Source organism: Muscardinus avellanarius, assembly GCF_963383645.1.
Source record: "Muscardinus avellanarius genome assembly, chromosome: 4".
In the NCBI taxonomy this organism is placed as follows: Eukaryota; Metazoa; Chordata; class Mammalia; order Rodentia; family Gliridae; genus Muscardinus; species Muscardinus avellanarius.
In genome coordinates this window covers 22,489,182-22,633,360 of record NC_137789.1, presented here as the reverse complement: position 1 = coordinate 22,633,360, position 144,179 = coordinate 22,489,182, and the positions used below count along the sequence as shown (strand labels likewise).

At 39.9% G+C, this 144,179-nt stretch overlaps 1 protein-coding gene across 1 annotated transcript; it reads right to left on the bottom strand.

The window, feature by feature from the left end:
- Positions 1–57,053: 57,053 nt before the first annotated feature.
- Positions 57,054–86,337, bottom strand: TNFRSF11B (TNF receptor superfamily member 11b; the record flags this gene model as incomplete). Its single annotated transcript, XM_080694046.1, has 5 exons — positions 57,054–57,442; positions 59,287–59,511; positions 61,581–61,772; positions 65,544–65,913; positions 86,308–86,337. 5 exons carry the CDS (start codon positions 86,335–86,337, stop codon positions 57,054–57,056), a joined length of 1,206 nt encoding a protein of 401 aa, XP_080550172.1.
- Positions 86,338–144,179: the final 57,842 nt, after the last annotated feature.

Here is a 144,179-nt window from a genome sequence, read left to right as displayed (position 1 = left end):
AGCGTATCATACCTGCAGGCACATCGTGTGCGTTTATCCTTAATTCTTGATGCTAACTTTCTCTGCTGGGTTAAGGTATTATTTGTTTTCTCCACTGTACAGTAAATTATAATTATCCCTATGAATGATACTTTATAAAAATTATAAATTATAAGAACATTGTTTGAGATGGTGCTAATAAGCTGCTTCTCATCCGCACCCCTCTTCCGTGAATTCCTTCAGTGCCTCCTGGAGAAATCACTAACACTCACCTCACCAGATAAAAAGCCTCTTAGTGTTTCATAATCCCCTGGGAGTGGGTTTGGGAAATCACTGAAACACTTAGATTTATTTTAACTTTTGGCCAAGCTGATTGAATTCATGTAAATTAAATGTGGGTATACTGAAACTCTATTACAATAACCATAAAAGAAAAGTCCCTGTGAGTGAGATTTACAGTCAGTCACATTTGATATAGACAAAATGACTGACCAATAAATTTGATGTTCAGAGCACAGTTAAGATAAAAATGATCCTGATGAATACAATTTCAATAAAGTAAACATAAAAAGTAAGCAATTAACTGCGCTGAATAGAAAATTCAATAATAAATTAAAACGGCCTAATGATATTTGCTCTTATAGTGCTCGCTTGACAAAAAGTATATTACTGGTATTATGATTCTGTTTAAAATGCCTGCCTTCACAAAGATGGAATACAGATGTCCATGGTACAGTGTGGCAGTATAACTAGGCATTGCCGCACATTGGATGTTGGAGCCTGGACTCCAGGGCTGAAACCTTACTTCTGCTACTTTCTAGATGCAAGTTCTCTAATATTTGCTTCAATTTCTCTCTCTATATATAAAAGGGGAACCTATGCAATGCATGCACAGTACTAAGAATGGTGCTGGCATGTGGTTAAATTCAATAGAGCTACTCATCAGCTCCTTCACCTTCCTGCCATGTCTTTCTGGGATGAGGAGAGGATATTCAGGGCCAAGAAACTCCCTAATCTGAGACCAATTGATATAAAAAAAAGTCTAGGATGTTGCCATTGTTCTTGTATAGTAGCAATAATGCTATAACAATTTGTAAATTGAGTGAAGCAGCATGATAGATACTCCCCCATTATAGGACAAGAAAAGAGTCTTCTTAACATGTTTAGATGATACTTCTTAGTTGAGGTTGGTTCATCCCTGGTTAAACCTCATTTTAATACCATTGCTACAATAATAGCTGCTAGGCTATTAGTTTTAATGCTTATGGCATGCAGTACATTTAAACCAGATTATCTTATTTAATCCCAACAACAACTTTAGGAGGGAGATATTATTATTAGCCTCATCTTTTTAACAAAGAAATGGGTCTTTGAGAGGTGAAAGATTTGCTCGAGTTCATTGATCTAAGAACCAAGACTTGAACCTCAATATCAAAGGCCACGTACAGATCCACCACACTGTATTACTTTCTGGAAGCACACCCTTTTACATGCAGGATTGCTATCATTATAGTTTGCATGGACTTTTCTGGTAAAATATATATGGTTCTCAGACTTGGTATTAGAGTAAATGATATCTGCTTTACAACTTTATTAATCAGTCTTGGATGTAAAAGAAGTAAGAATAAGAGAATTATTTAAGAAAATATAATAAAGTGACTCTTTGCCAAAGCATGGGTGGGATTAAGGTTTTCAAAAAGGGTTGGCAAAGCCGGGCGTGGTGGCGTATGTACTTGGGAGGCTGAGACAGGAGGATCACAGTTCGCAGACAACCTCAGCTACTTAGTGAGGCACTCTGCAACTTAGTGAGACCCTATTTCAAAAGAAAGAATAAAAAGTAAGGCTAGGGGCATAGCTCAAGGGTAGAATGCCCCTGTGTTCAATCCCCAGTACCACACACATACACACACAAGGGTTGGCAAAGCTTTCTGAGATTAGCCATGATGGGAAGGAAGCTTGTACCACCATTAGGCCAATGCAGACAAAGGAAAGAGACTGAGTACTGCTGGGATCTGGAGCACACTGTGGCCATGTGACAGGTGGTATCCAGGTGAGCCCTTTCCCTGCTAAAGGGCCACTCAGTTGGAAGAGAGGAAGTCATTAAAACCTAAACCTCTCCCCTTTTTGTTATCTGATTTCATGTCAGAGCTTCCACCTAGCCAGACCCACCTGGAAGCCAGAAGACTAGGAGCCTGAGGTGACCTAGTTGGTGGAAGTCATTCTCCCTGGGAACAGATTAAAGCTATGAGGAGAGAGAACAAATTAGGCCTGCTGCAGAGAATGGAGACTTTGTGCCATAGAAGACATATCTGAGATATTAATCTAAATTATGATCACTTAATATGGTATCAATAGGGAAAATTGAGAGAGTTAAGAAAAATGCGCATACATGCAAATGACAAATAGCATACATACGTGTTAGATGAATATCTTTTCATTAAAAGATGCCCTCAGGGTAGTGCTAAGATGCAGGCGAGTGAAGCATGTAAGACTCAAAGGTGATCAGCAGCCTTCTCCAAGTCTCTTACTTGTCAGAGTGCTCTTAGGATGGGTGACAAGCTGCATTTCAGCGTCTGGTAAATCTTGCTGCAGCTTTGCTTTCCAATTAGCTCGGCATCTTGGTGTGGTGGGACGACTGAGCTCAACTCTAGCTCCCAGCCTGTGGGCTCCTAACAGTGTGTCTTTGGACACCCTTTGTCTCGTGTCTCTACTATAGATTCCCTGCTGTGGAAGCACATCAGTGTCCTTGCTCCTGGGTGTCCTGTTTCTTTGTCTTCTCTGAGGCAGCCCTGCTCCATGAGCCTTGGTTTTTGTGAAGGAGATAGAAAGTGGGTATTAACACATTTATTTTTTTAAAAAAACCTTACGTAAGGTCCTACGTCTTCATCTTGGTGTGGTGTCTGCTGCCCTCCATTTTAGTTTCAGATCTTCAGACATCCAAAGTCCACTGCATTTGAGACTTTCCTTGTCTATCAATAGCTATCGAAGTGAATACAGCTTGGTCACGTCCTAGCTGGTACACAGCCAGCCTTGCCCGGAGAAGCCTACAGAACAGGAGAAGGCTGAAACAAATCCATTCATGATTTGTAAGCTCGGCCTTTTCCCATCATAAGCAGAGTTGCACAATTTAGGCACAATGTAAACGTTTTCCAGTAATTCTTTCAATTCATGCCATATTTCTACCTGCAAAGGAATTCCTAGGCTAATATGATACGATAGGAAACTGTGAGTTTAAACATTAAAACAAAATAAAAAGACTGCTAAGAAGAGAAAAGCTAAGGAAGAAAAAGAAAAGCCTAGGGTTTTCTTTCTGTTATGATGTAGTTTATCAAAATTCCCCATCTTCAATTCCTCTCATGTTAATTATTCCAATGGTTGAAGCACTTTGTTTAGGGCAAAGAAATATAAATCGATAGTGAATTACTTAACTAGGAAATGAAAATCAATAGCAACTTCCTGATGCAGGAACCTTTTGGTCTGAACTGTTGGCAATATGCTATTCTAAAAATTATGGCTTCAATAAGTGGTAACTCATAGTGAAGTTATTTACACATCAAAGCATTTACAATAATCTTATCTAAAATCTTATCTAAAAAGCACAACTAGCGCTTTTTTGTTCATTATACATCTATAATATGGAAACAATGAGAAAATAAATCCAATCAGAATAGCACCAAAAAGCACAGTCTCTCGTCTACATAATACATTCTTAGTCCATATGTCCTCTCTTTCCTATTAACAAAGCAAAAAATGATACGTGGAAGGATCATTTAGCAGAACCTTAAGTGGCATCTAAATTTAAAATATAAAGATGCTGGGCATGGTGGCGCACACTTTTAATCCCAGCATTTGGGAGGCTGAGACAACAGGATTTCAGTTCGCAGACGGCCTCAGCGACTTAGGCCCTTTGCAACTCAATGACACCCTGTTTCAGATAAAGAATAAAATTGGGCTGGGGGATAGGTAGGAGGTAGAATGCCCCCGGGTTCCATTCTCAGAACCACTAAAAATAAAAAATAAAAATATTATTCTGCATTTGATCTAATTCCATTTTGGTACCCTGACAATTTTCTGTGACAAGAAAACAAAATGCTGAGCCAGGAAAATGACACTATTTAGCATGTTCTGCCATCTTCAGAGATGGTATGTCAGGCTGGAAATAGACGCTTGATTCGGGATTCTGTGCATCCCACTCATTATCTGCCTAACAGGGAGTAAGCCGCTCATGTTCTGGCCATTTTGTCTTTCTAGATTCTTCTTGGCAAAGATCCTTTCCTGTGCTGTCTGCCAAGAATTACCCCCGTGTTTTTATAAGGCTGCTCCTCTAGCAATAGTTGGCTTGGACCTAGAGGGGCCCACTGAAGCCCTTCGCTCCCATTGTGTTGGCCCCAGGAGGAGCGTCTCTGAATCATTGGAAGCATTATGATGTGTGACTTATGGACGGGCGGTGGCTAGTTCCTGCTTCTAAAGAACATATCCGATGAAGGCCAACGTGCAGGGAGAAGCAAAGGCAGCAGCGATGAGGCTCATGTCTCAGGTTCCAGCTGTTCCTGATGCTTCTCTCCTTCCCTGTGCGTCTCATGAGTGAGTTCTTCACACTTACTTAGCTGTTGCTGATTCCACCTTTGGTTAGGATTCCAACCCCACACTTTCACAGTCAAACCTGTATGAGATTTTGTTGTTGTTGTTTTTAAGACACCTCTCAAAATTGTGTAAGCTTAAGTTGGGTATAGTGGTGGAAAGCCAGGCATGGTGGTACATGCTTATAATCCCAGTCCTTAGGAGGCTGAGACAGGAGGATCTCAGGTTTGGGGATAGCCTCAGACCCTCAACCACTGAATCCCCATTTTCAAATAAAAATAGAATAGGGCTGGGGTGTAGCATAGAGGTAGAATACCCCTGGGTTCAATCCCCAGAACTACACACACACACACACACAAAATGTGTAAGTTTAATGTCCCTAGAAAACCAGGATCCACTTTTGACCCTAATGAATATAACCTAACTTCTCTGATTTTCTAAAAGATAGACAATCAATCTCAAATGTCACTAGAGTTCTGAATCTACTAATGCATAAGGTGTAACACTTCCCTTTAAGTCCCATTCATTTTTACAACCCATTGAGAAATGAGTCCTTTTGTTTGAATTTACATCAAGGGCATAATAAGGTGCCTTTGATTAGCAAAGGAAAGAATTTTGAGGAGGAAGTGACCAGGAGAAGTAGAAACTTGAGGGGATTTTAGGTAAATTCTACCTATCATTTCCTCTCTGGAACAAACAAAGGTTCTTAATATTGAAGGGACAATTGCTGAAATAAAGAATTTTAGGTATTATACGTGGGGAACTTTTAAATTAAAATATACTTCCTCCCTGGTGCTTGGATGATACTTGGAAGTTTTGTGGTCTAGTGTTTGTTTCTTTAGCATCTTTCCTTTTTCTTATTCACCTTAAACACATTAAAAATGTTACAGCTTTTGGATGCATCAAATTTACTATATAGTTTATTGCTAACTTTAGTACCTAAAGTACTTTCTCTTTGTGTGTGTGTGGTATTGGGGGTGGAACCCAGAGGCTCCCTACCTCCGAGTTATACTCCCAGACCTATTTTATACTTTATTTGGAAACAGGGTCTCACTAAGTTCCCAAGAGCCTCACTAAGTAGCTGAGGCTGGCTTCGAACCTGTGCGATCCTCCTGTCTCAGCCTCCCAAGCACGGGGATTACAAGTGTGCACTACCACGCCTGGCTCTAAAGTACTTTTTAATCAAGAAATGAAAATCTTCACTGTTGTTTTCTGTTGCTGCTGTTCAAATGTCACGAGCCGTCCCAAAACATCTTGTCTGCTTACTTTCCTTAGTGTATAATGCACTAAAGAATTCATTTTCTGTTTCTGAAGGTTCTTAAGAGTTTTCCCACTGATTTGATTATGCATTCAATCATTTTGAGGGAGAAATTAGAGTCGCAGAGTTGTTGCCAACCAAAGTTTTACTTTAATTGCAAGGAATTAACAATATAATTGATATAGGGGATTAAAATGTGGCTTTAATTGGGTATTATTTTTTATTACTCTCATTTCCCATGTCTAGTATCAAAATCACAAGACCAGCACTATATTTAGAACTATAGCTAACTAGGGCCAAATACACATATGAAATTAGCCAAGATAATTATTAACTGATATAATGAGTCACTAAGAATCCAGAGTCAGGGGAGAAAAACATCTGCCTAAACCTAGATGGCATTACATGATCTTAGAGGGGCTGTTGAGACACTGAAAACATACACAGAAGAGGCAGGAACAGAGGCCAAATTAGTAGCACATGTGGCATATTTATAGGGCAATAAAGGCTATAATCCCAAGGCCTGGCAGTGATTAGAAAGTAGAGAACCTCAACGGTAGGTCAAAATTGTCATTTGAATTAAGCTGTAAGAGGTTGGGGATGAGGAAGGGTGTAGGCGGGTTGGGAAGGGATCCTGGTGGCTTAGGCTACTCGGTATCCCAGTACTAAAAAATTAGCATGGAGTGGAAATCAGCCACTCAAGGCCAATTATAACCATTGTTTCAAATTAACTCTTCAAAAACATGTGTCAAACCTGAAAATCTTTATTGTGCACCTTCCCTGCTTAAACATTTTAATAACTTCCATTGCCCACAGGATAAAATTCCTTAGCATGATCCAAAGAGTCTTTCTTGGACTATTTCATGCTTTTGTACAACCCTATTGTCCGGTTTCTATCTCATTCTCTATATTCCAACATACCAAGCTATTATCATTTCAAAAAGTATCCCTACTTTATGCCACTACCTTTTGTGTGTGTGTGTGTGGCACTGGGTTTCCTGGAAGCCCTTCTACCTCTGGGCTACATTCCCAGACCTATTTTATATTTTTATTTGGAAACAGGGTCTCTTAAGCCAGCACGGCCGGCTTCGAACCTGCGCGATCCTCCTGTCTTCGCCTCCCAAGAGCGGGGATTACAAGCGTGCGCCACCACGCCCGGCTATGCCACTAGTTTTTTGCACATACTATAAATTCTATCACATTTTGACCTTGGAAAATCTTCCTTCTCCTTCAAACTTTAACTCAAATAGAATATTTTTTATGAAGCCTGCCTTACTCTTTCTCCCTGTAGAGTTGGTCCCCACTGCCCTTGTATGCTCTCAAATTGCAGCAGTACTATTCCTTGCTGGAATTTTATTTTACATGGCTATCTCTCATATCAGTGATAGCACCTCGTGTGGACAGATTCCATGCATAATTCATTAACCCTAATATTTAACATTATGTCTGTTCCATATTGTGCCCTCAAAGCTTATAGAATGAATAACAAGACAGGGTTTCAATTAATCTTGGACATTAGGTCAAGGTTTGATGTAAAATAAATTAAAAAAAAATCTGGTTACAGAAGAGAAAGTCATAGTGTACTCAACGTCAGCAACAGTCTCTGCTAGTTCTTGAGTATGGGCCTCCATAACTTTCTCCAAGATAGAAAATTTTCTTTCAATGCAAGGCAGAGTAAATCTGTTTATATATCCAGAATTAAGTAAAAACAAAGCCATCACATAGAAGAATGCAAAATAAAAAGCTAGAAGCCTGACTAGTTGATCTTCAGAAATGTAAACTTCCCTGGCTTTAAAAAACATAATGAAAGCTGGGCATGGTGGTGCAGGCCTGACAGTAAGTGGGATTCTGAGACAAGAGGATTGAAAGTTCAAGACCAGCCTCAGCAACTAAGAGAGGCTGTCAGCAACTTAGTGAGACCCTGTTACAAACAAATAAATAAATAAAATAAAAAATAAATAAATAAATAAATAAATAAATAGGGCTGGAGATATATCTCAGAGGTAGAATCCCCCGAATTCAATCCCCTGTAAAACACACACACACACACACACACACACACACACACACACACACAGAGTAATGAAAATAACCTGGGATTTGGGGTTTATGGAAAACTTGATTCATACATAGTTGTTCACCATAAATAGTATGATTTTGGACTTTAGTTCTCTGAGTCTCCTTTTTTTTTCTTCTTTTTACAACAGGTATCATAATACTAGCCGTAGAGAGTTTGTGAGAATGAAATAAAATTGTAAAACGCAAATGTGGCGGAGTGGGCTCCAGAAATGCTCTCTGAACTCTCCCCTTAAATCCAACCCCCAAATATTTGTTCTTTTCTGACCTCATTGTTTTGAGAAGAAAAAGCAGGCCATAGATTTTAAAAAATGCATCAAAAGTTGTACACAAAGCAAGTACCACATATTGAACATCAGTACTAAGAATGATGATCTCATCTCGATAACGTCTCATCTTAAATATATTTGAAAAATGTTACCAATAAATATCCAATGGCCTCTCAGTCACTGTGTATTATTTAAAAGTGTTTGACTAATTAATTCAATAATATGGATAAAGTTTTACAGAGATGGTGAATGTTACAGAAATAGTTTACTAATAAATCACTTTATCCTCCACCTGGAGCTCTTTAGTAGATTAAACTTTTCATTGAGAAGTTTGAAAAATTGTAGCAAGAAGAGCTTAAAGTCATTGTTCGTCTCTGAAATTAAAATTAAAAATGCCTTATCCAAATGTCTTCCCCATTTTTTCACTTTTTTTTTTTTTTTTTTTTTTGCGGGTCTAGGGATGGAACCCAGGGGCATTCAACCTCCGAGCTACACCTCCTGCCCTATTTTTTATTCTTTATTTTGGAATCGGGTCTCAATGAGTTGCGGAGGGCCTCACTAAGTAGCTGAGGCTGTCCCCGAACCGCCATCCTCCGGTCTCAGCCTCCCGAATGCTGGGATTACAAGCGTGCGCCACCACGCCCGGCTCATTTTTTCACTTCTTATAACCTCACACTATATTTTGGTCAGGATTTGATCATAGAAGCATGACCTTTATGGTATCCATTAATACTTAACTTAGGTGTTTACTGAGGTGCTCCAACTCCCACAGTTGTGGGGTGTCATTAGACCATTATGTAAGGTATTTTCTTCTGGGTCCAGTGGTAGAGACTGATCTCCGTAGGCTGGGATGTTGAGAAGGATGATTTATGTGATATGACAGAAACAAGAAAAGACAGGAGCCTGCAGCGCTGAGAGGAGCCTATAAAGAACAGATTGAAGTCCATGACCCTCCCGAACTGCTCTATGCACTGATAATGGGGAAATCCTGCAGGAAAATCAAGGGTCTATTATTACAGAGCAAAATCTGTACCTAGCACAGGAGCCAGCAAAGATAAATGAGGATCTGGCAAGAGCTTCAGGATATGGTAGGGTGATGCGGCTCCCAAGGAGGTGAGCCAGCAGCAAGAATCGCCTACAGGGAGCTTCTTTACCTGCTTTGACCTTTTGATGCAAAAGGAATGTAGCCAATACTTTGGGTTAACCAAGAACTATGTCCTGCAGGAATTTGTAGAAACATAGCTGTGCTGAGTTAAGTCGATATACTCTAAATCTACTTCATTTCCAATGTTTGTATAAAATTGCTATTCTGTACTTTTTAATTTCTTAAACTGACTTTCTCTTAGATATGTTCTTGGGATAAAATCTTCCCCCCAGATATCATAACTCTCCTTACCAAAATTGAACTCCACTTGCTATTCAATAGATAAATGAATCCCACTCAATGTATCAATTTTCCAGGGAAACATTTAACTTTATCTGTTTCATAATAGATTCCCAGAACTAGTAATCACCTCAACCCACACTGTCTAGCAGCTACTTGTTTCAAATGAATTTTGGTTTAATGGTTTTTCCATGTTACTCTGAAATGTGGTCCTTGCCTTTATCTTCATTTCTCTTGCAGCTAACTCTTTAATTTTGCAAATGTAGACAGATCTGTATTATACTGAAGAACCTGAAATGGATTAGTGAGGTATACTGGATAGTGGAAAAGGGATTTATTGTTTAAAATGAAAGCAATTTCCCTGGTTCAGCTTTGAAGAAGAATATGGAAAGCCATGCCATTAGTAATCATTTATTCATTTGTATATTTTATACAGATTTAATAAGCTTTTGCATTAAGCATCAGCTTCCATCTGGAGATTATAAAGTACTCGTTCAGATTTTTCAAATAAAGGTTGAAAGCTTAAACTTGACCAACACACTATACTGTGATTCCCTTTTCTCCCTGCTTATACATGTTAGAAGCAGGAGCTAAATGCATAGCAACTGCAGTCCTAGTGAGGAGGTAGAAAGACATTAGGCAGATAGGTTAGAGGGCCACAGCTGGAAGATCAAACTTCCTGAGTATCAACAAGATCAAACCTCCTGAACCAGGGAAATTGCTTTCATTTTAAACAATAAATTCGTTTTCCACTATCCAGTATACCTCACTAATCCATTTCAGGTTCTTCAGTATAATACAGATATGTCTACCAAGAGGCAATAATACTCCAAATGTTCAAGAACATGAGTGGATACTATCCAAATTCCAGAAAACTACTTCAGCCACGAAGCATAAATAAATTGCCTGAACTGGGCATGATCCCTTAGTATGAAGCATTGACTGATTGGTTAATTCAAGAGAAAAATTGACATGAAAACAATGTTGTTAGGACCCCTGATAGAGAGAAACTCAAAGAAGGATATAAACCCCTAGAAATGCCAGGCCCAAATGGTTACCCACTTGGGGACTCCTCCTCTTGGGAGCTTTTCTTTCTCACACAGATCATGTGGACTTTTGGGAGAAAGTGGTTTCCCATTGATGGTACTTTGTCCCACCACTCCCTAGTAGCCGTCAGAAGGCAACTGCTGGACACCAGAGTCCTCATTGCCCTTAAAGATGACCTGTCCCTTTTTCTCTCCTTCTCTCTTTATAATACTCCCTGATCACCTTCCTGGTGTCTGCAGGTATCAATCTTTAAACTCAGCCAGACAGGAACCTGATGAGAAAGCCATTGGTTTCTATAATACAGCCATGGTCACAAAGAATTGTTGAGATGAACAATCAAGGATAAGGTAGATCCTGGACCAAATGATCAGCATGAGCCAACATTTTTTGGCCAAGAAAAACTCGAGGAGGAAAGACAGAGGGAACACCAAGAAGCTCTAGCAGAAGGATCTGAGGAATAGTTAAGCTGAGGCATCTGGGAGACTCTGGTTCTTAAGAGATGAAAGTAAGGGTGAGCCAGCCACTTGTGGGATGGATTGTAGGAAGCAGCTGTTGCTATCGGGGTTCCCAAAGGACCCCAGGCTCAACTACATATGATCATCTCCCAACACGCAAGTCACTTCAGCATCACCATGGCAGCCTGGAAAGATGGCCTGACACGATACACAGTGTATCCTCAAGCTAACCTTTACACTTTCACTCCTTCCTTGGTGGTCATTTTGTCTGAGTCTCAACTTCATGAAGACTATCAAGATGGCATTATGGGGCTCTCCATACATACAGCCGATACAGATGATCTTCAAAATGGCATACAGATGATACAGTAGGAGATGTTAGCAATTTGATTGGAATACTCTTAATGGAATTTATTTCCAAATTTGTATTGTGCATACTGCCACTTAAAAATACTAGAATTTCTCGTGAGATCATTACACAACTGCACGTTGAGCGCCCAGTAAGTGACAAAACTAAGGAGAGAAGAGGAAGAGAAACCTCCTGATTTCACAGAGCTTGATCTTAGTAATGTTATCATCTGTCAGTCCTTCCTCTTGTTTCTTTTGAGAATGAATCCAAACTCTTTTAATGTTTACAACTTTCATTTTGTGTGGGAGGAGTGCTGGGGAAGAAAACTAGGGGCTTTCTACCACCAGGTTATACTTTCAGACCTATTTTATATTTTATTTGGAAAATGGGTCCCACTAAGTTGCTGAGAGCCTCGCTCAGAAGCTGAGGCTGGCTTCGAACCTGTGCGATCCTCCTGTCTCAGCCTCCAAAGTACTGGGGTTACAAGTATGAGCCACTACACCCGGCTATGTTTACAACTTTCTTTAAGATCCCCCACCTTTATCTCAGGTCCTTCACTTTTAGTAGATGATTTTGTCCCTCATTTTACAAAAAAACCCCCAAACCCAGTAGATAGTAGCTCATTTTCCCAGCTATTTCTATAGAAAGTATAACCCAGTCTTATGTTCTTCCCGACCCAAACAACTACGCAGTAATTCTAGAACTTCACCAGGGTTTGAAAGTTCATGGAGCTATGAACATGCCAAAATTGGCTTTGGGCATTTGGCTGCAAAATTGAGAATACCAAGAATTTTGTTTAATTTCCAGATTTCCTCAGTTGCTGATATACCTCCAAAGCTTTAGCATTCTCTCAAAGCATCCACTGCATTTTGATAACTTAGAAGAAGACTGCATCCATTCTTAGGGAACCAAATTGCTTTTAAAAACACATCATTATTAGTTGTTGGTTTTCAGGTAATAGAGAAGAAAGTGATGGGATTATAAGAATGGTTTAATTTTAAAAGAGATTGTTAATCTGTTTTCTGCTGCTACAACAGAATACCTGAGACTAGGCAATTTATAAAGAATAAAGATTTATTTGGCTCAGAGTTCTGCAGGCTGGGAAGTCTAGGAGTATGACTCTAGCATCTGGAGAAGGTCCTTATCTTGTGTTATCCCATTCTAGGGGACAAAAGGGTGAAAGAGAGCCAGAATGATATAGATAAAACCATAAACCAAGGAAGGGGGTTGAACTCCTGTGATGACAGCACTAATTCACTCATTAGGACAGAATCCTCATGATCTTCTTAGAAACCCTACCCCTACCTCTGAACACTTTTTCAATGGGAATTTATCCCCCAGTGCACAGGTTGGGGATGTGGCTCATTTGTCCAATAAATTTTGGGGAAGGCATTCAAACCATAACAGGGAATGTCCACAAAATTCATTCTCATTCTCATTCTCATTCTCATTCATTCTCTCTCTCTCTCTCTCTCTCTCTCTCTCTCTCTCTCTCTCTCTCTCTCTCTCTCTCTCTCTCTCTCTCTCTCTCTCTCTGTTCTCCCTCTTTTACTCTCTCTCTTTTTTTCTCTCTCTCTTTCTTTCTTTTTCTTTTTTTTTTTTTTTTTTGGTGGTACTGGGGGTGGAACCCAGGGGCTTTTCTACCTCTGAGCTATACTCCAAGACCTATTTTATACTTTATTTGGAAACAGGATCTCACTAAGCTGCTGAGAACCTCACTAAGTAGCAGAGGCTGGCTTAGAACCTGCCAGATCCTCCTTTCTCAGCCTCCCAAGCTCTGGGATTGCAAGTGTGCGCCACCACGCACAGCTGCAACGTTCTGTTTGAGTTCTTGAGTCACAGAAGTGAAGAGCTTAGCAAATAACAGATCTCATAATAAGTCACAGCTGAACTGCTACAGTTGTTGAGTTAAAAAAAAATAGCAGACTTTGTAAAACAGTCCTTGGTTTCCATGTAGAATTCCAGCTCTACCATTTAGTAACCATGTGACTGTGTAAAATTTGCTATCTTTAAAACCAAATTTTATCACCTGTAAAATGAAGATAAAAACACAAGATAAAAACCTTTTTTAAAGTTATCATAGAGTAGTACAATGAACTAAATGTTTGTGTCCCCTCAAAATTTGTCTAAACTCTAATCATTGGAATTAGAGTTTAGACATAATTTGGGGGTGGGGCCCTTGGGAGGTATTTAGATCATGAAAGTAGAGATCTTATGAAGGAGATTTGTGCTTTTACAAGAAGGGATAGTAGAAAGATGACCTTTCTCTTGGCCACATGAGGATTTAGCAAGAATAAAGTGGTGTCTAACCAGACACCATAATTTCCTCTACCTCCATCTTGGACTTCCCAGACTCTGGAACCATGAGACATAAATGTTTGTTGTGTAAGATGTCTAGTCTATGACACATTGTTATAGCAGCCTGAAGAGATGAATAAAAGTAGTTGATATAACTACTCAACTTGCCCAGTGCCTTACTTGGGTTAAATGATAACTGATTCAAGATTAAACCCCAATTTTCTAAAGTGTTCAATCTTACATCCTCACCTCCCATTACACTAATTTTGTCGATAACACAACTGATGCCTGGAAGTCACCAGAGAAGTGACCAAATACAAACGTTCTCAAACACTTAGTCCTCTTATAGACAGTGTTTGACTTATGTTGTTATTTTGTTCAGGGGTAGATCCTACCTACTTGACACAAGTTTGACAAAAGAAACCTAATGGATCTTTTCTCCTCAAAAAGCTATCTCTACCCTAAAACAAAATGTGCTTACAAAGAGGTCATTAACTTTATGTTTTCTTAGCCAATTTCTGGTATGATCAGTTAGTAGCAGGAATTATAATTGGAATAATTAGAATATTGAGAGCATTGCTCCATTTTTAAAATAGGGGAATCCTGCAGCTGTATTAGTAAGACATAAGCTCAAGCAGAAATACTTAGCGAGAAACTTGTGCCTTCATATTAATTTAGATATATCACATGCATTTGATTAATGTAGGAGTTCTTGTCCTTCTAGATGAATTTGTGAATTCATCTAGTGGAATCTGATCTATCTTCTTTAGTGAAGAGAAATAAGGTCATTTGCAAGAGATATAATAGAAACCCAAGCCCCACATTTGTTTTAATCTCTGATGATATACTGTGCTGCAACTGAGAAAATGCCCCATCTTTATTTCCTGGAGTTGGCTTGATATTTACTGACCTAATGCTGATTTAGTGTGGGAGTAGGGTGAACATGACGAATGGAAAGTATTCTCACTAGAAGTTAAAAAAGAAAAAAGAAAAGAAAAAAGAGAATTGAGCTTTGGTAGATAGCTATTAGCTATTGTTAATGACTTTATTAAATTGAGGAAAGATCCTTGTTTAATTATCTGCATTATTGTAGGGAGAGAAGATGGATGTGTGTATCTTCATACCCTCTTGCTTCAGACTTTGCTACCAAGAATGAACCAAGAATTCAAGTTCTTTTGGTTTTGGATAAAGGTTATTAATAAATGATAATGGCAATAATAATTCTTAAAACCACTTACTTATTTTCCTGAGATTTATCTATTGAGCACAGATGAAGAGGTAATGAGCTAAATAGACTCATACAGTCACTCAAATTTTCAAGTAATTTTTGAGTGATTACTATCCATCAGATACTACATGAGGTACTAGATATGAAGAGATAAGTCTTCATTATGTTTGTATGAATCTCATAATTTAATGGACAAGGGAGAATATTTGTCACAAAAATTAGTGGGATTTGAGCTGTCATGTCATATTTCCTAAAAGCCCAGTCATAAGAGGTTTTGTACAACTGTTTGATGAAATGCTTTTAGGAGAAATCTGTAAGGGGGTGAGAGAAGCAAATTGGGGCAAGGGCAGAAGCTAGGATAAGTGTGGGTTCAGCTAAGTCTAAAACGTAGCCTGGTCTCCAGGGGACCTGCCGAGTGTGAACAGGCCACTAACTTGTCTCTCCTTGGGTCAAGAGTCTGGGCTTTTATGCCCTGGAATCACCTTTTGATTCCAGAGGGCTTCTCTCTTAGCCATTGCTGGGCTCCAGGTAACTAAAGACAAATCTCTGAAGAAAAATAACTATGGAGCATTGGCAATGGAGTACTAAATAGCCAGGAGACAGGCTCAAGGCTAAGTAAAGGGGTCAGGCTAAGGCAGCAACCATTCCTAGACACACAAAGCAATATGACATGGCTTTACGAATTCCGACACCCATACATCCATCATGCAGACTGACCTTAAAACACACAACTCCAATACAACAGGACAAACATAAGGGTAAGAGTTTGTGCAGGTGGCATGGAGGAGCAGTTGCCCAGTTATACCTTCACTGATGCCTTATGTCATTTCCCAAAATGCCAAAGTTTTTAAAAATAACTTTGACAGTAAGAAGTGTGACCAGGTAAGTTCTTTAGAGAAGGTATTAACTGAAGTACTTTTACCAGGAATAGGCTCTGTGAATGTAATACTAGTGAATGAGAAACCATTGCATGAAATGTTCATTCTACAACCCTGAATTGAATTGTAGTTGGACCTACTTTTCAAACCTACCATGCTTGTGCTGTCTCCCCATGTGTCTGTGTATATATATATACATATATACATATATATAATGCTATATACTATATATTACATATATTATTGTTTTATATATTTTATATGCTATATTATATTGTATACTTATATTATATATAGGTATATATGTATATGTATATTTCTTTTTTTTCTTTTTCTTGTAGTACTGAGGTTGAACCCAGGGGCATTCTACCTCTGAGCTACAACCTGGCCCTATTTTTTATTCTTTATTATGAAATAGGGTCTCAGTAAAATGCAGAGGGCCTCAATTAACTAATGTTGGCTGCGAAACTGCCATCCTCCTATCCTAGTCTCCCAAGTACTGGGATTACAAGTGTGTGCTACCATGCCCAGCTCATAGTATATATATTTATATGCTATATCTCTATCTCTATCTCATCTATCTGTATGTGTGTAACTGAGGCTTTAAGAAAAGAGTAAGTTCCGATTTTGAGGAAGCAGGTCCCTTGTGATCATATATTCAAGTCTTGGTGGGATATCATGGTGATGGTTTCTTCTTTGAAACTAGAAAGGAAGCTATAAACATGAATCAAGTGCTACTAAGATGAGTCAAGGTCTCTGGAGAGATACATTTTTGTTTAATGATGGGCTTGGTCTGTCAGGTCCAATGATTGAAGTGTGTTTTCACAAAACACTTTTCCAAAGGTATGTCTTCATAGCCGGTGATGTTTTCATTTTGTGCCACGTTGTTGTTTGATTTGACACATGTTGGCTGTTGGCTTATAGAATGTCCAGGGAAAACAGGGCTAACTCCAAGCTGGGACACTTCTAATTGGTTCCAGGTTTCCATTTCTTGTCGTGCACTCCTCCGGAGTTTCATTCTGTTGGTAATAAATTAAAGTCATGTTTCGGGGCACTTATCTGATGCACTGCCCACTCAAATATCCATGTCTTAAGAATACAATGAAATTAAGCAAGAGTTCTCTGTGTGGAGCACAGTATCATTTTCTATGGTTTTCTTATTCATTTTAAATCCCAGAATATAGCACTTGGCTGAAAGTCTGAGAAAGCGACTGGTCATTTGTTCAATTGTGTTCATTATTTATTACTTTAGATTTCCATATTGCATGTCCTTTTGAAATATCCTCCCAATAGCCTCTCATAACATTCTTTTAATTTGTGACCTGAAAATGTATGTTTCATTTAAAAACAAAAGGAGAGAAAGGAAACTTTCTGTGACCTTCATAATTACCTTCCACATTTTCTTATTCTTTCTTTTCACATGAACGTTTTTTTGTACTTTTATTGATTCACTGCAATTATACATCATACTGAGGTTTGAAGTGATACATACATGCACGCAGCACTTTTAAATTTGCTTGTATGTGTGACGTTCCATTTAAGAAACACAATTATGTTGTATATATTTTGTATTCATGCCTCCAGTTTTGACAGCTTTGGTGGTAGATAGCCACAAAGAGAAGAAATTAATTTTGAAGAGAAATAGAGAGAGAGAGAAAGAAAAAAGGAAAGCACATACACACGCTCTCTCCTGGGTGAATGACCACGACAAAATGGTCTGGTTTAAACAAAACAAGACTTTGCCAGCAACCGGACTTAATTCTACTTTTCCAAAGCCTCATGGGAAAAAACTGAAGTTAGAAAGTATTGGCAGTTTCTGTCTTTCTGAACTTTGTTATTTTTACGAATATTTTTTCCTGAGAAAAGAGAATACATAAGGTGTTCCTCAAATTAAAAGGAAAAAAAGACAGACAGACTTAGGCAATTATTCTTTTATTTGCATAACTTCCTGTACTTTTATTTGCATGCTTTCCAAAGGAGTAAGTAAGTTTAAATTTGGGGATATATGCTTTTCAAAGCTGTTTATCTGTAGGAAAAGCAGAAAGTTTGAAGTATGTATGTAAACCATTCATGAGAAAGTAGAAAGAATTCTACAAAAAGATTCTTACTTATCTGAATAATCTATTAAGGGAAACCCTAATTAACCTACTTAGACAGCTGCTCATGTCCATTTCCCTGACCATGCATAGATTGAAGTTGGTGTCCTCTAGAGTGCTAATCATTCCTTTGTTGCTCCAATTAAATGAAATCAGAATGAGTCTTGAGTTCTGTTCCTCTTTTTTATGTTTGTGTTTTGGTTTGGACAAGGAGAAGGCAGGCATTTGGAGGTGCTTTTATTTCTCATGATGAGCAGTATCATTCTACATTAATTAACTAGGGTTGGTTTAGGCCTCTAGGGATTCATGGCAGCTTTTAAAGCCCTTTCTGGCAAAAATCACTCTACTTTTCTCTTAGAAAATCCTTCTTATTACACTCTCTTAGCAAATGTTTACCAGTCCATGTGGTTGGGTGAGGCTAACGAGTACCATTCCCAGCCCTTACCCAACCCTTCCTCAGAAAATGTCTCATGATCCAGGTTGACAAACAAAACATACCTTTCTTATTGCTAGGGTGGGCACAAGATATGAAGCTGGGCCAACCCATAGATACACCTGCCCTCTTAACCAGGCTGCTCAATACTTTCTCTGGAGGATAAAGTGGATTTCTCTTTTCCTCTGGTGTTAATTCATAAATAGGCATAAGCTGAAGAGCCCAATTCTCATTCTACTATAAAAGAAAATTGTTAAGTTACACTCACTGCATTTGGTATGCCATCTGATTATTATTCCCACAATAACTCAGAGGTAGATACTGCTATTATTTTATTTTATTTTTGCAGTACTGGGGCTGGAACCCAGGGGCATTCTACCTCTGAGCTACACCCCCAGCCCTATTTTTTATTCTTTATTTTGCAAGAGGGTCTCACTGAGTTGCAAAGGGCCTCACTAAGTTTCTGACGCTGTCCTGGAACCACAATCCTCCGGTGTCAGCCTCCAAAATGCTGGGATTACAAGCGTGAGCCACCACACGTGGCTTATTATTCTTATTTTATGCAAGAGAAGCCGAGACATGGGCATGTCAGGTAGCTTTGTGAAGATCACATGCTAATAAGTGCATGATGATCTGTATTGAGCTTAGTTTTCTAATCTGAAGCTTGTGCTCTTAGCACTATATAGGTCTTCTGGTGAGCCGAGGGAAAGCCCACATTTGATATTTTTGCAAACATTAAAGTAAACTATATGTTTAGAAGGAAAGAATGAAGAGTGAGGGGATATGTGATAGAATGATGAGTCAGAGGGACCTTGTCTATCAGTAATTGTAGATTAATACATAAACATCTTGAACAGTGGTGGGATGGAGTTGAGTACCACTCAATTAAGTTGAATCCTGGGTACTTACCTCCCAACTTAAATTTACATCTCAAGGCCCTCTGGGGCATCACATCACTGTCAGTGTGAGGGCCATTATACTGTGAAGTTTGTTAGAATCAAAGTCATGATCCTGGCTTGGTACCCTGTTGTGTAATGTGCTCATTTATTCATTTGTCTGTCCACTCTTTATAATACAGCAATGAATGTTTAACTTAGTTTAAAATAAACTAAGATATAAAATATAATAGAATATATTTGTTGATTGGGTCTATGTTGTAACATATGGTTGAGCCGAAAAAAGGGTCTCTACTATTTAGCCTTAGTAATGTTAATTATTTAATTATACATTAATTGAATTTTACACACATTCTTAGATGCCTTTATTTGCTGGGAAATAGAGTCTTTTTATAAATAACACCCTTCCCCTCTTGAGCTGGCAAGAGGTCTCTGCTAGAAGCTCTATTTTAAAAAAATTATTCTGGGTACCATTATATAATTAGGGAAATACAAGGAATCATATGTACATAAGTTTCAATTCAATATAACTACATTTTAGGGATATTCTATTGTGACAAATATTAACATTCTCTGAACCTAAGTTTCTTTCACATGGGGGTGGATATTTGTGGAAAAAAAAATTTTGTGTGTAGTACTGGGTGTGGAACTCAGGAGCTTTCTACCTCTGGGCTATACTCCCAGACCTATTTTATACTTTATTTAGAAACAGGGTCTCACTAAGTTGCTGAGACCCTCACTAACTGGCTGAGGCTGGCTTTGAACCTGTGCGATCTTCCTGTCTCAGCCTCCCAAGCACTCGGATTACAAGTGTGCGCCACCACATCTGGCGATATTTGTGAAATTTAAATGGATGAGCAAATAAAAAATGGGCCCCATATTAGTATTCACTTGCTCAACAAATACAAGTTTTCTTCCCTTGCATGGTTTCTTGGTTTTAATTTTCTCATTTGTCAAATTGGGTTAATAGAACTTACTTGCAAGACTGACCATTCAATGAGAGAAGATATGTCAAAAATGGTGCGCACCTTGCAGAGGCTCACTAAATGTCCACGTCTCCTGCCTTTTCACTTATATTCTTAAAACTTTAAGTGGCTTCCCTATCGTCACAAAAAAAAGTATTTATCAGACAAATTCTAAGAAAAACTCCTACATGCCGGCATAAGTATATTCTTAACTCAGGGTCAATTACAGCTCCTTACTTTACCTGAAAACCATCCTAGAAACTTTCCTAGGAACTTGTAGATGAAACAGGAGGCAGATCACAAAGACATATAATGTGTACTGGAACTAATCAAAACTCTGAGTAAGGCCAGGCGTGGTGGCGCACGCTTGTAATCTCCACGCTTGGGAGGTGGAGGCAGGAGGATCATGCAGTTTCGAAGCCAGCCACGCTGGCTTAAGAGAACCTGTTTCCAAAAATAAAAAAGTATAAAATAGGTCTGGGAGTGTAGCCCAGAGGTAGAAGGGCTTCCAGGAACCCTAGTACCACCAAAAAAAAAAAAAAAAAAAACACCTCTGAGTAAGATTGCCTGTACATATACCCTCAATAGCTTGGTTCATAGTTGCCCCAATACTTTAAAAATAAAAGGAATGCTTTGTAATCATAGACAATACAAGGGAAAAGTAGCTGCCTTATTTATAATGTGACAAAAGGGCCTGGAGACAAAACTGTTTACTTATTGTCACACATATTTTTGTCATATTTGGCCCAAGCCTTGTGGTTGATAGTTTAGTCATATGCAAAGTCCTCGTTCTGTTGAAAAGTAGTTTTCAACTCTATCCATTCTACTTTAATTTATTCTGGACTGATGAATGATGTAGAATGCAATTGCATTTTTTTCTAATTTCATACTAGCAATGGAACTCCTTTCTTGAATAATGTCCAATTAAAATTTGCTGTGGCAGAAATGGGTTGTGGACCTAGTCAGAAGGCATAAACTTCCAGCCCACCCAGCAAATATTGTAACAGAGGATTTACAGGCATTCCTTCAAGTGATCCCAGCCATGCATTGCAGGCAATCAGGGAGGCAGATTCCATTCCCACTCCTTAACTCCGTGACTGCAGCCGAATATGGCTTTATTTTCCATTCGTTGGGCTGGAACATCCCTTCAGATTAGAGAGAAGTCAGCCCTTTGCAGTGTATAAGCATGGTTCTTTTAAAAATGAGTAATAATAGCATGGGTTCTGATTTTTTATAGTCAATTTCATTTCCACTTTAAAGAACAAATTCTTCATTACTATTGTAAGCACAGACAGAATGGCTCTTGGTAAGTTAGAACATGAACAGTCTTAACAAGGATAATTGAAATCTACACATTGAAAATCTGTTTGATTTATTTCCAAAAAGGTAGTTTGTCCTTACTATATGCAATATGATATACACAATGCATATGTGTTGAATACGTTGAAAAATGCCAATATCTGATAGATTGGCTTACCTGCATTTAATACAAGCTTTGTTTTATGCAGCTAAGGAATTCAGCTATTCATTGATATTTTCAACATCCTTCTTGTCTTCTTATTGATACCCATGATATTTTAGAGGAACATTACATTCTTAGAATATATTTGCTTAACTAAAAACTAATGTCATAGGCGGGGTGTGGTGGTGCCGTTGTAATTCCAGCATTCAGGAGGTGGAGACCGGAGGAGGATCGTGGTTCGTGGACAGCCTCAGCTACTTAGTGAGGCCCTTCAAAACTCAGTGAGGCCCTGTTTCAAAATAAAGAGATTACAAAATTAGGGCTGGTGGTGTAGCTCAGAGGTACAATGTTCCTGGGTTCCATCCCCAGTACTGAAAAAAAAAAAAGCTAATATAATGAAAAAAAATCTCCTATTAAGATTTCAGAAGAGTCATATGTGTTGGTCCATGCCTATAATCCTATTGGTTGGGAAGCATAGACAAGAGGATCACAGGTTTGAGGCCAGCCTCATACTTAGCAAGACTGTTTCAAAAAGGGCTGGGGGTATACCTCGGAGGTAGAGGTAGAATGCCCTAGGTGCAATCTGTAGTATAAAAAAAAATTCCAAGAGTACATCAAAGAAACCATAAATGTATGTTTCCAGCTTAGCCAGGTTTTTTTTCTTTCGTATCAGAATGACTTAAGATAAATCAGTAAGGTGCCATTTAATTATCTCTGCTTCCTGGTATTCATAGGATTCTTTCCCCTTGAGTGCAGAGAGAAAGGTGACAAGATGCCATGTTGTGATTAGATTACATAAGATTATGACCATCTTGCTATCAGATTCTCCTTTTTGCCTTCTCAGTTTGAATGCTGATTAAACAAGTCCGTGTTAATAGAAAGTTGCATGTGACAAGGAACCGAGGTCCACTCCAACCAACAGAAAGAAAGCTAGGAACAGAAGCCCTCGGTACAACCACACCTGACACAGTGAATTTCACCACTAGCCTATGAGACTGGAAGCAGACTTTTTCCCAGGCAAGCTTTCAGATGAGACCACAGCCTAGTCAAAACAATGATTGTAGCCTGTAAAAGATCCCGAATCTGACATTCTAGCTTAACTGCCTGAATTCATGTCCCACAGAAACTTTAATACAATAAGTGTGTGCTGTCTTCAGCTGCTCAGTTCGTGGTGATTTGCAGCACTAGTTAACTAAAACTATTAGATAATTCCCTAAAATTGGTTTGAATTCATATCTGACCTTATCTCTAACTACACTAATAAACCATATTTACTTTGCTGTCTCTTAATTTTGCTCTTATTAGAGCATCAGTAAATAGTAAAATGGTCACAAGACTAAGGAACACATGATTGTCTCTGGAGTCTTTAATGTCTAAGTCTCGGAACAAACATTGAAGAAACTTGGTCGTCTAATGAATGGCACACCATGGGTGATGTGATGGAGAAATTTTGCTGCTTATTGTACACTTAATGCCTTTTATCCTTAGTTAGCTTATTTATATACTGAAAATAGAGTAAAAATAGCTAACCACTGCTGAGATTTATACTGTATTGAGTTTTATATTTATCTTCAATTTTAATCGTCACAATAAATCTTAATTTGTATTCCCAGAATCTCTTACATGAAGATTCAAAGAAGAATATTTGAGTAAAATGAATATGATCAAAGTGATTATAATGAGTATAAAAAGTGATATCAGCAAGATGATAGAATAAGAAGCCCTACACTTTCCTTTCCCTCATAAACACACTGACTAATTGGTAGAACACAGAGGAACCCTTTGGGAGAAATTAAAAAACTAATCGAGCAACTCATATCTCAGGTAAGCATGAATCCAGCCACAGTGAAAGGTAAAAATATTTCTAAACCATGTATCTGATATGAGATTATTTTCTATAATACATAAAGAACTTCTATACCTAGATAGCAAAAATCCCAAAATAAATGAAACTATAATAAACAAAAAACAACCCTAATAACCCAATTAAAGTTGAACTAAAAGTTGAATAGATATTTCTCTAAAAAAGAGATGCAAATGGCCAACAAGTATATGAAAAGATGCTCATCATCAATAAACAGAAAAAAGCAAATAAAACTGCAATGAGATACTACTTCACAAGAGTTAGGATGACATATATCTGCATCTATGTCTATATGTATGTCTATATCTATCTACATATCACTCTCTATATAGAAACACATATATGCTTATATTTTTATAGAGAGAATAAACATATATAAATATACAAATGCTTTATATTTAACACATATATGCTTATATCTATCTATCTCTAGAGAGAGGGAGGGAGGGAGATTGAGAAACAGAAAGAGAGAGAATGTGAGAAGGAGAGAGAACTGATTGGAAAGATATGGAGATATTACTACCCTTGTACACTGTTGGTAGGAATATGAAATTGTGAAGCCTCTATGGAAAATAGATTGCATGTTTCTCAAAAAAATAAATAAATGTAGAATTATCATACGATCCAGAAATTCTACTTCGGAATAGAACCAAGTGAATAGAAATCAGAATCTTGAAGAAATGTTAGTACTCTGATATCTATCAGAGTGCTATTTATAATAGCCAAGATGTGGATTTACCCTCAATGTCTATCAGCAGATAAATGGATAAAGAGAATATGGTAATATTATTCAGCTTTTAAATAAAATTGTTGTCATATGTAACAACTTAGATGAACCCCTGCGACTTTATGTTCAGTGAAATCAGTGAGTCCTAGGAGGACAATTATTGTATAATCCTACCTATGTGAGGTATATAAATAGCCAAATTTAGAAACAGAAAGTAGAGTGAGGGAACATCAAGAGTTGCTCTTCAAAAGTTATGTGATTTCAGTTATATAAAGTGCATACATTATAGAGCTCTAGTGTTTGCCATTGTGTCTACAATTAACAATAATGTATTACACACTTAAAATTTTGTAAAAGGAGACAATCTCATGTTAAATGCACTTAATATAGTGTGTGTGTGTGTGTGTGCGCGCGCGTGTGTGTGCATGTGTGTGTGTGTGTGTGTGTGTGTGTGTGTGTTACTGAAGAGTGAACCTAGGGATGTTCTACCTTTGAGCTATACTCCCAGCCCTTTTTATTTTTCATTTTGAAACAGACTCACTAGGTTGCTGAGAGTCTTGCTAAATTGCTGAGGCTGGTCTTGAACCTGTAATGCTTCTGTCTCAGCCTCACAAGCACTGGAATTACAGAAGTGTGCTGCCATATCTGGTTAATTTATGTTTTACAAAGAGTACTCTGTGCCGGGTGTTGTGTAATCCCAGCATTTGGGAGGCTGAGACTAGAGGATTGCAGTTCGTGGACCGCCTCAGCTACTTAGTGAGGCCCTCCAAAACTTAGTGAGACCCTGTCTCAAAATAAAGGATAAAAAAAATAGGGCAGGGGGTATAGCTCGGAGGTCGAATGCCCTTGGGTTCCATTCCTAGACCCGCCATAAATAAATAAATAAATAAATAAATAAATAAATAAATAAAATAGGACTGGAAGTGTAGCTCAAAGGTAGAATGCCCCTGAGTTCATTCCCCAGTACCAACACACACACACACACACACACACACACACACACACACACACACATACACACACACACACAAGTATACTCTGAAACTTAATCACGCTGGAACAGATAGATGGGGGACTATACATCATACATAATTCAGTTATTTTAGCCTGGAAACTAGGTGACTCCATGACAATCCATCTACTCTCTAGCTAGTGATTGTGTGAAGATTACTGGAGAAAGGTAAGAGGTATTCATTTCTCCAGAACTTCCAGCCCTTCCAGACACAGAGAGGTTCTCTGGCCAAAGGAAAAGCAGTTAACCAGTCAATGGTATTTGGAATTTGGATTAAGAATGCATCTATGTGATTCAGTGCTGAATAGATGTAGACAGGACATCAGTGTTACCAACAGTATCTGCCACATCTTAGTTACTACTGTTGTTTCATTTTGGAAAGAAGAAAGTGAGCAAGAAGGGCTTGAAACTTTGCCAACACTCTGAGTTTTGTTTGTAGATGAGATAGGATTAAAATCCAGTGAGATTGTGAAGTAATATTTACTGTATAGTATTGTGGGCATCAAATACAATTTAAGTGTACCTAGGAAGTAGTGAGTACTCAGTCACTAACAGGTATTTTATAATTGTCTTACTCTTGAATGCCTGGAGTTTTCCAAGAGACTGGGCAACATTGTACATAAAAGGCCAGTTTTTGAGGAAACTATCCTAATCTCAGCAATACCAGCAAATAACAATGATATAGGGGTACCGAAATAAGTTGACCCATTTATTTATGCTATAGTGAAAGGAAAATTGTAGAAACAGTTACTCTTCTTTCCCTTAAATATTTTAATGATATTAAAAAAAATAAGAGCCTAGGTGGTAATCCCAGCATTTGGGAGGCTGAGACAGGAGGATCGTGGTTCAAGGACAGCCTCTGCTACTTCGTGAGGATCTTTGCAAGTCAATGAGACTCTGTTTCAAAATAAAAAATAAAAAACAGGGCTGGGGGATATAGCTAAGAGGTAGAATGTCCTTGGGTTCCATTCCCAGTAGAGAGAGAGAGAGAGAGAGAGAGAGAGAGAGAGAGAGAGAGAGAGAGAGAGGGAGCGAGCACTGGGAGTGGTGATAAACACCTCTAATCTCAATATCCAGTACTTGGGAGGCTGAGCTAGGGGAATCACAGGTGTGCTCAGTGAGGCCCTTAGCAACTTAGCCAGACACTGGTTAAAATTTAAAAAATGAATAGGGCTGGGGTTGTAGTTCCAAGGTAGAAGGCTCTAGGTTCAATCCCTAGTAGCACAATTAATAAATAAATTAGTATATAACAAAACAAAATAAAAATCTTACTAAAAATCTCAAAATTATAGAAGAAATAAATCACAAATTCTCTTAATTATTATTATCATGCTTGCACATTCCCTTCCAATCTCTTTCAAATATGCATAATTTACTTGGTTGTTATTATATTCTACCTACCATATGCAACATTTTAATGCACTTGTGAATAATGCCAGAAAGAAGCTCTCTCTCCATATCCTTGAAAATCCAATGTGCTACCAAATTTATTTTTTTTCTGACAGATGAAAATAGTATTCAGAGTGATTTCTCTTACTAGAAATATTGAATACTTTTGTATTTGTTCAAGGGCCATTCTTATTCTTTCTTTAATAACATGCATTTTTCCATTGAAGTAGGCAGAATTCAAAGATGAGAACTCGGCCCAAGTGACAATTTGATTTCAGCCTGTGAGAGCCGTCACAGAGAACTCAGCAGATTCTTGATCTACAGAACTATGAGGAAATGAATATGCATTAAACTTCCGTGTTTGTGATAATTTGTTATGCAATAGCAATAGAAAATAGAATAGAATAGCAATAGAAAAGTGATACATTCATGTTTTTACCCAACTTTCAGATTTGTTCTTATTATCATCACAGAATATACTATCACTTGTATCTGTTATAATTAACCATTTCTTTAGAGTTGAAAATTTATATTGCTTTTAAGTGGGGGGTATTTTAAATACTATAGTGATTGCCGGACGTGGTGACGCACGCTTGTAATCCCCGTGCTTGGGAGGTGGAGACAGGAGGATCAGGCAGGTTCGAAGCCAGCCTCACTGGCTTAAGAGACCCTGTTTCCAAATAAAAAATACAAAATAGGTCTGGGAGTGTAGCCCGGAGGTAGAAGGGTTCCATCCCCAGAACCACCAAAATAAATAAATAAATAAATAAATAAATAAATACTATAGTGATTACTGTATTCATACATATAGCTTTTCTCATGTTTAGCATTTGTTTATTTTAACTTCATATTGAACATGTACTGCATTTCCTGTTCCAAAATCGAAATGTACAAAATGGTGAAGAGTGAAATATTTTTTCACTCTTATGTATTGACTATATACTTCCGCACCCCTAAAACAATTCAAGCATTGAATTATTTTAACCCTTCTGGAGTTTTTTATGCCTAAATGATAAGAAAATCATTCCTATGGCTCTGCTTATATTTTTCATTAAGCAATATTTCTTAAGAATGTTCTATAGCAATATAAAAATGACATCCTTATGAGCTATAATTATGTAATATCATTGTTATTTAATCATAATTGTATCTCGCTACAAATATAGCATGAATTACTCTACTTCATAATTAACTATAATTTTAATATATTATATAATTATATGGCATACTGTAATTTACATATTGATAGGAATGTAGGATTTTTCAGTGTCAAACTAATGTGTTTATTATATTGATGACAAGTTTTCAGAGACATATTAAGAGAGGAAGAAAATTTGAAATTATGCCATTGACCATTGGATTCAGTCTACAAAATAATTGCTGAATAACTCATTTTGTCATTGTGCCATGGGATAGGGATATAAAAAGGTGAGCAATTGTTAAATGACGACCTTCAAAGGAGATAAAGCCATTGTATGATGAGTAGTACACAGTGATCTAGGTTTAACATAGTCTGTAGCCTCTGTGTTGATCATAGATGCATGCTTATTTGGAAACAATCACTTAGATCTTGGTTATACATGCTAATTCCATCTGGCTACAAAAAAGCAGAAATGCATAGAGAACAAAAATGCTATAGATAAGGCAGGTGGCTCTGCGTTCATAGACAGCGACCTGGATCTCTTCAGGATGTCCTCAGGCAGAGATGTAATGAATAGGGTCAATTCTGTTCAGTGATCTTTACCACGATGCCAGACAGAGAGACATCTATGCAGAAGAGGCTGTGTACATTCAGATTTAATGGCATGTAACAGCAAAGCAGAGGTTGGCTATGAAAAAAATCCATGAAGAATCTTAAGAGCTAAAGGTTATGTCGATTTTAACATTACTTGTGGCCATTTTATTTCCTAGGCATTAATGGGGTCCTTTGAAGGCCAGCAATTCTACAGAAGAGCAATTTTGTATTGTGTTTTCTTTAAATACACATCAGGAAATATGTTGGACTTTAAGGTTTCCTCCCAACACCCACCATCCATTCTCCTCTTTCCTCTTTGTGGATCAGGAAAAGGCTTAGATGGACCTGATTCCATCCCTAATTCAATTAGAATATCCCCATCCTCTTTAGCAAGATGATTGTTTATTGACAATCAGAGGGGGCTCCATGGAAGAGCACAATCAAACTGGACTTGAGAGAGAAGAATTTTGATAAGTGGAGAGCAAATCACAGGCAAAAGTGAAAAGAATATGCAAGGTTTGTTTGGGAACTCTGAACAAATCTTTTAACTAAAGTAAAATGTTATACTATTTTTTTTTATCTCCCAGAGCTGTAGAGGCGATTAAACTCAACTCTTACATTCAGCAAGCAATTATCGAACAGTGTGTAATTCAATGCTAAGTAATGGACAGGCTTCTGAGGATGTTGCCTTCAGGTTGAGAAAGCCCACTGCAAAGATAAACCCATTGATTTTAGAACTAAAAGTGCCTAAGAAATAATCTAATATAATCTACTTATTTTCAAGTACAGAAACTGAAGCCCAGAGAGATTAAGCGAATGAAAGCAGCAAAGCATGCAGGGAAAACCACAAGTTGCCAGAGTCATTGTAACTCTCTTATTTTAAACCCATCACCTGCAAAACAGCAGGTGATTGCACACCCACTATTTCTTTCTCTGCCTGTTACATATAGAGATGGCCACACACATCTGAGCCCACAAGAGTGTATGTTGATTGCTATCTCTGCATTGATGGCAAGGTGTAGGTAGAAATAAGATGCACAGGAAACTACAGCTGGGATCAGGGAGATAGCCTACATAAAGTGCCAGGCACATAAGAGATGCTCAATAAATTTCCCTTCCTTGCTCTCTTTTCTCTATTAATAGTAACATAGTATTTTTTGGCAAAGTTAGAAATATGAATTTATGGTCTTGAGCCCCGCAAGAAAGCTTCCTCCTGCACAGTACAGAGTTTCTTTCTGCACAGTACAGACATAAGAACTAACATCAGAGGCATTCAATTCTCTCCAAAGAGTAGCCAAGTAGCTTCCCAAACTCTTTTCTTGGGTACTTGTGCAGGTACCAAGCTCTTCTGTTCTTTAGGCCCCTGGATACTTTCTCCTGAAAGATTTTTTTTGTTCCTTTTTCCCTTTTACCAAAATGCTCTCATTCTTTTACTTTTATAGACACTGAGTCTGAATGGAGTTGACGAGTTATCAAACATTTCATGTAGTGAATATTTTCTTTATAGCAGGCACTAGATAAGAGTTTAAGATCACAATGCTAAAGAGAATAGCCCTGCCTTCAAAGAACATAGCTAGAATACTGTCTCATAGGAACACAGGTATGTTCACCCAGTAAAGGTAAGAGATAATGTTGTGGGAGCATGGGCATGAAGTCCTGGGACTGTGAAGTGAGGGAAGAATGGGATATTCCTAAAGGGATGTCTCCATTGTTCCACTCCAATTACACACCCACCATTCCTTTCTCTGCCTATTACATATAGAGATGGCCATACACATCTGAGCCCATAAGAGTATATGTCAATTGCTATCTTTGCATTGATGGCAAGGTGTAGGTAGAAATAAGATTCATCCAGGTAGAAAACACCAGGAATCTAACCGAGCAGAATACGTATGTCAAGAAGGTACCTTATGTTACCTAGAAAAACATAAGGACTGGACTTCATCTAGTTGGCTCATGCTCAGGAATATAGAATGGATAGCACCTTTGCCGGGGTCCAGCCCTAGCAGAGTCGAGGTTCGTGTGTTGATGAGGGGAAGCCGAGGTCGATGAGAGAAGATGACCACATGAATTAGATTCAACCTTCTCCATTTTATTCAGGATTTGTTACAGTTTTTATACTTTCTTTTCTGGCAGAAAAACAAGGGCATAGTCATGCAGCAGGATCGCCAAGGATGGGAAAAGTTATTATTTACATACCTTAGGGCAGGGTGTCAGACATTTAATTAATCATAGTATGTTTTGTATCACTTTATAAGGCTGACTCAAACTTTATCTTATACATTGGCTTAAAGTAAGATCAGTTTGAACTTAATGTTTGGCCCAATAACTTTATCCTTGGGAAAAAAATCTTTGCTGCCTGAGTCTCTCACAAGCCGCTGCCCATCAGTGTTAGTTATAATGTTTATACATTAAATTCCAATTATACATATTAATCCAAATAATCCTAAAATAATTTTATGAAGAAAGGAATGCTAGACATTCTTCATGGGGGATCTACGCTGTTGCGGATCCCCTGATCGAGCGTTCTCAAGATCTGCAAGAGATGCTATAGCACATCTTCTCTAACAAACTTCATGAAAGGACTGTCACAGTGTTTCTAGGTCTTGTTTGCACATAAGAATCATTTGGGGAGCATTTGAAAACTACAAATGTCTAAGCCCCAGCCTTGATTTCCAGAAACTAGGTCTTTGGGGATGAAGTGCAGGCGTATGCATTTTGGAGCACCTTGTGATATCATTTGTGGAATACCGAGACTAGAGGAAATAAACAGAACTCGCTTGTCTTACATGGCTCTTCTGTGTCCAGTAAAGGGAAGTGACAGGCAAGCAAAGATACTCAACCAGGTAAGATCTCAGAGATCACATAAAATGTTGAGGGAACACAGAGATGTAGGATGAAGTGTGTGTTCTTTCTCCAACAGTCACTCTTGGGAAAGATCAACTCACTCTGGGGAAGTAAAGGAAGCATCTTAGAGGACCTTGTATTTGAGATGAGGTTTATATAAAGGGCTCCTCGGAGTATCCCAGATGAAGGGAGTGGGGAAGGACATTCCAAACATAGGGCTGATCCTCCAGCTCTTCCTGCGCTCAGCCAGCAGCTCTCAGGAGAGGTAGAGATTGTGATGTTAATCCATTCTGTCATTGATTTACACCTGTTTCATCTACCACTTTTATTTCATTCACTTAAGTATCTACTGGGTACCTTTGCACTTAGAAGACATTCCCAGACAGAAGTTGCAATAGGAACAGATAAGCAGGGCAGCAATTTCCTTGAATTTGAAACTCAATAAAAACTTCCGGGAGAAGAAGCTGGTGAAGTTGGTATAAAAAAAAAAATGAAATAGAGTTTTTGCAAAGGAGGGAAACACCAGAAAAGGGTTGAGTCACATTGCAAGTGCTGGCATGGAAGACAAATTCTGCACATTCAAGGGCCTGCAAGGTGAGTGTAGTTGGAGCACAGCTTTGGGGAGAGATGTGTCTATGGATCAGCGAGGGAAGAAGAGACACTGAGCCTACAGTTCTCTTATGCTCCACTAGAGTCTGGACTTCATCTAGTTGGCACTGGGGGATTGTGTGTGTGTGTGTGTGTGTGTGTGTGTGTGTGTGTGTGTGCTGGTCATTAATGCTTTCTAATTTGCTTTTCCAAAATGTCATTCTGAGCATAAGTGTGTGTTCTTTCTCCAACAGAATTGCAAGCATCCTCCCAATAGGGATCCTCTCTTGACTCTTTTATTTATATATTTTTCACACACAGTGATTAGCAGGGTAAGGGCCACATGTTGAGAGGTCAATAGTTAATGGATTCATTAATTGATTGATAGGTAGAAACCCATACTTGAATTAATCTTGTAATCTCATGTCTTAGTCCGTTGTCTGTTGCTAATAATGGAAGAGCACAGATTGGGTAAGCTATAAAGAACGGTGTTTCATTTTGGCTCCCCATCCTGGACCCAGGTGGAGGAGCTGCACCTGGTGATAGCCTGCTTGCTGGCAGTCTTTGGGGGTCAGCGGCTCACACAGAGAAATGGGAGTGTGTGAGAGATCTAGCTGAACTGGCTTTTATAGGAGACTCACACTTGGGATAACTTATCTATTAATCAAATGAAATAAACCAATCATGAAGGCAGTAATTACCTCTCAAAAGTTCCACCTGGAGCTGGGCATGGTGGCACACACCAGTCTTTGTGAGGTTGAGAGTGAGTTGCGGGTTCAAGACCATCCTCAACAATTTAGCAAGATTCTCAGCAACCCAACGAGGCTATTTCAAAATAAAAAAGCTTAAAAAGGGGAGGTGGGCTGGGGGTATGGTTTGGAGGTAGAATGCCCATGGGTTCAATCCCCAGTACCATAAGTAAATAAATATCCTGCTTAGTATCAAGTCTTAATGTCTCCTAAGGAGGATTAAATTTCAACATGAGTTTCAGAGGGTACAAACCACATTAAGCCATAACATATGGACACTATGTTGTGGGTGATATTTAGATGATCTCCAACAACATTAAACCGTGCTTTTAATTCTGACATGCACACAAATCACAGGGGATCTTGTTAAAATGGAGATTTTAATTTGTTCGGTCTTGGGGAAGGCTTGATATTCTGCATTTCGAACAAGCTTCCAGATGCCCCTGCGTTGGATTTCCAGTTTCAAGTGGCAGGGATCTTTAAAGGCGCTTGCCTTATTTGGAAAAGTTCTCCTACTGGGGTTGTTTATAAACTGTGAACTTTTCTCCAGGGATTTTAGAAATGGAGAGGCTACACCATGAGAGACCCCTCCCTGGCTAAGACTCCACACAGCTCCGTTGGAACTGGTTTTGAAGGCAATGGCAAGTCTTTGATGCCCTGTGGGTAGACATTCATATTATTTGTCTTTAAGGGAATTTCTGACACTGCTGCCAGTTTTTTTCCTTCAGCTGCCAAATACCGAGTTCCACCAGAAAATCCATTAGTAACAGCGGAGCAGATAATGGAACAGCAGATGAAGTCAGAGGCCTTTAAAAACAGCATGCGCTCAGCGTGTAATTTGTTTGGGCTTATGGAGAATAGAATCTTTTCTTGAGAATTCGCAAGTTTGAAATTAGATTCTGGGCCAGCGTGGAATTTCTCAGTATCTTCCTCTTTTGTTCTGTTCGCGTTTTCAGAGCACCGGCACATCACAGCAATTGGGAGATCCCTTGGGCCTCGGCAAGCTGCAGGCATGAGGACAGACACATGGCTGAGGCTGAAGTACATTGGCTCCCATGCTGCTTGTGACATGGAGCAGGAGCCTGTCCTTCATTTTGAGCTTGTCTAACGTCCCTAGTGGCACTCAGAGAAGCATCCGGCCCCGTTTTCTATCATCCTCAAGGTGGACGTGAATTGCTGCCTATACTTCTTTATCAGTCAGCAGTGGGCCCCTGTAGCTGCTTCACCCCCATACAGCTCCTCAGGATGCTGCCATCTCCTTCACATCCACTCCATGCAGGGGTGTGGCTGACCATCCCTTGGAAGGAAGCTGCCACCCTTGGAAGACACAATTGGGAGGAAATCCAAGGAGCAGCAAATGAGGGTCACTTCTGTGGGCAGAATGTATTAGCTGTGAGATTTCAACAAGTTATCACCCATTCTATACCTTATATTTCTTTCCTATAAAATGAGAATCACATGGTGGCACCGCATGCTTGTAATCCTAGTACTTGGGAGGCTGAGACAGGAAGAATTGCAGGTTCCCGGCCAACCTCAGCCACGTAGTGAGGTCGTCTGCAACTTAGTGAGACCCTGTTTCAAAATAAAGAACAACAACAAAAAATATAGGGCTGGGCGTGTAACTCAGAGACAGAAGGCCCCTGAGTTCAATCATCGCCAGTACTCAAAAAAAAAAAAAAAAAAAGAAGAAAGAAAGAATTCTACAATCTCAAGATTGTTGAGAAAATAAGGTAATAAGGTGATTCATTTACGCTTCTACCACTTCATTCTGACACATAGAAAATGCTCAATAAATACTAACCATTATTCACTACTTTTCTCTTTATCGCCACAGACAGACCTTATTTTTATTTCACCTCAGCACAGCTAAGATCAGTAAATATGTATGACCATGATGTGGCTGATGGCTCAAGGAGAAGAGGAGGGAATTCACTTCTATCCAATATGGATGCTTTCAGACACAGCGCCCCACGGGCATGGTTTTTGGGTCCTTTTAGGGGGCCTCTTGCCTCCTTATAGGACTTTCTATGTCAGAAGACTTCTTTCTTCCAAGTAAAAAATATGACCGTGAATTCATACAGACTCCTCTGCGTGTAGCGGCAGAGCTGAAGCCGCCATCCTGAGCTCACTTCTGTTCATGGTGGCAGCTCCTTCTCAGGAAGATCAACAGCAGGACCCTCTACTCCCTTGAAAGAAGATCCTGCTGGGCCTCACCCGCAAAGGAGAGCAGTGTCACTTCTCCCTTTCCACCCTTGCTCTGGGAAGGATGCTCCCCCACTGTAGTCTTGTGCGATCTCTTCAGGCTTAGGCGAGAGATAACCTCTCTTGACAATAATAACAGCACATGTATCTCATCTTTTCCTTGTCCCATTGCCTTTGGAGAACACACTTCTTATTTCATTTTCTGCTTAAATCTCTTTTTGCCCTCTGGAATTTAGGAGACAAAATTCATATCAGCATCAGAAGCTTTTTCCTTGTGCTGGCCTTTTATCTTGAGATCAACTTTCCTTCATGGTTTCCTGGGGAAATGCCCATTCGACCTTAATGGCCCAGCTCAAATCCAGCTTCTGTGGGTTTTTCTCTGGAACTTGACTTGCACCTCAGATCTTTAGATCCCAGCCATTCTCCCTTCAGGTCCCTAGGATACTTTGCACATTACTCCATTAGCCTAAGAGCATGTCATGGTTTCCTCCCAGTTCAACCTCCCCATTACATAGAGGTCTGTGAGAAAGGATGCTTTATTTCATTAATCATACTGTCCAGTGTTGAAAGCAGTACCTGGTCATGAGAGTGGCCAGTTTTTGTGGGTTTTTTTTTTTTTTTTTGCATTTTATGGAGTATGAATTCAACCACCAGAGATCTGTGAGACAGGGCAATTATTACTGGGGTCTCCAATTTACATGAGAAAAGGAGGTTCAGAAAATAGGGTGACTCTTCTATGGTTACCCTGTCAACTAACGTAGGGGGGGAAAGAAATAAATTCAGGCCCAATGTTTTGAGTCCAATGTCCCTTTTTGCTGCTTTTGTGTGTGTGTGTGTGTGGCACTGGGGGTGGAACGCAGAGGCTCTCTACCTTGGGGCTATACTCCCTGACCTATTTTATATTTTATTTGGGAACAGGGTCTCACTAAGTTGCTGAGAGCCTCACTAAGTAGCTGAGGCTGGCTTCAAACCTGTGCAATCCTCCTGTCTCAGTCCCCCAAGCGCTGGGATTACAAGCGTGAGCCACCACGCCCGGCTTTTTGCTGCTTTTTCTTGCTTTCTTTGGGCACAAACTAAAGTACTTGTAAAATCTGAAGGAAGACAAGACAAGGGGCCGAGGAAATTTTAGGGGAGACAACAACGTGCTCAGAGGCACAACTGCAGATCTCCAAGGATGCCAGAGAAATCTGCGTGCGCATGACACGCCCTCAGAATGCTGCTAACTGACTTAGTGTCCAGTGTCGAGGAGAGGCACTCTTTGATTAAAACAAGGAATATGGCAATGAAGGGGTGTGTGTATTGGGGAGAAGGCTCCATGAGAAAGACTGTTATTCAAACAAAGATCACACAAAATTAGCCTCAAGTAGCACTTTTTTAGTGCATCATATTTTTTTCAAAGCCTTCTGGATTGATCTAAGTGATGGTGGATAATTTTATAAAAGTTGGTAAGAGTCCTTTTTAAAGCTGGAAGCAAAACAAACAAATATGAAGCCTTACAGAGCCCAGAATAAGCTCTGGAGAGAGTGGGTGCAGTGGAAATAGCCCCTGGGGTGGAGGGGAAGATCACAATGTCCCTTGTTTTAAACCCCATGAGTACTGTCACCTCACCCACTTGCAAGTCCTGTGGGCCGTCTGAGCTTGGTGGAGGGGGCAGGCACGGGAGACGCCAGGATAGGAGGGCTCAGCGCTATTTCAGACTCCAGGCCAACGTCCACCGGAGACCTTGAGTTATGTCATCGAAACTGTCTGGACTTTGGTCCCTTCATGCCAAATGTGGTTTCCAGAAAAAGGATCCGCCGCATATTTGGAAGCCCATCAACTGAAAGTTGTCTCGTCGTCGTCGTCACTTCAGTGCCTGAGAGCGTTCCATTTGTGAAGGGCATATTATTTTGCTTAATTATGGGCTTAGGGGAGGTGGCCTAGAGCTGTGGAAAAGCACGGGCACTAGAGGCTCAAATTCCTAGGTCTGAATCATGGCTGTGCCATCCAGCAGCTCTGGGCACCGGCCTGGGGCCTTCGTTTCTTTGTCCATGAACTAAGAATGATGTTGTTTCTAGTACCTGTGTTATGGAAAAGTTGATAGAATTACATGGTTCATGCAGGTTGAGAATCTCATGTTTTTCTACTGGTTACTTAATAATGAGTAGCCAGAACTAGTAAAGAACCTCACTTTTTTCAATGTTTTTGGTGTTACAGGGATTAAACCCAAGGGCGTTCTGCCTCCAAGCTATACCTCTGGCCCTTTAAAAATATTAATTTATTTTTTTGTTTTGAAACAAGGTCTTACTTAGTTTTTGAAGAGTCTCACTATGTTTCTGAGGCTGTCCTCAAACCTACAATCCTCCTATTTCAGTTTCCCAAATACTGGGATTATAGGTATGGACCACCACACCTAGCTAGGATCTCACTTTTAACACAGTAATATTTGGCAAAAGAGATTTCACTTTTACTCTAAAACTATTGTTCTCTTAGAGAAAAGAATTGGGTCAAAAGACTATTTGCTAGAAATAGGAGTGATTAGCCGGGCGTGGTGGCGCACACTTGTAATCCCAGCATTCGGGAGGCTGAGACCAGAAGATCACGGTTCACGGACAGCCTCAGCTACTTAGTGAGGCCCTTTGCAACTCAGTGAGACCAGGTTTCAAAATAAAGAATAAAAAATAGGGCATTGGGTGTAGCTCGGAGGTCGAATGCCCCTGGGTTCCATCCCCAGACTCGAAAAAAGAAAAGAAAAGAAAAGAAAAGAAATAGAAGTGATTTATTATGACAAAATAGATTATAGAGGCAAGAAATGAAATGGAAATAATCACAATACAGCAGATGGTATACGGTAAGCACAACCCACCAAATCCAGGTAAGCAATACCATCTGGCATTACTGGCCCTGAAGTCCCTGCAGTCAGCCAATCAGAGTCCTAATAGGAATGGCCCCAGCAGAGCGCATTCTCCCTACTGGTGAGACTTCAATCTACAATCTTCAGAGTCCTTAACTAAGCCACCTGGACAAGGTAGTCCTTAGTAATGTATATTTTGCATGGCCAATGTGAGTTTCTTTATTTTGTGTTCCCAGGGAAGTGGCTAGCTTCCTTAAGAAAAAGGAAAATCACTTCCTTTAAGTGTTTCTTGCCTTGCAGCTAAATCCCCAATCTTTCTTGATTACTTAGTTATACCAAGGGTTAGACAGTTTATTAACTATATATACGCTTGTATGTATAGTGGTTATATTAATTCCCTTTGTGCTTGCAAAATACAACCTGTACTAGAATTCTATTTCTCTAAACAGTTTATATATATGGGCTATTACTAGTACTAATTTTTAGCACCTTGACAATTAGTTGTTTGTAAATACTTATCATTTCTTTTGTAATCATCTATGCCATGGTTAACTATACTCTTCTTAAAAAAGGAGCACATCCAGAAAATAAGACCAGAAGCTTTTATATTTATTATTTAACCACTCACTGCAAATACTTCTCTTCATCTGAAGTATGGTGAATATTTGATCTCTGTATTTCACGAAGATTTTTTTTTTCCTGGAACAAAAAAATCAGTTAAGATGATAAGTGGAAAAGGAGTCTATAAACTGAAGGGAAATGTAAATGCAATGCATGATGACTTTTGTGGTCCCCTTTGCAGTAGATAGGAGCTCTTAGTGCTGTGGGCCACCTGCCTGATGCTGGTGACTGGCTGGTGTTATGTGTCTGGGAATCACCTTGAGGTTATTCACAGCCTCTTTTCATCACCACCGGATGGAAGGATATTGGGCAACTCCCTTGAGCAACTGGTTCTTCTGACTCACACTTCTGCAGTTCCCATTGTGACCTGTGTGCTCCCCAAGATGAGCAAGGAATTTTCTCTCTTGAGATATTTAAGGAACAGCCTTGATCTTTTAGCTTTGTCTTTTTAAGATACATCTCCTAGTGCCATCTATCTGAGCGGACACATGACAAGTATTGGCACCTACTAGTTTCAGATCTGCTGAAATATACTTTGAGTATGTATTCCAGAAGGGCACAGAATCCCATGTCTTCAATGAGATTCTATTCAAGTACAACTGTCCCTCCTTAAAGACCTACCAGGGGTCAAGGAGTATGGTTAACGCATGACATGAGTGCCAATGATTGGCCAAGAGATGCCTCTTAGCTGGGCTTCGTCATGTTCTTTCCTTGCTTTCTGTGTCTGGTTTCTCCTTTGACTTACTTTTTTTTTTCTTCCTTTTCCTCTACCACTCTCTCTTGATCAATAGACCTGCCCTGGCATTCCTCAGCATAAGCCTCTTTGTAAGTACCCAGAGCATGAACAGTGCAAAAGTCCAGGCCGAATGTTTTCATCTGTGATGCAATTACCTGGTGCCTGATCCCCATGGACTTATCATCTCTGGGGGTCCTAGACCAGATATTTTTAAGGAACTTTAACATCATTTCAATGCCTTCAGGTTGAAGATACTCAGGAAGAAATGATAGGACAAAACTACTCTAAAAATAAAATAAAAATATTTTTGGCTCAAAGAGCTGCAATCCTGTGGTTTGGCTACACATGCTTGTTTCCTAGCCATCAAATAACAAGTGTTTTTTGAGAACCACAAAAAGAAAAGAACTGGTCATGGTTGTGCCCATACAAATCTTCCTGGTGTGTTTCACTAATAAAATGAATGGCCGTGAAACATGTCTGGAGGTAATATTGGCTGAGGGCATTCATTGAGCCGTGTTTGGTGCCAAACACTATTGCCATACATTGTTTCATTTAATCCTCTTGGCAATTCTCGACACATTGACAAACAGAAGCACCAAATGATTGCTTAGCCAGGGTAAGAAGTGATTGCTCATCAGAAGGGAAGCTAGAAGATTTGAATACAGGCAGTTAGATTGCAGAGTGTTGAGGTTAGAGAATATCCCCTGATACCTTATGTATGGATGTTCACAGTTGATATAATTAAATCATAAGGATCGTAATCTCAGCAGTGGATAAATTCATTGTAATGGGCTTTCTGGGTGGTAATGTATTCTGGTGGGGTATGGCTGAAGAAGAAGGGTCCCTGGGGGTGTGACCTTAGGGGCTCTCCTTTTGTCTTTCAATCCCCCTGCTTGATTTCTCTATTGCTTCCAGTCTGGCCTTCATGATGTGAAAGCTTAGCCCTTGCTCTCTGCCTCTCTCTGCTTCTTATCATGCCCTGAACTCCACAGACCCAGTGTGACATGGACTAAACCTTGAAATCTCTAGAATCTGTGAGCAAAAGAACCTTCCTTTCCCTAAGTTGTGTGGTTAGGTCATTTGGATTCCAGTAGTGAGAACATTGACTGAATCACAGGAACGTCCTTTCTTAAAAATTTTTATTAGTGCATTGTAGTCATACATTTTAATGGGGTACAAGATAGTGTAGACATATACATGCACATATCACCCAATCAGCCCTTCCCCAATTCCCACCCTACTCCCTTTCCCTCCTTCCTTCTTATGTTTGACTTAGTGAGTGACATTGATATGTTTGTTAAAGTACTTCATGTGAATTAGAGAATTTCCCTCTTACCCCATCTTATCCCCTCAGTTAGGTTACCTTATTTGCTCATCTATAGTATCTCTTTCTTCATCTAGGTTTCCTCTATGACCCATTTTCTCCTAGCTTTTGCATATTAGGGAGAGCATCCGATTTCTTATTTTTTGTGACTGACTAATCTCACTTTGCATAATGTTTTCCAGCTCCATCATTTTCCCATAAATGATGTAATTCTGTTTTTATTTATGGCTGAGTAAAATTCCATTGTGTACATATCCCACAGTTTTGTAATCCATTCATCTGTTGATGGACATCTTGACTGGTTCCAGAGTTTTGCAATGGTGAATTGTGCAACTATGCATGCATTTAGTTTGGTAGTTTGGTTTCCTTTCTTTTAGGTAGATACCCAGAAGTGGTATTGCTGGATCGAATGGTAGATTTGTTCTCATTCTTCTGATGATTCTCCATATTGTTTTCCAAAGTGGTTGCACTAATTTGCAATCCCACCAAAATGTATAAGAGTTCTCACTTCCCCCCATCCTCACCAGTATTTGTTGTTATTTGTGTTTTGAATGATTTCCATTCTAGTTGGAGTCAGGTGAAATCTCAGAGTAGTTTTTATTTGCATCTCTCTGATTTCCAATGATGTTCAGCATTTTTTCATGCCTTTATTGGCCATTTGAATTTCTTCATTTGTGAGGTGTCTATTTAATTCCCTAGCCCATTTTTGGATTGGGTTATTAGTTTTCTTAGTGCTGAGTTTCTTGAGTTCTCTGTATATTCTAGATATTAGTCCTCTATTGGAGGAGTAGTTGGCAAAAATTTCCCATTCTGCTGGCTCTCAGTTGAGGATCTTGTTAGTTTCCTTTGTTGTATAGAAGCTCTTCAGTTTAATGCAACCCCATGTATTGATTCACCTTTTCTTGTGCCTTTGGGGTCTTGTTGAGAAAGGTTTTACCTGTGCCTATGTGTTGCAGTGTCGGACTCATGCCCTCTTCAAGGAGTCTCAGTGTCTCTGGTCTAATTTTCAAGTCTTTGATCCACCTTGAACTGACTCTTGTGCAGGGCGAGAAAGTGGGGTTTATTTCCATTTTTCTGCATATAATTAAGTTTTGACAACACCATTTGTTGAAGAGGTTATCTTTTTTACAGTGTATGTTTCTGGCACTTTGTCAAAAATCAATTGGTATAAGTGTGTGGATTTGTTTCTGAGTCTTCTATTCTGCTTCATTGGTCTATGTATCTGGTTTTGTGTCAGTACCCTGGTGTTTTTATTACTATGGCTTTGTAGTATAGTTTAAAGTCAGGTATTGTGATTCCTTCTGCATGGTTTTTGTTGCTAAGAACTACTTTGGCTTGTCAATATGTAGTAGTATTTTAGTAACCAATGTAGAGTTTCTGTTAAAGTGATATGAAGTGGATTTAATACAGGATTAGGAAGAGAAAATAAGAGAGAAAAATGAAAAATGAGAAAAAGGGGATAGATAGAAGAGAGTAGGTATGTACAAGGGAAGAAGCATGAAAGAGGGGTTAGGAAGAGAGTAAACAAACAGGCATACACACTCTCACACACACACACACAAAAAAAACACCCCCAAAACAAAACAACACCAAGAACAACTCTGCAGTCTCTCTCTATGCAGACACTGAGTGCTACCAGCACCTTTCCTGCTGCAAGCCTGGTTCTCTGAGTCTTTCTCAATCTATGCAGTGGCTGGTATCAATGTGTCTGGATCTAGTGTTAAGTGCAGGTCGCCCACCATGCTTTCCACAGAGGTGGAGTCCTGGTCTCTCCCTGCCTCCATAGGTGGCGGATTTCTCTGGGACCAATAAAAGAATCTCTGTTCTCTACAGGTGGGGCTGGTCTGATCTGACTTCTCCCCATTCATCTAATTGGGTGGTCTATGGTGATCCTGGAGATGCTACTAGTTGGATCTAATGTTAAGCATAGGTCCCCCCCACACACACACCTTCTACCGATGCAAAGCCTGAATCTGTCTGAGCCTTTGCTGTGTCCAACAAAGGTTCCATCCCTACCATCTCCAGGTTAAATTGCAAAGTCTCAGACCCAGGAAGTTTACTGTGGCTGCGTGAGTACCTGAGGGCGCAGCACTAGGCCTTCTGGGAGGACAGCAGCTTTACTTACGGTGTTGCTGAACGTCACTATGAATCTCTGGAGGGCGCAGTGGGCTCAGCTGTCACTGCTGGAAGTTGTAGCCAGTGCTTGCGCAGGAGGAACTGATGACTTACAATTCTGGTGATCTGCAATTCTGATGATGTGCAGCTGCTTACTTCAGGTCCTTAGTTGTTTGCCTGTTCATCTCCGGAGTCAGGCACAGTGAGGCGAGATGGCGCTGCCACAGTGTCTGTGGCTGCAAGGTGGGTGGGTTTCTTTTCTGCTCTCTGATCACTCTTCATTTTTTCCTGCCACCTTGTACTTCCTGTTTTATTTTTCAGGTCATGGTATTTTCTGGCTTTTGTAGAATGCTGTTTTTATTGCAATGGAGATCGTTTGTCAGCAGAAAAGGTATGTGCTGTTTGGCTAGGTCTCCATCTTCCTGGAAGTTCCAGGATCTTCCTTTTAGTCAGTATATTCTACCCTTGCCACAATGGTAGATAAGATAAAATTACAAAAATGTAATCAATCGGTGGTTCTCAATCTTGGCTGCATAATAGAATCTTTGATGAGGGCTTGGAAAAAGTTCTGTGCTCATTGCCTGGACCAATTTAATAAAAATGCCTCAAGAATGGCACCCATGAATTTAAAAAAAATGCCCTGGCCACTCCAATGTAGGGTTAAGATGCAAAACTACTGAAATAGAGGAATGAAGACAGTGCAAGTGAGAGCCATTAGGGAAAGCTTCACAGGCAAAATGTTGCCTGAACTTGGCCTCTGATAGGCAGGATAACATCCTCCTCCACCCCAGATGCCCGCATTCTAATTGCTGAGACCTCTGAATATAGAACCTTATATGACAAAAAAGAAGTAAAATTGCAGATGGAAGGAGGCTGGTAGTTAGCCATCCTTAAAATGAAGAATGATCTTGAATTTCCCAGGTTGTTTCAATAGAATCACATTGGCACCTAACAGTGAAAGAAGAGGTGAATATAAGAGAATCAGAAAGTTGACAGTGTGACAGCACTTGGCACAAATTGCAGGCTTTAAGGTGGAGAGTGGACGCAAGGCACATGGGCAGTCAGGAGGAAAATAAGAAAACAGCTTTCCTCCCAGAGCACCTGGAATGGGTGTGAACCTGGAATGGGAAGTGTAAATAGCTGGACTGTAAGCCAGTCAGACCCACATGGGGCTTCTGATCTCTATATATGCAAGAAGATTAATTTATATTGGTTGTGGTAATTTGTTTCAGAAAAATAATACAGTGTCTTAAGAAAAAGGTAGAATTTAAAGAAATTTGAGAAATAATTAGAAATACCAGTTAGCTCTAAATTAAATTTTCTGTTGGAGCACAGTGTATAATAATTTGGAGACCCTTTCTTGCCAGGCACCCTCCCCATCCCCCCAAAATGTTGTAATGATACAATCAAATATGTTAGAGTATGTAATTATGAACCAAGGTTTATGGTAGGTCAGATCTGCACAGGGTACCTTTCTGTATGTGTTCTATGCAATAATTCCACAAGGTAGACATTTATATTTGTCATTGATCTGAGACTCAAACCTGAGTCTTCTTTTGGCCAGAATCAGTGCTCATTCTAGTCACCATACTGTGTCTTTTAAAATTCCTCTCTGCTAAAACTACTTGGAACTGTAGTGGTTCTCCTGATTTCCCTTGAATTCATGGCAAGATAATGTCACATCAAGAGGACCTTAAGGTACAGAATGAAAAGAATTCGAATACAAGCTGCTTAGAAAAACAAAATTGCTGCTAATTCCTGGCAAGTTTAAAGAAGATTGATCTGATAGTTGCGTGCAAGGACAGATGTAGTAAAGCTGGAGGCAGGCACATCAGTCAAGAAGTTGAAATAATTTAGGATCCTGGAGCAGGAGCTTCATTTAGCTTCTCTGTGACAGTGGCTCTGGGAGTGAAGAAGAGGGGATAAAATCTAGGAAGCCTTTAGTAGAAAACCTGAAGGAAATTATCCTACTTAAGAAGAGCAAAGGAAAAAACTCAATTACGTCATTTTCAGGGAAATGGATGGAACTGAAGGACATTATGCTAAGTGAGATTAGTCAGTCACAAAAAATAAGAAATCAGATGCTTTCCTAATATGTGAGAGTTAGGGAGAAATGGGTCATAGGAGGAACTCTAGATGAAAAAGGAGATTTTATAGAGGGGCAAACAAGGCAACCTAAAGGAGGAGAAAGGAGGGGGGAAGAGGAAAATCTCTAAAACACACAATGTACTTATACATATCGAAGTCAACCGCTAAGCCAAGCAAGGGAAGGATGGACAGGGAGGGAATGGGGTGGGAATTGGGTAGGGGTTAAATCAGTGATGTGTACATGTATGTACACACAAGTTTTTTACCCCGATATGATGTATGAATATAATACACAAGTAAAAATTTTTTTAAAAAAAGAAGAGCAAAGGAAAAGACAAAATTAAAGACAATTCTGGTTTTCAGGTCTGGCAGGATGAAAGCATTGTTGTTATGTCCTTGACAGAACTGAGGATACTGGAAGAGTGAAGGAGTTTGAGGGATGAGGTGGAGTGTTTTAGGAAAGAATTTGACAGTAGACAAACTCAGGTGTGTGAAATCAGTTTTCCCTCAACACTAGCACCCAAAGAAAATGCGGAGAATACCAAATACAACTTTTCAACATCCACCTTTTGCTCCTTATTGCCCTCTCTCTGGCTTCCTCTATGACTACACCACTGTGATAGAATGAAATATCAGGAGTTTTAAAAATAGAATTGGCCAGGCATGGTGGCGCACACTTGTAATCCCAGCATTTGGAAGGCTGAGACAAGACAATTGCAGTTCACAGCCAGCCTCAGGTACTTAGTGAGGCTCTTTGCAACTCAGTGAGACCATTTCAAAATAAGGAATAAAAAATAGGGCTGGGGTGTAGCTTGGAGGCAGAATGTCCCTAGGTTCCATTCCCAGTACCACACACACAAAAAATAAATAAATAAGAAAACAAACAAAAGTAGAATCAGGCCTGGTGTGGTGGCTCACACTTGTAATCTCAGTACTTGGGAGGTTGAGACAGGAAGATCATAGGTTGCAGGTCAGCCTCAACAATTTATCAAGGCACTTAGCAACATAATGAGACCTTGTTTCAAAATTTAAAAAAATAAACAGGACTAGGGGTGTACCTGAGAAATAGATTGCTTCTGGATTCAATCCTCAGTACCACCCAATAAAATAAAATAAACAGAATTGAATTCAGTTTCTATCTCTGTTACTTGCTATGAAATTCTGGGCACCTGAATTTCTCTTTGGGTTCATAGCCCTTTATCTTAAAATGAGACTATTAATGCCAAATTTGTAAAGCTTTTAAGAAGATGAACATAAAAGGTATGATCCCGGCAAAGGAGAGATGCTCAAGGAATGTGATTTTCTGCTTTCTTTTAAGGTTACTTCCAGTTGGAATGTTGTGTGTGTGTGTGTGTGTGTGTGTGTGTGTGTGTGTGTGTGAGAGAGAGAGAGTTACCTTTTATCCAGATTTATCAAAAGAAAGTCAGGGTGATGGATGTGGCTTCATTGAGCTCTCCAGGAAGGTGTGACTTTGAGGGGGAGGATATGCCAAAAACGTCAATGGCATTTAGTTAGAGCTTTGTACTAAGGAAAGTTTCGCTACAACTGAAAAAGTCATGTTTTCCCGCTCTGCATGGGGGAGGGATCAGCTCCAGAGTACTGCTCTCTGAGCCACAGGTGCACCAGGTCCTCTGTACCAGGCACACCATGTGCCCAGGTGACTTTTCCAGGGAGGTCAGAGGAGTCTGTATCTCACCATGAAATCCAAGCCTCTGGACACCCCCTCATGTCCTCAGCTGCCCCCCCCCCGATCCATCCCTCTTCCATTTTGTGGTGATGTGAATACAGCTCTGAACCAAATAACTGCCATAGTTAACTAGAGAAATGTCCCTGTAATCATTGCCCTCAAATGCTCACAGGAGATGGCTGGGCACTATCCCTGGTATGAACTCATCTCTTGGGCAGAAATCCAGTCTATCAACCCTTGTTTACTAAGTCAAACACTATGATAGAAACATATAGGGGGATAGCCAGCCAAACTTCTGGGATTATATCCTATTTATTATGCAGATAGATCAGGTAAGCCCCCAAACAATCAAGCGACTCACTCAAAGCTATACTATTTAGTAGGGGAGTCAGAATTTAGACTCTACTATGTCTCATCCCCAAGGCACTTTTCTTTTGCTCACTGTCTATTAACTCATGTGGGCCTCCTTATGAGAAAGACTGCTGCTAATTTCTAGATTGAATCTGCACTGGAATTTCTCAAAACTTACCAGATTTTATTTTTTTCTGGAAACTTTACTATGATATTCCCTATTCCTTAAATGTGGCCTTGTCAACAGAATTTATTTACAGATTCCTGGAAGATAGCACAGTGTCCGCTATACCTGAGTACCAGTCTACTTGTTTTAAGTTTTGTTTTATATCCAGGATTTGAGTTTTATAGGAATTTATTTTGGAGACTTTAAGCAAAATTTGCTTCTTTTGCCATCTCCTCTTAGTAAACAAATCTTGCATCCTCCCCTTGCCATGAGGGCTTAATGGCAGAGTACATTGTGTCACCACCAAGGATGACATATTCTCCAGGCAGGAGAGGAAAATATTATCCAGACCCCACAAAGAGCAGATGGAGTTTTCCATATGAAACCATCACTCTTGGATTCCTGGCTAGTGAATTTGTTTCTCAGAATTGACTGTTTCTTTCCTGATTCTTGATGTCATCTTATTTCAGGGGTAATGTTTGAATTCTCAGACTACTTAACTCTGTAGGTATAAGAGAATAAGTCATTGATAAGATGTCAGATAGTAAGTTAGGGCTCTAAGATCAGGTACACTGTGTGCCTGGCCCCATCCAGAGATAGTAGTAGAGATCCCACTAAAGAGGAGTTGATGTCAGAGGAAGTCATCTGCTAAGGCTGTTAGGATTTAATAAAGTGATGATGATAAAATAAATGAGTAGTGGAGGTCAGAGAAAGTAAGATAATTGGAACATTGGGATTTAATGAGATGATGTCTGTAATGGTCTTAAGTGCTAGGCTATGCTTCTTGCAAGTTCTCAATAAATTGCATTTACTGTGAGCACCAAGGTCAATGTAGGAGCAATTGCAAATCGGTGCAAGATGAATCAGTGATGTGGGTTTGAGGTGTATGAAACATTGCTTTCTAGGAACATAAATAGGCCCAGAGTCTAAAAACAGGAAAGTGTTTTATAAATGACAGTGATTATTATTATTACCATTAGCATCAAGGAAGACAGGTAAATTGACTATTACCTTGTCAGATGATAAAATGGACTGATAGCTGCATCCACCCAAATGGATTATTTGTTTCCATCATCATTAAAAGGAGTCCCAATTTAAACACTATTTTAATAGGACTGGGGGCCTCTGAGTTTTCTCATTAGCTGGGCAATTTAACTTTTCATATCCTTATTTGAATCTGTAAAGAAAAGGGACCATTTCCTTAAATTGCTCAGTAAGAATTCTAGTATCTTGTCCCCTGTACTATGTGACCAAAATCATCTTGAAGCAATGCTATGAAAGTGCATTTTAAACAAACATCCCAAGCAATTCTTATGATCAGGTAAATTTGAAAACCACTGAGCTAGAACAAGCCATATATCCCACCTAAAGTGCCTCTACTAGTTAGGAAACCAATTTTTCCCAGTCCCAATTTCAAAACAAGAGGTATAATCCTGGATTTTGGTTCCACTACTGCTGTGTGTGTGTGTGTGTGTGTGTGTGTGTGTGTGTGAGAGAGAGAGAGAGAGAGAGAGAGAGAGAGAGAGAGAGAGAGAGAATATGATAATAGAAGGGAGATAATTATAGAAATAAGATATTTTAAAAATTACTTAGATATGGTTGGACCAGGGTGATTTGGGAGTGGCTGGATGAAAACGGGAGGTAAGAACAGATGACCTCATATTATCTTTTACAAACATGTGATTCTATGAGAATGATGCATGCTTTATACATCTCCTGCCCTGTTTATCTCCACTTGTCTAAAGTCAGTGAGTCATGAAAAACCAAAATTGCAATAGAAATGTCAAATTGAAAAGACATCTTTGTTTAGTTAGAAGAATTTTTGTGGAAATGTGACTTAAGCTTTTGTGTCTCGAAAGATGAGGTGGATTTCCCTGAGAGTAAGACTCAACAAAATCAAGGAAATAGAAGAATTATTGTATTAAACACTTGGTAAAAGACGGAAGTCTTAATCCATTAGTCATACCCAAATGCCCAATGTTGATGTTCCTCTTGTGACTCTTCTGGAAAGAATAATGGTTCTCTAATCCGACCCTTCCTCTCCACAACGAGCTTTCACTGCCAGTCTCAGTTGTCTGTTCATTCCATGATGCTTCTGAGAGTCAACAGCTGTTTTAGTTGTCTCTAGACTATTTCTTTTCCAGTCTACTCTAATACTCTTCAGCTGCAATAATCCTTCCAAAACGCTGCTTTGCAAATAATACCATACTTAAGACTCCAGTGGCTACACTCATGTTCATGCATATATATTCTAAAATTAAAGCTTCTCAGATGGACAGGACCTCATAAATCATGAAAGTCAGCTCCTCAAACCCATAAGTTCATGTCCGGCATTCAAGGGCTTTTCACTTCACTTATGAGTCAGGCTTTTTGTTAACAAATGGCAGAAATTCATCTGGTGAAAATGGAAATTCCATCATTTACAAAACTAAATGCCAGGAAGAAAAGAAGTGACTAGAATCAGGGGCCTGAACATCATCATGATTCTTTGCCTTTCTCTCCTCCCCATTCTGCTAGATCCTGATATCTGTGGCTTCTGGAAGCTTTAGGTTCACATCTGTATAGCTTTTACTGGACAGTAAAAAAATTCATTTTAAGTAATTCCAAGTGTTCTGATCCCAACCAAAGTATTTGATTGAATGCCTTGGATTAGGGATGAAGAAGGTTTGGGAGTTATCAGAACCAAGAGGAACTACAAGGTGGAGCTGGAGGTAAGAAGAGGGAGGAAAGCAGTTCCCTAAAAGAAAGAGGGACTTACTTGACAAAAGTGAAAGGTTCTGAGTAGTTAAAACAATTAGTTTTACCACCGAAAACTTGCAGCATCTTAGTAATCAACTTCTGTAAGCTTACTTTATGCTACTCACTGAATTTTTATACAAAGCACTTGGGTCTAACCAATGTTTTCTCAACATGCTATATACATTTGAGTCTTTGGGGATTTTCCAATATAATTCCCTATGTCTAAAACACTCCACCTATTTCTCTGTGTCCATAGTCTCCTATATGACCTGGCTAAAGTTGTGGCTTTTGGGTGTGCTCTGGGGTTCCTAGATAATATTTGATGACTGTGCACCTGTTTATTCAACTCAACTGGTACTAAGCACACACTGCATGGTATCAGCAATTATGCTTTTAGGTGTGTATCTACCATCTTCAGGATATTTGTATTAAAATTCAATTATAGGCAGAATTGCTGCTGGCTAGTATTATGGCTAAATCTCTATTTCATAATTGCCTAGATTTGGGGAGAGAAATGTAGAAAAGCAGAGGAAGAAAGCCATAGAGACTTAGATCCTAGTTGTATTTACTACCAAAAATCACAATTATGCTAATCCAAAAGATCATAGCCACTGGGAAGTTTGAGCAAGGGAAGAATATAGTAAAAGTTTATCCCTCAGATTGAGTTTGGGCATGAGTTCAGGAAACAGCTCCAAAGGGATTAAGTATGTTGGATAGAAGCTACTTTAGGGCCAGAGATCTCTGCTTTGATAAGGAAGGGCTTATAGCTCCTGTTCCTCCTGCTTCACCTCTCTCACACCCATGTCTATACCAGTGCATAACTACCCTGAGTTTGATAAGAATGGTCTCACAAATAGCAAATTGAAATCACCAATGACTCCACGTTCCTGAAGACAGCAATGGTTCACAACTGTCTCTTGCTTAGAACTGAGCATAAAGCTCATGGTCTTGAGTCCATCAAATTTGTCACTGGAAACATTTTTCAATAAATTATCAAATGAGATTTTCAAGTATAACCATTGAAGATAGTCTATTGAGTAAGATTCAACAAATAGAAGAGAGAATAGTGATTTTATAAACAAAGATTCTTAAGACTGCTTTTCTGGATTATATAGAATAAGAATTTTCAAACTTACTTCCTAGTCTTAACATTTTAGTCTATAACAGAAACCTTCCAACATACTTCACAACTTTGATATGTATCTAGATTGTCAAGAGAGGACAGTGGTGACCATGGTCTAGACTCCTGGGAATCATTTTAGCTCCAATTCTATATTTTATGTCAGCTTTTCTTTTGTTTGTGTGAGTGGTACTGGGGATTGAATCCAGGGGCACTCTACTGCTGAGATACATATCCAGCTCTTTTAAAACAGGGTATCACTAAGTTGCTGAGTGCCTCACTGAGTTACCGGTTGCCCCGGAACTTGCGATCTTCCTGTTTCAGCCTCTCAAGTACTGGGATTATAAGTGTGAATCACCACATCTGGCTTATCAACTCTTTAATTTTGACTGAATAATTGTAGCTGCTTCCCTGGTTTGCATGGAATCTGAGGATACAGAAATGTTGTGTATTAGTAATGCTCCCAAACTTAGGACTAAACAGAACCAAATTCTTGGCTTTTAAAATACCCATTGAAGACCTGAGGTCAACTCTACCACCAATCTAAGAAGAGAGAGAATCCAGGGATAGAAGAAATATAAATAAATGTTTACATAAGTTATAGGTAACTGAACACTAATAAGAAGAATTTGGCTAGATGATATTTGATGAACCCCCTGGAGGCTACAAAAATTGGAGGAGTCACCCTCTTTTTTGCAGACTCTGTCCATGAACTCCATAGAGTACTCTAGAATAGACTCAGAGAAAGTCATAAACCGTTGGAGGGAGGAGGAACAGTAGCCTCACGGGGAGGGCAAGAAACCTCACTCTCAGGAATAAAGGTACAAATCTACCAGGGAAAGGGCCAAACTGCTGGCTTCGGGGTATTTTGTGACTGCTCATAGCAGCGGAGGGAAAGAATCAAGAGGAAGAAAAATCTTATTTCTTAGAAGAGAGGCAGGATTCAATGCTGAGTCTATAATTATAGACAGAAATAGAAAAAAAAAGGCTACACACATACCTAAGACAAAGCCTTGGAATCAGAACACAGGAGGCTCTACCTCCCACCTTCCACTGGAAAGTGAAGAAGCTGCAAGTAAGAAGTAGTAGCAGAATACTACAGAGAGAGGGGTAGGTGAGCAGTGTGTGGAAAGAGAAAAACTCTGATGCCCAGCTCAAGGGAAAAACCTAAAACTCAGAATCAAGCAAACACTGCTCTTATGCATACATCCATTGTCCTAGAAACACCTGTCTGCAGGAATCTGAAATCTATGGTGCACTGAGTGTAACTATAGCAACAACAAATCATAAAATAGTCCAATTAAATAATTGGATTAATACAAAGCCCTTCATTAATGTTTTTGCAGAAGGAAAGAAAGGCATGCCTATTGCCAGGTCTAAAAACCATCTACATTTATTTTTACTGACCTTCACAACCTATATGCTTTTAACAGAAAATTATGAAACATACTCAAAGGCAAGATAAAACAGTGCATTCCCAAGAGATAGAATAGTCATCAAAATAATTTCTAGGCTTATTTTAAAGTGAGAGTAATTAATACCATATGGCATTGGTGAAAGAATACACAAAAAATGAATGGAATAGACTAGAAAGCCCAGACACACACACACACACACACACACACACACACACACACATGCACACACACGTGTGTGTATATATATATGTATGTATATGAAGATATTATCAGCCAATTTTTAGAAAGATGGGAAAGTAATGTCATGGAGAAATGCTAATTTTTGGAGAAATCATACTGGAACAACTGGACTTCCACATGTAAAAGCAACAAGAAAAAAACCCTTCAATGCACACTGTGAGAGAAGTGACATAAAAGATCAAAACCTTAAACTTTAAATATAAAATTATAGAAGAAAATCTGTGTGAATTTGGTGATGTGTATTTAGATATGACACCAAAAAGCACAATTCATTAAAAATGATAAACTGTATTAACATACACAACTTTTGCTTTGTATAACAGAGTAAGAGTTTCTAAGCCTCCAACTGTATCTTTGTAAATTGCACATCTGATAAAGAGCCTGGGCCCAAACTATGTAAAGTATTCTTAAAAATTACCAATTAGAAAATGAGCAGTATAATTCAAAAAGGGGCAAAAAGATTCTTTTCCAAAGAAGATACACAGATGCCAATAAATACATGAAAAGATAGTCAACATCACAATTTGCTACAAAAAGTCATGTTAAATGTAGGCAATTTTTAAAAATTTTTATCCAGGATGTAGGAGGAGCCTAACATAGAATTTAAGTAGTAACTGTATTTCAATATATGACACTATTTGACTGAAGGGAGTGAGGACAAGGGGGCCTGGCTGAAATAACTTTGGAAACCAAAGTTATTTGGTTATATTGGATATTATAACCAAAATTATATACAATCCAAGTTATATTGGCTATTACTAAGCTAAAGACAAAAGGGCCTGTGTAGTAACACTTCAATTCTAGTTGGTCGATTTATTTCTCAATGGGGTACCTCTTAGTGATTCTGAAGATATTTTACATGCGTTCATAGTAAGACTAAGTAAATTAAAGGTCATGTCATCCTTGTTTCTCAGTCTGAGAATAAAAGATACATAATCAGGGGACGGAGAATGTGTGTATGTATATGTGTTTATATATACACATTCTATAATGCACACACATAATATATATATATATATATATATATATATATATATATATATATACATATCTGTGGATTCATATCCATGCATATGATCACTAGCTTTGTTCACTGAGAAAGCCTAGTAGCAGTGATATCTCATTAGTAAAAATATACCTTCCACTCAGACCTTGGTCCTTAGATGCCATTTTCCAATGAAAAGAAAAATGTCTGATTTGAGGACTGGAGGAGGAAAAAATATTTCGGAATTCAAACTTTTAAAAAGAAGGGAGACACAGCTGGGTGTGGTGGCACATGCTTTTAATTCTAATACTTGGGAGGCCGAGGCAGGAGGATCGTAGATTCGAGGCAGAATGCTCTTGGGTTCAATTCTCAGTAATAACAGAGGAGGAGAGAGAGAGAGAGAGAGAGAGAGAGAGAGAGAGAGAGAGAGAGAGAGAGAGAGAGAGAGAGAGAGAGAGAGAGATAAAAGCAGGAATAATTTAGCCTGAATGTTTTTAACTTTCAAACCTTAAACTTCACTGGTTGCTGTAGACCACTTTATATTCTGAAAACAGAAACTTCAGTGAATGAATTGGAGTTTCAGATGGGAAAGTGCAGGCTGTTAGGTCCAACTTTCAGCATTTAAGTACCACAACTTCTTGGCACCACGTATGGCAGCATTAGGACGCCTCGTTCCCAGCTTTGAGCCTCTCAGCGATGCCTTTGCTCCCTGTTTCCCTAGATTTATGAAACTGTGCAGCATTTTCCACGGCGCGCACTTCTGTGGAGGTGGCCACACGTGATCTGATTTCACAAACACGGGGTTGGTTTGTCTCAGTGCTACTTTCTAAGTCATAGCAAAGAAAGGGAAGAAGATGAACACACCAAGAGAAAACAGGATGTACATGGCCTTTTTCACAAGGAAAGCCTCTTCTTGGAATTGAAACTGATAGACTAGACAAGTCCTCACTGGCTGTGTCTTTACATCACTCCCAACCTGAGACAATTATTGTCTTCCTCCGGGGAATTCAAATTTTTAAACTGAAAGATTCAGATGAAGATTAGGAGAAAGAATAGGAGTCTGGGCCCCCTAAGATCTAGAGTTGTCTTATTTCTCTTATTTCTGTCCTTTCTGAAGCATGGTGCCACCTTTTTTTTTTTTTTTAATATGCCTATATTGGAGCATTGTATTTATACATCCCAATAAAGTTCAGGTACTGTCAATTTCTGTTACTTGTACTTCCCCACCATACATATATACATAAGAACATACTTGTACACAACACTTGGTGTATTTCCCTCTGGATCCCAACCCGTTCCCTCCTTTTCTCCATACATGTTATTGAGATAAATGTTGATAATTTAGTATATATACATAGCATTATTTGAAATGTTTTACTCATCAAATCTCCTGTCCCCTCTTTCTCTCCTAAATCTCCCCATCATTCCACTGGAATCTCTCCTCCTTTATCTGAAGTTCCTTTTGTTACCCAAATTCTTCCTAGCAGCAGCCACCTCCTGCTCCTCCTCCTCCTGCTCCTCCTCCTCCTCCTCCTCCTCCTCTTCTTCCTCTTTCTCCTCCTCCTCCTCCTCTTCTTCCTCTTTCTCCTCCTCCTTCTCCTCCTCCTGCTCCTCCTCTTTCTCCTCCTCCTCCTCCTCCTCCTCCTCCTCCTCCTCCTCCTCCTCCTTCTCTTTCTCCTTCTCCTCCTTCTCCTTCTTCATTTTCCACTACTGGGATGGAACCCAGGAGCATTGTACCTCTGAGCTACACCCGCAGTCCTAGTTTTTAGTCTTTTTATATTTCAAACAGAGTCTTACTGAATTGTGAAGGGCCTTGCAAAGTAGCTGAGGCTGTCCACGAACTGCTATCCTCTGGTCTGTTTTAGTTTCCTGCAGCTATTGTGGCAAATGATCACAAACTAGATGGATTAAAATAATAGAAATATATTCTCTCACAGTTTGGAGGTCAGAAGTCTAAAATCAAGATGTTAACAGGAGCTGGGCATGGGGGTACATTCCAGTAATCCCAGTACTAGGGAAAATGAGGCAGGAGAATCACAGGTTTAAGGCCAGCCTCAGCAACTTTGAAAGGCTCTCAGCAACTTAGTGAGACCCTGTTTCAAAATATAAAATAAAATAGGACTAGAAATAAAATTAAGAGGTAGAATGCCCCTGGTTCAATCCTCAGAACCACACAGCACACACACACACACACAAAAAGATGTCCACAGGACCATCATCTACAGAGCCTCTGGGGATGAACCTGGGCCTTGCCTCTTCCAAGACTCGTGACTACACCATTTCCTTTTCCACCTCTGTCTTCATATCATCTTCCCCTCTCCACTTTGGGTGTCTCCTACAAAGGCACTTGCCATTGAATTTAGGGCCCACTTGGATAATTCAGGATAATCACTTCAGAAATGCTTAATTATAATAGCATAAACCCTTTTCTGACTGATGTTAACATTCACAGGTTATCGGGGATCGCCATTTAACCCAATGGATAAAACACCCTTCAAAGTAATTTCTTCTCTTCCTTAAACCAGGTACTGCCAATTTCTGTTACTTGGACCTCCCCAACACACACACACACACACACACACACACACACACTCTCTATATATATATATATATATATATATATATATGTCAGTATATATGTATATATATTATATATGTATACACAATTTAACATAAATAATATAGATTTAATATATATATTCACATACACACAGAGGAAAAGAAAGAGAAAAGGAAAGTTAGTTTGGTCTCTTCCTGTTTGTGGCAGCAATTCTAAGTATGTTGTACCACCTGCATACTAAACCTGGCTTTAGACATTCTCTCATTTTAAGGTAAGAATTATTTTGGCACTTGGTTAAAAATTCAAGTTTTTGCTCTCATCTCCAGAGATTTTCAACACATTTTCCAGGAATTTGCATTTTAAAAACTAGATATTTCTGGTGATGAAAGAGGAACAGGGGAATCGAGAGAACTCAGAGCCATTACAATGTCTCACTCAAATAAAAACAAGAAGAAAAGCAATGAAAAATAATTTGAAAACTTTAATGATGTTGTTTATATAGTAAAACCATAAAATCCTTTAAATAAGGTACATTCAATTTCTCAGAACATCTAATATTCATATAATTTATATTTCATATACTTTCCAACATTAAACAATAGACTAAATAATGCATTTAGTATAAAATGATATTAGAGCTTATACAGATAAAATTATATTACAAAAACACTCTACACAGGAAAAATGGCAATGCCTATTAGAAAATCCTACAGGCTTTCCATTAAAAATATATACTTTTTTTCACGTATCATAATAATAAACGGAATATATTTTTTCTTTCTGAAATTAAGTTTTATACCATTTCTCTCTAGGATGATAATATGTACACATCTTATCTGAATGAATATAAATAGCAATACTGTAATAGTGTTACAGATATATTAGTAACTTTTACCAACAAAATATGGCTTTCTAATAAAAGCCTCTAGCGCAGCTGAAATCTCAAAGCTGTTTAAGCTAGACATTTCCATACTAAGAAAGGCACAATGGAGTCTAGTCTTAGTATTGTTGTTATTATTACAATTTCCAGTTGAATTACTGCAAGGAGTAATAAAGGAACAAATAATCAGTAGATACGGGACCAGATCTGAGAGCTGGATAAACCATTTGGGGAATTATTCAACTTTTTTGGGAGATATACTGTTCTTTCTCTACATTGTAGTTTTCTTTTAGGGCCCTGCAGCAAAATTAGTCTTCAGTAAAGAGAAAGAAGCAACTGTTCCCCCTCAAGTGCCTGAGAAACAGTCTATTTATCCATCAGACCTGGCCCATGGTGAGGACACAGCCCAATGACTGTTTCTCGTTATAAGCAGCTTATTTTTCCTGATTGCACCTGGTTCCCTATCATTTCTAAAAAGAGCTTCTGATACAGTCGGTACATTGTGAAGCTGTGAAGGAACCTGATGGTCTTCTTCAGTCGGTGAGTGGCCGTTTTGGGGAAGTGGTAGGTTTTCAAGTGCTTCACTGCGTGCATCAGTCCCTTCAAGGTGTCTTGGTCGCCATTTTTTGTTCTCCACAAACTGAGCAGCTTCAGGAGTTGCTCGCTTGATTTACATGTCTTTCTGGTTCTTTCAATGTCTTCGGTTCCGACTTTCTTCCCCGGTAAGCTCTCCATCAAGCTGCAGAGTTGCTCAAAGGTGAGGTTTGCATGCCCGATGTGCCGCTGCACGCTGTTCTCACAGAGGTCGATGTCTGTAGAAAGCAAAAGCCGAAGAGATATTCATATTCATTGCATGCCCTCGCAAAACCAACCTGAGGCAAAAGGTTCTGGCAAAATTTAATGATTAGATATTAAGAATAATCTTTTCCCTTTTTTTTTAAAGGCAGCTTAAGTGACTTTTATTTCTGAGAACTAAGATGTCTATTATTTGGAGTTAGAATTAGGATAATATGCCATATAGTCTAGGCAGCCAACAAAGCTTTGTGAGAAGCTTGTTAATTTTAAGAATTAACAGCAAAAAATTAAAAGCACCTCACTCTTAGTTTTCTAAGGAAAGTTTGAGACCTGAAAACTTCACAGTTCAGAAAAACAGCAATAAAGTATTCCAATTAGCTGTCTTGTAATGTAAATTTCCTTAGTTGATATCTGACCTGGGCACTCTTTGAAAAGAGTTGCTTTAACTAGGCTTTAATAAATGTGCATAGGACTAGAGGAGTTCCACCACAAGGCAGATATCTGAAAACCTAATGGTACGAGGCCAGGGAAGTGGAGGATACGCCTAGAGACTTTTCAGCAAATGATTTTGGCTAAGCATACGGGAGCTGGGGGGAGTAACTACCCTTTCCATTAATGACATGAGTCATTTAGTATCTGTGAGCCCGGAGGCAGGGAAATAAGTTCATTGTTTTGGGCTATAATGTCCTCATTTATAATACAGGGAATTTGGTCCCTTTCAATTGCAAGAGTTTCCAATTTTCTATTTTCCTTTTTTTTTTTTTTAGCTTCAGGGATAATTGTATGTTCAAAGAATTCTTTTGCTTTGCCAAAAATCAGAAGAAAAGTTTACTCTTTGCATAAGCAAAAGCATGAGACTATCAAAGATGTTAGGCTCCTAACATACATTTCTCGGGTTCCAGATGGTTGAGGTTTTCAGAAGAGTGTAGAAAATACAGACATTTAACTAAGAGTGAAGAGCAGAAAGAATTTCTCACTGGCACTGTCTGCATTAGGGAAGCCCTCCCTCATTTTTCAGAAATGTTCCCCTGATGGTAATTAAAGTTGGAACTCTTTCCCTTCTACTCCCTAAAGCTCACAGTCCACATGGGTCGTAGTCCACAGAGAGACTGCCCCTCTTTAGGTTGTCTACCACATATAGAATATCTCTCTCTCTCTCTCTCTCTCTCTCTCTCTCTCTCTCTCTCTCTCTCTCTCTCTCTCTCTCACACACACACACACACACACACACACACACACACATTTCTATAGGAAAGTTCTTTAGAAACCTCTAAAACATAAGAGTGTGTGGTTTTAACCAGACCTTTCTTCCAATAAGCTCAAATACTTTTCAAGACTTTATCTCATTGATATCTTCATAAAACATGCTATTAAAATGACAATTTTTAATGCTGACCATGTGGTAAGGATTAGAGAGAAGACACCTGTAAGAAACATAGTGTTTCTCTGTAGAGAACTGCTAGAATTGTGGAGCATAGCTTCTTGGCAGAAATGTGAGGCAAGATCCAGAGTGGCTAAAAGCCTACTAGGTAGGTCAGAGGGGAGGCTAAGAAAGGGGCTAAGTGATCTGGAAGCAGATACACTAAGGCTGAATCCTGTATTTGAAGTGCTTCTCTCTTCTTTTGTCACTCTTCTTTTAGGGTATTCAATGTACTTTGAAGAAATATGGGGAGCAGGGTTGAGAATAAAACTTTACATGAATGCTATAGATAGGAATAGTGTCTACATTATCATTGTTCAGTCCAATGATGACTCAGAAGAGGAACCATCACATAACAACACAGACACGCAGCCTTGTCTGGCTTTATGGCACGTGAGCATCTTTGATTTCCAGTTGACCTGTTTATGTCAGGTACCATACCTTGGATGATCTTCTTGACCATATCCTGGTCTTTGTTTTGATGCTTCCATAACTTCAGCAGCTGGAAAGTTTGTTCTTGTGAGCTGTGTCTTCGTTTTATCCTCTCTACGCTCTCAGTATTTACTTTGGTTCCAGGCAAGTTGTCCACCAGGACACTGAGCCAATTTGGTGTAAATTTTGTAGGGACAGCAAACCTGAAGAATGCCTCCTCACACAGGGTCACATCTGAAGGAAAGTGAGAAAACCAAGATTTACTCAACAACTTGGTTTCTGGAAGTCTTTTGAACAAAAACCAAAAGCAAAGCAGAATTGAGTTGGCCAAGATAAAACATGCTAAAATGCAAAGTCTAAATAAGGTCAACCTTTTGTTGGATGATCTTACTCACAAAGACCAATCGGGCTTATGTGCTTTCTAATGTCCTTTTGGGGACATTTTTGGGGGGATGGCAAATAAATGTTTAACAAGAATGCAATATGGTCATAAATAATTTATAACCGAAGTTCTATAACTTAATGTCAATATTAACAGTCTTAAAAGATTTACTTAAGGCCTACAGTATACTTCAAGGTTAGTGTCAAACATGCTTGCTGACTTTAAGGAGCTTGAATGGTAATCTAGAATAGTATATTATTTAATGCACATTTACTAATGAATAGTTTACTTATGAAAACAAGGCAGGACTTAGATACAGATGTTTAAGTACATTAAGTGTCAGACATGTAGTTAAGTGGTGAATTACTTACTTAGTATGCACGAGGCCCTGGGTTTAATCCCCAGTTCCCCTTCCTTCCCGCACTATACACACAAAAGTATACATTAAGTAGAAAACTAACTAAACATTTAAAAATGCCATTTGGTAAAGGGTTGCAATCGCCAGTGTCTGGGCAGGATCACCATATTTCAGGGGTTGGGAATTTGTCTTTGCATTAATCAGACCTGAGTTTGAATCCTTACTCTGCCACTCACATCTACGCGGATCCTAAGCAAACTTCACAGTGTTTTTTTTAAAAATAAATATATTAAAGTCTATATAACAAAGTACTTGGCAGGCTATAAATATTACACTGTTGACAAAAATAAGATTTAAGATGAACTAAATAAAGAAGATGTTAAATTGAAGTCACTTTTTCATTGTCCCTTCTTATCTAAAAAATGAAATTTGGCCATAAATAAATGAAATTTGGCTATAGATCTGAAATCTGGCTATAAATAAATGAAATTTTTAGATAAGAAAGCAGAAAGCCTTAATGACTGAAGAATTTGATGACATAGTGAAGAAATGCCAAAAGTGGGTTGGAATCATAAATATATCAATCCATATTCCTATTCTTCACATACCTCTATGTCGTTTGAAACTATGTCTGGGTTTGGGGAGAGTCATGCTGATTCATACCTTGTTTGATTAAATGTACACAGAAAAATCACCCTTGGCATGATGTATCCTCCAGTTACAGTCTGATATTGGTCTACTGGTAGGAGTGACAGGATGAGGGCACACTCCAACCTGACTGATGTCATGTGTTCAGATAATCTGATCTTGGTGCTAGTAACCCTCACTCAATAAAGAATTTAATAAGACAACCAGAGGAATTTAGAACTTTTATGGAATAAATTCACTTAATAACATTAGTAACAATGCCAAGTACATATTTCTTTTTTTGTGTGTGTGGTACTGGGGGTGGAACCCAGGGGCTTTTCTACCTCTGGGCTATACTCTCAGACCTATTTTATACTTTATTTGGAAACAGGGTCTCACTAAGTTGCTGAGAGCCTCACTCAGCAGCTGAGGCTGGCTTCGAACCTGTGCGATCCTCCTGTCTCAGCCTCTCAAGCCCTGAGATTACAAGCGTGCACCACCACACCCAGCTGCCAAGTACATATTTCTAATTTGTTATATCAATTTATGTCATTTTATTCCTTGGTTGCCAATTTATACTTTTGCTAAAAATATAAATGTTCTTGAAAGTGATAAAATATACCTAGTTTAAATTTTATGATCTGAACTCTGCTAATTTGGCCTCAAAGGACAAACTTGACACCATCCATGGATAACACTTGATTTGAATGTGAAAGGAAGGAGAGGAAGTCAGGGTTTGTGGTGTTATCTGTGCAAAGAACAGGCCTTTCTGTGAGATTAGGAGTTGGGACTTAAGCCACCATTAAGCAGGTTAAGATGCAAGAAAGGGAAAATGTAAGTTTGACAAAGAGTGTAGCCAGAGGCTGTTGTGCTCCATGCAGAGAGAGCTGATATGATAAGATGGTACAAAAGCAGATAGGTTGAAAATATAATTACCTATTCCACATTTTTGACTTGATTCGCTGCTTCCAGAACATACATTGTCATGTGTCGCATTTCCTTTCTGAGTTAGCAAGAGGCCAAACACACTGCAGTTGGTGTGTTTTCTACAGGGTGCTTTAGATGACGTCTCATTGGAGAAGAACCCATCTGGACATCTTTTGCAAACTGTATTTCGCTCTGGGGTTCCTACAGAAAACACCAAGTAATTTAGCATCTTCCTTTCAAATACTTTCACAGCAGATATACCCTCTTAACACAGTTTTGGGAAAACTTCTCTCTTGGTTTTTATTTCTACTGTTATGTTGCACAAAACTTTAGGCATTTTCATTTTTCACTTCATTAGACAGAACAAAACTTCTACAGTCAGCCCCTAAGGCAGTCTCTTTTTCTTGTAAATAAATGCAAGTTTATTCTGCTTTACCTACAAAACACTCCTGAAATGTGAGAGAAGAGAAGGGAAGGATAGGGCGTTCATTAGTCCTGCCTCTGCAGGAGTGGCAGTAACACTTGCTGCCAACCGCATCCTTCTACAATTATTCTTGGGAAATCATCAAGATAACTACTCTGTGTCTGCTTTAATATCATTCTTCGAAATCAGTACCCATTGAATGCTGCACCATTAAATTCCAATCATTTCCTACTGAAGTTCTTTCTTTCCTGAATCCTAATTGTGAAGCAACTCATAAGCACACTAACCTTGAGAAGTAAAAACTTACAAATTATAATAAACTTTTGAGAGTCGCAGTAAAGTTGACGGCAGACTCCAAAGCATAAGCCTGCAGTGAAGCCTCATGGTAAATGGAAGATGATATACTATTTCTTAAACAGTTGAGCAAGAGCAGAGCCATGGAAGCTTCAAGAAGGGTAACTGCAAGGGCATTTATCTTCATGGTAGCAAGGTATTTCATAAATCACTTGTAGGAGAATTCAAACCAGACAAAAACTAAAGACACCAGTGGAAAATAAATATCTTCAAACCCTTGACTCTATTAAGCATGGATAGATTATACATTCTAATGTATTTGCATATGAAAATATCCCCATCTAGTGTAAGCTAGTTGAAAAATTTAGACTTCTATATAAAAATGTAGATTTTACGGGACAGTTCTGGCTTATTTGAGATAACAAATGCAAAGGAGAAAAATGAAAACTGCAGAAAAGTTATTGAATTTTATTTATTAAAAATTCCAACCTCTCACATTATTGTATTTTTTTTTACCAAAATGGAGAGGGAAAAATGTATTGGTTTTAAATTTATCCTTCCTTCCTTCCTTCCTTCCTTCCTTCCTTCCTTCCTTCCTTCCTTCCTGGTACTGGGGATTGAATCTATGAACATTATACCTCTGATCTACACCTCCATCCCTATTTTATTTTTACTTTGAAACAGGGTTTCATTAGGTTAATGAGAGTCTCACTATGAGTTGAAGCTGTCCTCAAAAGTACAATCCACCTGTCTCAGCCTCTCAAGTACTGGAATTACAAGCATGTACCACCATGCCCAGCTTCTTGTATCCTTCCTTTCTAAAAAGATTGATGGTTCATTGACTGTAAATATGGCACATGATGAAGGGCTGGTAGAAAACAAGATGCAGTGGGGAAACTATAGCCTGAAACCTACACATATTAAATCCTATTTCCAGCACTGTAGTGATATTATCTTAGGAACCATCTTACAAAGCAAAGAGTTTTTTATTTTATTTTATAAATATATCTTTTTTCTATACTTTTTTTTAAATGGGATTCAACTCTACCCTAAATTCTATAATATCAAAAGCAAAAAGATTTGGGCAGGAATCCCGTGGCATCATTCATTGGTCATTTATTGGAAATAAGTGATGGGCATGAGGACTCAAGTGTCCCTTTGCTAAATGTCGTATGTTCTACACAAAGATGAATCATATCGTTTTCCAGATACATATTTGTGGCTTGGGTCTTCTCATGCATCCCAATGAGAATGCCATGTGTATGAGGTAGTCTTTTAGGTTAAGTTAACCTTTAAAGTTCTTTAACAAGAGAAATCCAAGAATGATAAAACTAAAATTTTCTAATATGCTCGAAGGCTTTCTCTAATGACCTTTTTGAATAGGACTTCCCTCTTTATAATTGATAGAACTTTTATATATAAAAAAGATTTATCCATCTAGGTAATGATTTTGCCTTATTAACATCAGTGGAAATATAAAAATTATACCCCGATAGGCAAAATGTGAACTATTATAATGATGAGAAGAGGTTAGCTTTTCCGTTGACAATTCACCATGCCAGCTGTAAGTAATTACACAGGAATTAGAGGGTCACTAGGAAATAGAATGGCAGAAATGACACAAGGAGAGGAGAAAATCTACCTTCAAAACACCAACAACCAAAAGGGGATGATTATTAAATACTTTTTAGAGTAACATCAGATAATCCTTTCTTGTTTTGGGACCAGAAAACTTCCATTTTGCATGAAGAACCACCATGTGTGTTTTTAAGAGAGATAAATAAACCACTGTAGTGCCACAGAGGAGAATGTGTACCTTCACCCCAAATCTTCTGGTTGCCTGCTTACTTCATTCTATAAACAGATTTTCATGCATAAAAGGAAAACATGATTGCCATTTTCTTTATTTAAAAAATTGTCCAGTTTGCAAGGTATAGCCCACAATTAGCCATTCTACATATGTTACTTACTGTGTTGAATTAAATGGATTTGTTGAATGGGCTCCTCCTTCTCACCCCAAAGTTGGCTTAGCATTTGAGACTCCAAGTATCACCCAATAAGAAGTAGGAAATGTTACCAGTTTCTCCCTCATATTTTCATCCTAAAAGCATTTTAGAGGTCTCTCATGCAATTTTCACTTTCTGTAATTAATTATTTTTTGATCCACTACTTAGAAAATTGATTAGATTTCAATTTTTTTCATGTTTCCTTTGTATGACTTTAGACCTAAAGTGTTTTTATCTAATAATGAAGGCTATACATATTATAACTTTTGAAAGTTAACATAGTCACAAATAGCATCCAGTAGGCCATTGATCCTCAACTAGAGGGGATCTGCCAGCCACAGGACGTGACAAAGTCTAGAGCCATTGTTTGGGAAGACAATGTAGTGACCAGAATGCTGCTAACGACTCTACCATGCACAGCATAGCTCCCCACAACAGGGAATTATCCAGCCCCAAATCATGAAGGGGAGAAATGTGCTTCAAAGTGAGTCATCCTTTATCCTGTTTACTCCTTCCTCCTGCTAAGTAAGTTAGTTATGTTCTACAATGCGGGTTCATGAATGGGTTAGAAAAAAGAATATGGGTTGCATCTTTAAAAAGACTGAATGCCCACTGGCCCTAGCCTGGGCTTCCCCTGGGCTTGACAGTCTGCTTTGTCTAGGATAAAGAATAAGCTGGTTGAAGAGGTTGCTACAGTCTTTATCCTCGCAGACACTCAACTCCCAGGCAAAAAAGGAAGAACTAGCTTCATTTTTAATAATAAAATGCATTTCCTCTAGCCATCCTCATTTTTTACATAATTAATTATAACTGCTCATTGTTGGCCCTCCAGAGCCTCATTAATACCAGCATAATTATGCTCTTGGTATCAATTAACATTTCTGATGTTTGTCAAAAAGTGCTGCCGTCTGAAGCTGTCCACGCTGCAATGAAACATTAGAGGTATATATCAATGATCAACGGTGCGAGTCACAGTGTTCCTTTAAGAGGGAGCAATCCATCACGCATCTCATTAGGGAGCAATTTGCTGCTTTTGAGATTCCTCCCTAAATTATCCTGTAGTGGCAAAGTATTCCTCTGAGAAAGGGCTTTTGGAAGCCATCCAGAAACACGGTGCATACCTAGCAGGTGCCATTACCTTTGCAATCTCTCCTGTAATGTCATCAGGACAGACGTGTCCCTTGAATATGTCACTACTATGGGGTTTGCACTAACTGACTGTGCCATGTGCTGGGAGCAGACACCTACCCGCCTGCACCACTCCGGACCCAGGGGGACAGCTCCTGTGCTTCAGGCAGAACTCCAGCTCCAGGTAGCGCCCTGCCTCACACTCACACACGCGGTTGTGGGTGCGATTGCACTCCTGCTTGACATACTGAAGCTCTTTGCACACAGGGCTGCAGTACAGACAGTCTTCACTGGTGTGCCAGCTGTCTGTGTAGTGATGGTCAGGGCAGGGGATGCACATGGTCTTCCGCCTCGCTGAACAGTGCTGTTTTAGGTAGGTACCAGGAGGACATTGGTCACACAGGAGCTGACGAGAGGTTTCTGGGTCATAATGAAGGTACTTTGGAGGAAAGGTTTCCTGGGTGGTCCATTTAATGGAGATGTCCAGGAACTAGAAGAAGAAAGGGACACAGTGGTAATTGAGCAAAGGAATATAGGTTGTTTTTCTTTGCAAAGGCAATGTTAGGCTCGAAATGTCCCTTACTACTTAAGCCTAATAGCCTTCCTGTCTTTGGAGATGTACCACAAAGTAAGTTCTGAAACCATGATTTTTGCTAGGCATGGTGGCACATGCTTGTAATCACAGTACTTGGGAGGCTGAGACAGGAGGATCGCACAGGTTCGAAGCCAGCCTCAGCTACTTAGGCTCTCAGCAACTTACTGAGATCCTGTTTCCAAATAAAGTATAAAATAGGTCTGGAGGAATATCCTGGGGGTAGAAAAGCCCCTGGGTTCCACCCCCAGTACCACCAAAAAAAAAAAAGAAAAGAAACCATAATTTTTTTTTTTTTTTTTTTTTTTTTGCTTCCAGTGGCTTTCTTAAGGGCTCAGAATGTGGATAGCAGTAAATACATTAAGTAAATCCAGGCTCGTAGATGAGTGCAGTAGAAAGCTTAACTGCTTTGTAACCATGTGACCTGAAAGATACTTTATCTGCCTGGTATTCAGAATTTTCTCTAGATTAATGAGTAGATGAACTGGTGGCTACATCCACAGCACTCAGATTCCTTGTTGAAACGTACACTCCTAGAATTCAAACCCATAAGCCCTTAATCTCCATCAGTGTAGAGTTCTGCCTGGGGATTGAATGAATAAACAAACAAGCAGACAAACACACTTTTGATGTGATTCAGATGTGTGGAGAACATACTAATAAATTTTTTTATTTGTTAATTTGACAAATAGTGCTTGAGTCCTTAAAATATGTCCAGGTTTTGTTCAAAGCAACTGGGATAGTCTTGATTAAAATAGGCAAGAAACTCTACTTTCATGGAATTTATAATCAAACTGGAGGAGAAAATAAGTATATTATACATAAATTGTATAGTAGAAGATAAGTTCTGTGAAAAACGGAGCAGGGAAAGGAGACAGACAGGAAACATGGAAAGTGGGGAGATTTTAATTTCTAAATGGAATGGTCTCAGCAGCCCTATTTAAGAGTAGGTGACATCTCTCTTAGTTTTCCTATTCTAACACTTAATGATGACCAAAGAATAGTGAAACAAAGAGTTGGTGATGTGTGAAGATCTCATGAGTGCGTCAGCAGCCATTTGTAACATTCATTCCATCTTGCAAGAGATTGGTGGGGCAGAACCGCCAGGAGTCAAGCACCATAAACATATCAGTGAGTGTGACAGGACCATTCTCTCCATAAGTTCTCAATCCACTGCAAAGATTCCTGGAATGTTAAGGCTGACGTTCTCTCTGAAGTTCCTGTGAGCCAGTAGTCTTGACCCTTAGGAAAATATGTTTAGAAAATGACCTGACTACCTCTCTAGAGATGAACTGGGAAAATCTGCAAAGAACAGGGAAGTTTGAGAAGTTGCCATGAATTATGGCAGGAAGGAGTTTGTGCAGCAGTAGAGAGGATTCCATGGGCTCGCTGTAGGTTTCTGCCTTGTTTTCTGGATCTTCAAAGCTTCTAAGGAAGATTGAAGAAATTCATCACACTAATTACAGGAAATATGTGCTCAGAAGAAACAGTCTTGTTTGTGTGTTAGGGGGTGGCTTGTTTGGTTTTTATTGTTTGTTTTTGGTACAAGGGTCAACACTGACTATTTTCTGGCTTTGGGGAGGTAGCAAACCAAATGCAATCATTTTTTCCAAACACTCTTCATTTCAGAACACAGGAAATGTCACACACCCCAAGCCCCAACCTGGGAAAATCATGCCAAGCTAAAGAAACAAACAAAAAAAGTGGCAAAGATTTGTGTGTGTGTGTGTATGTACGTGTGTGTGTGTGTGTGTGTGTGTGTGTGGCCTTCTTCATATGCATTTAGGTATTTTCATCCACATAACTGCATTTATTCTTACTGGAACATGACAAGCATCCATTATATGTGGACCCAATATGACCTGATAAACCAAAAGAAAAAAAAAATCTCACCCAGGGCCATGCATGATTTAGCAGAGAGTAATTTTCTATGAATGCTTTGATATAGGGACTCCCATCCCCCCTTAAAATAAAAGCAGAATACAGTGTGAATGCAGTGTTGCTTTAGTAGTCTTTTTATGATACCCTATTGACTTGAGAGTTTCTAGGGAAAGCATCTACCTGAATTTTCTTGGAGCTTTTAATTGGCTTGAAGGAAATGAAGCAAGATGGAATAATGAACTGACTTTCTGGTTGGCCATTTGAATATGCTAGAAGATATCTTTCAAGGCTCCTTGTGTAGAATTAGTCGGAGTGTTTCTGCAATCATCAACACTCTCCAATGAGGTTTTCCAGACACAAAGTGCAAACCCAGATGAAAGCAAAGAGAAAAACCTTTTCCTCTTGCTGTTCTTTTTAAATCTCTTGGAAAGCCACTTTTAAGAGTACTGGCTACTTTTGAAAGGCCTGGTACGGATATCCAGAGGGATACCTTCCATCTTGAGCTCTACCACCAAATGCGCCACATTCCGTTGTGTACAGCCTTGAGACCTGCCTCAGCCTGACTTCCCATAGTAGACCTGTTGCCATTTCAACCTGGCCCAGGTGTGCCTATTTGGTCAGCAGCACTGACCCTTATCTCCTTGCTCAAAAGTGATGAGGGTTAGGTGGGAAATCCCAATAGATGATGTTTCTGTTCTTCACTCGAAGAAGCCACATAAATACCTATACAGGGTGAGTGCTCTTAATCTGAAAGTCAAAATCTAAAATGCTCCTAGATCTAAAACTATTCTGATCATCATTTCAGCGCTCAAAAAGTTTCCGATTTGGAAAAATCATGGATGGGGGATTCCTGGGTTATGGATTCTCAACTGGTAAAATCTATGCAAATATTCTCAAATCCAAGAGGAAATTTCTCAAGTTGGGAATCCTTCTGGTCTCAAGCTTTTAGGAAAAAAAAAAAAAGGAATACTCAGCCTGTATGACCAAGAATGCTGATACAATTTATACATGTCTAGGATATTGGACATGCTACTGTTGGTTTTCTGAAACCGTGTTTTGGAAATTAGTTGTTTTGTTAAGACACAGGGAAGTTGTGGTAAAAGGAATCCACAGAGAAAAATAAATAAGGTTAACTTAGGGATCAGAGAGTAATTAGTGAGGGCAGTTTCTCCAAGGCTACCATATGGAAATTTTGTAGACATATTTAAAAATCAGAAAGACTTAACTATAGACTTGTTTTCAGAGATTTCAATCGGGCTTTTGTGTTTGATTTGAAAAATTTCCACTTTGGTAAGAAGAGAGAACTCTGTGTGGTCAAAATTAGATGTTTAGGTCCCAGTCTTTGGTTAGCCCCAATTCCCACACTAAATTTCTGGAATCAATTACTGGACAGAGGATGGGCAAGATTAATAGAATTTAATTTTTCATTTTATGGTACTGGGATTGAACACAGGGACATTCTACCTCCGAGCCACGCCCACACCCCTGGTATGGAGGGTCTTGCTAAATTGCTGAGGCTGACCTCAAACCTGTGATCCTTCTGTCTTAGCATCCTAAAGTACTGGGATTACAAGTATGCACCACCTCACCTGGCTAAGATTAATTGGATTTTTATCTCAGTCCTTTCTCTTATTTTTTCTTTTCTAATTTCCTGTAAAAGCCACGAAAAGGATACCATAAGATGGATCGTCTTAACACTGGCTATATCTCCTTTGCTAGCTAATATTTAAAACCTAATAAGAGTTTAAAAAATAAGTTTCTATGTAATGCAGTCTGCAAATAACCATTGATAAACAACTGCAAAGGCTAGGACAGATATATAAGTATGTCTGCAGAAGCATAAACTGTTTTTATAGAAAAGGCAATTCTTCTGTGTTCTGTACTTGATGGATAAAGAATTAAATGGAATTTACACTGTATTTTTTTCTTTTGTCCTCCTCCCATTTCTGGTCTGTCTTCCTTTGGTGTAAAACACTCGTGCCTAAAGGGAATCATTCTGAAAGTCCTGCAGTCTAGTCATTCCCACCAGTCTTGATTTCCTCCCTAAGCGTCCAAGCTTCTTTCCTTGAAATCACAGCTAAGACCATGTCTCTCGTAGCTTTATTCCTCCTCTTTCCTTCCATTTTTAATGTGGAGCAATGGTAAAGAATTCTCTATTTCAAGCTTATCTGTCTTTACTTACCAAATGTTAGCAGATCGTAGTGAATGAAGATAGTGGGTAGGCCGGGTGTGGTGTTGCACACCTGTGATCCCAGTTCTTGGAGGCTGAGATAAGGAGGTTCAGGGTAAGAGGCCAGTCAGCAAATTAGCAAGACCTTTAGCAACTTAGTAATACACTGTTTCAAAATAGAAAAAAGTAAAATCGGTTTGGGGGTGTAGCTCAGAGGTAGAATACCTCTGGTTCCAGTTCTGTAACAGAAAAAAGAAATAATAGGTGAGCTGGAATTAGTTGTTCTCTAATGTTTATTTTGATTCTGCCAGGTATCATTTTTGAGCAATTTAATTAGGCAATGAACTTGGCAAAAAATGTGTGACTGTAACTCCCTTCATCCTTCTTACTCTAGTTCATCTGTGGGAGTCCTTTGGATAGCAGGACTCTTTTTGCAGTGTTCATCCATGCCTTCCATCTCCTCTGCTAAACCATGTGGTGTTCCAAGAGGCTAGCAGTTGTGTCTGCTCCCTAGCAGGCCCTCTCATAATGGATATTATGGTGTGTGGAGGGGAGAGAAGGAGATGTGTGCTTAACAAATCAGTTGCATCTTTGTTGCTGAATCAGTTTATGCTGGATGTACTTGTAACTATAATTAAGTAATTCAGTGAAATTTGTCAGCTGACAAACATGGATGTCCAATTATTTTCCTATAAGAACTGAATGCTTTTAAATTGAATACTTTAGGATTACTTGATCAAGATGAAATCCCAACCCTATACAGATACAGATACAGAAACAAAACAAAACAAAACAAAACAAAACAAAAATAAGACCCTGTTTAAAAAAAAAACAACAATGGGTAAGGGCTAATGGGGTAATGTGTGCATGTATGACTCTACCATCTTGTACTCTATAAACTGCACGACTACAATGCACCAATAAAAAAATAAATAAAACAACAACAATAAAATCAACCTATCACAGAATTTTAAGTAGGTAAGTCATTTAGTTTTATAAATATGTCTAAGTTCTTTTTTTGTGTGTGGTACTAGGGTTCCTGGAAGCCCTTCTACCTCCGTGCCACACTCCCAGACCTATTTTTACATTTTTATTTGGAAACAGGGTCTCCTAAGGCAGTGCGGGTGGCTGGCTTCCAACCTGCGCGATCCTCCTGTCTCTGCGGGGATTACAAGCGTGCGCCACCACACCCGGCAATGTCTAAGTTCTAAAGCTGAAAAAATGGGCAATCCTTACAGAGAAGGATTTTATAGAAAAGACAGCGTAAGACTATAGTTAGCAAAGACCCAAAAAAAAATGATCAGCCATACCTCAAAATACAGATGAAATAATGTTCATTTATATGTTTTATGTCCAAATAAAATATTTCAGGCATATAATTTTATTATTAAGGGCTCTAATAGATTTTACACTTTATTATCCAACTCTTGTTCCCTAGCACATAAATTTCTAATCATTATTCCCCATACTTAGGAAGTAAGATGTTATAGCAATGATATGTTCAGGCAGAAAAAAAAAGGAGAACATTATGAAGGTAGAATTCTGTTTTGTTCTTTGCATTCAAATATACATGCATTAAATGTACTCTGTGCTAAGTCATGCTAATAAATAATGCATATAATATTGTGGTTCTACTCACATTAGAATTTTTTTTACAATTCTTATAACTATGTTTCCATCAGTTACAAAAACAAGTCTTAGAAAGGTTAGCTCATCTCAGGTCATAGTAATTAACGAGGGCAAAATTCAAACTTAGAGCCTGTGCCCTATAAAACTACTTCTGCGTGGTCAAATTCTTTGACATTTTTCAAATGCTTAATTTGTACTCTTTCCTTTATTCACAGTCCAAACATAAGCCCTAACGTGCTTATTTCCATTCAGACTCATGGGCATACAGTTAAGGAATCACCAACATAAAGCCAATGGAAAATATTCCTGAAGTTCAGATGAACTGATGATGACTTTTCTATCTTTGAGCTAAGACTTGCTCTTGTCTAAAACTACAGAGTTGGAAATGTCTCAGATAACAAAAGTTTCCACTAGAGCACTCTACTGGTTCATACATCCAAAGGACAAAAGAGGAATACACTTCCTCTGGCAAGTTTATTTTTGTATTGTGCAATGCAGCCAATCTCATACTACTGGGCTTGCTCTCTGGTAGGCAGAACCATGAATGACCTAGTGGGTTTCCATTTATGGAAGATTCATTAAAAGGAGCCCACGCAAAACCTAAAATAACCACTTGGTTTGGGAGTTCCTTTTGTGATCCTCCGTCATGATCTTTGCCACAGAGAACTATCTGAGGACGATCCAGAGTAAGCTAAACTTCTGATCAGTTTGGAAATCATGAAATTTTCTAGTTCATCTCATCCAGGGGAGGAAGCATTCAAGAGATCCATCATTGTGATTTTCCTGAAGATCTCCTGGATCATAAATTATAAAGATGATGGGAAGTAAATTATTTTCCCATAAGGGTCAGTTTATTTGATTTTTTAGAGTCTGACACTGCAGGGCCTCTCCCTTTACTTCCACTTCTTAAATAATTAGTTCATTCATTCAGTAAACATTTAATGAAACAATTGCTATGCTTTGGAAATACAGCTAGAGGAACATTCATCTAGAAGTCTAGTCTTATGTAAAATCGTCATAAACCATTCACTGTAAAGTACTTGGAAGGAGAAGACAGGAGAATCAAGACGAAAATAAAACTCAACAGAGAAACAGTTCAAAAATTTCAAGGAGCACCCATACTGGAGAAGGAGAGGTAGGAGTAGACAGGATATGCTGCTGGATCACACTGGAAGCAGTTGGTGCTAGAACAAGCAGTTGAAGAGCACACTTTTGAATTTCAACCATCAGGCATGTGATGTTGCCATTAATTAAAGCCCACAGGAGGAGCAGAGAGTTATGGAGAATGAGAATGAATTTCATTTGGAACATCTTCCATTTATGAGACTCAAGTAGTGATGCTTAGCAAAGACCAGAAATGTGTACTGAGAACTCAGGAAAGAAGTGTAGTCGAAGACACTGCTTTTAAGAGCGGCGTCTACATAAAAGGCTGGAGATGCAGAAAGAGTGAATGGTGTTACCCAGGAGAATTGTGTGCCAGCCACAAAGGACAGGAACATTAACCTTTGGCACTTATGAGCATGTGTGAGATTGGGTGAAAAAGAGAAGGTAAAAATGTAGAGATGTCAGGGAGAACTTCAAGAAGGATACTGAGAAATAGATAATAAGTTTTGAAAGGCATGCATTAGTAAAAGTGTTCTCAACTGGAAAACTTGAATTCAGGAATATGTATACCAGGTTCCAAACTCTCCTCTGTCACTGGCTTAGTACTCCGGGCCACTAACTCACCTATCAAAAGGAGAAAGAGTCTTATTTTACCTGTCCTCTTATATATCAAACGAGTAGGGGGACACAAGTAAACTTGGTAAGGAAGTTTCAGAGAAGCAGGATACATTATCACATATGCTAAGGACACAAGAAATGGGAAAACAAAGACATTTTGAATCAGACTTTTTTCTGGAGACATTTTGAAGATTCTTGGCCAGCAGGAAGTTATGCACTTAAAATGTACCATAAGCTAGTGATCTATCTGATTCTTAATTGTGCTCAGAAAATTCAAGCCTGATTTGTTGATAAAATTAGTTTTAGTACCAGACATGGTAGCATATGCCTGTAATCTCGATTTTTGGTGAGGCTGAGACAGGAGGATCCCAGGCTCAAGACCAGTTTAAATAACTACTGAGTAAGGCTATTAGCAACCTGGTAAAATGCTATTTCAAAACAAAATTAAAAAGGGCTGGGGTGTAGTTTGGAGGGATAAAGCCCCTGGGTTCAATCTCTAGTAGCACCACACACACACACACACACACACACACACACACACACACACACACAGACACACACACACTCGTTTCAGTAACCCGAAGTGGTACCATTTTATTTGTTTAGATAAGCATGTATTTGTCTACATTTTCCTGAAATGCTTAGCATAAGGCTAAACGCAGAGCAGAAATTCAATGTTTCTAAATTAATTTTACTCAATGCAGTAGATGTATCGAATACTTAACATGTAATTAGGATCACTGGAGTTTGTACAGGTACGGATAAAGAGCCAAGATGTAAAGGATACATTTGCAAGGGCAAGCACAAAGCCTGCGATTTTCTCATCTTTAGAAGGAGAAGGATGCAAGAATCTCCCTAAAGGAAGATATTTTTAAAAGCATCTATCATTTTCCAGGTACTATTCCGTTTGCACATGGCTTCAACTTGAGGGGTGAAAAGAGGCAGTTCATTTGTGAGGTTTATCTACTGCTGCCAGTTCCCCATTTAAGGGTCTGACACCAGTGTTTAATAATTTTCACAATAGCCAGCTGTTCGGCGGAGAACTCTGTCTCTAGGTAAGGAAGTAGGAGAAATGAATTAAATCTGTTCATCTCAACAGGACTTCTTTTCTGGCAACAGCTTTCCCAGGCAAACAGGACAAGAATCACAAACAGTTATGATTTATTAGATGAATCTCTGGGCCAAATTCTACACTGTTTTGCTTCCCTGGGGGCCAAAGAACCGTCTCTAGGTAAAATTTAACTTTCAGTGTAATGAAACTTCCCTTTAGAAGTTCTCTTCAGTTGTCTTGACAGTTTTAAAATTAATTAACAGTATTTTACCTGGGTTTGGAATCGATAAGAATTGTTGGAATGGACCCATGGATGATACTTTTGCAGGTTTAGGAGATTTTTGTAGATGATTAACATTGGACAGATTTAAAGTCCTCAGAAAAAATAACTTTCAATTCAGGTAAACACTTAAGGAAGAGAGAGAAATTTCACAATCTTGGCTCCTAGATCCTAATATTTCTTATCTTGGGGTTCTGTTAACCCTCATATTTGAGACATGACATCAGTTCTAAAAGCCGCCTCCACAGCCGTGCCAGCTGAGCTTTGCCTGATAATTGTCTCTGTTCAGGGTCCCTTCACAAGGCAAAATCACCACTTCAGGGGTCTGCAGCTATGTACTTCCTGGCATTTGGGGTTCGCAATTGGCAGTACACTTTGCTCTGCTGATATTTTTGAATGTCAATGGTTAACTTCTTTTTTCTTTCTACAATGCTTTTCTTTGAAGATAATACATTGCTCACAACCCCTATGGATCCTTCTGGTTTTTAATGAAACATATGGCTGCCAAATCAATATATGGCTAAAGGCAGCTAGCGAGAAAAAAATGAGAGATAAGAAAAGCCAGTGCTGTGATGGAACAGAATAAAAACCAGAAGTAAAAATGGAATCAAATCAGATCCAACTTAAACACAGATATTTGCCATGTACCTATGATGTGTGAAACACCACACCAGATGTCCTAGATGAAGGGCTGAATCATAACAGGGTGGTACGGTATAGTGTCATCAGATGGTGGGTCTACACTAAGCCCATTCTTCACTTGCTATTGTCCTCCATCCCCTCTATCCACCTCTAAGGGGATATGGTCATCCTCACTTGACAGATGAAGAAACCGAATCTCAGAGAAGTTGAGTGAACATTCAAAAGTCACAGAACTAACATACATTAAGGCTGGGATTCAAATCCAATCCTGTCTGAAAGTAAACCTTTAACAATTGACTCTTCCCTCCAGGGAATGCAGGGCATGGCAGTTTTAAAAAAGAGACAGACATGTAAATGAACAACTTTAAGACAATATACAACTCAATATGACCTACCTAGATATACCTCTCTCTACCCATACTGATGAGTAAATTCTTCTCCCTTTGCCCCCTGTTCTTCAGTACATCAGCTTACTCATCTTTTCTGTATGAGACTTGGGCAACCAGTTGCACTTTAGGTTAAGCCGTAGGTTCTCAGTAATGCATCCTCTATATCTGGATGAAAAACAAACTGAAATCACTTTGTCCAAAGATTTAGCCCTGACAAGCTCTATCCTTGGCCTTCTTAACTCCAACAGAGAACTCTGGGTTAGGGTACCCAAGAGATTTTGCTCTGATTTACTGAGTATTTTTCTTTTTTTGGGGGGAAGTACTGGGAATTGAACCCAGGGGCATTCAACCTCTGAGCTACATCCCCAGCTTTTTTTTATTTTTTATTTCGAAACAGGGTCTCATTAGATTGATGAGAGTCTCACTACTTTCTGAGGCTGTTCTCCAACCTGCAATCCTCCTGTTTAATTCTCTCAAGTACTGGGATTAAAAGCATGAGCTACCACACCCAGCTCCATGAGTATCTTTTACTGAGGTCAGTTACTAGATATTGGCATGCTTTACTATGGGGATGGAAAATACTTCTCATCTGGGAACCTCCAGGAAAATTAACTAACTTCTCTGAATCTCCATTTCCTTCTCTGTGAAATAGACATACTAATCTCTGCACCATAGGATTTGGGGGGAAATTAGGTGAAATATTGTATGTAGCACCCAAATATGAGATCTATTCTAAAAATGATTAATGTCTTTCTATTTCATGGTTTCCTCATTTGGGCTTGGCTTAAATGGGTATAGAAGCTATATAAAAAGATGAATGAACATTTACGAAAGAATGCTCAGTTAAAAGCAATGAATAAATGACAGGTCTAGCCCGTCAGCAGTGGGGCTAAACAAAAAATGAGTGCTGATGGCCGGAACAGAAACACACCAACTGGGAGTCGAGTCAAGCAGCATCTTGTTCATTTCTCTTAGGCAACCCAATTTAAAGCCAAAAACCGCAAGGGGGATTTCCAACAGGAAACTATTCTAACCTATCAAGCTAAAGATCACCCTTGCATGTGCAAAGCACATAACTTGCAGCCAATCATTATCCAATGCACAAGAGGTTCATGAGCATGGAAGCATTATTTGAGCCAATAAGGCTCAACATTACCAAATTGGGCCAGCGGGGGCAAGGGGAGTAGTTATGCTCTCCATATCCATTTGGCACTACATGTTGCAGATTCATTCATCGGAAGTTCAGGTGGTTGTGCAGATGTGCAGACCTGCGCTCGACGCTACATGTAGATGATTCATCAGAAGTTCTGTCAGGCAGTTTGAGCAGACCCCAACAAATAAAGAAAACATGATCTCTGGTTTGTATTACATAATAGGTTATTTGATTTAGGCTACTAGTAGGTATCTGTCAACCTTCCTAATTTGCAGCCCAACTGAACCCTTATGTAATCTCAACTCCCTAAATTTTGAATTTTTAGCAGAAGAAGAAAGATGAGGCTCTTATACATGAATCCTTCTAAAACCAGCTTTGATGAAGAAGGAGTTTTAACTGAATTTATAAAATTATAGATTTAGGTCACTTGTGATTTTTAAATGCTCTTTACAATGAGCAGATTTAACAGGGCTTTGGCCATTCAGTCACTCAGAACTGGCTGGATTTTATGCTGTGCTAATACCTAACTTTGAAATATCAGTGCCTTAAAATAATAACAATGGCATATTTCTCACCCATGCTATAGTCTCTAGGTGGTCTGCAAAGCCCCCTATCTAGGACCTATAGTGATACCACAAATGATATCTAGAAAACTGCTGGTTTGCTGTCAAAGGAGGAAAAAACAACCCCCCCCCCCAAACTTGGGAAGCATATATCAGTTCTAATTTGGAACTAAAACATCATTTGAACTCCCAGTTTCTGGCCAGAACTACTGATATTTTCTCTCATTCCATCGATACCAGGAGGAGATTGGACAATGCAGTACCCCAAGTTTTGGGGATGAAGAACTTAGAAAAAGGAGCACTAAGAATGATATTATATCCCCCACCCCCAGCCCCCAAATCACTCACTCTTTCTAGCTCACATTTATTTAGCCCAACCTAGGTGATTTTCTTCTTCTTCTTCTTCTGTACTGGACATTAAAAGAAGAGATGAAAACAGAGAGAGTGGGAGCAAAGATCTTCCGTCCATCAGCCTGGTGCATTACTCAAGTGTAGTTTTTAATGGTCTTGCCAAGCTACCTATTATCATGCTTATTATGCCTGAAGGTTTGACATTTATTCCAAAGAGCAATGTGTAGTTGTCAAGTACTTCTTTGTGAATACAAAGTCAAAGGAAATTCTTCTCAATGAGTCTAAGGAGATTGCTGGTGACCATAATTATAGCTCTTCAGTGAGTCCTGAGGGAATGTCTTGGGCCTGGCTTTTAACTAAATGAAATATTAAAAAATAACCACATTAACAATTTCTATGCATACCAGTGGAGGACAAGAAGAACTTGTTTCAGAATGAAAAATTGTTTTCGGCTTAAAAGAATAATTTGTGATCCAAAGATATGTAAATCAGACTACCAAAAAGTAGGCAATATTTCAAAAGCTGCTTCCTCTTTGTGGCCTCATTGACCTAAACAGAATTTTCTTACACATGAAACAATGGGTCAGAAGAAATTTTGATAACGGTAACAAATTACATTAGTTTAAAAAACATTCCTGTATTTTTAATATATAAATAAATAATCTGGCATTTTGCCTGTTTAAGAAATCATCATAATTAAATTTTCCTTTGTTAACTCACATGATATATATTTAAAACTAACGTAGCTCTTTACACGTCCCCTGGTCTAACACCTCTGTTTTGGAGATGGGTGAAGAAAGACTCAGAGAAGTGGAGTTACTGGCTGAACCTCAAAGACTACAGAAGAGCTAGGAAATTAGAACCCTTGTCTCCTATCTGCCCTCCCTGTGGCAGAGCATCCTCACAATGCCCCACAACTGAACTCCAAAATTACACTTTGTTGTTCCTAGTGGTTTGGATACAAATTGATAGTGGGGGGAACCTTATAAAAAATTGGTCCTGATATCTTATTTTCTAAGAACAAAATAAATAAATTTTTTTAAAAAAATTTAGAATAAGGCAATGTAATGAGTTTTTGGTTTTGAACAAGAAAATAAAAACCAAGAATAAGGAAGAGAATAAGAAAAAAGAAAAAGATGAGAACAAAGAAATAACTAAGACCAAGGGCAAGAGCAAGACCTTCTGGTCTTCTGACATGTGAGCAGATGGGAGTATTTACTGGCTTAGTTATAAGAATTATTTCACAGTGTCCATGTGTATTAAAACATATCAGCCGGGCGTGGTGGCACACGCTTGTAAACTTGGGAGGCTGAGACAGGAGGATTGCAGGTTCGTAGCCAGCCTCAGCTACTTAGGGAGACAGGCCTTCTGCAGCTTAGTCAGAACCTGTTTCAAAATAAAGAATAAAAATAGGGCTGAGAAGCCGGGCATGGTGACACACGCTTGTAATACCCGTGCTTGGGAGGAGGAGACAGGAGGATCGTGCAAGTTCGAAGCCAGCCGCGCTGGCTTAGGAGACCCTGTTTCCAAATAAAACTATAAAAAATAGGTGTCTGGGAGTGTAGCCCGGAAGAAGAAGGATTTCCAGAAACCCCAGTACCACACACAAAAAATTAATTTAAAAAAATAGGGCTGAGGATGTATCTTGGAGGTAGAATGCCCCTGGGTTCCATCTCCAATACCACACACACACACAAATAGGATATTGTCTACCTTAAAATAGACATAATTTTTGTAAATTTAGAGGAAGATGCTTCAAGAATTTTAAAGAATATTTAATATTTTTCACAGTAAGGCTAAAATTATAGCTGGGCATGGTTGTGCATGCTTGTAATCCTAGCATTCAGGAGGCTGAGACCTGAAGATTGCGGTTCACTGACAGCCTCAGCTACTTAGTGAAGCCCTTCTCAACTTAGTGAGACCCTATTTCAAAAATGAAGAATAAAAGAATAGGGCTGGGGGTGTAGCTTGGATGTAGAATGCCCAGGGTCCTATCCCCAGTACTGCAAAAAAAAATTATATATATATATATATATATATATATATATATATAGCAGGTGAATTTTTTTTTTTTGGTGGTACTGGGGTTCCTGGAAGCCCTTCTACCTCCGGGCTACACTCCCAGACCTATTTTTGCATTTTTATTTGGAAACAGGGTCTCCTAAACCAGCGCGCGGGGCTAGCTTCGAACCTGCGCGATCCTCCTGTCTCTGCCTCCCAAGCGCGGGGATTACAAGCATGCGCCACCACGCCCGGCAACAGGTGAATATTTTTTAAAGAATCATAATAAGAAAGTAATAAATCAGGGCCATTAAAGCACATTACTGTTTTGGAAGGGCTTCATTTTCTCTTCCTCTTCTTTTCATTTGTGACCTGGCTAGCTCAGGTGCTTCTGAGAAACCAGGATGATGAAAAAAAAGTCTACCTAAGCACCTGGAAAATTACGTCACCTTGTATCTGGAAGAAACCATTTTTATGCATCTTTAGGGTGTTAATTTAGAGAGGCCAGGCAAATGTGAAGACAGTGGGTACCACACAGCTTCTTACCTAACATGTTGTAACACTATTCTTGTCCCTTACAACTGTCTAAAAGAATTCTTTTTTTAGACTTTCTATGCTAGTTACCCCAAAATATTCTGTGGTGGTGAGTTCCAAAAACTAATTATATGTCACATAAAAATACTGTCCTTGTATCTATTTCAAGTTGGCCATACCTCACTCTTTCTTCTTGCATAGATAGCTTACAGATGTTGCTAGGATTTCCGATTTACTAGTGCCTGCTATTATGGGTTGCTGAGTTTTATTTTGATTTTTGTTTTCTTTTCTAAACATGGCTGTTATTGCCATTCTTATTTGCATTTTGTTTACCAAACTGCCAATATCAGAAATGTACTCTGGGGTGGCTTCACCCCCTCTACTCTTGGCATGAGAAGTCATCTGACTTCATCTTATTCTAGGACTCTCTAAGATGATACCCTGGATAAATGTGTGTGTGTGTGTGTGTGTGTGTGTGTGTGTGTGTGTGTGTGTGTGTGATAAATGTGTGTGTGTGTGTGTGTGTGTGTGTGTGTGTGTGTGTTGCTAGGAATTGAACCCAGGGACATTCTACCTCCTATCTACATCTACACCCACAGCCCTATTTTATTTTTAATTTTGAAACAGTGTCTCACTAAGTTTTTGAGGGCCCAGCTAAGTTCCTGAGGCTAGTTTCCAAACTGTAATCCTCCTGTTTCAGCCTTCTAAGTACTGGGATTATAGGCACAAGCTGTCAGGCCCAGCAATGTCTGATTTTTTTTTTTTATCTCCTACTCCAATTTTTTTTTTTATCATAAGCTTCTCTTATGGTCTGAAATTTCTTGAATCTGAATGCTGGCTTGGTAGCTGGACATGGCGGTGCATGCCTATAATGTTGGTACTTAGGAGGCTGAGACAGGAGGATCACAGGTTCAAGGCCAGCCTCAGCAACCTAGTACAATCCTATTTCAAAATAAAAAAAATAAAAATGGGGTTGGAGATGTAGCTCAGAGGTAGAATGCCCCAGTTTTCAATCCCTATCACCACAAACTATAGAAGAAAACAAACAGACAAACATTAGTTGGCAGCTAAATTGAGATAGTTTACAAACATAAATGAACACCAATACCCCCAAAATACTTACACCCAAACTGACCATGTCCACTGAAAATGACCCACAATCCAGCTGAAGGGGGAGTCTAGAAAACTAGACCTTAAGAATCAATATTGCTCTCTAAAATAGACTGTTTTTTGTTTCTTGCTTAAGAATGGGCTTTTGTGTAAATATAGATATGAATGTTTATTTTTTTGTGGTGGTAGAGATCGAACCCAGGGCATGGTGCAATAAGCAAGTGTTTTACTAGTGTGCTACACACCAGCCCTTGGCATGAATCTTCATATTAGAAATGCATAAAAAATTTTAAAAGATGCCAGGTAGGTAGAATACTATATTAAACATTTTGAAGGAGAGGGAAGCCAATATTCAAAGTGTTAACCAATGGCGGCAACTGGAAGGAGGTCTGTTTGATATCCATGGGAACCGATGGTAGGCTAGAAAATATCACCATAGTTCCTTTGACGTAACAAGCCCATTTTGTGTCAGGCCCTATGGAAACCTTGGTGCTCTCACAGGGTATGATGAAAATCTTCACTTGTAAAGAGCTCACACTTTGTTCACCACAGAGGTCCCATGATCCCCTGGGAGAAGTTCTGGAAATTCATGACGTATTTGTAATGGCTATGACTTGCTGCTAGGTTTCCTGAACAATCCAGAACAACCTCAGTTCCTACACATATACAAACATCCTATGGTCAACTGATAACACATAGTTTTAAGTGAAAAACCTATTTATCATTATCTGAGCCTAGACCAGAACTCAGATTTAGTGATACACGAAGTCAGTTTTACGTAATTATATGAGATTTTTTTTCAGCAATTAGACAGCATAAAACTTGATAGAAGATTAAAATTTATTTTGCTTAAAACTCTGGAAAGATCTGTTTACCAATTCAGAGAAGCAGGACACCAGAACCTGCCCTGAGCAGCCTTTTTAGTCCCGAGCAGACCATGTGTTCTGTCTTCCCTCTTAGCCGTGTATCTGTGGTGGTAATTCTACATCAAAGTGCCAGAGTATCATTACTTCTTTATGTCTTCTAGAAAAGCTGATTTGATTATAAATTACTTTCCTTTTATTACTCCGTTATAGTATAGTTATGCCAGGATATTGATTTTATGAAAAATATATGTGTACGCTAAATATATGTACTCGGAATTTCATTTCGGGAGACAAGGAGGTTGTTACAAAGGATTTATTATGAAAGTACAAGGAAGAAGCCTGATATAATTGAGAACTACTGCCCTACAGGGTACAGCATCCAGGATACAGGGATAATTTTGGCATCTCTGCTCCATCGCGGCAACAGCCGTCATTAGTCAAGACGCTGAAATGCTTACATACATTTTTATAAGATTACTCTTTCTCTTGAATATATTTCCCAGTTGTTTTTATTTAGTTAGATATTTGTTTTAGGCTGCAAAAGAGAAACTCAGGCTAAAGGAAATGCTATTGGTTAATAAGATGATTAAGTATACAATGCTTTGTACAGAAAGCTCTCATGCTGAGGGAGCAGGGGGTTGCTGGGAGCAAAACCCAGAAGGCAAATTGGTGAAGAGAAGAGCAGGAACAGAGGAGCATGTATTTAGTGCCCCTTCGGTAAACATCACCATAGCTCTCTTTCTAGAACAAACTGAATAAAACATTTGGCAAACACTGCTTTCTTCCTCCACCAATGGTACTCGACAACTGTGGTTTCAGCCTAAGACATAAAATTAAAAGCCAGATTGAAATTGGGAACTGTGCTGAAGGTTGCTAGGTGACCGGGGCCAGGAAGGTTGCAATGGACAAGGATGAGGACTGTTTTGGGTTCAGTGTATGTCAGATTCTCCTAGAAACTTCAGAGTATTCATTCTCCAAAAAAAAAAAAAAAAAAAAGTCTGGGTAAAATACATAGTCTCAACCACTGGTGGGCAGGGAGGGAAACCAGAATAAACAAAAACAAAAAGTCAAAAGCCCCAAAGGGCATTGTGCTAACGGAAGAGAGACAGATTAGGCACTTGTCCTGAGAAAATGCAGCCACTCTCCACCCCTCCACCCCAGCCCCAGCGTCAGCCCCAGCGTTCATTCTGAACTTAGCTTAAAGCGCAGGGGGTGATTCTGGTACTACATGATGGGAATGTTCGCCATCCTTTAAAACCTAGGCCTGGCATCAGAGTGTTCCTAGACATCAAGAAATAAGAAGTGACTTAGTGTTATCACTGTCTAGCATTGCAGAGCAGAGCTCCACTTAGCTAGGCTAGAAAAGCCATGACTGAGGTATCCATGCCCATGATGACGCTTCCCACCTTACGCTGCTTGACCACCAGCATTACCTTCTGCTCTCCCAAGAAGGACCTGGGATTCTACTTTCTCACACAATCTTCGCTTCTCCCACTTCTTGGGTTCAGGGAGCCTTCATTTTATCTCCAATAATGAAACATCCTCCCCTCCTTCGAGGTGATAGTAGGTGGTCATCTCTCCTCCTCCAGAAGCATCAGTCCCTCTCTCACATACTCAGTACTGCACTTGATCTCTATTGTCACATAGTTATATGAAAACATAAGGCTCAAAGTTTGTGTGGACCTGGAGCAGGAATTATATATGGTATCTTGAATGTATGTTTATCATCGTAACCAGTTTAGAGAAAACTAACACTAGGAAGAGAAGTGACTTGGCCACTCTCATTTGGGAAGTTTGGTCCAACTGATAACTACCTTAAAAGGTTTTGAAAAGGTGAGTTTTCTCTTTCCAAGTCATCCAGTACTTTCTTCTTTGTAACTATATGTATGTATGTGTATTTATCTATGGATATATACATATGTGCACATATACGTAACTGTGTGTTCAATATCTGCCTTCTCCATTAGGCTACGAGGTCTATGGGGGCAGAAATAGGATCCTCTGTCCCTAGAGACTAGGGACAAATCTCTGCATTGCTTCCAGTTCATAGAATTAATTTGAACTCTTTATGTGTAAATGTCCAGTGTCCATTTCCAACACTCATAAAATTAAGTCAATCTCAGAAACATAAGGATGGGAAAACAGATTCCTCCCTATTTAAAGTATTTACGGTGTTTTGTTTAAGACACACCAAGTTTTCTCTCCTGATAATTCTGCATCGCCTAAAATTGAATTATCTATACACATATCTATCTCCCTATACAAAATCCATGTAAAAGTATTTATCTATTACTAAAACATGTCATTTAGTGAAAATCATGAAAGTTAAAAGTTACTGATAGATAATTTATAATTAATTAAACCTTGAGCAGATTACAAAATGTTAGGGAGAATAAAAATCATCCCATATTAACTGCAGAGTTATTTATTCTCGCCCAAACCTGGAATAAATAAAGTAGTTTTGTAGCCATATAGTGGAATACCATACAGTGAGGAAAACGGACAAACTACCATACATATAACACTTGAGACAAATATCACAGCAGGATTTTTAGTGAAAGAAGCCATATGCAAAAGGTACATAAAGTCCGTTTATACAAAGTTCAAGTATAAGCAAAACAGATGTGTGGTGTTCGATTTAGAATGTTGATCACTTGGGCCATGAACAGAGCAGCAGGCAGGGGGCACGGGAAGCTTCTGGGATGCTGAGGCTGTTTCCTGATCTGTGTGTCAGCTCATAAGTGCTCAACTAGACAAATTTTGTTAGGCACTTATATCTTGTGCAATTCTTTATGTGTTTTGTTTGTATAAAGGTTCAATTTTTAAAAGCTCTCCATAGTATCCATATCAGTATAGACATATGTAGAATCGTATGTGCATATATAAAATTATAATGTGCCTGTCATCTGTACAGTTGACATGTTTGTGTGTGCACTCCTGTCCAGCTTTTCTTGAATGACTCTGCTGTGTGTTTACTCACTGATGTTTATTTATCCCTGCAACTGAGCGGAAGTCTGCCTAGCCTTCCATTCACGCTTTGTAGGTTGGAGATGGAAATTCAAACATTAACTCCAACGCATTCCAAACACGAATGTGGCTTAAGTATGGATTTTCCTAGCCTGGCATGAATGACTGATTCATAACTTGATATTCCACATTCTGCTGACATAAAGAAAATAAGTCCTTGATCACAAAATAACCTACGTGTAAATTTTAAGTATCATTGATCAAGAACCGAAGCTAGAAGAAGAACCTATGTTTTTAGTTACCGAGAATCCTGTACTTTCCAAAGAGCATTTGTAAAAGTTTGTGGCCCTTTTTAGTGCTGGGCTTCGATTACTTAAATGTATTCTTGAATATAATTAACGTGATTCCATCAATATTTTGCACATTCTATTGAAGTTGAGAGCTGGAATAATATCCCTGAAAAAGTATAAGCACAACACATCTGTGGTGTTCAATTTAGAATGTTGGTCACTTTTATCCATTTAAAAATAAAGTGTTAAATAGAGAGAGAGAGAGAGAGAGAGAGAGAGAGAGAGAGAGAGAGAGAGAGATTGATTACCTCCGGCGCCAGTGTTTCCTAAGAGCCCATACCACCTGTATAAGTGAGCCTAAGGATGTATCAGCTTATATCTGCTGCAACCCATTTACATTCTATATAATAGTTCTAAAACTGACATCTTTTTACAGCATACTCAAAGGAGCAGCTTCATTGCTAATAATGATTAAAAAGTCCAACTTGAGCAAAGATAATAATGAACAATTTGAAGGCGTAAATAATCCGAAGTGAAGAAAGTCATAAAATGGATACGAATCATTCAAACTAAAAAGTTCTCCATCGCCCCCTCTCCCTCCTCCATAGAGTCAGCGGGAGCCCTGCGCGGGGACGCAGGGAGAGCTCGGTCCTGCTGTCCAGTCCGCCCATCAGGTCCCCAGGCCGGACTCACCAGCAGCGCGCAGCACAGCAGCCTGCTCATCGCGGTCCGGGGAACCTGGGCGCGGGAGGGAGGCGGCGGGGCCGGCGCTAGGTGCGAGTGTGCAGCCAGAGCCTCCGTGACGTTTTATATAACGCCTCGGCAACAGGAAGTATCGCCTGCTTTGATCCCTCATCTCTGTATCCTGGACAAAACTTTACACCTTTCCTTTTTAGGAACCTCTCGGGGCGGGAGAAGTGGGGGATGTGGGAGCTCCAGGGTTAACGCTTTCGGAGCCGGAGCCCGGTGCCAAGAATGCCCCGGAGGGGTGGGGCGAGCGGGGATGTCTGGTGGGGGAGGAAGCGGGCGGCGGCTCTGAGGTTTCCCAGTCTATTCCCGCCAGAGGCCGGCCTCCGTGGAGGGCTGGGCACACGCTGGGCAGTCTCTGAGTGGTGGCTCCTCCACCCTGGGCGTCCCACTAAGCCGATTCGGACGCAGCTGGAGTACCCCAGACACTGTCTGCCCTGGGAGAAAATGGTGAGGATCCACAGTCTGGACCCTTCCCCTCCCCAGCACCCTAGGGGTTCTGGGAGGTGGAAGAACTAGCCTCCAATTTAAACATCCCATCGCTCCCAGCACTGTTCGGGAAGTTTGTAATCATGAATCTTGGAGGTTGCACAGAATCTGCAGAAGGAACTGTTCTCAGTTCCAGTGACGGCAAGGCCTGTGCCTTTTTCTTTCACTTCTTGGTGTCTGGGGTAGTCAGGGCCAGCGTAAAACCCTACTGTCTAGTACAGGGAAAACCTTGCAAGCTACTGTTTTCTCCACCAACACTATGGCCACCGTGTGATTGGTACCTTATCACCCCTCACTCTGACTTGCCAACTTGCCTCAAGGTAAGTCCCCATAGCCCCAAACTGTTGACAAATATTTGGTGCCTTGTGTAAAAGGATCTTGTCTTCCCATTCCGAGGTCCTTGCATGCAGGTCACAGATTAGGAAAGATCAGAGAGTCACCCAAACTGTTTACACCTGGCTGAAAAAGGGCCAGAAGAACTGCCTTCTGAGTTAAAGCCCAGTGTTAATTGGTTTGTCTCCAGAGAAGGGCAAATGTTGCTTTTCACCAGAGTTTAAAGAAAATTGAGGAATCAGAAAAGAAGCCAGCTGGAGGGCAAGTTTCAACGAGGATCAGAGCATCCGCCTCTTCATGTGGGCAGCATTCTACCACCTGTTCAAGGTGGATCCATAGACCAAACAGAAAACTTTTTACAGAGCCTGGCAGGGGTGGCGCATGCTCGTAATCCCAGCATTTGGGAGGCTCAGATAGGAGCATCAGGGTTCTCAGACAGCCTCAGCTACTTAGTGAGACCCTTTGCAACTCAGTAAGACCATGTTTCATAATAAAAGAATAAAAAAGAGAGCTGGTTATATAGCTCGGAGGTAGAATGCCCCTGGGTGCCATCCCCAGTACCACACACACAAAAAATAGTGAATAAAATAATAAATAAATAAATAAAAAGAAAAAAGAAAATTATTAGAAAAAATAAGTATCAGTTTGAAAAACTGAATTTCCACTCTGAATTCCAAGAGATAGGCTCATAGTCAGTTCTATCTCTGCAGGGACTGAAACATACCAGCATGTTGGTTTCTTAAGTGAACTAGAAGTGAGGTCGATTGGTGAATGAGGACAAAGTTGTATGTCCTGTCACCAGGCCACCAGACTTTGGACTCCAGTTTTGACATCCACAAGCAAAGATACTAACACTTGAAATTATCATGAGACTCGAATAAATTCAAATGTTACAGTAGTAAAGCCCTGTTTCACTAGGGTAATATCTAGCTAGGATATTATTTTTTCTCAAAATATAACATGATGTCAATATATGGGAATTGGACCTTGGAGAAAATTCATCAAAGATTAAGTCCTGCTGTGTGGACCCTGGAAAATGTCTTTCTTAACCTCGGTTTCCTCTTGCATAAGAGAAAACCAAGATTGATATTGCAGAGAAAAGAAGCAAATAGAAATATTAACAAGTATTACATAAATGACTATAATCATTTAATTGTATGTAATAAACAGGAGGGTGGCAGGTTTGTGGCCAGCCTCAGCAACTTAGTGAAGACTTCTACAATTTAATGAGACCCTGTTTCAAAATAAAATAATAAAATAGGGTTTGTAGTGTAGCTCAGAGGTAGAATGCTCCTGGGTTCAATTCCCTGTTTCATCCTCTTCCTCCCAAAAAGACATATGCATAGTAACTTAGCACAATACCCATCAGGAAAGATTTACTAAATCTTTACTTTACTAAATCCCCTAAATTCCAGTTGTGATTGATCTAGGAAAATAACAGATACTTGTCTTTGGGTCCAGACACCTAAACTTGAGCTCCAGTTCACTTTTTCCCAGCTCTAACCTCAGATAAATTGACTGATTTATTTGTGTTTCCTTTTGGTTTCTTTATCTGGTTAAAGATGATAATAATCATATATATCACACTGAATTATTGGGTTTCATGAGGATTAGATAAGACATGTAAAGCATGCAAAATAGCATCTAGCACTTGTGTTCATTAACAGGTGTTGTCGTTATTATTGTCTGAGGCTCTTGGGATATTTATATGCGCACAAGGTGAATCTAAGCTCCTGAGGGCAGCAAGTCTGTGTTTTTCCATGGTGTTCCCTGAAGCTTTTAACTTAGACTCTGCATCTCTGTAACTATTCAATAGACCGTGGAACCAGGCTGGTGTCTTGGGGGAGTGATAATTTAGCTGAAATCTTGAGACAGATTGGGGCACTGTGTATCTAGAATCACAAAGTAGACTGTGTATTGACTATGTATTTCAGAACCTGACTGTAGACTGTCCATTAATCACTTACTGGCAGGAAACTGACAGAGACCATGAGTTATTGGTCATTTCATTTGTTATATTTCTGGACCAATCTGGCCAGTCCCCGAGGATATTCCCAAGTGATCCACTATTATTGGCAGGAGGCCCCTAACACTGAAGCTAGAGTTCATCTCAAGATTTAATTGGAATGGAACTTGGGATCCTGACTGAACCCAAGGGGGGACATTGGAACAGTAACCTGGCAGACTATATTCATCTTCCTGTGACAGAGAGATCCCTCCTAGGAATAAGCCATCAGCGACATTAAGTAGAGAGTCCTGTAAAGTTAACCTTTGTTTCCAGGCACCAGGTATTTGTGATGCTAGCTTTCTAGAAAAGACCTCAGCAGACATCACTCATCTTTCTTCCCTAATCTCCTTTGAATCAAGTCCCACAATAAAAATGTATGCACTGCCCAAAGTCCTGATTGTTCCCAACACCGTCTACCTCCCCATCCCCATTCTAGACCCTCCCATCTCTTAGAGGAATGGTACCTGAGCACTGGGAGTTCCATGGGGAAAAAGTACTTCTTTCACGCAACAGCTCAGCATCTGATACAGGAGGTCATTTATAATCGTCATCATAATGGGAATAGCAGAATCTCAGACAGCAATTGATTTAGGTGCCTTGGGAAGCAGGGTGAGCTTTGAGGCAACAAGGACGCCAAGGTGACTGATGAAGTGTCGAAGACATCTCAAGCTTCGGCTTCCTCACCTGTGGATCAGAAATACTCATGCTGAGGATAGGCACATGAAAGGACGTGAGCTGGAAGTGCAGAAATATATTTCTTGTTATTTCATCGTCATCAAAAGAAGCCTTATTATGATTTCATAGAGCAAAGGAAAAGAAAGAAAAAGCTATGCAGATAGCTCATTGATCTTGTCATTAATGTTTCCCAACTTCTTTATTAACATACACAATTCTAACTGTATGAATAAGCATTAATATGCTCACTTTAAAGGTATGATAAACTATACTTGTTCAGAATTGGATGTGTGCTGGTTTTATAAAAATAATGGATGGGCAAAGCCGGGAGTGGTGGTACATGCTTGTAATCCCAGTATTTGGGATACTGAGACAAGAGAATTGTGGTTCATGGACAGCCTCAGCTACTTAGTGAGGTCCTTTGCAACTCAGTGAGACCCTGTTTCAAAATAAAGAATAAAATATAGTTCTGGGGGTATAGCTTGGAGGTAGAATGCCCCTGGGTTCCATCCCCAATACTGAAAAAAAAAAAGGTAAAAAAATAATAATGGATGGGCAGGCAGAGTTGTCTAATGAAAGTATTTTTTGGTAGAGTAAATTAGCAGTTGCTTAAAGATCTCCTTTCAGTTAGCATCCTCATGGCTGTGAGCCAAATGCCTGGCAACCACAAGCCTTAGAGGACAAAATATCTATTTGCTGATGGTTTTGGGGATTCGGTCCATAGATAGAGTCCATTTTATGCAGGCTCCAAACAGGAGTTGGGGCTATAAATCCTTAGCACATCATGAGGGGAACAGAACAAAAGGAATAAAGAGAGAGGGTCAGAGCCAGATGCTGCAGGTGGTGTATGAGACCCGGGGCACGCTTTCTACCTAGCAGTGTGCCCAGGGTCTTATGCCCTCCAGCCCTGCCTCCAAACATGAATAACTCCAAGGCATGAGGTTGGGGATCATTTTGATTCTAAATCATCACAGATGTGTTTGAAAGTGTGGAGGCATTGATCAGTAGCTCCTAATTGGTATTGCCTATTCAGTGGTGGCTACTCATCCATTAAAATAAAACTTTCTTTTGAAAATTTTACTTACTAGACAAATATATAAATATAACAAGACCGTGTGCCACGTGCAAAGAAGGAATTTGCTGAAGGAGCACCTCATCCTGTGTCATTTTAGACCAGAACTCTGAAATATGAGTGTTAACTAGTGGTAAGAAGATAGAGAAGTACGGGAGTGGGATTGGAGTAGGGGGAGCTTTTGGTCAACAGGTCTGGATGGGAGGAAGAAAATTGTGATTTCAAACAATCTGGGGCAGGAGGCAGGTGTTCTCTTGGTGCATGGAGAGCCAGGCAGTGAATGCAATGGGGAAGAGTGGAGCGGTGAGTGGTCAGGATGCAAAGTATAATATTGAGTCTTGTCTTTCTCCAAAGAACCACAGGGAGCCCTTGAGAGTATGGAGCACAGGAGTATATCTTTGTCAATTTAGGCTGTTGTAACCAAACACTGCAGACTGGATGGCTTCCAAGGAATAGGAACTGATTTCTCACAATATGAAACCTAGAAGTCCAAGGTAGGTGTCCACCTGGTTGGAATCTAGTAAGAACCCCACTCTGCGAAGAGAATGCTGACTGCTCATCGTGTGCTTATGGCAGAAAAAGTGTTAGAGAGCTCCCAGGTTGTCCTGTATAAGGGCACTAATTTCATTGATGAGGGACCTGTCCTCAAAACTTAATCGCTTCCAGGGACCCATCCTCCGAATACTATCATATTGGGGTTTAAAATTTAACATATGAATTTGAAGGGAATTCAGTCCTCAGTCCATAACAGTGTGGTGTGATCATTTTGGTTGCTTTAGGGTATAATTTTCCTTACCTTACCCTGACAGCCTATCAAGATAATAATGAACATAAACCTGTGAGAGAAAGCACACTTAACTACAAATCACAGACTAAGTCATGCTGCCTCTGGGCATCAAAGTTGGTAAATAGGAACAAAAATTTCAGTAGGCCATAACTGAGGGTCTGTTGCTCTGATCTGCTGGAGAAAGGTACATGAGCCCTTACTGATAAAAATTTGTGACCTTTTCTGTCCATTACTTTAATTGGAGTTTCTTGAAACTCAGATACTCATCTACGACCTACATATTCCTAAGAAATTGGTCCCTTAAGTAAACAGCGATGGTATCCTACGTCAGCAATCACCTGGAGGCTTCTGAACAAATAAATGTTTATGTCAACAGAGTATTAAAGGACACTGAATGCTTAGGCAGGTCCCTCCTCAAAAAAATCCATGATGATATTTTCTCATCTCTAGGATTAATTAAAAAATTCCCATCATCCCTCTATCTCCATGAAATCATCTACACCTAGCTAACAAAGATATGATGGATGGAAACCCTGACAGCTATTCTTTTAAAAGCTAAGTGCTTCTACCTCAAAAAGATTTCTTCTTTAACTAAAACAATGTTTTAGAAACAAAGGGGTTAATGAGCCAGTTTCCAGAGAAACTAGCCTATAACAGTGAATTGCTTGCAGAAATAAGGGTTTGCCAATAAAAAGTTGAGCCTAAAAAAGCATCTTTTTTTTCTTTTTCTCTTCTTTCTTCCTTTCCTTCTCCGTTTCTTTTTCTCTTCCTCCCTTCTTTTCTTTTCTTTTCTTTTCTTTTTTTTTTTTGGTGTGGCACTGGTGATTGAGAACAGGGGTACTGTGTCATCAAACAAGTATTTCTAGAATCAGAAATGGAATGTGGAACAGTTCAAGAATCAAACCTGACTGAGGTAGAAGGATCACAGGTCCTAGGAGAGCCTCAGCAATTGAGAGGGGGCCTCAGCAACTTAGGGGGACTGTTTCAAAAGAAAATATTCAATCCCCAGTACACAAAAAAGTCAAACTGAGGCATCCATTCTAAAAACAAAGGGCAAAGAACTAGCTACATCCTACAGTATATAAGGGATAAAAAAAAACATGGTCTGAAGGTTTTTAAGCCAGTGATTCACCACTTTTCTTTTTCTTTTTGTTGTTATTGTTATTGCAAAAGAAAATTTGATCTTAATTGAATGGGATATATACTAGGACATGAGATTTTGTCAGGCTTAGTGGCCAAGAAAACCTAGTAATACCTCACACTTTTATTCATCCCCTCTGACCTCTGGGAACCAGTGATTCCCATTTGCAGACCATATTGCCCTGATCAAGATGTATGCTTCAGCCAGTCTTGAACCTCAAACACACACACTTTTTTTAATCAATGAGAATGCATTTTTAGGGGGATATTGGGGATTGAACACTGGAGTATTCTACCTCTGAGCTACTTTTTTTTTTTTTTTTTTTGGTGGTACTGGGGGTGGAACCCAGGGCCTTTCTACCTCCGGGCTATACTCCCAGACCTATTTAATTTTTATTTGGAAACAGGATCTCACTAAGTTGCTGAGAGCCTCAATAAGCAGCTGAGGCTGGCTTTGAACCTGTGTGATCCTTCTGTCTCAGCTTCCCAAGCACAGGGATTACAAGTATTTTGAAACAGGGTCACACTGATTTGCAAAGGGCCTCACTAAGTAGTAGCTGAGACTGTACGCAAACTGTGATCCTCCTGTCTCAGCCTCCCAAATGCTGGGATTACAAGCATGTACCACCATGCCCAGCTTGTTTTGTGTTTTTGAGATGGGGGCCACTGTGTTGTCCAGGCTGGTCTCAGAAACTCTGAGCTCAAATATCCTTCTGAGCTACTTTTTGATCTTCATTTTGAAACAGGGTCTTGCTAAGCTGCTGAGAACCTCACTAAATTGCTGATTCTGGCCTCAAACCTGTGATCCTCCCCAGTACTGGGATTGCAAGCATGGACCACTGTGCCCAGTTACGAGAGTGCATTTACCTTCATTATCCTAAGAAACAAAGCTTCTGGTGTTGCAGTGTTCAATCACTGGCATGTGAACCTTCTGATGAAATGGAAAGTGGGAATCTTGGTGGAGTCAACCACTTGTTGAGAGTCATTCAACCTGACTGGTGTGTCCATAATTTCACAGTGCTGTGCTGAAGTTTTGAAAAGTGAGTTACAGACATAATGATAGGAATTTGGAGTGAGTGAGTAGGTCAGGAATAGCGTGTGTAGGCAATAGGACCTATTAGAGATTGGGAAGGAGAAAAGATAGGATTTGGCTTCGGAAGAGTGTAACAGTGCATCCATAAAAGGAGGCTGGCTCCTGTCACTGTTGTTCCTCCTCAAAGATACCTGGAATGGCCTTTGAAGGTCCATATTTCTGTAGGTGCCGTGTGACATTGGTTGAGAGTTAGGAACATGAGAGCGATGAGATCTGAGGACAGTCAAGGTCACCTTTGGTTTCTGATAGGAAGGACATTAGCTGTGCCTTGGTTTCTTTTCTCAAAAACCAGTACTGTGGGACTGATCCTCACAAGGGACCAAAGTCTATAGATGATGATGTAACATGAGTCAGTACATGGTAATAGAAAAGCCTCATGGATGGAGCTTTCAAATTCATGACTTTCAACCCCATGACTATGGGGTTTCCACCCAGGCAAAGGTGGCAAGGCTCACTCTGGTGTCTCACCAAACTTCAGAAAGTTCACAGCCTATGGTTTGAGTGGGGAAATTGATTTGGAATAAGATGAAACATTTTGCTGCCTGTTTTTACTAAAGAGATATTTGTACCTTGCTTAATAGTCATATTGTTGTGTCATCATACTTTCATATTTATCCTCCTAGGAAACCGATCCTGAATTTTCAGTGTTACATAAACGAAGTGTGTTTTCTTCTCACCAGTACGTCGTCACACTCACTGAGTCTGTAAATGGGCTCGTCCTTTGAAATCGGGTACTCTCAGGACAGCTCAGCTCTCCGGGCGGCTGTTTCTGCTTGGCAGGTGTGGGATGTGTGCTTGAGTCCTTCTAAATTCTCAAAGAGATGTTTGTGAGAGGGAGCATGAAACAGTGACTGATTCAGGAGATCCTGGGATTCCAAACAACCTGGTACTTACCACTGTTGACCTTTGAAGGAAGCTCTGCCCTCTCTAGTGGTTGTTTTGTTAGATGTAGGGGAGATGAAAGGAAAGCAGAAGCAGAAGTCCAAGCACCAAGCAGTGGGAAGGGTGAGGGGATTTTCTTAATGGCCTTTGGGGAAAAAAATAAAACAGCAACATAAGATAAGGCTTGGGTGGCATAGGATGAAGATCTGGTGGCTTAGTAGCAAATATTACTAAGCCACTTGAGGCCTTTAGAGAGTGTGGACACTGGAGCAAAGGCCTGAGGAGCTCATGCTCTGAAGCTGGACATTTTCCTTGGAATCCTTGCTTGCTAACCTGTCCCTTCATTTCCCCATGCCTCAGTTTCTCTATTCAGAATGTGAGAAGCTAACAAGAGCGTCCACGCTTAGGAATGATCTTTCTTTTTCTTTTTCTGTTTTTAGTTTTATGATAGTGGAGATAGAACCCAAGGCCTCACGCATGCTAGGCAAGTACAAAGCTATACCCCAGCCCTTTTTCATTTAATTAACAACAGTTTGAGACAAGATTTTGCTAAGTTGCCTGGCTGGCCTTAAACTTGTGATCCTTCCTGCCTCAGCCTGCTGAGGACCTGGAGTTAATGGGATGCACCAAACATGCCTGGCTTGATTGTTCTGAGTATTAAATGAGAAAATATCCACAAGGCATTTAAAGCAATGCCTGGCACACCATAGCACTCCACGTAAACGTTAGTTCATGTCTGCAATTGAATTAATTGATGAACTACTTGTGCTGTGTCTTCATACCTTGTAAAGATCATCTCATGGGAAGATCTTATTACGTTAAAGAATATTCATTCTATAGCTTTTACCTATTTAATATTTTAAAGTAGATAACCAAAATTTGAACAACAGGATCTCTTCAAATCTCCAGCTGTCAGTCAAATTATCTGGGAAATAAGGTTCTCCAATCTCCTGCAATATGCTGAGCCCCATGTTAGTCATCTGGAACCTACTGATCCTGGATGTTCATGTGTCTTCCTTATATCTTATCTGATCTCTTAATCAGAGCCTACCCTATCCTGTTATATCCTTTTAAAAGAGTTTGAGAAGTGAGTTGCATGTGGTGGTACACGCCTATAACCCCAGTACTTAGAAGATGGAGACAGGAAGGTTACAGATTTGAGGCCAGCCTCAGCAATTTAGCAAGATCCTGCTTCAAAATAAAAAATAAAATAGGACTGGGGATGTAGCACAGAGGTAGAACACCTCTGGGTTCCACCCCCACTTCCAAAACAACAACAATAACAAAACATTTGAGAAGGATACTGCTGAGGTCAGGCCAGAAGGTATAATGATGTGAACTTGATATTAAGTCTTTTAGGAGTGTAGGGACCAGGATGGATGCATTTGAAATGGGATCAGGAAGGTATCTGCTAAGGTTTAAAAACAGTAGCTTTGAAAAACTCTCAAGGCTTAGAAAAACAAGGTTTCTCTCAGGCAGGAGAAGCAAGGTCACTAAAGACCCAGTGATGGAAGGAATGGGATATGTGTACTGTTACTGGTGGTAGAAGAACAGGTATTACAGGATTTTTTATTCCAGCAGAGGGAAGGTATGAAAGGCTGAGAGCTGTCAAAAATCAACTGACTGTAAGTGTGAGGATTTCTTTACCTTCTATTTTATTCCATTATTCTGGTGTCTGTATAATACAAGCTGTGGGGAAAAACTATCATTTGCATAATATTTTAAGTTGACATAATATCATTTGATCATTTAATAATTTGACCTACCCAATAAACAAGTAAACAGGAAATATGATTAATATTTGTCACAGAGATGAGTAAACAGAGACTTAAAAAGAACCACAACCACTGACCAGTCCAAAGTGGTACAGTTAGAAAGAAATGGATCCTCAATGGAAGCAAAATCTTGGACTCAAAATTTTAATAGCAGCTAGTTCTTTTTCACTCCATTCAAACCACTATCCATGATGTGAAAGTAAGCGTTTAGTGATTCATAGGCCAAAGAGTATTTGGGGCTGTGATTAGGATGCTGCTTATTTGAAGCCCATGGCTGGGTGCCAAGATGGAAGACTACAAGTGGCTTGTCTGACTCAGCTGGCCCTCTCTGCATGGCACAGAAACTTCTCACCATCACTGATGAACCCTGACACGCTGATTTGGTTGTGAGATGTCTCACGCATTGTTGATTCCTTGGTCTGCCTTCCACTCCTTCATCAACCTCTCTTCTTCCAGGCCAGAGGGAATCTGACACTGGAGCCCTACCTTTTCTGGCTAGCTACATCTGCGTCAAAGTGGTGTTGGCTTTGGCTCCTGGGTGGCTGGACTCAAGACCATCCTTGAGCGGTTATTATATCTTTCTAATGGCTCTCTGACCTTTGAGGCCAGGAGAAGGTTATTTTTGCTTAGAGAGACCTCAAGATTTCAATGGGAATTTGGGTTTGGATATATTTGAATGCCCTATTTGGTTCCCAAGAAATGAGAAAAGAGTCTAAATCATTTTTGTTTAAATGCTTTTGCAAGTTGGCATGTCAACTAGTGGGCCTAGAGCTGAGCTCAGCTCAGGCTCTTCAAAGCATATTATTCTAAATAAGGCTGGGAAACCAGTTATCCTCCTGTTGGTTTGCATTACCTAAAAGTCCACGCTCTGACAGGGCCTTGGTGGATGTGAATTCTGGCACCAATGCAAGAATGTGGAGGAACATTTGCAGTCTCTTTAGAACCTTGTAAGGTTAGCAGCTGACTGTGGTCTGCTGGGCAGCACATCCAAATCCCACTGAGAGGAGACACTGTGTGATGGGGAAGCCGGAGATGAGTATTGATCTGTGCTGTCATAGGTCCTTTCTGTGCATCGCAGGAAACAAACCATGTTCTTTAAAGCAACTATCAGTTATCACTCAAATGAAATTTCATGGAGTGATTGGATGGATGCCTCATGCATTCATTACAAAGGATGTAATGAAGATGCTTCTCTTCCCTGTATGATTCTTTATCCAGCATGTTGCACAGACAAATGTCTTTATTGAAATATTATTGATAAATACAGAAGTAAAAATATCTAATGTATATAATGTGATAAGCTTGGACATTTGGACACACCTGTGATATCATCACCACAACCAAGGCAATAGGTGTATATAGTGTTCTTGTGTCCTGTTTTTGTTTTGTTTTTGTAGTAAGAAAACTTGACATGCAGTCTATCCTTTTAATGAATTTTGAAGCTTTTTTGATTTATGATATTGTTAATTGTGAGTACAGTAGATCTCTAGAACTAAGTCAGGTAGTGTAACTGAAAATTCATACCAATTGAACAACTCTACTCTCCCACCCCTTCACCCTCAGACAACACTCTTGTATTCTCTGCTTCTATGAGTTTAACTATTATAGATACCTCATATAAGTGGAATCAGCAGTATTTGTTCTTCTGTGACTGGCTTACCCCAATTCATTTTTTTTCACTCAGTTAACAAATATTATAAGGCCTTTCTGACTCCTAGGTGTTGGATACGAGTAAGTCAGGGCTCCCATGTTCAAGGAATTAATTATCTAGTGAGGAGATAGATTGGTTACAAGGTACAAAAGTTAAACACAAAGTGCTATTGGGGTTCAGAAAAGAGGAAGGAAGCCCGGGCCTAGAAAGTCATAGCAGAAGGCCTAACCTAACATCCACAACAATCAGGAAATCAATATACCCAGCGACGTGCACTCGCATGAATGTATCTCATTGAACCTCACCATGATAATTACAATGCATTTATAAAAGTATTCAAAAAACAGAAAATGAACAGAAGTCCAGTTCAAGAGTTATTGAGTAAAATAAGGGAGGTAATTGAAACTACTGTTTCTAGAATATTTAGTTTAGAGCCTTTGGTACACATTATCTATTTTCTAAATGAGGAAAATGAGACTCAAAAACTTAACTCTACAGACAAAAGTGATGATCAGAGCTGGGTTGGGATGTATCTTCACAAAAGTTACCACATGTCAGGTGAATACAAGGTGGTTATTGATCACTCTAATTACAACTGAACACATTCATCAACTCAAGAAATTATTTCTTGACACTTCCTGTCTAGTTTTATATTTCACCTTTAACACTTGTCACCATTTAATATAGATTATGCTGTATTTTGTCATTTTAAGATGCCCTTTTCAGCTGGGCACAGTGGTTCATACCTGTAATCCAAGTACTTGGATGATTGAGACAGGAGAATCCCAGGTTTGATGCCAACCTCAGAAACTTAGACCCTCATCAACTCAGAGACATCCTGTTTCAAAATAAAAAATAAAAAAGGGCTGGGGAAATAGATTATAAGTAGAATGCCTCTTGGTTCAATTTCCAGTAGCAAAAAATATAATTTTATTCACATTTTTACATCCCTGTAGTTAGAATACCTCAAAATACCAACAGCATGGCAGATTTTGTGAAGACCTTTTCATTACTTACACATAAAAAATAATGCACATTTGAAAATATGGCTTCCAGCCGGGCATAATGCTACATGACTATAATCCAAGTACGTGGAGGGCTGAGACCGGAGGGTTGCAGGTTGAAGTCTAGCCTTAGCAACTTAACAAGAACTTCAGCAACTTAGCAAGACCCCATTTCAAAATAAAAAAAAGTAAAAAGGGCTGTGGGTATAGTTCATGGATAAAATGTCCCTGGGATCAATCCCTAGCACCAAAAAAAGAAAAAGAAAAAGAAATCATGACTTCTGAAATTCCTCAAATATGTACTGTTTTACTTATGCTAAATTACTTATTTTCTCTTTTCTCAGTAGAAAGGGGGGGCAAATAGAAAAGAGAAAGCTTGTAGAGGGTACAACTTTTGTCAGTCTTCTTCATTTCTGTATTCACCCTCACTTTGAGTGTTATTGAGCACATTAATAACTGAGTCGATGCTGGGTACCTACTGTGTGTTGAAAGCTCTTGGAAGTGCTCGTTAGAGATGAGGAATAAAGTATACGTGATTCTTGCCTCCTAAAGGAGGTAAAAATTAACAAATAAGCAAATAAACACATAAACAAACGGATAATTCTACTTAGGAAGTTGGAAGCAGTGAAAATTTTGAAAGTACCTTGGAGAGAATTTTTTTGCAAATTTGAATTGGAAATTCAAGGATCACCTCTCTAAGGAAATGGCAATGGAGCTGATATCAGAGACATGGAAGCCACAAATCCTGGAATCTAGAGTAGGGCACACTTTGGCATACATAAAACCCAATTTTGATCATCTTAATCCAAAGCATTCTTTTTTATAGTGGTGTATGACACTTGTATCTGCATGCACTTTTAGTTTTATTTTTGCAGATCAACTTTCTATACACCTAGATTACAAATGGACTGACCCCTTTAGGTAGGAGAGGAAAAAAAAAACACTGGGTTATAAAACAGTAGGCCTTGTGATCATTCTATCTTTGTTCTTACTTTACAGGTTAGAAAAGGCATTCTATTCCTCTTTACTTATACACTTAGGACAATATTAGAGAATTTCTAACATTTCAATGAAATCATTCTTAGTCCACTTTAACTAAAAATTATTGAAGAGATCTTGCATGCTAAGCTGCTAAACTTTCTGCAGTCATAGGGAAAATTAAGTGCATAGGGAAAATTAAGTGCATAGGGAAAATTAAGATGAAAGAAAAGGCACAGTCCACTCCTTGATAGTACTTACGATCTTAAGAAGGGGGCTGATAGTTTTGATGGCTTCAACATAATGTAACAGAATCTTCCCTGCTTTCGAATCTTCTTCCATTCTTCTGAATCTTCAGCTACTCGTATTGCCTTTCCTAGATGTGAAGAGTCAGTTCCATTGTCCATTCTTGCTAAGTCTGAGTGCCTTGTTGCAGCAATATATGCAACAAGTGGTCACATGGAATGGATGCACTTGTACTGAATTTTAGGCCTATTGAGATGCAATTGGGTAGATTTAAGTTGTTTGTAGGAAAATATTTACATACCAGGGTACCATAGGAATTGAAAATGAGGGTTATTTTGTTCTCCCTAGGTAGGGTTATGTGAAAGTAATATGGAGTCGTTCAAAGAGCATATTACAAGAGACTTTTTGAGACATCCATATCTTAATTACATTTTGAAGGGAAGGATTAGGTAGGTATAATACATGGGATGTCTTCTTTTTGCAAAATACAATCTTCCAAACTAGAAGAAGATTCAGTAAGTGCAATCATAATTCCATCTAAAATAAAGGACAGCATCAGAGGAATTACAAGCTCAAGTGCAGTTTTAGTGGCTCCAAATGTCATTTAGGACTGAATAGAGGCTCTTTCTACCTTCCTGCTGTCACACTTGGAATGCTAGTTCCTGGTTTTAAGGCTTTCCTCATGTCTGCAAGATGGCTACCTAATCTATTGGCTTAGTTTTAGACAACTCTATTGTAAAAGTCCAAAAGAAGATAACTTTTCTCAAAATTCTCATTGCCAAAGAGAAAAAACATACTCTCCTTGTCCCATTTCCCCCTGTTCTCACCTGAATCTCAGCAGATTTCTCCTTAGAATCCAGTGAAGATAGCAGGGTCCCTACCCAAGCTCTCCAAGTGAAGGAAGTTAAGAAATACCTCTGAATTTGATGAGAGATTCTGTTTACTAGGAAGAAATGTGTATATGAAGAGGGGAAATGGATAAGAGGAGAAAGGGTTGGCAAGGTCTCCAACACAGCCTTTCAAAGCAGGAAAAGAAGAAAAGAGGAATTATTCATGGCTCTTATGCTCAAGACCTGACACAGAGCTTTGCCCTCTGCATGGTCTGCATTCAACTGATATTTGTTGATTGTGGAGCCATTAACATGGAAATAGAAAATCAATAGCCGTTCAGGCTAGTAGTGAAATCAGCTATTCTTTTCAAGCTATGACCAAACAAAAAATAATTAATTTTGTCACCTGAATGGGTAGCTGTTGATATGTCTGTGTTAAACTGAAATACTAATTCAACAACGGGAAGGTTATTGGTGGTGTGTTCTTTTAAATGGTGTTTAATTTGGCAAGAGTTATACAATCTAAAAGCAAATCAGGGGAAAAAAAACTAAATGGAAAAAGAACAGATCTTAGAAAGTAAAATGGCCCCTGGGATAGGGAAAAAATTTAGTAGATCCTAATAAAGAAGTTACTGTTTGTTGATTACTCATGGAAACACACAATGAAGAGGCCAAAGAGGGTACCAAATTAATCAATTTTTAAAAATCAACTATATACACAAGCAGACACTAATGTTTTTTTTTAAGAAAGAAAACTTCCTTTGCCTTTCCCACAACTCCACACAAAATAAAAAGCCTTAAAGATGTTTTATGACTACAACAACAACAGAAAGAATATCACGTGTACTCTGAAAGAAGAAATAGGTCATTTCTTTGGAAGGGTGAATTATTTTAAATAATTTGTGTGAAGTAGTGCAGGGTGATTTCGAAATTTGTATGAACTTGTCACAGCACACTGATCCTTTGAAATGACTTCTCTCCATGTCTTTTTGAGCCTGTCAAATCCTTTTGCAGAACTGTGAGATCCTGCCTGGAGAATGAAAAACATTAGAGATGAATTTGAGATTACTTCCTACTGTTCTTTTTTGGATGAGATTGCTCCATATTTTAATGACTAGGACTATTTAACTCTAGCCACAGTGTATTTTTAGTGGTTTTTTCATCTGGGATTTTATTCTTTGGCTCTGCTCCACCCAGCATTTCTTATGCTTGCAAAGGCATGCTGTAACACCAGATGAGCCATAAAGGACCGGTGGAGATTAGCCTCATTTTTAAATGTCTCCAACACCATTTTAATGCTCTCAGGCATCAAGTTTGATACCACATTTCCACTGTAAATTTTTCTTCCCACCTAGGCTAGAATCACAGTCTTCTTGGAATCATTCTATGCCTTTATTGATCAATTATATAATGCTACTGGGAATCCCTTGATTCCTCCAAGTTTTTGAAAGTTGGGATGCAATTATACACATCTTTCAACATTTAATAAAACCTGATGAGGAGATTCTTCTCCAGGAGTCCATGCTGTAGTTACAGAGATGGCTTTCCCCTACACACAGGTGCCTGCCTGCTGGCTTGGCATGCCAAGTCAGAATCGCTAGGGCAGTGCCTGGCGAAAACACTGGAAATATTTATTTAGATGTATAAGTTTGGTTCAGAACCATTGGCCTATTTACCGTCAAAAGAACAAAGAAATAGAAAACTGATGGCCACATAGTTAGCTCTCATATCTGACATAATACCTGGCCAGTACATTAATGCTAAAAACTGGCATGGTATATTGGTTAAGAGATCAACTGTCTGGATTGAAATCTCCACTGTGCTCTGTAACCCGAATCACATTAAGTAGTTCCTGCATGCCTCAAGTTTACTTGCCTACACAATGAGTATATTAATACTTGCAATAACTTTGGGATTAAATCATGTATTACATATCAGGCTAAATTTCTTATGAAATACTTGCCTACAGACTGCCTCAAATACTGTCAATTGTTATTATTCCTGAGTGCTCCGAGGCTCAGATTGGAAATTAAATAGTATGTGTGATTAAAAATACATAAAACCACTGAGCATGGTGGCGCACGCTTGCAATACCAGAATTTGGGAGGCCAAGACAGGAGGATCACGGTTCACGAACAGCCTCAGATACTTAGTGAGGCCCTTTGCATCTCAGTGAGATCCTGTTTTAAAAAAAAAAATAAAAAAATAAGGCTTGGGGTGTGGCTCCGAGGTAGAATGTCCCTGGGTTCCATCCTTAGTACTGCAACAAAACAAAACAAAACATAAAACCATGAATGAAGACAAACAGAAGCACTTAGTTTAGTAGCTAGATGAATGCTTAAAACATGCGCTCAGCCGGGCGTGGTGGCACACGCTTGTAATCCCCGCGCTTGGGAGGCAGAGACAGGAGGATCGCGCAGGTTTGAAGCCAGCCATGCGCGCTGGTTTAGGAGACCCTGTTTCCAAATAAAAATGTAAAAATAGGTCTGGGAGTGTAGCCCGGAGGTAGAAGGGCTTCCAGGAACCCCAGTACCACACACACACACACACACACACACACACACACACACACACACACAAACAAAAAAAAAAAACAAAAAAAAAAAACCATGAGCTCTATGTGGTATTTTATTTTAAATTTTTGGTATTATTAATACTTGGTACATATTTTAATATAAATAATTACTTTAGCATTGAGGATACCATAATGCCCTTTGATGGCATTAATAAAATCCCAGGGTCTCACAAAATGATATCTAGAAATTACTTACTTGGTTACTCATTTAAGAATGGTGTTATTTCTTTTAGGCCAGGAATATTTGGGGATGAATTATCCAATAAGCTTAAGAATCTGTTTATTGCAATAAGAAGGTATAACAAGAAAATGACAGTTAAAAAAATAAAATTAGTTATTAACAGATATCTTTAAGAAAGCAATTAGTCATCACAGATAAAATTCTATATTTTGTAGTACTATGTATATATTTTGTACTTTAGAGTTGTTTTCTTTTTTTCCCCCAATTATTAATTTAAAGTGAGGATGGGACAGGAAAGTCTTTTGCTGAGGGTGCCCAGTGGCCTTTTGTCTGGTCCTAAGTCAGACCCACATCCAGGTATCATGAATTCCCTGTAAGCTGCACTGTTAGACCATGCCCTCTTGCAATGTCATCTTGGAGGTGGGGTTAGTGGACATAGTAACTAAAGTCCTTGCTATTACCCCCAAAGTTATGGTATTGATGCTACATTATTTGATTCATTCAACACAGTCAAGTGGCACAACACATGAATTCTTTTCCAGCAACTCTGATTTGCCACAGAACAGCCTTGTCAGCTCTGCGTGTAATAGACTACAAGCTCCATAGACAGCCTGCATGGTCCCTAGCCTCAGCATCTTCAGTGTGAGCAAGCATCCTATACTTTCAGAATTGTAGGGGTCTGTGGGCTAAATAATGGTCTTCCAAGAATATTCACATTCAAGTACCCAGAACTCATGAATATATTAATACATAAATATGTTACTGGGTTAAATGAACTTTGCAGCTTTGATTTAATTAAGGCGATTGAGATGGAGAGATAATCCTGAATTAGGCAGTGGGTTACATCTAAATTTGAGGACCTTTTAAGAGGGAGGCAAGAGCTGGGCGTGGTGGTACATGTCTGTAATCCCAGTTTTGGGAAGGCTGGACAGGAGGATTGCAGGTTTGAGGCCAGCCTCAGCAATTTAGGTAAACCCTCAGCAACTTAGTCAGACTCTGTATCAAAATGTAAAAACAAAATAGAGCTGGGGGTGTAGGTCAGAAATAGAATGTCGCTGGGCTCACTCAATCCACAGTACTGAAAAACAAAATTGGGCACAGGGTGTAGCGCTTAGAAGAATAACACCCCTGGGCTCATTTCCCCAGTAAACACACACACACACACACACACACACACACACACACACACACACGAATGAAGACAACAGGAGGGATCGGTAAATAAAATAAAAACAGAATTGTGACAATGGAAAAAAAGACAGGAGGGATGCGGCCATCAGCCAAAGAATGCCAGTAGTCTCTAGAAACTGGAAGAAGTAAAGTAAATGATGGATTCTCCATTAGAGGATACAGAAGGAAACAATCGTGATGATATTTTCACTTTAGCCCCATAAAAATCATTTTTATTAGTGCATTGTTTTCATACATCTTGTTGAAATTCAGGGTGATAGAGGCAAACACACATGCTGTACTCATCAAATCCTCCCCCCACTTAGCACAACCCTCCCCTCCTTCCATGCTCAGAACGTTGAATGGCTTTGGTTAAGTTAGTGTATGTACATCACATCCACTGAAGTGTTTCCATCCTCAAGTCTTCTAAATATGCGGTGATATATTACAACAGCAATAGGCAACTAATAGAGACCTCATAGATCTTCAAATTCAATCTCTTCATTTTGATTAAGTGATAGGCCTGGAGATCTTGGCCATGCATTTATTCACTCATACAACTATAATTTATTGAGCTGCTAAATCTGCTATTAGGCTTCTATTAAGCAAATGATAATGGGTCAGGCATACATGTTATGCCTTTCTCTGTTTCTACCAGGACTGTGGAAATTAAAATCTAAATTGGAAAGACGCCCAGGAGAAAGAGGTTTTGGGTTGATGATTCTGATGGTGGTACACCCAATCCCTAGAGCTACACTGTTTCCATTCCTTCCAAAGGCTGGATGACACAGTTTTAAATTTTTTAACTACCCGGGGCCTTGTAACAAATTCCTTCATTTAGGCAAGTTGGCTAGCATGGGTTTCTGGGACTATTATACTGACTCCAGTCAATTATCAAAATGGTCAGTTGATTGTGTCTTTTGGTCACTTAGAAGGCTTGTGACAATAATTTAGATACACTTTTTTTTTTTTTAGAGAGGGTACTTTTCTCCCCAGAATGAGTCCATAAGTCATTAACCAACTGAAGTTATCATCTCCAATAAGTTAAGTCCTCATCTCCATCTCAGCATTTGGAAAGTGTTTTTCTCTGTCTATATGGAAAGAAGAATGGGAGCCAGAGATTGAATTTGTAGCCCTCTGATGGATGAGCTGCTAAAATTTGTTGTGGGAGGAATAGTTTTGTCATGAATATAAATTTTATAATAATTTCCATGAATGCTATCTATCATCAGCAAATAAGAAAACTGTCTTTGCGCAATCACTCCTAGCAATAACTATGCAAGTGGTGCTGGCAAATGTGCAGCCCTACAGAAAAGTAGCCACCGCCCTGCCCAAGGAGCAGCCAAGAACTTCGAATAAAGAGAAGAAGTAAGTTGTTGAGCAGATGCACTGCCTACAGATGCACACATCTGTGAGGCTTAATTAATTAGTTCCAAATTCAGGCCCTGCACAACTTTAGTTCCTGGCATCCTTGAAGTTTTTCTGTCTCCCCCTTTCCTGACCTAGCCACACTGTGATGTGGCAAGATTCAGGAGGCTGATAGAGCGATTGAAGTTGAATCTAAGCTCCACTCTTTGACTTCATTGATCAACACAGTGAACTACCTTAAACATCAGGATTTTTGCCTTAATAAATGGGATCAATAGTGAGGGTGGTGTGGTGCTGAGCCTTTGATGAACATTTATAAACCCTTAGTATTCTAAGACAGTATATATTTAGAGGTGGTTTGTATCCCAAAGTGCCTAGCCTTCAAACAGGATGACAGGTGAGGTCATGGGACTGAGGTACTTACTCATTCAGCACCATCTATGTGACATGCACAGTGCGTACCATGGTAAGGATGGCCCACAGGGCCCTGGCTTTCTGGAATCCATGGAGAGTTCTGAGACTACTCCATTCCCAAACAGAGCAAAGCAATCAGAAAAGCTTCACATCCCTGCAGGAGAGGCAAAACTGAAGCTGGGCTGACCAACAGTATTTAGATAAGGTCAGAAGGACAAAGAAGAGTTTTTCTTGACCCAGAACCAAAGAGTTGATGAATACGGTGGGCATAACCTGGTTGACGTTATTTCTGGGAATGTCTAGGAGAGTAGCGGTTTCTGCCTGCTCATGGGGAAATTACTGAGGCTTTGCTTTTGGCTCCCTGGTCCATATGTTCCTAATGCGCCCAACTCAAGGGTGCCCAGAGCTCATGCCTAGTTCCTTCATATGAAATCAAACTCTGGTTGCTCCCTCTTAACCCACTGGACTATACTAAATACAGATATTTACCACTATTTGTTCTTCCATCACACTCTAAACTCCTGGGTATGTTAGTTCCATCTGAGCTACCTATTTAGGATAGCTCTCTGAAGACACTGAGGAGCAGTGAACGTTAGAGCTATTTGCAGTGTGGACTAGTCAGAGATGCCCCAGCCTGGGATGCTCCCTAGCAACACGTTCCAGGACTTCCACCTTTTTCTTTTGGCACTTCACAGGGAAAGAAAGGGAAAGATTTTTAAGGGAGTTGATGATGAACTTCTCCATATCCAGGAGAATTCTAAAATCAAACATTCAGTTTTTCCATATTCTTGGTGTAACTTTAAATAGGGTTGTTGGTGTAGAAAAGGGCTTCAGCTAGAGGCTCACACTGCTTTGGTGCAAAGCCCGGCTTCACACCTCATGAAATGTGTCCTCTTGAAGGAATTATTTGATTTCTACAGCCCTCAGGTTTTTTTACCTATAAATTCTAATATTAATATCTATTTTGTAGGTGGCATTCAGAGGATTAAGTGTGATGCTACATATTAAGCATTTAGTAGGGTCTGAAGCATAGTTGACAATATATGTCTTTGCTTTCTCCCTTTTTCTTCAAAAGTAGGTGGGGCTAAGTATATTCTTCTGCTTTTGTATCTGTGGGAGATCAATAGAAGGTATCAAAACTCTGCATGGCCCCATACCGTTTCATACGCTTCATATTTTTTTGTGCTTCACTTTAATAATGTAAGATCTATAACTATTCCCATTTTATATTATAGATGAAGAAAGCAGGGCTCAAAGAGAGAGATCAGAAATTCGACCAATGACTATGATGATAATACTTGTCACACGTGTGACTTACACACAAGAGTCATTGGACTCGAATTAATCTCTCAATCTCTCTCTTCTCTCTCTCTCTCTCTCTCTCTCTCTCTCTCTCTCTCTCTCTCTCTCTCTCTTTTCTCTGTTTTCATGGATCTTAACTTTGCAGTGGGAATTACTTTCATGTCTCCCAGTCTCCTTCCATCCCACTCCAAACTCATCCCCTTATCAGTTTAAGTACTGGTCAAGTGGTGAGTTTGTTTATTGCTCATACTGTATGTGTATCTATCTCTACATCTCCCCCTTCTTGTAAAGTAACACTTCGTATAATTTCAAACTCTTTATTTATTCATCAGTGGTCATAGTTTCCCATATATTTAATTTATAGCCAAATTGCGGACCCTGGAATAATTCATTTATCTTCATTTTTACCAGTCCAGGTCTCTGGAAGGAACTAGAAACTCCCAGTAATGGAATTTGGAGGTTTCTCTGTAATTTCTGATTTTATTTCATCTTAACCCTGAGGAATTTAAGTAAAGAGGTTCTTTCCTATATTACTTTCTCCTTTGCCCTCTTAGGCTGAGGATACCTGCTCTTACTGTCTCCCAGGGAGAATCTAAGAATGAGTCATATCATTTCCTAATTTGTTTGTCCAACCTGAGCTCCCCCCCCCAAACTCTAGACATAATATCTATGTGGAAATGTCTGACACACATTTCAAATGTAGCATATCCAAAATAGAATCCTCATTTCCAACTCATACCCTCATCTCCTAATAAAGTTTAAAAAAAGACAAAAGAAAACCAAAGGCCCCATTCTTTCCTTTTCTTCTCTAGGTCAGTAAATAGTAACTCAAGTTGTTTTGGCTAAAACACATGACACTGACCTTAACTCCTCTTTTTCTCAGAGTCCTTATTCAGTACATCAGCAAAACCCCAAACCCTACATTTTTTTTTCCAGATCTGGGGATGGAACCCAGGGGCTCTCGACCTCCAAGCTACACCCCCTGCCCTATTTTTTATTCTTTATTTTGAAACCGGGTCTCACTGAGTTGCAGAGGGCCTCACTAAGTAGCTGAGGCTGTCCGCGAACTGAGATCCTCCGGTCTCAGCCTCCTGAATGCTGGGGTTACAAGTGTGCGCCACCACGCCCGGCCCAAACTCTACATTTTTTAACTCGTCTAAGTTCCAGCATAATCATCACTGCACCCCAACTGCAAGGCACCAATGCCCTTCTCCTTGGTTCAGGTTGAGCTTCCTAGCTGTTCTTCCAGCTTCTGCCTTTATTGCCTGCACTAATTGTGTACTGATGCACAATGGATTTCTGCAATAGCAGCAGCTTGAAATAGCACACATTTATGATCTCTTAGTTTCTAAGGTTGAGGAGTCTGGACAGAGTTTATCTGGTTCATCTGCTTCAAGGTCCCCATAAGATTGCAAATGATGTATGACCTAGAGCTAAGGTCTCATTTGAAGGGGTAACTGGGGAGGGACTCACTTCCAAGCTCACATGACTGCAAGCAAGAGTAAGCTTCTCAGTGGCTGTTAGACTAAGGACTTCATTTCTTGTTGGCTGTGGGCCAAAGGCCATCCTCAATTCTTTGCCCGTGGACTTTTCTAAAATGGCTTTTGCTTCTTCTAAGTGGGCAAGTCAAGAAGGCAATAGAGTGAGTCTGCGAGCAAGACAAGAGTTAGGATATTACATTAACTCCAGATACAGCAACCCTTTACCTTTATTGTACTTTGTTGGTTAAGAGCAAACCATGAGTTCTGCTCATACTCAAGTGGAAGGGTTTGCATAAGAACAGCCATGTAAAGAGGCAACGACTATTGGTGCCTCTTAAACAATTGCCAGCTACATCCACCTACGGTGGTTGGACTACATCCTCCTCAGCAATGGTCAGAGAAATCCTTCAAAGCAAGAGCCAAACCATGCTCTACTTCTGTGGTAATCCTTCTGGCTGCTTCCTGTTTGGCTCGAGATTGATCCACATGCTTCCACAGGACCCGAGACCATCCCATCTCATCTCATCCCAGCCTCCCTGTGTTCACTCTACTCCAGGTGTACACATTTTCTCCTTGTTCCTCGAATGCACCCAGCATTGTCGCTTCTCAGGACTTTCACACTGAAATTCACTTTGTCTGAAGTCCTCTCACCCAAATACAGTCATGCCTTGTCTTTCATTTAATTAAGGCTTATTCCAATGATACCTTTCAGAGAAGCCTTTCTGTACCACGTTATCTAAAACAGCCACTCCTTGATTGCTTTCTACCTCCTTACCCTTTCCTATTTGGTACAGCATACCTTGCAGATCTTGAGAAAGCTCGGTCAGGGGATCCACAATGGCGTAGATCCCCTATGAAGTATGTCTAGCACTCCTTTCTTCATAAAATTATATTAGGATTATTTAGATTAATATATAATTAGAATTTTATGTATAAGCATTATAGCTAAAACTGATGGGCAGCGGCTTGTGAGAGACTCAGGCAGCAAAGGTTTTTTTTTCCCAAGGATAAAGATTTTGGGCCAAATATTAAGTTCAAACTGACCTTAGTTAGAGCCACTGTATAATATTAAGTTTGAGTCAGCCTTGTGAAATAAGACAAAGCATACTATGATTATTTAAATGTCCATTACCCTTGCCCTAAACTCTATAAAAAATAATAACTTTTACCGTCCTTGGTGATCCTGCTTGCATGACTATGCCCTTGCTTTTCTGCCAAAAAATAAAGTATAAACGTTATAACAAATCCTAAATAAAATGGAAAAGGTTAATCTCATGTGGCTTCCTTTCTCACCAACCTCAGCTTCCCTTCACCAACACACGAACCTCGACTCTGCTAGGGCTGGACCCCAGCACCTATTTTTATTCTTAGTATTATTATAACTACCTAAAATATTATCTATTAAATTTAATTGTGTCTATTTTGCACTACTGAATATAGTGCTCCACTGAGCAAAGACTGTTTATTTTGTTCATGTAATGAATGTATGTTAGGACAAATGCAAGTGTTACATGACTAGAAAAAGAAGAATGCACTCACCAGGTTTTGTGGGCATATATTTCACTATTACTGTGAATGACATTATGATGTGAGGCTATAATGCACTAATAAAAGTAGAAAAAAAGAGAGAATGGGCCACAGACTGCAACATTAAAATAAAAGGAAAAGAGAATAGTGCAGATTTCTTCTAACAATTATCCTCTAATCAGCTGAAGGAGTAAACCAAAGTACCATGCCCTGACTACTAGAGAGAGGTGAATCTTTCTTTATCTAAGAATGCCTTCAAGGACACTCTGTTTCTTTTACTGCTCTCTTACTAAGCAACTTTCTAGGACTGACTCAGTTCTTCAGTTTTCTTGTTCTAGGAATATGAATGAAAGGCTCCTAGGCATGAAAGTTTGACCACTAGCATTGCTAATCCTCTCTTGGACATTGGACATTGTCCAATGTCCAGTATTTCTCTTGGACATTGATAAAATGAAATTGCTATTAATAAAGTATCATCAGAACTTGCTTAAATTTAGGAAAACTTAAATCAAAATTATGAACCTGAAAAGCCAAGGACTTGACTCTGTGCTGTGATCTTTCCTCTGAGAGGTGGCAGCTATGAGGAATTTTATCTAGCAAAGTTATCAGACTTTATTCACCTTTATAATCTTGCAGTGCAAAGAGGCATATACATTCAGAGAATGAGTAGATTCAAGTTTATATTCATTTAGATGCAATAATTGCAGGTCTTAAAACTTAAATGAGCTTAAGTTTGAGTTTGTTGCTGGAAGACAAAGGAGACATTTCTCTAACACTGATCATAAGGTTTATTTTTAATGGACATATTTTCATTTGCAGAATCGAAGCAACATAAAACAAAAGTGCTGCAGAATATTTTCTTTCGATAGCTACCTAATAAAGCCTACACTGGCCAACTTCCATGCCCTTCAGGGTTCCAGAAATACAAACAGGAAGTTAACATTTCTATAGCAATAATGATTCTGTAATAAAAGCTGAGGAGAAACAATAAAACAGAAGGTCAAGATAAAAGCAATTTGCTTTTTATTAACATCTTAACACTACATCAGAATAGACTTTAAAGACGAAAATGGCGTCACAGTATAATTAGGGGAGCATTTGTAATCAAATGACTTACTTTTCATTTTTAGGTGAGGTTGTGCTCTGGTCTGGTATTCAGATGAGCCTCACATGTTACTTCTAAATTCCTTCCACAGGGTATGTCCTGCTGTGCTGTCATGTGGATACTTTTTCCTACATAATTTCATAATTTCTCCACTTCTAGTGCAGATGTTCTTTCTTTTTTTTTCTTTCTTTCTTTCCTTTTTTTTTTTTTTTTTGGTGGTGGTACTGGGGTTCCTGGAAACCCTTCTACCTCTGGGCTACATTCCCAGACCTATCTTAAGCCAATGCGGCTGGCTTTGAACCTGCACGATCCTCCTGTCTCAGCCTCCCAAGCGCGGGAATTACAAGCATGCGCCACCACGCCCGGCCAGATGTTCTTTCAAAAGAATAGGCATGTAGTTTTTCGTGTTATTCACCTCATTATTGTGAGACACCATATACTTCAATGAGGGTTATCAATTCAGCCATTTGAAGCCAGTCAAGTGAATTCTTCCAGAAATCCTTATTAACCCTATGGGGGACTGATTGTTCCTTAGGTATAAACATAGCTTATAACTGCTAAAGTTTTCTGGATTTCTCAGTGACTTAGAACATTCTTTTCTAAACTATTATACATGCCTTCCCTCTGAGTATAGACAATAGAAGTTACTTCCTAAGACATTAGTAAGATACTTTGATATTGTACCAGGAAGGAAGAACTGAAGCCAAGTAGATAAAAAGAGGATATTCTAACCCCCAGGGGAAGGAAAAATGAGCAGGAGACAGACTATTGGTATTACGGGAAGAAAATAGTGTTTACTTTTACAAACCATGAATTTCTTAATGTAACCTTGAACAGACCAAGCTTCTAGGTCCTTATGTCTCTATCAGATGATGGGTCAGATAAAGTAACTAATAACTGGGAATCAATTTAAAAAATCTGGACTCTCTCATTGTTAGAAAATGCATCTTTCTTCAATTACTTTTTGTTGTTTCAAGAATTCAGTTTCTTTAAAGAATTGTAAATGCCTTCCTAACAGTTTCTAAGCGTTCACTCCTTTAAAAATATGTTGATTAACAGATAGTATACAAGGAAATTCTTGTGCAATGATCATTTTTATCCTTTTTTTTATATTCCCACATCACCTATTGTTATTGAAGTACAATTCTGGTATAGGAAATAACACTAATTTTGAAAATTTAGTTGCAGCCATGTAATTGGAGGTTTATACACAATATTTAAAAAGAATCTCTTTCTAGATTTTCATCTTAGCTTATCCTAGAGAGCACTTACTGGGAATATATTTTCATTATTGAACCTCATATGCCACAATACTAATTGAATTGTACAATAGTCTTTCTTAATGAATGCAAGCCTGGCAGTCAGAGAAATAGTGAAGCGACTTTCCATTGACTATTGTTAAGATAAATTTACATATTTATATTTAAAATAGACAAATCACTTTTCCAAATATATCCCTCAGGTTATTAACACTAGCAAAGGCTATGCCAATCTCAAAAGTCTTATAATTTCAGTTACAGAACATTTTCAGAAATTGGATAACCAAATCTTATAAATAGAATGCTGCCCTCTTTTGGTTCCACAAATTCCTCTAGGCCCAAACATACAGCCTCAGTCTCTAGTTAGGGTAATTAATAAGAAGTACTTCAGAACTGTAGGGACCTAAAATATCTAGGCTGCATCTTGATTTTATAAATTACAAAACAGAGTTGCATGGAGGTTACTCACTCCACATTGATATATGTAGGTAGTTAGAACTAAGGACAGAATTAAGTTCACTGTTTTCTCATTCTAATGCATTTTTAATACATATTAACTTTTGCTTTCATAATTCATAAATTTCAAGAAAGATCACAGAACATCTATTTTATCCAAAGGTACAAGATAACTATACTATATCAATATAGTATCAAAACCCCTTTAAATGTTAGGTTTCTGCATTTTCTCAATTCAGAGAGTATCTCAGATATCAAACTCAAATTTGAAAATACATCAGATTTCAAGCTCAAAAAATCTTCCAATTTTTCAGGACATTTTTATCTATATTCTCCTAAGATCCTTCTTATTCTTATTTAGTATTTGAGGAGTCACAGAGCTAGTTGAATGCTTATTCAACACATGCTATATTAATAGTGTTATTTTCCCTCTATATATGATAGTAATATTTATTTCAAACAAAATCTCAATTTTTTATCATTTTTCATTATTTGCTGCTGGTTACAATACTGAACTCTCCTATTTCTCTCACTGATCCTTCATGCTAATTTTTCTTCATAAGAGTAAATTCCTCCTGCTGCTACAAGGCTGATCTTATTTGTCAAAAGACAAAATTGCAGCAAGTTTAAAAGAGCTAATTAGCTTTTATTCATGAACTGGAACCCGAGCAGCACTTCCTTCTACAAAATTGAATGAGTATTTGAAATTTTGCTGAGCAGAAGGGGCTGGCTTTACAGGCAGAAAAAGGCTGACAAGAAAAGTAGAAACAGAACAAAAAGCAGATTGATTTTCTAAATGTGGATTTCTTTATAAAGTTAAAAGAGAGGAGACTTCCTTATTTACTGTGGTAGCATAGGTAAACTGGATCACTTATGATTGGTTGTTGTGAATATTCTGTGTTTTGGAAAACTGACCCCATTCAAAATTCGGTTTGGTCACACGGCACTTAGAATGAGTAACTCTACTCTGGGTTTGGTCAGGTCAGCTGTAACCCATATAGGGGATAAATCCAAGCAGTGGCCTCCCATTGATGGTGTTTAGGATATCAGAAATAGGTATTTCATTCTCTTTGGCTATGGGAAAGTTGATAGGGCTCATTGGTTTAGCCTCCCCTAAAACTCATTTGGAAAGGAGAATGCATTCCCACTATGCACTCAAATCCTCAGTTTTTTTTTTTTTGAAGTTATAAGTTTAATGAATCCAGACATCATGTAATTATCTTGTCTTAGGATTATATCCTTTTTCAGTTGAATTTGATCCATTTTAAGAAAAATTATATTCACAATCCAAACTCTGTATATAGATTTGGCTGTGGATTCTACTTTTGAAGAGGAAAAAAAAAACCATAGTCATAATTTGCAAAGGAAAGTTTCTGTATGAGGAGATTCTCTATACCTGCTACATTTTATACCTCAGTCCTCAAGATTAGACAATCATATTTTTAAAATGTAAAATATCCTTTGAAACTGCTGTTCACAAACTCAAATATGTATAGAATCTTGTTAGATGGAGTAAAAAAAGAAATGTGTTTGATAGTGATAAAACAGTAGGAACGAGTGAGGTCTGGCTAAACTCTTGTATGTGTTCCACCTAAAAGCCACAATTCCAATTAAAACAAGCAAGCAGTTAAATAAAGGGGCAAACACTCTGACGGGCAAAACATATCTGTACTCTCGAATTAAAACAGACAAGGAAATAAACATGAATTTTTAAAAATCTGCAGAATCTTAAACCATAAACTGATGTCTATGGTATCTTTTTATATTATTGCAATCTGAATTTTCAGTTATTTTGTTTTTCTATTTCTGTTGTATTTCCCAATTTTTTATTTGTTTTCTTTTGTAACATCTGGAACTAGAGAACATCATGCTAGATGAGATCAACCAGATACAGACTGGTAAGGGGCTACATGTTTTCTCTTATATGTGAAAGCTAGAGAAAAAATAGGAAAGAAAGGGGATTTAGTGAAAATGAGTTGGGCGCCATTAGAATAGTGGAAGGGAGTTGGGAGAGTGAGGAGGGAAAGGAGATAGAAAAGGATCTTGAGGAAGGAAACAAACCCCAAAGTGGTATGTTTGTATATGAATGTATCACTACCAATCTCAATAGAATGTACAGGGAGGAAAGAGGAGGAGGGTGCCGAGGAAAAGTACCCATATATGAATGTTTTGCTTTGAATTTTACTACAATATATAACTTCAATGCACCAAGAGAAAAAAAATTTTGTGTGTGGTACTGGAGGGTGGAATCCAGGGGTTTCTACCTCTGGGCTACATCCCAGCCCTACTTTTTAAATAATTTATTTGGAAACAGAGTCTCACTAAATTGCTGATAGCCTCACTAAGTATCTGAGGCTGGCTTCGAAACTGTGCAATCCTCCTGTCTCAGCCTCCCAAGCATTGGGACTACAAGCTTGCACCACCACGCCCAGAATCAATAGAAATTTTAAAACTAAAACGAATTAATAAGTAAAAATGATAATGACAAAAACTGTTTAGTTATTTTATGCTTGAAATTATTTTAGAAAAAAGATTCCCATTTTTAATCCCCAGTGGTTATCCTTAAATTAGAGAAAATGTATATTTCAACTCAGTTTTCAAAATAAATCCTGTGGCTTACTATCCAACCATGGATAAAATCAATTGTTCTATAAGATTATCTTCTTATTTTTGTAATAATTCCATTTGTTCATGGATATTCACATCTGTTCTTTGGTTTTTGTATTGAAATTAAAGTCCATTTATATATTCAAGGATCAGTGTTTTGTTTATGCTGATAGGGTGAGGAAAACAATTTGGTTTTGTAACTAAGTCTGACATGATCAGGAATGAATTCTCATAGATGGGAGGAGAAGAAAACATTTAAGTTTCACTGTAACTCCTCATGTCAGCTCTTTATGTTAAGTTGGGAAGGAAGGACACAGAAACAAGGACTTCCTGGGTGTCCTACTATGGTTAAAGGGACACACCACTTGGAGTTAGATATTTCTTCCCTGACCTGTCTGATTACCATAGGACTCAGCCAGGCATCACCCCTGACTTGTTTATCTACCCAGCTCTGCTGTGTATCAGCTTGGGTTGAGTGTTGCAGCTCAGGGTAATCCATGTGTCAGTATTGATGCTCTTTGCTTGAAGGTTGATGAACATAGGAAAGAGCTGCATCTATGGTGTCAGTATGATGTCTTAAAGCAGAGATCATATGACACATTCTTCATGAAGCCATCCTAGATGGGCTTACTCTTATGAAGGCTCATAATCATCTTTCTAAAAAATCTACACTAGACAGTTGTTACAGGCTGAATTACATTCTTTAACAGATATATTCACATCCTAACCTCTGAAACTTCTGAAAGTGATCTTATTTGATCTTTGAAGATGTAATGAAATTAATTAAGATGAGGTCATTTTGAATTAGGGTCATGCTGGGTTATGTGGGCTCTAATCCAATGACTAGTGTCCTTGTAAGAAGAGAGAATGTTTGGTTACAGAGACTCACAGGGATAACAAAATGAGATGACAGAGGCAGGGATTTAAGTGATGTGTCTACAAGCCAACAAAGGTCAAGGATTGCCAGAAACCACCAGAATCTAGGAAAATAAAATAAAAGGGTACTCCCCTATGGGCTTCAGAGAAGATTGGCCCTTCCAAAGCTTGAGTTTAGACTTATAGCCTCTGGGACTATGAAAGAATACATTCCTGTTCTTTTAAGCCATCAAGTTTATAAGACTTTGTTACAGAAGCCTTAGGAAATTAATATAGTAGCAATCACAATTTAAAGAGTTCAGCTCTTATTTTTTAAATTGGTAAAATATTTTTGGTTGCCCACTATTCAGCAAAATATCTTTGTTTTTCATGATTCTGCAGTAATCACTAACTTTGACTTTGCAAGGGAGTCTGATAAATCTCATAGTATTTTTCTAGTTCTAGAAACAGAACACAGATTTGAAGCCAGATGCAAATTTTGCCTAGAACAATCCTTGGACTAATTTACTATAAAAAAGACAAGTTAATTGGGGATTTATGGTTATGAACTCATCTTTTCACAAATAAGTTACTGAGTCAGAGGGACAGATTCAATGTCTGTTAAAGCCTCTTTCCCTCTCCTGATCCCCAGATATGCATTACAAAGGAAAAAAGCAAGGGTGTTATTTCAGTGGCCTAGAAATTATTATGAATCTATGAAAAAGAGAAGTTCAGAACCAAAATCACGCCGCAAGCTTGTTCAGGTGGAAAGTGGATTCGCAGTTACTCTAAACTTAGAGATGGTAAATAAGATTGTCAGGTAAAAGCCTTGAAGTGCAAATCAGATGTTTGGCTAGAGACACACAGTTGGCTCAACATAAAGTTTTCACACCTTCTCAACACCCAGCTGTGCCATCAGTGATCATGAGGCACCTGCTTTGAAGTCAGAGTACACTACACAAATATGGTACTTATAGAAAGTCTCCCAGAGAGACTTGCAATGTCATGAGGTTAGGAATCACCAACACAGAGGCAGCCCAAACTAGTGAGGAGTGTCACTTATCATGAAAACTCTAAAACAAAATGAAACCAATGCAATACAAAAAGAACACAGTTACTGGAACAGATAAATCAAGACACTGAAAAGGTTTAATTAATAGAGATGTGCAGAGATATTATAACTGTAAAAAAGAAGCAGGTGCATAGATTGGAACATTACAATTTGCTCCTAGAAATTTAAAAAGACTGTTGATGGCCTGAGTAGTAGAATTAACAAAAAAGAAAAGTTCACTCATTAACTATCTGGAAATTGAGCTGACACATTTTCTGTACTCAGCAAAAGAAAATAATGTGATTGAACATTCAGGAGAAATGTTAATACCCCAAAGTTACAAATAAGCAAATTAGAATTCTACAAGAATGTAAAGAGAATGGATGAAAGGAAGTATTCAAAGAAACACTAGAAAGATATTTTCAAGGCTGAGAAAAAAATGGGTTACAAAATAGAATGAGTGAGTGCCTAATAGATGGATGAGACAAACCTTAGAAACAACACAAAGGACCATAAAAGATGAAAAGATAATTAAAATGGGGTATATACACAAAAAATGAATATCATTCTACCATAAAAAGAAATTGAGAAACTGGTATATGCTACAACATGAAGAAACCTAGGAGACTTTATGATGTGTTATGGTTAGATACAGAATGTACCCTGAAAAGTGCATTTATTAATGTTCAGAGTTGATGTAATTAAGCCATGAATGTTATAATCTCATCAGTATGTAAGTCTGTTTTAGTGGGTTTACTAGGTGATAACCTAGGCAGATGAGGTAGGACTGGAGAAGGTGCATCCCTGGGGTATGGCCTCAGAGATTGTGCTTTTGTCTTTGCTTGCTTTCTTGCTTCTGGCTCCCCATATGTGAGAGCAGAGCCTTGCTCTCTTCTCTCTGCTTCTCACCACCAAGCTGTGAGCTCCACGGCTGTAACCCAGCCTGGCATGGACCAAAACTCTGAGGTCTCCAAAAACACTATGAGCAAATATATCTACCTTCCTGTAAGTTGTGTGGTCAGTTGCTTTGGATTATTGCAGTTAGAATGTTGATCAGGACAGTAAGTGAAAGAAGCAAGACCACACATTATATCATTTTTCTATAAAATGTTTTAAATAGGTGAATTCATAGAGAAAAAAAGCCAAATTCCTGGTTACCAAGTGTTGGGGGACTAATAGTAATGGAGACTGAGAACTGAGTTTGCTATGGTTTAAATTGGCCCCAAAGTTTATGTTAGAATCTTAATATTCAATGCCACAGTGCTGGGAGGTGGGCACTTTAAGAGGTGATTAGGTCTTGAAAGTTCTACCTTCATGAATACATCAATGTTGTGGATATGGGTTATAAAAATGATTCTTGCTCCCTCCCCCTCTCCAAATTCTCATGTTCTCTTGCCATTCTGTCTTCTGTCATGGGTTTATGGAGCACAAAGGCCCTTACCAGATGCCATTCCCCTGATACGGGACTTCCCAGCTGCTAGGACCATGAGAAAAACATTTCTTTAATTTCTAATTTACTTAGTCTGTGGTATTCTATTATGGCACCATGAAACAAACTAATACAGGAGTTTTCTCTTAGGATGATGCAAATGTTTCAGAACTAGATGGAAGATGCAGTTGTCCAACATAGCAAATGTGCTAATGACCATTGAACTATACACTTCAGTGTAGTTAATTTCGTGTTATATCAACTTCATCTTGGTTTTTAAAAATAGAGCAAGAGAATCGAGCACTGAGTCCTATCTCTCAAGTACCCATTGGACAGTACATGGAACTGTTCCTAGGGAGTGCAGATAAGCAAACAAACAAATAACAAAAAGCCAGCACTTAGACATGTTGTAATATCTAAATGTAGAACTCCACATTACGAAGAAAAAATTCAAACAGTTCCCAGATGAGTAGTAGATAACTCATAAAAGAACAAGGAAAATTAATAACAGAATCTTTATTTTTTTTAAGCTGGGTTTGAGAAAATTAGCAGTAACTTCAAGGAGCTGAGGACAAACAGATTATAAGCCTTTTGTTTATATGATCAGATGAACTACCATTCACCTGAATGGTAAAATAATGATGGATGTAGATATTCCAAAGCAGGATATTTATGAACCAAAAACCTTTTTAAAAGTTTTGTTAAAGTTATATTTTATAAATATTTTTTAAAATCCTAGATATATTTTATCATAACACAATAAGCAAAGAAACTGGTAAACATTTTTATTCAGAATAAACAATAAGCAAAGAAATTAGTAAATGTTTTTGTTCAGAATAAATAGTACTCTGGTTTTGGGACCAACAGATAGAGCTTAGAATTCATTGCTCCTTACAACAAGTAAAACTCCACAAACTGAAATACCAAAAAAAATTCTTGGACAAATCAGAGAATTAAAATAAGGCAAGTCCTCACCCCAAAATCTGGAAGGAGATAATGCATTCAGAGAGATAGGGCTGGAATCTGTTTTCCTGGAAGAGAATCTGCTGGAGCCTTGGACTGATTTTCTTCCAGGAATATCACTACATTCCCATGGTGAAGATCTCAGAAAGATCCCCTTAGGACTTTGGCAAAGGGAAGCCTACCATTGAGAAATAGGTCTAATCCTTTTGCATAACAAGGGGGTATATTCTTCAAATGCCTTTGCCAGAGCAAAATTCTGAAGCCTGATTCTAGATGGGAAACTTTTTTTTTTTTTTTTTTATTCAGGAAGAATCCCCTTCTAGCCTTCCTGTCTTATCTAAGGGGATGGAACTTGGAGAACAGGATTTAGGACTTAAAGGAAACTGCCTGGAAATGAAGTAGCCAGAGACAGGAATTGGAAATAAAAGGATAAAGAAACACATTGAAGAAGCATTTGTGAAGGCAACTCCCCTGAGATGAAGATATAGTTAAAGATAATTTCCTTCTTCCCCCCCAGCAATAAAATTTTTAAAAAAATATATAGTTAAAGATTATAGAATGTTCTTTGTTCTCCATATCTTACCACCATCCTGACAAGTATCACAGAATATTTCATCTAATAGAGCTATAAATCATGTACTCTCTTTGAGGAGGAGTACTTAAAAAAGTCAACAGGAGATACTAGATAGACTACTAAGAACAATCTGAAAACTGATACCTATCTATACAGCAATCATTAATCCTGTAAATCCAAAGTTTAAAATTCTGTGAATATTCAAGTGAAACTGAAACAAGTACCCTAAAGTAGGCTAGAAATCATAATCTAGAACATGTTATTCATATATTTATTTATATATATATACATGGTTATATATTTATACCATTATAGTTATTCACTTTTTACTTTTCTTCAATATAATAGAATGCTAAACATGTAACTTTTATTTCAAAGTGAATATAAGCAGCATATTTGTTGCTCATTTGAAGTTTTTATAGGTGTCGTATATATAAATGATGAGACATACTGTATAAAAAAAATACAACTCTAGCCAGATTAACATAAATCCTTATTTTAAATGCCAATTTATTTCAGTTTCTATTTCCCAGTGTGCCATATCTGGCATTAATTTTAAAAAGGCGTGCTAAAAAGTAAATACCAAAAACAGACTGAAAAGGCAAAGCAATAATCAGAACCAGACTCAGATGTGACAGAGATAATGAATTATCAAACAGAGAATTTAAATGACCATCATCAATATGTTAAAGGTGCTAAAAGAAATACCCAGGTAAATGGCATGCAAGAATAGATGGATAATTTAAGTAGAGCGATGGACAATCTAATAAAAAACCAAACAGGAATGCTAGAAATGAAGAAACAAAGTTACAGAAATGTAGAATTACTTATACGGGCTCATTAGTAGACTGGACATGGCTGAGGAAAAGCCAATGAACTTGAAAATAGAGCAATAGAAATTTTCTCACTGAAATAAAAAGGCTAAATAAAACAGAATAGAAGGTCCATGATGATGGAAAAATAAAGAAGGTGTAACCCAAATCTATAATGCACCAATAAAAATATATACATAAAAATAATAAAAATAAAATATAAAATCTGTAACACATCTATAATCAAGGTATAACACATCTATAATTAAATTATCAAAAACAGAAATAGGGCAGAGGATATATTTACAGCAATAATGCTCAAAGACCTTCCAAAATTAATGACAGATACCAAACTACAGATTTGGGAAGCTTCAGGAGCAGCAAGCAGGATTAAAAAAACAACACACACACACACACACACACACACACACACACACACACACACATATCTGAACAAAATATATCCAAACTTCAGAGCACCAAAGACAGAGAAAATCTTGAAAGAACAAATAATAATCTTGAAAATTCTCAGACTATATCAATGTGGTCAGAGCATGTGATAAAGGGGTGAAGACAATTTTTCTTTCTTAAGGGTAGGCTATGCATTCAGATTATCTGTAGCTAGTAATAAATTTCATATACTCAATTTCTGTGCATATAGATAAATGGATAGATGGACAAATAGGCAAAATAAAAGGATAAGAACTTGGGATTTCAAGATAACGTATATAAATCTTGAATTACTTGAATGAGAAGTTTAAAAAGTCTTTTTAACAAAGTTTTACATTTACACTGAAAAATGTAAAGCCACTAAAAATAAAATTTATGTTAATTGAAGTAAAAATATTTTAACTGTTATTGTTCAGCAAAAGACTACATATTCCTATATGAATGTATATACATATATGTAGATATACCTATATATGTATATGTAAACATATAATAAAAGTAGAGAAGTATGCACCTCTAGAAAAAAGAAAGTTGAAGTAGGAAAAGAAGGAACTTCTTCTGAATATTATATTAGATTGTATATTTATGTATTATATATACTTATCTATTCAAACAATTAGATATAAATATATAAAGATATATGTTTACATATAAGTTTATATCTATGTAGATATAAGTATAAATATATTTGTACATAGCTGATGTAATTTGAAAAAAACAATGTTTTAAAAACCACTGGTCTTTCTGAGTAGATCCTAATATTGAAACAAGAAAGATGAATCTTAATTTCTCATTTTTTATTGTAAATAAGAGGACAAGTTAACATGCAGTGATATATAAAAACACAAATTAATTTTCTCCACAAAGCCTTCAAATGTCATATTAGGAGATGGCGCTTCAAAGGAAAATGATTTGTTCCTGGAACACAATTTTTCATTTAAACACAGTCTTCATTTTGAAGAGAAAACAAATGGGTGCAATATGACCCTGCTGGCCCCATGCCCACTCATGCACCACCAGTGCCATAGGAAACCATGAAAACAACCACATCAAAGAGGATTAGACCACTGAGAACTTCAAGGAAATCATGTCAGCCACACATGATGGATCTGTGGACCTTTGTTAGCAAAAGCAAGCTGAGTGGCCCAGAGCTAATGGGAAGTCAGTCACCAAGTTAGAAATCATCTTTTGAAAGGACATGAAGGAGCAGAAACCTAAAGAGTCTGGAAAAACCATCAATTCCATGTGTTTGGTGCTCTTTCTCTTTGGGAATTAAAAACACCATAATGCTGTTCAGTTTTCTTAAAGACATTATTTATCCTCACAAATTGGAAAAATACCTTTTATTTCCTCACTGCTGAAAAATTTTTATTTTTAATTTATACTCATCATTACTAATATAATAAATATTCTAAATTGGATTCTATTTACTATTTCTGGAACTTCACATAGATCACTGAGACTCCAAAGGTCAGTGTTGTACAGTGACGCTGTGCTGTGTCGCCATCTGCCTCAGTGGCATCCACTGAAAGCTTACTGGCCATGTGGTATTCACCCAGTATTCTACCTCTGTGTCCTCATTATCTCAGCTATGAAATGGTGGACTGTGATACTCATTCCATCAAACTGGGAGGACTAAGATCCAACAAGTAAATTTCTCATTTTCCTCCTGGTTTAAGTTATGTAAATCTTCTCAATCCCAGGATGTAGATCCCCATCCCATGAACAATGTCACTGAGACCTAGAGAGAAAAGTATCTGGCCCAAGCATTTAAAAATGGTGGATAGAAATGATGGAGACAGCATGTAAACCCAGTGGATCTACCTCCCAATTCCCTAGTCTACGAACTCACTAAAATTCATTTTGCAATATTTTAGTATCTTTGTCTTCTGTTCTTCCAGTCAGATATAAAACACAGGAATTCAGGGTGACTATCCATACTACTTGGGTTTTATTGACAGTCCCAATTCAGTGCCTGAGAATATGGGGCAAATATCACTAAAAGGAAGAAAATGGATCCTTATAAAGCACTTAATAAACATCCGCTAAGACCTAGAAACAGGTGCTGACACAAACTATATGTAATCCTTACAAGGAATTCCAGTAGGCTGGTGTTTTACAGATGTTGCTGAGGCAGGGCAGAGGATCTGGGATCGGGAAAGATTAAAGAAGGCCAGATATATCACCAGCTCACAAGATAACAACTAAGGACTGAAGTTGGTCAAAAGACATTTTCTCCCCAAAACCCAATTCTGACCAATCACAAAAGAGCAAATGAAGAATCTCAGTAGAATTTAAAAGCCCGCTTCCCAAGTGCTTCCATGGATACTCTCTTTTGGGAACCCATGTTGGGAGGAGCTTTTTTTTTTTTTCTTTCATCATTTCCTGACTTAAAATCAAACTTTTATATTTCTATACCTTTTGCTAGTCCTTGGACTTTGTCAAAATCCACTGGAAAAGAACCCTATAAGAGAAGATATCACCGTTTCATTGCCTGTGAGACAAACTTTGCCTGTGAGACAAACTTGTCTTTTTTTTTTGACTGTGTATTCTCTGCATAAGGCACAGAGGAGCCGGGATGATAGCTGGCTTTTTAAGCCCAAATTGGCAAGAAACTTATGCTTATTGGAGAATGTGAGCTTTGAATCATTAAACTTTTGAATTCCATTCATAAACTGTAAGTAGAAAATACAACCTACATCAATGAATGAGATTATTAAATGGGGCAATACATTTAAAGCTCTATACTGGAATCTCAGTAAGCAGTCTATAAACGTTAGCTATTATTATTACCATTAATATGAATATGAATACTCAACTGAAGTGAAAGATCTTTATTAATTTTTATCTAGACTGTCAGTCTAGGTAAAAATAAGTTAATTAATAATTTTTTAAAATTTAATAAATTAATTTTTATCTACACTGACCTTTAACATGAGAAAAGCCATCCTCTCTACAGAGAAGAGGTGTTGGGGTGAAATGTACAGGTAACTGAATTACTTTAAACAACTCTTCTGGATAATATCTGCCCAGAATAATCATTGTTTCAGTATAACATGAGATTATATTTTCAAAGTATTTTAGTTTTATAAATTTATAGGAATAAGCAGCTTGGCAATGTGCAGAGAGAAATCTGTATGCAACAAAATGAATTTTTTAATTTTTCTCAATCCAAAGGAACTGACCTCAAAAATTCAGCAATAAACCTATTGAGAGTTTATCATCATTTGGTGAATATGCTTCAGAAATTCAGTCTTCCTCTCCATGATCCCCAGGGAAGGACTCATCCAGCATTGTTCTTGGGTTAAAGGGAAACTATCATAATTTCCAGAGTCTTAATGTCCAGAAAAATAAAGAAAGTCTGTACTCAACTTCTTTGCACACATATATAGGTATATCTACATATATGTATATACATTCATATAGGAATATGTAGTCTTTTGCTGAACAATAACAGTTAAAATATTTTTACTTCAATTAACATAAATTTTATTTTTAGTGGCACCAACCTTGACTTGCAGATGGAAAACATTTCTACAATAGGAAAAGCGATGGCGTCTACATAAAAAATATGAAGAGGAGCAGAGAGATGCTTCTGCTGGCAGCTGGCATCATTTTCATCACTGAAGATCCTGCTGGGGTCCTCCCCTCCAGGAATCCTCACCACAGGGCTATACTGAAGTTTGCCATTACCACTAGACCCACTCCTTTTGCCAGCCACTTTAAATCAGTCCTGGAACCTTCACTAACCAGATCCAGGCAGTCTTCAGGAGCTGCGTCTTCTGGTAGTGACTGATCCCAGGGCTGGAGACCAGCCTCTCAGAGAGGCATCTTATGTCCACCTGTCTTCTGTTGCTCTCTGTACAGATCCTCCTCTGCTGATGTAGACATTGCCATTCTGTGTTACAGGAAGAGAGCCCCTCTCTATGGATATAATGTGGATCCCATTCCAGGAAGTTCTGCCCATCCTTGACACCATCACCCTGGAGCACCCATGGAACTCATGCCCGATCTCTACTCCCTCAGAGATCCTGAACAGATTGAGATGGGAGAACAAGAAAAGGCTGTGAGCAAGGAGGGGCTTCAGAGTGAAGGACTGCGTGAGCTTGACTTCACTGCCACTCAGCCTGAGCTCCCAGGCTGGCTGAAAGCTACAGGTGTCCCCTGTGCCTTTTATCAATCCCTTATTGAAGACTAGAGCTCCCAGACTGGTCTGAAGCTTCTCTGCTCAGCCACTGAGGGGTCGGAAAAAGCACTAGGTGATCTTAGTCTGTTCTGCCAACACATAAACAAATGGAAATAGATGGAAGAATGTCAAATAAGAAAGTTTCTAAAATAAAGAGGAGGAAAAGAGAAAAAGAGGAAGAAGAAGGGAAGAAGGGAAAAGAGAAAAAGGAAGAGGAAGAAGAGAGAGATGAGAAAGAGAAGGAAGAAATTGTTCAAGATCCTGGGGGAAAGAAAATCCTATACATGCTATTTTTTATTTTTTGTGGTATTAGGGGTGGAACCCAGGAACATTCTACCTCCAAGCTATACCTCTAGACCTATTATTATTCTTTTATTTTTTATAAATTTTTATTGGTGCATTGTAGTCATACATCTCAATAGGATAAAAGAAAACTGTGGAGATATATATGCATACATCACCCAATTATTCTTTTATTTTTAAAACAGGGTCTCACTAAGATGTGGAATGCCTCACTAAGTAGCTGAGGCTGACCACAAACCTGCAGTCCTCCTGTCTCAGCCTCTCAAGCACTAGAATTACAAGCATGTGCCACCATTCCAGGCTTCTATACATACTGTTTTTATCTCACCCAACTTTTTAAAAATGTGATAAACTACCTTTTATTCAGAAAGATCAGTGAATTAAGAATGCTAGCTCTAATCAAATAATATTTATAAAGTTTGCTGAATTAATTAAATGCCAGAATCCAGGCTTGGATTATCCATATGAACCTTAATTGTTAGGATGACTTAACCAGTCATTAACCAGGTAATTCTCATGAAGATGGCAGTTCCAAGACAGTAAGCCATGCTGGAATTCTGTGGATTCCCTTTGCAGGAGCTTCAAAGGCTCTGGGACTGCACACCTGGAACATTGCAAATCAGGTTAATTTATTTTTTATTTTATTTTTTTTAATTAATTTATTTTTTAAATTGGTGCATTGTAGTCATATATCAATCACATTGGAGTACAAGACTTGAGAGGATATACAAGCACACATCATCCAATTAGCCCTCCTCCAGCCCCCGTCCCATTCCCTCCCCCTCCCTCCATCCCACACTTCTTTGGTGATTTACTTTGATACATTTGTTTATGTACCTCCTGCATTTTAAAGAGGCTCCGTCCTCCAGTATTACATACCCTCTGATTGATCACATTAGTTGCTTCACTATAGGGCCCTTTCTATAGCTCAACCTCTTCCTGTTGCCCTTTTCCTCCTAGTTATTGCTGATTAAGAGAAGCGTCTGATTTATATTTTCTGCGATATTTCTCTGTGCATGCTGCGTTGCAAGTACCAATCCCACTCTTGATGGTCCCAGTAGTGGCCTGGCTACTCAGTGGACTGATCCAGACCTCGCTGGCTCACGCAGCGGCCTTGCCTCATGGGAGGACCCAGTACTGGTCTCGCTGGCCCCTGAACCGGTCAAACCCCTAAGCTGGCTTTGGTCCCGACCTTGGAGGCCGCAGGAGTGAACTTGCCTCACGCCAGGCTCCGATGCTGACCATTGGCCCCTGCACCGGTCTAACCCCTTGGCAGGATTCCAATCCCGGTCTCGGAGGCCCCAGCACTGGTAATGCCTCAAGGCAGGCTCCGATGCCGGCCTCACTGGCCCCAGCACCGGCCTAACCCCTTGACAGGCTCTTATCCTGGCCTCAGAGGCCCCAGTACCGGCCTTGCCTCATGGCAGGCTCCGATGCCGGCCTCACTGGCCCCAGCACCGGCCTAACCCCTCGGCAGGCTCTTATCCTGGCCTCGGAGGCCCCAGTACCGGCCTTGCCTCACGGCAGGCTCTTATCCTGGCCTCGGAGGCCCCAGTACCGGCCTTGCCTCACGGCAGGCTCCGATGCCGGCCTCGCTGGCCCCAGCACCGGCCTAACCCCTCGGCATGCTCCGATCCCGGCCTCGGAGGCCCCAGGACTGGTCATGCCTCACGGCAGGCTCCGCTGCCGGCCTCGTTGGCCCCAGCACCGGCCTAACCTCTCGGCAAGCTCTTATCCTGGCCTCGGAGGCCCCAGTACCGGCCTTGCCTCAAGGCAGGCTCCGATGCCGGCCTCGCTGGCCCCAGCACTGGCCTAACCCCTCAGCAGGCTCTTATCCTGGCCTCGGAGGCACCAGTACCGGCCTTGCCTCACGGCAGGCTCCGATGCCGGCCTCACTGGCCCCAGCAGCGGCCTAACCCCTCGGCAGGCTCCGATCCCGGCCTCAGAGGCCCCAGTACCGGCCTTGCCTCAAGGCAGGCTCCGATGCCGGCCTCGCTGGCCCCAGCACCGGCCTAAACCCTCGGCAGGCTCTTGTCCTGGCCTCGGAGGCCCCAGTACCGGCCTTGCCTCACGGCAGGCTCCGATGCCGGCCTCGCTGGCCCCAGCACCGGCCTAACCCCTTGGCAGGCTCTTATCCTGGCCTCGGAGGCCCCAGTACTGGCCTTGCCTCACGGCAGGCTCCGATGCCGGCCTCGCTGGCCCCAGCACCGGCCTAACCCCTCGGCATGCTCCGATCCCGGCCTCGGAGGCCCCAGCACTGGTCATGCCTCACGGGAGGCTCCGCTGCCGGCCTCGTTGGCTCCAGCACCGGCCTAACCCCTCGGCAAGCTCTTATCCTAGCCTCGGAGGCCCCAGTACCGGCCTTGCCTCACGGCAGGCTCCGATGCCGGCCTCGCTGGCCCCAGCACCGGCCTAACCCCTCGGCAGGCTCTTGTCCTGGCCTCGGAGGCCCCAGTACTGGCCTTGCCTCACGGCAGGCTCCGATGCCGGCCTCGCTGGCCCCAGCAGCGGCCTAACCCCTCGGCAGGCTCCGATCCCGGCCTCGGAGGCCCCAGCACTGGTCATGCCTCAAGGCAGGCTCAGATGCCGGCCTCGCTGGCCCCAGCACCGGCCTAACCCCTTGGCAGGCTCTTATCCTGGCCTCGGAGGCCCCAGTACTGGCCTTGCCTTACGGCAGGCTCCGATACCGGCCTCGCTGGCCCCAGCACCGGCCTAACCCCTCGGCAAGCTCTTATCCTGGCCTCGGAGGCCCCAGTACTGGCCTTGCCTCACTGCAGGCTCCGATGCCAGCCTCACTGGCCCCAGCACCGGCCTAACCCCTCGGCAGGCTCTTATCCTGGCCTAGAGGCCCCAGTACCGGCCTTGCCTCAAGGCAGGCTCCGATGCCGGCCTCACTGGCCCCAGCACTGGCCTAACCCCTCGGCAGGCTCTTATCCTGGCCTCGGAGGCCCCAGTACCAGCCTTGCCTCACGGCAGGCTCCGATGCCGGCCTCGCTGGCCCCAGCAGCGGCCTAACCCCTCGGCAGGCTCCGATCCCAGCCTCGGAGGCCCCAGCACTGGTCATGCCTCGAGGCAGGCTCCGATGCTGGCCTCGCTGGCCCCAGCACCGGCCTAACCCCTCGGCAGGCTCTTGTCCTGGCCTCGGAGGCCCCAGTACTGGCCTTGCCTCACGGCAGGCTCCGATGCCGGCCTCGCTGGCCCCAGCAGCGGCCTAACCCCTCGGCAGGCTCCGATCCCGGCCTCGGAGGCCCCAGCACTGGTCATGCCTCAAGGCAGGCTCCGATGCCGGCCTCGCTGGCCCCAGCACCGGCCTAGCCCCTTGGCAGGCTCTTATCCTGGCCTCGGAGGCCCCAGTACCGGCCTTGCCTCACGGCAGGCTCCGATGCCGGCCTCGCTGGCCCCAGCACCGGCCTAACCCCTCAGCAGGCTCCGATCCCGACCTCGGAGGCCCCAGCACTGGTCATGCCTCAAGGCAGGCTCCGATGCCGGCCTCGCTGGCCCCAGCACCGGCCTAACCCCTCGGCAAGCTCTTATCCTGGCCTCAGAGGCCCCAGTACCGGCCTTGCCTCACCGCAGGCTCCGATGCCGGCCTCGCTGGCCCCAGCACTGGCCTAACCCCTCGGCAGGCTCTTATCCTGGCCTCGAGGCCCCAGTACCGGCCTTGCCTCAAGGCAGCCTCCGATGCCGGCCTCGCTGGCCCCAGCACCGGCCTAACCCCTCAACAGGCTCTTATCCTGGCCTCGGAGGCCCCAGTACCGGCCTTGCCTCACGGCAGGCTCCGATGCCGGCCTCACTGGCCCCAGCAGCGGCCTAACCCCTCGGCAGGCTCCGATCCCGGCCTCAGAGGCCCCAGTACCGGCCTTGCCTCAAGGCAGGCTCCGATGCCGGCCTCGCTGGCCCCAGCAGCGGCCTAACCCCTCGGCAGGCTCCGATCCCGGCCTCGGAGGCCCCAGCACTGGTCATGCCTCAAGGCAGGCTCCGATGCCGGCCTCGCTGGCCCCAGCACCGGCCTAACCCCTCGGCAGGCTCTTGTCCTGGCCTCGGAGGCCCCAGTACCGGCCTTGCCTCAAGGCAGGCTCCGATGCCGGCCTCGCTGGCCCCAGCACCGGCCTAACCCCTCAGCAGGCTCTTATCCTGGCCTCGGAGGCCCCAGCACCGGCCTAACCCCTCGGCAGGCTCTTATCCTGGCCTCGGAGGCCCAAGTACCGGCCTTGCCTCATGGCAGGCTCTGATGCCAGCCTCGCTGGCCCCAGCACCGGCCTAACCCCTCAGCAGGCTCCGGTCCCATCCTCGGGGGCCCCAACACTGGCCTTGCCTCACGGCAGGCTCCGATGCCGGCCTCACTGGCCCCAGCAGCGGCCTAACCCCTCGGCAGGCTCCGATCCCGGCCTCAGAGGCCCCAGTACCGGCCTTGCCTCAAGGCAGGCTCCGATGCCGGCCTCGCTGGCCCCAGCACCGCCCTAAACCCTCGGCAGGCTCTTGTCCTGGCCTCGGAGGCCCCAGTACCGGCCTTGCCTCACGGCAGGCTCCGATGCCGGCCTCGCTGGCCCCAGCACCGGCCTAACCCCTTGGCAGGCTCTTATCCTGGCCTCGGAGGCCCCAGTACTGGCCTTGCCTCACGGCAGGCTCCGATGCCGGCCTCGCTGGCCCCAGCACCGGCCTAACCCCTCGGCATGCTCCGATCCCGGCCTCGGAGGCCCCAGCACTGGTCATGCCTCACGGGAGGCTCCGCTGCCGGCCTCGTTGGCTCCAGCACCGGCCTAACCCCTCGGCAAGCTCTTATCCTAGCCTCGGAGGCCCCAGTACCGGCCTTGCCTCACGGCAGGCTCCGATGCCGGCCTCGCTGGCCCCAGCACCGGCCTAACCCCTCGGCAGGCTCTTGTCCTGGCCTCGGAGGCCCCAGTACTGGCCTTGCCTCACGGCAGGCTCCGATGCCGGCCTCGCTGGCCCCAGCAGCGGCCTAACCCCTCGGCAGGCTCCGATCCCGGCCTCGGAGGCCCCAGCACTGGTCATGCCTCAAGGCAGGCTCCGATGCCGGCCTCGCTGGCCCCAGCACCGGCCTAACCCCTTGGCAGGCTCTTATCCTGGCCTCGGAGGCCCCAGTACTGGCCTTGCCTTACGGCAGGCTCCGATACCGGCCTCGCTGGCCCCAGCACCGGCCTAACCCCTCGGCAAGCTCTTATCCTGGCCTCGGAGGCCCCAGTACTGGCCTTGCCTCACGGCAGGCTCCGATGCCAGCCTCACTGGCCCCAGCACCGGCCTAACCCCTCGGCAGGCTCTTATCCTGGCCTAGAGGCCCCAGTACCGGCCTTGCCTCAAGGCAGGCTCCGATGCCGGCCTCACTGGCCCCAGCACTGGCCTAACCCCTCGGCAGGCTCTTATCCTGGCCTCGGAGGCCCCAGTACCAGCCTTGCATCATGGCAGGCTCCGATGCCGGCCTCGCTGGCCCCAGCATCGGTCTAACCCCTCTGCAGGTTCCGATCCCGGCCACGGAGGCCTCAGTAGTGGCCCTGCCTCACAGCAAGCTCCGATGTCGGCCACTGGCCCCGGCGCCCGCCTAACCCCTCAGCAGGTTCCGATCACTGTCTCTGTGGTTAGTATTTCAAAGGTTCCAGTTGTAATGTATCAGATCTCTGCCTCCCCCGAATATTGGCCACTGGCATTGCCACTGCCTCCACCGTTTCAAATCCTTCCCAGGCTCTTTTTCCACTCTGAATGTTGTCCAGTGTTCCTAAGCATGCGTGATGGTAGCATTCGACATTTGGTGTAATTTCTCCAAAAAAATAAAGTTGGTAAGATCCGGTTTCTGCTTCTCCTGAATACAAGTCTCTACCACCATCGCGAAGAACTCTTTCAACACCGCATTTCTCCTTGGTCTCCGCTAAACTCTCTCCTTATATGTGATGTCTGAGATTCTTAACAATATAGAGAAATAGCAGTCCTCTTTCACGGCGAATTTTTCCATAAGTTCCAGTGCATTTAGATAAGTTTTGTCTGCATCTCCAGTGTCCTGGCATCCATAACGGCTTTCTTACCACCTCTCCGATATTTTTCTTTATCTTTTTCTGTTCTGGGCCCGGTTTCTCCAGGGGTCTGGCGTGCTACTCGCAGTTCGGCCGGGACCCAGAGTCCCGCGATCCAGGCCCCGGCTGGCGTGCCCTGTACTCGACCCCCGCCCAGAACCCAGCGTCTTACTGGGCCTTGTTTCTCCAGGGGTCTGGCGTGCTACTTGCAGTTCGGCCTGGGGCCCAGAGTCCCGCGACCCGGGCCCCATCTGGCGTGCCCAGCCCGCGACCCCTGCCCAGAACCCAGCGTCTTACTGGTCTGGTTTCTCCAGGGGTCTGGCGTGCTACGCGCAGTTCGGCCTGGGGCCCAGGGTCCCGCGACCCAGGCCCCGGCTTTTGTGCGCCGCGCGCGACCCCTGCCCAGAACCCAGCGTCTTACTGGGCCTGGTTTCTCCAGGGATCTGGCGTGCTACTCGCAGTTCTGCCTGGGGCCCAGAGTCCCGCGACCCGGGCCCCATCTGGCGTGCCCAGCCCGCGACCCCAGCCCAGAACCCAGCGTCTTACTTGGCCTGGTTTCTCCAGGGGTCTGGCGTGCTATGCGCAGTTCGGTCTGGGGCCCAGAGTCCCGCGACCCGGGCCCCATCTGGCGTGCCCAGCCCGCGACCCCCGCCCAGAACCCAGCGTCTTACTGGGTCTGGTTTCTCCAGGGGTCTGGCGTGCTACGCGCAGTTCGGCAGGGGCCCAGAGTCCCGCGACCCGGGCCCCATCTGGCGTGCCCAGCCCGCGACCCCCGCCCAGAACCCAGCGTCTTACTGGGTCTGGTTTCTCCAGGGGTCTCAAATCAGGTTAATTTAGAATGAGAGTCCCAGGATTGATGTGTTAGTTTGTGGGGTTACCATAAAAAAGTACTATAGATTGGATACCTTACATAATAGGGATATATTAAACATAGTTCTGGAGGCTAGAAGATCAAGATGAAGGGTTGGTGTCTTTTTCCCCTGAAATCTTTCTATCTTTGACTTATAGATGGCTGTTGTATCCCTGTTTTCATGTGGTCTTTTTTCTGTGTGTGTCTGTATCCCAATGTCCTCTGTTTATAAGGGCACCAGGCATACTGGATTAGATTATAGCTCATCCTAATGACCTTATTTAACCCTAAATACATCCTGAAGGACATGATTTCACTCATAGTCACTTTCTGAGATATGAGAGTTAAGACTTCAGCATATGAGTTTTGGGAAAACACCTGTAAGTTACTAAGAGTGATTTTGTAGAATCACTTAGGGTCTTGGTTGAAGACTCAGAGTTTTTCATTGACAGTTCTGAATATTGACTCATTTGATCAGTGGAGAAACATAGTTAACAAGTGGTGAAAATCTAGAATCTGTTCTTTTGCAAGTGTCTGGTATTCTGTCATAAGTGAGTTCCATGAAAATACAGAAATTGTTGACTTACACAATTGAACATTTAAACAATAAGTTTTAGGGAGACTTTGATAAAGGGTCTAAGTAATACTATAGTCATTTGGGTTCTTTTTTTATAGTACTTTCATCTGATCTCTTGATGTCCCCACAAGGTTAGAGAATGGTTTGCCTCAGATCTTGTGTTTCTCAAGATTCACATTTAGTGATGTGGGTAAGTCAGGTTAGCATTTTTAACTGTGAATTGGTAAGATGGATCCGAAGTGGCAAAAATGAATCTGGTCAGGTGTGGTGGCACAGGTCTGTGATCCCAGTGCTTGGGAGGCTGCAACAGAAAAATTGCAGGTTTGAGGGTGTCCTCAGCGGCGTAGCAAGACTCAGCTACACATATTGAGACTCTGTTTTCAAAACAAAAACCATTACAAATAAAAAGACCTGGAGATATAGCTTGGAGATAGAATGCCCCTCAATCCCTAGTATCGCCAAACAAAACAGAACAAATAAACAAATAAAATCTAGATATTAAATGGCCAAATAGATGGGACATAAAAATAGGTGAGTTCTGTGCTTTAGGATATAAAGTACCAATTTACTGATAAACAGAGATTTAAAACATACAGATATACAAAAGTATAATAAAAGTTTATTTTATCAATTTATTAATAATACTTATAGTATTTATTTAGTGCTTGCTATGTGTTAGCAATTATCCTGAAGCATACTTAGTAGTTACATGTAAACATATATTAGTTGCAATTATTATCATTTTTGAATGACAAACAACAAGGTCTTCTGTGGCTATCTCACTTGTTCAAAGTAGCAGAGATGGAAAGAGATAATTCAAGTCTTGGGAGTCTGTATTTATGTCACTTTATGTCACCATATTGATTTCACGTGTATGAGAGTTAGTTATCTTTGGTAGAGCTGAACCCACAGACTTTCAGGAGTTTTCATACAACAGAAATACTGTTATGAAATGAAAGTACTACTATTTAATTATCTACATGTACTTGAAAGACTTGCTTAGATTTAACTTCAGTTTGAAAATTGCCTTTAAACTTAGCATACAATGGTCTATTATATCTCACTGACAAAAGAAATCTTCATAAGTTAACTACTTATTAAGGGCCTGTTAACTCATACCAATGTAGTCAAGAGAAAAAAAATAGAGAATAAAATAATGTGCCTTTATGTTCTCCTTAAGCTATGAGTCTACTGATGATTAGGTCATGTGACACCTTCCTAACTAACAGTTTGAAGCCTAACATAAACCCTACTCAGCTAGCATCCATATCCAGGGTGTGTTATTGTCCGTTTATTTTTTTTTTAAGCTACTGAGCTACAGCAAAGGTGTAGGTCTTCCCCTGGAATTTGAGCAGGGTTCCTTGCTGAGAAAATGCATATAAATGCCTGAGCCAGTTTAGTGGTCTTTACCAAAAATAGCTTGGCCTTTTGACTCACCCAGGCTGCCAGTAAACTCTGTTTTCTTTTCCCCCTCTCCACGGATCTGCTAAATCTAGCAACATCAGGTCAATGCATTCAGAATTGGATGCAGCACTGGGTTTATTTTAATTTGAAAATGCTTGTTATCAGTTTATATGCTGTGCCAGAGAACACTGGGGCAGGAAGGGTCTGGAGGATTATTTAGCCCAGGCTCAAAGGTTTATAGATAAGGCAGTAGAAGCCCAGAAAACTTAAGTGACCCACACAAGGCTCATTGCTGGTAAGTGGTGCAACCAAAATAACTCTGGACTCCTGGTGCGTGAAACCATCTGTCTTCTACCAGCGTCTCAGCAGGAGGTTTCAGGGGTGGGATACAGCCCGTCCCCCTCAAAAAAAGTTTTGAAGAGTAATGTAAAGTATGAACTCCAGCTGCTACTGTAATTATAGAATTTTCTTATTGCAATATTCTGCTATAGCAAGAATAAATACTTGAGATTCAAATGATACAAAGTTCAGGATAGCAAAGAATATTAAGATATTCTCATACCTCCTCCTCATACTTGGCCATGGGTGGTTCTCTTCTTTCTTTTTTATATATATTTTGGTAAGAACCCTTAACTTGAGATCTACCCCATGAACAAGTTTGTTTTTTTTTTGTTTTTTTAGTACAAGAACTGAATTCAGAGCATTCTACTTCGAGCTACACACTCAGCCCTTTTTATTTTAAAAAGGGTCTCATTAACTTTGAGAGTCTAGCTAAGTCACTAAGTCTGGCTTCAAACCTGTGATTCTCCTGTCTCAGCCTCCCAAGTACTAGGATTATAGTTTTGCACCACCACACCCAGCCAGTTTTTATGCGAACAATACAGCATTGTTAACTATAGGCACAATGTTGTACAGATCTCTTAAAATATATCTGTCTAGCATTAATGAAGCTTTATATTTGTTGAACAGAAGTGCTCCAGCCCTCAAGCCCTTGGTGACCAACATTCTACACATTCTACTCTCAGCTTCCATGACGTTGACTTTTTCATATGTTTCATATAAGTGGGATCATGCGTTCTGTGTTTGAATGATTTCACTTAGAAGATGCCCTCGAGTTTCACCCACATTGTCACACATAGCAGGGTCTCCTCTCCTCTGAGTTGGAATGATCTCCCATTGTGTGTGTATTCATTCATCCATAGGCAGACACTCAATTGTTTCCACATCTTAGCTATTGAGAATAATGGTACAATGAACATAGGCTACAGATATTTCTTCATGATCTTAAGTTCAATTCTTTTGAATAAAAACTGAGAGCGGAGATTGCTTGATCATATAGTAAGTCTGTTTTTAATTTTTTGAGGAATAACAATGCTTTTTTTTGTTAGATTTTTATTGGTGCATTGTAGTCATGTATCGTGTGTGTGTTGGGGGGGGGGTACTGGGGGTAGAACCCAGAAGCTTTTCTATCTCCAGGCTATACTCCCAGACCTATTTTATATTTTATTTGGAAACAGGACCTCACTAAGTTGCTGAGAGCCTCACTAAGTAGCTGAGGCTGGCTTCGAACCTGTGCGATCCTCCTGCCTCAGTCTCCCAAACGCTGGGATTACAAGTGTGCGCCACCACACACGGCTCGTAGTCATACATCTTAATGGAGTACAAGATGGTAGAGGTATACATGCACACATCACCCAATTAGCCATTACCCAGTTCCTGCCCCATTTCCTCCTCCCTCTTTCTTATGTTTGGCTTTGTGATTAGCTTTGATGTGTTTGTTAATGCACATCATAGGGAATTTCCCTCTCCTCTCTCGTCCCCCTCAGTTAGGTCACCTTATTTACTCATCTATAGTGTCTCCTTCTTTGTCGAGAGTTGTCATGCTGTTTTATATGGTAGTTGTATTACTTTAAATTCTTATAAATAGCATAAAATATTCCAATTTCTTCACTTCCTCCTTGGAAATCAGAATGTAAATTCTTAAAAAAAAAAAACTAGGAATAAAACCACCAGATGACCCAGCTATACCACTCTTCAATATCTTTCTAAAAAGAATTAAAGTTAGAATACTGAAATCATATATGAATATTCATACTCATAGCAGCATAATTCACAATAGCCCAATCATGGAGCCAACCTAGGCATCCATCAACAGAAAATGGAAAATGAAAAGTAGTTCATACACACAAAGGATTTTTAACTCAGCCATAAAGAAGAAAAAAATTACCACGTCAAGTGGCACACATCTATAATCCTGGCACTTGTGAGGCTGAGGCAGGATGGTAACAGGTTTGAAGCCAGACTTGGTAACTTAGTGAAGTCCTCAGCAGCTTAGTGAGACTCTGATTTAAAAAAAAAACAGACATTGGAGTTGTAGCTAAGAGGTTGAATGCCTTCTTAGCTACTGGGTTTAATCTCCAGTATGAAAACAATATAATTTGCAGGATAATTGATGAAAGTAGAGAATGTTGTGCTAAGTGAAATCAGCCAGTCTCAGAAAGTCAGGGGTCATATAATTTCTCCCATATGTGGAAGCTAGGGATAAAATGGGAAATAAAAGAAGCTTCATGATAATAAGGAGTGAGAGCAATAAAATAGTGGAAAAGGATCAGGGTATGGGAGGAGGGATGGGAAAAAAGTAGCCTGAGGAAGAAAACAGATGAAATTATTGTATGTCTATGTACGAACCTTACTAATATATACAGGGAGTGAGTAGGTGGAGATGGGTAGTGGGATGGGGTTGGGGAGGATCACAGCCAGAGATGTTGTGTGCATATATATCTGTATCACTTTGAATAACACTACAGTGCATAATTGTATTGCACTAATAAAAAATCTAAAAACAAAAAAGCAATTTCTTCTTCAAACTCAACATTATCAAATTAATTATTAAGCACCTATCATTAAAAAGACACTAAGTGATCTGAGGAATACAAATATCCTCATGTCTTCCATGTAGTTCCTTCTACACTGAAGTTTATAATTAATTTTACAAAACAAGATAATTATATTTGAAACAGTTTGAAACAACCAGAGAACAAAACAGGAGAACATATTAGATTTTAATTACACTCAAATGCACTTTGTAATGAAATGCCTGATGGGAAATGGTCTTCTCTCCTACTGCAGAGTGGCATTTTTAACCAAAGTGAAGGGGCCTGAGGTGGTAGCAAATACTTGTGAAGTCTCAGTAATATACAATTACTTTAACGCTCATGATGACCCTGTGAATTAGACTTTAGTGTCCTCATTTCTAGTTGAGAAAAGAGATTCATGGTATTAACCAAAGCTCTTTGTAGCCTGGGCTTTTACTGTAGTGCTTTCTCCTACATTGGTCTTGTTTTATAACTTGTGAATACATGATGGTCTCCCACCTTACTGGAAATTCTCCCATGTTAATGGACCATGTTTCATGGCATGTAAAGTTATATGCAGTATCTAAATCACTAATCACTGGTAGGTGCAACTTTTCAGTCAGAGAGATGTTTAGAAAATCTTTTAGATGGCAGTAAAATAAAGGTGTTGGTGTGAACAAGCAAAAGTAACTCGTCCTATTTAATATAATAATATCAATTCATCTTAAACTCTACTAAGGCAACAGCATTAAGAAAAAGCATTGGCCGGGTGTGGTGGCGCATGCTTGTAATCCCCGCACTTGGGAGGCTGAGACAGGAGGATCACACAGGTTCGAAGCCAGCCTCAGCTACTTAGGCTCTCAGCAACTTAGTGAGACTCTCTTTCCAAATAAAATATAAAATAGGTCTAGGAGTATAGCCCGGAGGTAGAAAGCCCCTGGGTTCCACCCCCAGTACAGAGAGAGAGAGAGAGAGTGAGAGAGAGAGAGAGAGAGAGAAAGGATAGGCATGTTCCAAGATTAACAAGACCTGAGCTTCAGGTATGAATTTACCAAATACAAGTCATGTGACCTTGGAAAAGTAAACTAACCTCAGTATTTCTATCTATAGGACAAAAGCCATTTTCTTTTTGTAACTTTACAAGAGTGACTTACAAACAAAGTGAGACAATGTATAAAACGTATTATTACACTATGAATTTTAAAAGAATGAGAAATTTGCCTTTTACCTATGAAAGTCTCTCTAAAGGGAGTAATTTCAACTATTCTCAGTGAGAATATATTTAAACTCTATGTATATATTTAATAACTGACATTCATTGTAAGTTTCTCCTCACTTGGGCTCTATTCCTATTTAAATCAAAGAAATGGGCTGCTTTGGAACAGGTGTGGTAGAGCTTTGAAACCATCATCTTGACAAAATAAAGAATATAATTATTGAAATATTGTTCTGGGACTAGAAGTTTTTAAATGGCCAAATGAGTTGTATAATCTGTGCATTTGATAAAAAAAATGTAATGACTTAGATAATGGTCTGTCCCTAATAAAATGAATATTTATTAATGTGTTAGAATTTATTAGTTACTTATTTTCCAGACACTGTGCTAAGCATTCTGTGTACATTATTATTTAATTTTCATAAAAACCTCAAACACAAAGTAATGCTGTGAAATAAGGCATAAAGGAATTTGCCCAAGAATACACAGTAAAATGTACATAGGATATATCCAAGACTGTTGAGTAGTTGACTTTTTCCATTCATTTATTTCTTCATCATGATGAATGAGAATACACTTTACCAGGCAGGCTGGTGTGTAGATGACATTTGGATCTGTGAGGATGGATAGAAAGTATAGCTAGAGAATAGAAAATAGCAGAAGACAGAGTCCAGGAGTTTGAGGTCTGTTGATAAGGAGAAGGCGGCAAAGAAGACTGAAGAACAGTGTTCCACAAGAAGGAAGAAAAAGCACATATACATGGTCTCAAAAGCCTACAAAATGAAATTATTTAAGGAATGAAAATATTCCCTGAATTAAACCATGATATTGTGTAAGGTTAGGACAGAAGAATGACCACTGACTTGGAGCATTGTAAGATATTGGTGACTCTGATAAAACTTATTTCAGTTAATAAATGTTGAAATACAGTGGGGTTGGGAAATAAAAGAATGAGGAAGTGAAAGCAATTAATATAGAAAATTCTTTAAATAGTTTTATTGTCAAAAGAGCAGATATTGAAATGATAGCTGGAAAGTGTTAGGGGTCTTTTTACAGGATGAGTGGAAGCTAGGCAAAGTGGGGTAGGCTTGTAATCTCAGTACTTGGGTGGCTGAGACAGAGATCAGAGGTTTGTGGCCAGATTCAGCAACTTTGTGAGACCCTCTTTCAGAAAAAAAAAAAAATAGGGCTTATGGTGTAGCTTGAAATTAGAATGCCTCTGAGTTCAATCAACAGTAAAACACACACACACACACACACACACACACACACACACACACACACGGGTGGAATTAAGGCATATTTGTGCAAATATCTAGAAGAAAGTAATGTTGCAGAAAATAAAGGGAATAGTGCTGGTCTACAGAGCATCTGTGGGGGGATTGCCTACCTGAGAGCAGGACACCTATTCCATTTTAGCAGGGAGAAGGCAAGATACACAGGTACAGATGAAAAGAAGAATTAACATCAGGAATGAGAAGATGAGATACAGAAGTGATATGCCTGACTGACGGGTACAGTCCGTCAGCGGTGGGGCTAAACAGGAAGGTGGGTTCCGACGGCCGGAACAGAAACACACCAGCCAGAGTCGAGTCAAGCAGGATCTCGTTTATGGCTCATGCAGCACTGCTTTTAAAGCACAAAACCACAGGGGGATTTCGAAAAGGGGAACCACACACACCAATCATTTTAAAGGTCAACTGAACATTTTGACTGCATGCCTCCTTTAAGCCAATCACTCCTAAGGGCATGCGATGATCACGAGTAAGGAAATAAATGGGGGCCAATGGGCTTGTGTGGCCACACATTTGGTGGTGAAATGCATTTTGGGTAGCTCCACTCCCCTTGCATCCACCCGGCGCTATTTACAGGCCGTGAAGATACAAGCCCCGACACCTGACTACACCGTAATGTGATTTACTTCCAACATCAGATGGACTCTCAGGTGCAAGCAGAGAGCAGATGTACAATAGCGTTTACTCAGAAACAATTGCAGAATAAGGGATAGGAAAAAGGAATGAAGCATATTTACAAAAGAGAGAGTTCATTTCTAAAGATAGACATAAGAAGAAAAGAACAGCACCCTGGAGAAATGAGAGGGTGGTGAATATATTTAAAAAGTGATAAGGGAAAGGAATTAGGTTAAGGACAGTGCTTAATTTGTTGTGTAAAGAATGAATAAACTCAAATAATAGGATATTTCCAAAATGGCATAGTTATTAGGGAAAACATGTATTCTCAGAAGCAGGTAGTTTAGATGGAGTAGAGGAAAAGAAATCAAGGAACTAAGAGGTTATAGATAGATGAAAATGTGGACGACATTAAGATGATCACAGAAACTATGATGCACCAAAATAATGGAAACTAAACTACTTAAGTAATGCATGTGTATCTATGTTCATTGCTGCACAAGTCACCACTGCCAAAATATGGAGCCAGCCAAGATGTCCATAAACTGATGAATAGAACAAAACTATGGGACATGTACACAATGGAATTCTACTCAGTCATAAAGAAAAACACAATTACATCATTTGCAGGGAAATGGATGGAACTAAAGAACATTATGCTGAGATTGGTCAGCCACAAGAAATAAGTAATCGGATGCTCTCCCTAATATGTGTAAGCCAGGGAGAAAATGGATCATAGGAGGAATTCTAGACGAAGAAGGAGATACTATAGATGAGCAAATAAGATCACATAACTGAGGGGATAGGAGAGGGGAAGAGGGAAATTCTCTAATGAACATGATGTACTTTAACAAGCATATTAATGTCAATCACTAAGCCAAACATGAGAAGGAGGGAGGAGGAGGGAATGGTGCAGGAATTGGGGAAGGGCTAATTGGAGAAAAAAACATAAATTATGTTATTTATATGTGCAAATATATCACAATGAATCCTACTATTATGTATAATTATAATGTCAATAAACATTTTTAAATAAAAAAGAAACTATGGTGCATTTATCCATGAATTCAAAGGGAGAGATGGGGGCCATGATGAGTTCATGAGAAATATGTATAGGAGAAAAGGTGATAGCAGAAGGATAAAAACGTTATAATCTAAAAACCACTGCTGTGGTTGGGAGGCCCCTGTTCCTTCTGAGTTTGAATGTACAGAGGGAATAGGAGTTTCCAAGTGAGTTGGCTTCAGGGGTACAGATGTCTTAGTGGAGAATATAGGAAGTGTTAGATGACTAAGATAAGGATTTTAATTTTTGAATTTTAAATTTGAGCATTAGAGTGGAAAACACATAGGAGGTAAATGAAGAGTAGAATATTGAGATAAAAAAGAGAAATGACAACAGTGCAGTCAAGGAAAGAGAAACAAAAGACTGACATTTTGGCTGAGAGTCAAGCAAATGGCATCCTGAAGGTGGTTTGAGTTTTGTCTGTATGCTAAATCTCAGTAGTGACCTTGTAGATTGTAGGAGGGAGAAAGAAGGAGCCCATGATGATTTAGACATTGCCTTCACAGAAGGCCTGGCTCTGACAACACCTAAACTATTACATGGAAACAGGGGACTAGAATGACCTGAAGCCATGGACCAAGTGCCATGCTGAAACATAGCAGCAGCAGCAGCAAGGCAGTGACCAGGCAGGCTTCTGAATTGTTGTGGTTTAAATTTAGAATGTCCCCCAGACCTCACAAAGACAAGGCAGCCATAGTAGAGGCAGGCTTGGTTGCTGAGGAGGGGTTCATGGGGATGTGGACTTGGGGATTATATATGGTATCTCTTCTTCTGGCTAGCTCTTCGGGGCTCCAAAATGTGAACATGGAGCCCGTGTGCTCTTTCTTTCTCTGCTCCCCACACCATGCTTTGAGCTCTGCAGATTTTAACATTGCCTAACATGGACCGA